The sequence below is a fragment of the Eucyclogobius newberryi genome, unplaced genomic scaffold, assembly GCF_026437365.1.
Source record: "Eucyclogobius newberryi isolate DKJ021-1_F unplaced genomic scaffold, fEucNew1.0.hap1 SCAF_8, whole genome shotgun sequence".
Lineage (NCBI taxonomy): Eukaryota > Metazoa > Chordata > Actinopteri > Gobiiformes > Gobiidae > Eucyclogobius > Eucyclogobius newberryi.
In genome coordinates, this window is record NW_027316500.1 from 15,796,758 (window position 1) to 15,939,439 (window position 142,682).

The following is a 142,682-nucleotide window of genomic DNA, read 5'->3' on the forward strand; positions in this document are numbered from 1 at the left end:
TGGTCTGGGCCCGTTCCTGCAGACCGGGACTCAGATGGCGAGGAGCGTCCACTGACCCAGAGTCAGTCAGGAAACACTGACGGTATATGCCACAAAGCTGGGTCTTCATATTTTTACACCAAAGGATCAGACTTAAAAAGGATAATTATTTTTAATTGCAATTCCATCTTAATTCCTGTTGATGGCAGCAGAGACTCACTCTTTTGTAAAGCCTGGTCCTCCTTTGGCAAACGCTCTGTTTTTGAATTCTGTCCAAACATTGGATAGAGGTACGGACTGAAAAAAGACACATTATTTTAAGTTTATACGCATATGGTAATGTGTCTCAAATACAGTACATCTCTTCACCTGAATATCACTGGGGCCCAAGGCTTTGATGAATTTATCCAGCTTCCCTCGCAGGTCATGTATGGTTGGCTGACTTCTCGTGGCGGCTGAGCCTTCGTAGCCTTCGCGTAGACGCCGCTCCAACTTTGCAAAAGCCTCCAAATACCCATAAATGGACATTGCCAAGGCACTGTTGGGAATCTAAAGAACATTTAGTAGGCAATGGAGAAGAAAAACAGAGCAAAATTAGTGCCATACATACTTTTGTGAGTAGGACTAGAGTGATCCCAGGCCATAGTGGAAGACAGTACATGGAGTGAGGCATCATGGGATACAGGCCATCTTTGTGTGACACCTCTAAGAAAACTCTTTGGGGAGTGGATGGATCTGGAGGAGGAACCCTGAGGGTCTGTAAGCTGTCCTCAGCCATCTAAGGAGCAAATCATAAATAAGAGTCCTATGCACTGTCAAGTAAAACAAATCTACAACATAAAAGCACATACATGAATATCTGGATCCACAAACTCAAAAACAGGAATATCAATTACTTTCTTTTGCTTATCTGCAAAGACATAATTAGAAGAACACATAGACAATGTTAAAAATCAGCTAAATCAGTGGTCAAAACTGAACTGAATCAGGCCAACGACACTGAGGTTGTGGAAAATAATATTGCATTTCCAACACATGTATTGCTTTTACGTACTCGAGCCATTGGAACTATCGGAGTCTCCCTCAGTGGGCGAAGGCTCAGGGGTGTAAAAAACATCAGGACCAGAACCAGATGTACTTTCTGCATCCTTCATAAAATCATAAAGTAAACAGTAATGGATTGCAAACAAATCACTAAACAATGAGGGCTTGTGTTCTGTATTTGTTAACTCTTACCTCTGGGCCTGCGTCCTCCACATCCGTGCTGCTTGGATACATGTTCTGTGCCATTATAATGAGCGTCAGTAGATCTGAGGTGACCAGTGTACTTGCATTGCGGCTTTAGAAGAGATACATTGCATTTTGAGAGAACTGTTTGAAATTAATCCACTAATTAAATTATTCCAAGTCATTATGAGAAATTCATGAGTGTTATATTTGTGTGTATTGGACTGGTTTATATTTGATAAGGGTTATATCTTTACATGACAATTAAATGTACCTTGAGTAGAAGGCTAGTAGTTTGGTGTGAACCAGAATGAAGGCGTGCATCACCTCCTCTCTCGCTCTCTCAGCGCTGCTGTTCAACTGTTGGACCAAACGTCGCTCCAAAAACTCTATACACTGTTCACAAAGTGTTGGGTGTATCAGCCTTTCAACTGCCTGAAGAAGACACAAAATCAAAGAGAAAGGAGGATAATATAACCGGTAAACATTTGACCTATAAGCTTCTTATTAGTGTCAATAATGCCGGTTAGATAATGGCCGGCATTAGTCAGGACGAACATGTGCTCTTAAGTCAGTCCAGGTGCGTGTGCACAGGGAAGGGCTAAATGATCCGGCATGTTTCACCACATTTCCTGCTGCGGCTCATTAATGTGCTCACAATCATAAAATCTACGTTTTAGAGGCTTGTTTTTTATGGTTTTGCGCGTCTTTGTAATGTGGCTGCATTAAAAATGACTCAAACTCAAATAATCTTCTTATCTCCATCTTTAAAAAAACGCGACCAAGGTTGACTAAAAAGAGATATACTGACGGGGGTCACAAGAGGATAAGAGAAAGACTATTTAATGAATTATTGCATTTAGAACAGTGAATATTAGGGAAATTGTGTCCGATAATATAGTAAATTATCCCATAAACAACAGTAGACTTGATTTTGTTTTTACAACTGAATGTATTGCTAAAAAGTTTTTTTTTTAAAAATCCTGTACTAACTGACAGACTACATTTACTTTAATATTTTACCTCGACTAAAAAGCTTTGGTCATTCTCCCGTAGGTGGCTGTACGTCTCCAGTAAACTCTGCAGTTGCTTCCATAACCTTGCTCTTTGCTCCGTGTCTTGAGGTCGAAGCCTGAGAAAAACATATAATGGCAAATTATGTTTTAAAACTGCTTAACTTGATGCATTGAGCCATTTAAGCCTTACTCTTTTCTCAGGAGGGTGCTGCTCAGGGTGACCATCCCGAACAGCACCTCAATCATCTTCTTCATCACATAGATCTTCCTCCTCAGGTCGTCCTCATCCTCGTCTCCGTCCCCATTCACAGCGATGTAGAGACACTCGTCAAACTGAAACGTAAAGTTGTCGACCAAGTTGAGGATTTAACTGTGACTAAAGTATTGGGCTGGACCGAAAACAGGACAAACAAACATACAAATTGCTTATTGAAATGCCCAAGTTCACAACAGGTTAATTCACCCTGGAGAAACAGGAAGATGCATTTAGAAAGCTTTAGTACATGGGTTATTTGGCGCTATTAAAGGAGACATTAAGCTTTTTTTCAAGTACTTAGTATTCAACTGTAACATAAGTAGATCACCCTTTTACATTTTCTTCATTACAAACTGCAATACTGATCTAAAACGGCTTAGTAATAGAAACAGGTCCTTTGACTTGAATTGACTGATAAGCCCCGCCTCTTCATTGTGACGTTTCACTGTAACAAGAAGCAGATTCTCACGCTTTTACTTTCATTTCAAAAGGGGACACGTGAAATTTTTTAACCCTACATGTATCACTCGGAGCATTACATCTTAAAATAATCACTATGATGGGCGGAGATAGGGGGTAGGTGAATTTTCCGAGCCCTCGAGACCAAGTTGCAGGACAGTATTACTAAAACATGTATGAATCAATAAAATTCAACTTTGAATAATCTAATGAAGAGGAAACACTGTTGCAACAAGGATCACTAAAGTTGATTTAGTATAATGGGTGCCTTTTAAAATAAAAAGGCTTTACATTTTAGTTTAAGACTGAAAATGACAGAAACTCTATTACAATGAAATGTGTAAAGACTTTAGATCAGTCTAGTGCTGGTGGTGAAGTTCATGGCACTGCAAATGGACAAAGCTCAACTTGATTCCAGCACAAGACTCACATGACAGGCATTCCTTTTACACCGTAATAGCAAGCCACTCTGACTCCAGTACTGTTTCTGTGAAATAGTAGACTGAAAACCTAGATTTGTGATATTAACCTGATGCAGGACGTAGATGTGGTTGTTCTCGGTGGTGAAGGAGGCATAGCTGTCGCCCAGTCGGTCCACCATAGTGATGCATGAGATAATGATGGGGGCAAACAGGGTGCTGATACTGTCCTCGAAGGCCGGCAGCTGAACAGTGACACAGAACAGAGGCAGAAGTTAGATGAGACAACTGAACACATGGGACTGTTTTATCTTGTTAGAGATGTGGTTGTCTCCAAGGGTGGAAAGTAACTAATAATGAATACTCAAATACTGTGATTGAGTAGATTATATGGGGTAATTGTACTTTATTTGATAGCATACTTGTTTTGTACTTTAGTATAATTCTAGCAACATTTAAAATCCTAGGAGATACTAAGTACAGCAAACGTCCCATTCGTCCAGCCAGAGCTCAGAGAAAAGGCGGATAAATAGTTAATCAAATTTTGGATAAATGACTTTAAATGGGGAAGAAAAAAAGAGCAAAATTAGGGCCATACATACTTTTTTACATACATTTTTATTGTCAAAAAACTTGTGCATTTCTATTTTGATAGTAACATTTTGGCAGCAGTGCTTTACTTACTAGCCACGTAACTTGACTTTAACTTGAGTTCAAATGTTCAGAAGTGGTTCCACCTCTGCCTCACCTCGTGGCCTTCTTCTTGGGACGCTCCGTACTGCTGCTGGACATTCTGCTGGAACTCCGGGTCGGTCCAGTAGAAGAGGACCTCTGCACTTTCGCTGGCAATCAACAGGCACTTCATGTGGACAACCGATGTCCTCCTTCCTGCTTCATAACATAAGTGCTCCCTTTACATCCTAGAAAATGCATTAAGCTGGAGGAAAGTGCTACGTTTACATTTGATTTTATTATTAGATCAAAGGAAAAGCTTACATCCATTTGCACAAACTTCAGGGTGCAAAAGCATCATAGAAGTGGCCTACTTTCTTAAATATCTAAATAATAATAATCTTAAATAGTTGTATCTGTCTAACTACTGTAGAAGAAAATTAACATCCCTGGTTTCTAATTGAAAATTATTAAAATATGTTCAACCAAGATTCACAATCACTCAGTACAATAATTGGCAATAATGTTTTATATAATACTTTTCATTCTGACACGGTCAATCCAATCCGTATTGTCCAGGCCGCGTTTTACATGACACCACTGTTTACCTTTCTCGCCGTGAGACACTTCCGCCTTTACAAACATCACGACAACAAAACAACAGTTATTAATGACGCCCGGACCGCACTCACTTTTCCGGATGAGACGAGCCCACCATCGGCGACCACTTGAGCGCTTCTGGATGATTTAGAAAGGCTTGAACGTGGATGTCAACACGCGCGTCCTCCTCCGCTCGAGCCTCTGCTACAGGCGGGGTCATGTGACGTTTGTGCGCGCGCGAGGAGGTCACGTGCTTGCAGCCTCGCGCGGCCCGCATGACCGGGGCAGCTCTGCGCACAATGCTCTGGTATTTCAGCTATGCGGAGATGCACACGCTTACGCCACAGGAGCCCTACTTTTCAACACAGGAACCAGGGCCGGCCCAGCCTATAAGCGAACTAAGCAGCCGCGTAGGGCCCCGAGGCGTTAATAGGGCCCCCAATCTGGCAACCCGTCTTATGCGAAGTGCAAGCGCAGCGTGCGCCACTAGTGTAGTAGCGCTGCTGGCGCGGCAGCGCACACAGCGGTAACATATAAGGCACAAACCGCATTTATTTGTAATGACAATCTGGCAACCGAGACACCAGACCTGCGCTGATTGGGCGCGAGCAGAACGAGAGCAAAACATAAACACAACAGAACGTGGTCCCTGCGTGGTCCTCATGTCCAGAGGAATATATCCCCCCGATGCCGAAAAACGAAAGAAGAAACTTCTTGACGATGTAAAGAAACTGCAAACTCAACAACACTCTCCAGGTATTGAACTTCTCTTACAAAGAGACGGTTAATGCTGCTGTTTGAAACAACACGATTCTGTCACGTTAGTTCGCTCAGGCTGGAGGCGACGAGAGCTCTGCCCCGCGCATAATAATATGTCTGAAAGAAAGATAATAAGCTTAACATTGACACCAGCCCGTGTTAGCTGCGGAGGTGGCGTCTATGCCCCGGGTCACTAAGAGGCGGAGATCCGGTCCGGACGAGCGCCGTCTCGTCCAGAACCTCTGACGTGAGACTTTGGAGTGAACAGTGTGCGGCCCCTGTCCCGGGCCCCTGTCCCGGGCCCCTGTCCCGGGCCCCTGTCCCGGGCCCCTGTCCCGGGCCCCTGTCCCGGGCCCCTGTGCAGCCTCAGTCAGAGATGAGCGGTTTGAGTTTGCGTCCCCCTCTCTCACATCACCATGTGTGAGATCAATCGTGACTCGTGATGTCTGTTTTACTTTGACTTCTTAAAGTGCAATAAGAGGAACGTAAAGGTGCAGGAGTCCAGTGTGTGATGTTCAGATCAGAACAAACATTTATATTGTAATTCACTTTTAATAGAGCAATAAAACATTTCAATTTATTTAAAAAGCATCATTAGACTATTTGTTATAAATTATAATAAATTGATAGTGAAAAATAACCAGACATATTATGATTACGTCTGTTATAGAATAATACTATATATTTTTATACAAAAGTGGCAAAGCTGCAGAAATGCAGTCTCTTCACTATAGCTAGGTTTGGACCTTCACTTCTAGTTCTGTTCATTCTCTGGGAATAACATGTTTGCACTGTTTTATCAGTGTTAATTGTTAATCAAGCAATGCTTATGCCATTTGTTTAATTTAATATAACTTGTTTTGTCACTTTGGCAAGAAGGAACAGTTGGGAGCAGTAAAAGATAAATTTGTAAGGATAACTATTACTTTTACATTTTCAGTTAAAATGAATCAATTTGACCATAATTATTTTTCATAGCCAATATTGTATTGAGTAATTAAGTACACTAATGTATTAATAACTGGCTTTAGTCATTTTCTCCTGGCACAGTTTCATCACATCATCATTTTATAGCATTACAACCTCAACATTTTACTCTTACTTTAGCCGGCTGGACCACATTAAAATGCACCAGAAGACCCAAAAAAGGTCTGAAAATCTCTGGGGGAGGGCCCCCAGACCCCCCTGTTCATTAATTTAAACTGCTAATGTGGCTGTCGACCCTTAACGCCCACAAATATGCCCAAAAACATATCTGGGACGTATTATTTGTACAGGGAGTAGAGGTGATGTCAGCGGAATACCAAGTTGCATTGTGGGATTTAAGTTATCAATATTTGAGCTTGTGAGGTGCTGAGAATAAACTAACTGGCAAACAGATGCCCTGGAGTTTTGGTGCGCTTTGTTTGCGTTGAAGAAAGTTCCCATATGTGAATTGTTTACTGACAATGGCAATAAAACTGATTCTGATGACGTGGTGAGGGGCCCCCAAAAATGTTTTCGCTTAGGGCCCCCTGAAGGCTTGGGCCGGCCCTGACAGGAACGTTTGGTGATTGTTGCTCAAACATTATATAAAGCAAAAGAATAGACTTAGTTCATGTTAATCCCTCAAAGGCCACAATAAACCTGTGATATGACTTAGGCTTGGTAATGGAGCGCTTTGTAACTTCTCTGGTGGGGTTTTGTCAACTGCGAGTCTGAAACGTGTGGTATTAAACTTAACTTTATTTTAACATTTGAGCCATAATTAGATCAAAACAAAGGCATATTCTTTCATTTGTGGTGTTTTCATTGCCATTAAACGGCTTGTTTTGATGGAAATATTGTTCCTTTAGCTATAATATTCCACAGTATGGTATAAAACCTGTGAAACTGCATGGGGAATGTTCCAAAGTAACGTTCTATTTCCAATCATGCAGGTGACAGAAAGTTACATATTGTGCCTTCAATTACCAGATATACAGGTGTTTTAATTGCTCAAAAATACTTCAAAGAACATTATTTTTTACAATGAGCAGGGGTCTCCTCTCCACAGATCTCCTGTAACCCCGTGGTGTCACCTGCTTATCTCCATGGAGATAGAAAAGTTTGGTGCCATACTTTGGAAAATTACAGTCAAAGTACTAACATCTAAATGTTGGTGGCAGATCCTTCATCATAAAAGATACACAGGGCACCTTTAAAATTCAAAACAAATCCAACATCATAACAGACCAATAACATGTATCTAGATTTTTTATGGACATAAGGTGCTTTTTAAAGTATATTTTGATTTATTAGATTACAGCATGTGGCTCATTATTTCATTATTGCATATTGTAAACCACAATACTGCTTTACAACGACTTTATAATAAGTCCACTGACTTCCTGTTCAAAACTAAAACTGACAAGACCCACTTCTTCATAGTGGCATTTCCTGTAGCAAGCAGCAGCTTTTAATTTACTGTGTTTTATTGTTGAAAAAAAATGAATCTGATTTGGAGTCTATGTTTTTTGTTATTTGATTTTTTTTAATAATCACATGCATACACAGAGAAGTGGGCAGAGTTAGGGGGTTGGTGAAAACTGAAATTTTCTGTGCACACTTGAGCCTGATTTGCAAGACTATGCAGGATTACTCACATACAGCCAGAAATGCGAGTGCGTTAATGTTGGGAGAAAACAACATGGTTACAAGTTGATTTGACATAATATGTCCCCTTCTTATCCATTTAAATTTGTACTTATTATTGGAGCAAAGACATGATGCAATGTCATTCAATTTCTAGCATCATTGTATAAAGTAGAATGAAATGCTCAGCCAACTCTATGGCCAGAGAATGTTTTGATGGTTACAACAAATCCAAATATTCCCCAGATTGTATGCTTGGCCCCTGTGCAGTGCAAAGAACCCCATAGTAACATAAATATTTATGTTTTATTAACCTTGCTTCACTCAAAATGAGCCAAAATGCAGAGTTTCAAGTCTCAGGCCAGAGGCTAATCTAGTCCATCAGTTTTCAAGAGATTCAGTGTTCATGAAAAACTTATTTAAGCTGACTCCTGTATATACAAAGTAAACATGGAGAAATCCTCAGTGTTTGCTAACAGGGTGAAGGGGCCTTGCATGTCTCAAATCTGGATCTGGAGCATAAACAGTGCAAGGCAGGCCAGCCAAGCAGCTACCTCCACTAAGGAGGCACAGTCACGCAGAAGTGGCTCGACCTGGGCCAGCTCTCCTAAATCACAACACAATTAGATTTAACCAAGGAAATAACCCTCAGGACTTATTAAGATCTCAGTGACTTAAGGGTCAGCTCGGGTACAACGTTTACTTTATGCATTTGTTGAAGATAAAATAACATTAAAAAGTGAAATGAAGGTCCAACCACAAACATTGTTGCATTTGGTTGAATAATTCATAGTTTTACTTATTTGTATTTTTGAATTTGTTTCGAATGTTCTGGGGTAAAAACATATTTAAAACATGACTTAAAACTGGGCTGTAACCTTTTTACCTTCCTGGATTCACATTTTTCCTCAGCAGATGAATAAAACAACCCACCATTACATTAAGACCCTCAAGTTACAATTCTTATTTCACAGAGTTAAATTAGCATATATACTATTACATATAACCACAAAGTTAGGATAAGATTTGTGACACAATGTTGTGTTCAAAGTGTTTATTATCAATGTAAATTTTAGTACAAAAATAATATTAGCTAACTTTACATACAAAATACTTTGTAAAGAAATATGAACAGCATCTCCATATATTTTAAATTCTGGGGAACATAAAGGCAGTATTTACTTTGGCAGATTTAAACAAATATATTGTCGCAACAACACTATTACTATTGATAATAACTTGGTGATGACTTGCATTGGAACACATCTCACATCTGCTCTATGATTTAAAAATATATAAAACATGACGTGTTCTGCTTCTGGACAAAACATAAGCTTATAAACAGTTAATATTAACAATATAAATAAAAGTAGAATGTATGAGCAGTAATATTCCCAAACTCTGTCTGTACACACCTGTACAAAATATGCAAATATGTTCAGTAAAATACATAGCAGCAAAGTTGGATTGTACTAGCCACATGTCAATTTCTAATTTTAATAACTGACGTGAGCCTGTAAATCTTGTCATTAATAAGGTACTGTATATGAAATGTACATAGTTTACTATGGTATGCCATTCAAAAGAAATCTGCTTTCCCTGTTTCTTTTCCAAAATATTGTAAGGACTTTGCATGTAGGGATGTCAAGACTATTCAGTTAATCGATAATCATGATTATTTCGGTCACAATATATTCGTAACAAATTAAAAATAATAATCAAGATTATTTCAGAAGTTTTGATTGAATCAATAGCTACAAATGTAAATATAAAGCATTTTTTTTTATCTTGCTGTTTTGGTCACATTTACTTTATTTTGTCATTCAGACAGTTTAATTTCATAAAACTGGTCAAAAACTTGAAAAATAGTCTCAGTAATAGTTGTGAATAATCATAAAATGTTGATGTTTTTTCTCACAATAATCGTAACACTAATATGTGATATTGTGACATCCCTGTGTAAAATATAGCAAAAAACTTACATTATTTCGATGGCATGTCGCACTTTTCCATGCTTCAGTAGTTTTATTTATATTGTGGTTTTCCCGTAATTAACTGCATCAAAAACATTCTTGACCGACACCAATAACTGAATCACATTTTTGAAAATAAGGTGAGTCAGAGAGTCACAATTCATCAAAGAAAAAAAATCAGTGCAGCAGTTTGTATCAAGAAAAGACTTGGTTGTGTGAATGAGTATGACCCACAGGTCTGGAACAGCTGAAGACTTACTCACACACTTTATGAGAGTCTGAGTGAAGATGAAACGCAGTAAGTGTTATCTCCTGCAGGCGTACGCATTCATGTTTCGGATGACGTAAAAGCCGATGGTCATAGGTGGCATGGTTATTGTCCGTCCAGCCCTCAGAGTCTTTGGCTTCAGCTCAGGGAACGTCTCATTGTCCAGCATCACCAGCTTTTCCCCGTTTAACTGGACATGTCTACACACACAAGAAAATAATACAAACTATTATTATGGATTTGGAGAAATGTTCCTTTTGTCAAATCATAACGCCTAATGCATAACTTGTACAGCAGGGGGTGCTATAGTTATAAAATGAAATGTCCATGAGTGCGTTTATCTTATTCTTTCTGATATGTTGTTGTTGTTGCTGTTGTTGTTGTTGTTGTTGTTGTTGTTGTTGTTGTTTTTACAGCTATAGCACAATACAATAGTATACAATATTCCAATTTGTATATATTATAAAATGATTTATGTTGGCAGTTTTTCATTCTGTATTGAATGTGCATTTAAACGTGGTGAATACTGTTTTCTAAAAGAAACTCCTGTGAATATCAATCATGTTAGTGAATGTAAAATAATGTCAATAATGCTATAAAATATAATTAATACATGATGATCTGTCAATAATTAAAATTACATTAGATAAAGTCTAATATGATCTTTCAATTTGATTACATAGATGTCAATCATTTGATATTAAATGCTGACCAGGCACAAAAAACAAATAGATGTTTAAGCAGTGTTTTTGTTTAATTATAAAGTTCACAAATTTAAATTTGCCCAATTGTTTTATGTAAAGATAAAATTTCAATTATCAACAATAAAGGTTTACAAAGTTAGACAAAGTTGTAAATCAAAGAGAAATTGTCAAAGCTCTAAACAATCAAGGAGCAGGACTCTTGGCTGGCGTTATAAAGTCCCTACAATTTATAGACATCTGGTGTTGCTAAGTTCTGCATGCAGTGCTGTTGTAAAGGAAAGCACTTAAGGCCTGAAAAGGCCCATCGTTAGCTCACACTTCTAATAACTGCCTCCCAATCCTGTTGTAACACCTCAAACATCCTCGTCATTGCGTTGTTATGGAAGGACCGGGCGATTAGGCTCTGTGTGAGTCAAGTGTCTCAGAGACACATGGGCCTCAGTCATTAGACTGTTATTGCAGGATCTGGGGCTTAGCTCTGACACAGAATAACAGGCAAGGCTTAAAGAGCAGAGAGAGGATACTTTCATTTTCATGGATATTATACTCAGAATAATAAACATTTTCTGGTTATAATTCGCAAATATATCACGTAAAAAAACAACAACTCACTGTTCTGTCTCTGCTCTGCTGCTAGTTATTGTCACCCTGGATTAATTCATTTGTATTCCTGCTTTAAGAAAGCCATGATGTTCTGATGTAATGGGTTAGACTTACTTGGCCCGCAGTCCCTCGGTGCCAAAGGGCTGCAGCAGATACTGGTGGACTGTCTTGTTGCGTAGAGTTCCTGCTAGTTTAATTTTCTTTCTTGAGCGGTGCAGGTTAATGATGTAGATGGTTATAGACCCTTTGGCGTAGTTATGACTGGAAATTATGGACAGAAATGATAAGATTATTACATTACACATTTAATTTCTGAAGGAAAAGCTAGTGCAAGAAACCAAATGTCTGCTGCTCACATCTGTTGTCAGGGTCTGCCATATTATGATGCCAAGTGGGATCAAATTCCTCATAATTAAAAATGACTACAAAGAGAAAAGCTCCTTTGATATTTTTATCACTTGATCAAACTCAATAAAACAGAGCGAAGATTTGTGTAAGCAGTCAACCAGACCAAACCTTTGGATCATCATTTTCAAGTTCCAAGTTGTATGAATTGTTTGTCACCTGTCATCGTCCAAATAAATGCTCTATCAATTCTGCTAAAAATACATAAAACACTAAAATGATGTATTATCAAGCTGACCCTACACCTAATATTTTGAACATAAGAAAAGTAAATAAGTCATTATTTTCTCTCTCCTGCTGTCTAAATTAAAAGTGGTCAAGGGTCAGATGAAGGGTGTGAATGCGGTGGACGATGCTTCTTGAGTTACACGGACAGCACTGAGTCTCTCCTGAGAGCTGAACACGCTGACCGAGGATCCCAGCTCAAAGCAAATAACTATGTGAGGCACAGAAGACAAACATGATAAATCTAATAAGAGCCCAGATATGAGCACAAAGACAACACAGCCGTACTGAATAACACATGTTGGCTCTGCGCACTTAGCACCTACACAAAATCCATGCTTTACTGGGCCGATTGGGAAATTTGATAAAACTTCATACAATTTCATACATCTAAAATGAGCGCTATGGAAGTTGATGAGTATAGTCTTTTTGCTTGAACCTTTGTTTTGAGGAATAAAACGTGTCTAACAGTAATACAGTAATACATCACATGGCGAGATGGAGGAAGAGATAATGACCTTTCAAGACTTTTAAAGACGAGGTTCGTACAGACTCGAACCAGGAATATAAACATATGTTGTTGCTGTTTGATGTTGAGAAAATGTAATCCAAACCACTAAAAGGGGTAAAAGGGCAGGGAAAGTCAAATATACGTAATCAGGAAAGGCTTTTCAAACAACAGACAGCCTAAGCACATTTATAGGATTATAGTCTGTCTAACACACTACATTCAAACCAATAACACTCAAATGGAAAGTCCACTTGGCTCTGGAACCCACACTGAGCGGGGAAAGTAGCTGAGGCCATTTGAAACTAACGGTTTTCTCAAATTATGAATGTACTGACACATCGAGTGGTTCATGCTCGAGACTCACAGCAACAAGGTCCTGGGTGTCAGTTCATGAGCAGATCAGCCTTTCTTAGTGGAGCAGTGGTGCAAAGTAACAGCAAAAATGACAGCAAAATACTGAACTGTTGAAAATGTTTTGTAATCGTTTCAGACTATGAAATTGTTTTTTTTTTTTTTTTTGCACATGTATAGTTTGCCCCAATTTTGAGCAAACAAAACTATATATTAAACATTTGAACATTTGAGGCTTTTATAGTTCAGAAACTCAGAGTCAAGTACTTTTTTATTTGAACTTGTGTACTTTTTACTGCTCCTGAATCTGTACCTTTACTAAAGCAATCAAATGTGGTCCTTCTTCCACCACTGTTGCATGTTCTCTCTTTGCCAGCGACCGCATGTGCTTAACCCATCACACCCGTATTCGACAAGCAGCAGCTGAGCACAAACCCTCCGTCTGATCCGTGTCATTTCATCGTACAAATGAGCTCTAATGCCAAACAACCTTTACACCTTCAGCAGTAGCAACATGCCTGTCAACCGCACTTCTTTGTTTTATTGGTAATCACTTGAGGACAGCTCACAGTATAATATTTTATTCACTTCTGCAATTACCTGGAAACTATTCCAAATCACAGAATTACTACCATGTACTTCTTCCAAGGTTTTTATCACGTGTTAAGCGGGTTCTCTCTACCTCTGAACCATCTACTGCGTCGTTCTAAGAGATGTGTAATTGATTCCCGTCTGGGTAGAAGGCCGTAAGTCTAGCCCAGTGCTGACAGCCATGGGCCCAGGTTAAATGATAACCTTGAACAGGTCCACGATGGCACTCTTCATCTCCTCCTGGGACAGACCGCCTTATTGTCCTTCCCCCTCGCTGCTCCCGTTCCCCCTCCAGCCAATCCAACAAGGCATAAAGGCCCAGAACACCTTTCAGCGGGCCGGCCCCCACACACCTGATAAGTGATACCCGTTAAGTTTTATAGGCTCTGAGCTGTGAATGAGCGGGTGTCTGTGGTAAGCTTATTTATGGGAAGATTCCGTTTTTTCCTAGCAGACACTCAGGCCTCAGGTGTTTGCGAAGGGACAGAGAAAAAAGTGAAAAACCAGGCCGTCTGTTTTCCATCTAAACGTTCAAGGACATTCACAAGGAGCACTGCAAAGGTTAAGAGGAAACATGCTTCATCATCCGCCAGGCTCAAGGAACTAGAATAAGATCAACACAGCGTTTATAAGGAGCAGGACGTACTTGGAGAAGCTGGTGCAGTGGGCGTAGATTCGTAGTTTGTCTCGGATGACTCTCCCCGGCTGAGGCTTCCGCTGCAGACCCGCCACTCGCACAGTCAACACCTTCGGACCGACCAAGCGCTTGAAGATCAGTGACACCCAGTAATCCTGCCAAATGTAGACGTGACACAAATAATAAGTAAGCAATATTTATGTAGACACACTGCAAAATGGCTGCCAAGAGCAACGGACTATGAGTTATTTCCTCTTCAAATCAAAATTCAATATGTGTCAGCAACAGTGAGCTGTCAAATTGTCAAGTTTGATATAACAAGGACTGACCAATGGGGAAAATGTCAGCTGTTTTATTAGATGTTTGCTATAAAATGTGATGCTTTCTTGTGCAATACTGCTTTGTGTTATCATTGTTGAGTGGTCCAGCGTACGTTCTCCCTCTACAGACTACACAGCCTCAACACCTCTCACCAAACCCAGAACAACATGTGTTCCTCAGGAAGTTCCCATGCAATCCTGCATATGGCAACATTTAAGGGCTTCTTTTTCCAAGCAGGCTTTAACTTAATTTGCTGCAAAGGCATCGACGAGGCAGAGCGCAGTATGGAACTGTTGGCCACAAGCAGAGCGAAGGATGAGTTTATGGCCAAAGCTGTAATCATTGATTATTAAATATTTAATCAAACAAAACACAGGTACTGGCCTTGAGTCAATGTGATGCTGTGTGTGCTTCACCATATTCTCCATATTGTAACTATTGGACACAAGTGGTCTCCAATAAGAACTTGACTTTATAGTATTAGTGTTAAACATTACATTCCTTTGTCTATAGGATAAATTAAGGGCTTCACAAACAGCCCGTAGCCTTGGGCTTTAGCATTTTGCGTAAATGAGACATATTATGGTAGTGCCATGTTCGCTTATAATTAGATTGGATTTATTTTCAAGTTTCAATTAAATTAAATCAAGCCCTAATAATCTCCAGGACAAATGCTCCATAAACATGCAGAATGACTATTTGTTTTCATTCAAATTTACGACATAACAAGGTTCGTATGCTAAATTAGATCATAGTAAAATGATTACATCTGTATTTTGTAACCATTATAGGCTATTAGCGGCACAACTATTTTCACAAATGCAAAAGAGAATTTTGGCAACAAACTAACCCATTAGTGAATCTTAATGATCCAGTATAGACACAGATGACACAGATGACACAGATGAACACGTAAAGACTGGGTAATTCAAAGGCCTGGATTCAACATCTCCAAACGGAGCAGTGGTCCTGGGAAGGGGCCAGGTCATAAATCGTGCTCACAGAGGACAGGTTGGCCCTGTAGTGAATTCTCTCAGCAGGTAGGCTGCTGCAGCCCTCAGACATCCAGCCATGTTAAAAGCATTGTGATCCTGGCGGGGGACTGTCATTCTCAGAGACGGGGGGAAATGAAGCAATCTCAATTGTTAATAGCTTTGAGTTAGAAAGAAGGAAACAGAAGAAAACATTATGAATATTCTTACTTAACTTCTTAAATTAATACACACAATATACATTTGGTCTTCGTTTACTTTAGAGACTTTATTTCCTCTATCAGAACATCTCTATCACGTAAAGGTATATTGTCATACTCTGACATGTTTTGACTTCAGAAGAGTCATGTGACTGTGACATGATTTACAGTCTTCTGACAAGCAGTCGAAACATGTCCGACCACAACCAAACACTGGTCTGACAGAGGAAGTAAAAGCATCTGTACTCCTCAAAAGCTGAAATATTCATCATTGCATTGTGCCCCATAGACCATAGAATGTTTCCTGATTTGGTAAAGGAGCAACATCTTCAGCCTTCAGCTTATTAAAACAGTTTCATGAGCATAATAAATCTTGTTTATGAACAGGCCTGTGTTGTATCTCTCCTTCACACTTCTATACACAAACATCAGCCTCATGTTAAGGAACTGTTCATAATAATAATACGTTCTAAGTAGTTGGTTTCAAATGTTTAAGACATTGTTTTGACAAGTTGCCTATTGTAATGTTTTATTTTTTGATAATTTTTCATGACCACATTGATGTATTTGCATCTCCAGTTGCACTCTGTCACCGGGCGACTGTCCTGCTCAGAGGTGTGGGGCTCTCTCAGTGTCCTGGGACAGCTCCTGACAAAGGGCTAAGGTTACATGGCATGTCGCCCCCACGTCTAACCACTCAACACTACTAAATGCCTTTCATCTTACCTAATAGCTCCCACGGGAAAGAGCTGGAGGTGCCATCAAGGTACCAAGACTAAACCTGGTGCTGGACTGACCAGAAGAGGACTCAAAGTGTGAGAGGCTTGAGTATAAACTGAATTAAAGCACATTCACAAACTGTTAGCGCTTACCCAGCAACTATTTCTTAAACTAATGGTGTATGTTGTGGTAACACGACATTTGTAATAGACATTTGTTTATTACAGTTCAGTAGATGGGACTCACAGGTAAAGGGTTAAAATTCTGGTCCACAAGTTGCGTGTATCCATAATCAAAGAAAGAGTGACGGAGGACGACGTCAATCCCCTGAACAGCAGCCACACCGAGAGTGTTAATCCATCTGTAAAACACACAATAATAAAGCACAATATAGCAATAGAAATGCACAAATACATAATGTGTAGTGTACAAGTGAAAATACATACAGAAATCCAGCCGCATATGTTTGAGACAGGTTATTGATTCCTCCTGTCCAGGCCGGTCCCAGGCCCCCCAGCCACACCTTTTTACCCGTGGTGTGTGTCGCCACAACCTGCAGCACACATGCTCCAGTCATTATCCATACACACATTTATTGAACATGTTAAAAAGACACCAAGGGAAATGCAGTTGCAATTTAAATTGAATAAACGTGATTTAGTTCTAGGGAATGGTCGTCCCTGCAGCACTTTTGGCTCTGACACTGAAAAGCAGCCACCATGACACGGTGTATAATATGAAGATACACCCTCCTTACCCTGAGGACACACACACACACACACACGCACACACACGCACACACACACACACACACACAAGCACACACACGCACAGACGTACACACACACACACACATACACACACACGCACAGACGTACACACACACACACACACACATACACACACACACACACACAAGCACGCACGCACGCACGCACACACAGACGTACACACACACGCACGCACGCATGCACAGACGTACACACACACACACTCACGCACGCACGCACAGACGTACACACTCACACACACACAAACACACACACACACAAACACACACACACACACACACACGTGGCAGGATCATCCAAGAAACTGCTCTGAGATCTGAACTCATAACTTGGCAAACACAGCAAAAATGCTAATGTGGAGCTGGACTAAATTATGTTTTCTTCAACACAGTTAGATTGACCTTATTTCTTAGGTCGTTTTATAGTAGATACAATCATGTTTTATGTTTTTACATTTTACACAATGTCTAGTTCAGCATTGAAACGAGGCAATCACTGACTTACCTTTATAACTTTATTGATCTGCTCAGTGAGTGTATCCATCAGTCTGGTTTTCAGGAAGTCTTCAACTTTTTTCACCCTGCCATCCATGAAATAACTGAAAGAAAAAATGTGTATTATCTTATTGTGTAGCTTTAGTGTGTTTATTAGAAACACTCAAAATAAGCGAAATATTGAAATGTAATAAACAATGTAATGCAATGAAAATAAATATCTTTGAACATGTAAAAGTCAGCAATAATACTCTTCTATTGAAAGATGTGTGGTTTTATCTCTCAGAGATTGACAGATGAATAAACCAATCAGAGAAACAGGGTTTGCCAGTAAGTGATCTGTTCTTTTCTTCTGTATCTACCTCTGTATCTACCTGCGTTGCACCAATGAAATTTCCCCATGTGGGACAATAAAGGAATATCTTATCTTATCTTAAACAAACGTGGTTTACAGTAGGTCTGGACTTTGACTGGGCCATTCTACCACATGAATATGTTTAGTTTTAAACCATTCCATTGTAGCTCTGGCTTTATGTTTAAGGTTGTTGTCCTGCTGAAGGTGAACCTCGGCCCCAGTCTCAAGTCTTGTGCAGACGCCAACAGGTTTTCTTCCAAGATTGCCCTGAATTTGGCTCCATCCAGTTTCCCATCAGCTCTGAGCAGCTTCCCTGTCCCTGCTGAAGAAAAGCAGCCCCACAGCCTGATGCTGCACCACCATGTTTGACAGTGAGGATGGTGTGTTCAGAGTCATGGGCCGTGTTCATCTTCTGCCACACATCGCATTTTGCTTTTAGACCAAAAAGTTACATTTTGGTCTCATCGGACCAGAGCTCCTTCTTCCACATGTTTGCTATGTGCCCCACACTTCAAACCAGACGTTCTTGCCACTCTTCCAGTATTGGTCGTAGAGCAGGACAGTTTCCCTGTCCACCTGAGCTGAGGATCTCTGCAGCTCCTCCAGAGTGACCATGGGCATCTTGGCTGCATCTCTGATCAGTGCTCTCCTTCTTCGGCCTGATGGTTTGGTGGACGGCCTTGTCTTGGTAGGTTTAGTTTATAGTTTTATCTCTGCTTGAAACTTCTCCACAACGTTCTCCTTGAACTGCTTGTGTGTTCCTTGGACTTGATGATACTGTTTGCTCCTCAACATTCTCTTAACAAACTTTGGGCCTTCACAGAACAGCTGCATTTATACTGAGATTAGATTACACACAAGTGGACTCTATTTAATCATTAGGTCAACGTTCGATCTTTCAGCATCCATCAGGAAACTTCTGACAGCCATTGGTTGCACTGAGGGAAAAGAGGCTTTTACCTGCTGCACTTTTTAGTTTTTAATTCTTCCCCTCCAATTGTGTGCCACTTTGTGTTGCTCTTTCACAAAAAATGCTATATATTATATAAGTTTGTGGTCGTGACATGACAAAATGTGGAAAAGTTCCAGGGGTTCGAACACTTTTGCAAACCAGGATAAATGTGCTAAAGATGTGAATGTATTTGATAAAGTACAAACACATAAAATTAAGTGTTTCACATGTGTATCCATCTGACAATAACAGAACAAAGATGACAATATGAAGTAGACAGTTACTTCTGAATACGACAGATTTCATTCTCTAAACAAATGACAAATTCAGCAAATAAGCAAAGTTTACTGTGAACTGAAAGTCAAATATTGTACCCGACTGACATCTCTTAGTTCAGGGATGTTCTCCTTCCATTGAGCCATAAGACAATTATACAGAACATTTTCAACAATAAAAGTGCATGCACAATGGCACAAAAGTGTATGGAATGTGCTCATATTGCGGCGGTTAGTAGCATTTTACAAGCACATATCACACCCGGTGTAAACCTTTCATCAGGATCATGATGTAGAATTAATACGATTACTTGGCAAAACAAGTGTCTTCACATTGGTTCACTGAGAAGTTCACACCACTAACAGCCAACAGCTTCAGCAATTAGGCTTCACAAGTTTGTGTCTCGGGGCTACTTTAGCACCAAAGAGCTGTTCAGCGGCAAATTTGTCTCATTTAGTGTTTTGCCTCATATTTTCCCTGATTCATGTGGAAATCATTAACCTTAGCACTAATAAGCTGTCCATCTTAATTGAAGCTGTAGGAAGCATCTGTGCCAGCTTTAAACTGCAAGTATTTGAACACAATCATGAAAACTTTGTACAACTGTGTTTGTGTGTGGACTTTGTACCAAATCGTACTTTTAATAATCACCTACATTAGAGTATTGACAAGCTGTGTGGAAAATGAACACCGCAGCTGAAAATATCAAAAATAGTTCAATTATATCACCCCAATTTACTTTATTTAACTTGTGTCTCTGAGGCCTTTGCGAGGATTTGGAACAATTTAAAACAATCTAATGTTATATTCTGCATGGTGAGCGGCAATCACAGTGGCATAGTTGGCAGTAACAAGAGTATTTTGGTCCATAAAAACAATGGCTAGAGTGACTGTGAATCTCAAATTAACTCTCCTCACTTGCCTCGAAGGAAAGGACTAACCAGTGCAGCAGAAGTGTTAATGAGTGGTCCCTGTTTTTATTAGTTTAGCTTCTTTGTAGAGGTCGCCGTTACTGTCACGCAGCCGGGTAAGACTGGAATCCGGAGCGCTAGTGTAAAACGGCCTAATTGACAAGGAAAATGAGCCAGCGCATATGGTTTGGTTTTAACAGTGTGGGTGGTGTTTTGCTAAGCCTTACTGACAAGCCTTCCTCCTTCCGTTTCTTCTAATTTCTCCTAATTAGACCTGACCTTCACCTTAATGGCCAATCGCTCACTCTCCTCCAAGACTCGGGCTCGGCCTTAACGGGGAGAGACTGAAATGGCATTTTTATGTGTCTGCACAGATACGGGGTTTGTGTGCATTCCTACAATATGAGCCTCAGACACATGGCAAGTGTTTCCTTACCATTTAACATACACTGTTTCAGCTGCTGCTCAATGTGGGCCATTAATGTGCCAAAGTAAACAAACCAGCTACAAAAGGATTCAAAGTACTCTGCACCATTCACCGCGTCCACATTCAGAAAATAAATAATAGAGTAAAAAGGGTAAAATACCTACTGTTGCCACGTAACTGCATCTACGACAGAACCAGCATTCTTCATAAACCTAGGAGTAGAAAATGAAAGTCACATTTTGACTTGAATTGGTGAAACTTGAATTGCTGAAAGGTTTACAGATCTTCTGCATGGGAAAAGTACGACTCAAAGAGGAACAGGGGATTGCAAAATGCACTTTTAATTGTCTCTAAGCTCCGACCGCAGTGTTTAAAGTTTGCTTTTAATTATTTAAATAGCAACTACAAAGCAGCTCCAGTAAATGCCTGTAAAAATGTGGGAACACAGTATACCTTTTAATGGAGTCATTGTGTACACGACAAAGCAGAACCATCTACAGTGCTGCTGAGCGGTTGCATCTGTATCTTCTCCCATGCTCCACCTGCCTCTCCATATTTGGCTTCAACAGTGCCACTCATGCCCTAATCTGTGGCTCTAAACTTCAGGTCACAACGTTTGCTGTGGTGATTTGTTTAGTCTGTTTGAGGCTCATATTTGGACTCATGAGTGGCTCTGTATCCGATCCGTCTTGTTTCCTGAGCGCGGCGGAGTCGTTGCACCTCGTAACCATGTCAAACACACCAAAATCACACGGGCTTTAAAAGTGACACTGCGACCTGCCGCTTCTCTTCCTAACATCAGACACTCCTCATCCATGTAAACTGTTGTACACTTACACCTTTATTTATGAGCAGGTTCCGAGTACTTATAGGGATGTAGTGGAGTGCAGAGCTTAATGGTTAGATTGATGTTCGCAGCTCAGATTCACAGAGCAGGAAGAACTCATCTCCATGTGGTTTAGGAAAGACTTACAACTACAAACTGTGTCATCTGAGCTGGAGAAAACAACAAAGTCAAGCCAACTCTGGCCAATTTAAAATGTATTTGAGTTTCAACTTATTGTTTATTTATTTGTTTAAGGAACAAGTTGATGCAATATATTCCCTCCTTCGTCCAGGAGTGATCCCTCATAGAAAGGGTTTTAAAGTTGCACTTTAGTAACCAGAAATATGTTTATAAAAAACATTTGGACAATAAAGTCTTGTGAAACTTAGCACAAATTAGAGATAATAAGTCAAGGACAAATCCCCTCCTGATGTTGAAAACACTGTTAAAACGTCAAACCTCCTTTTATAGATGAGGTCTTACGTTTATGACTTTGAGCAGCACTTCCATCCAAAAATTCTACATGTATTAAAATGTAACTGGTATTTATCAAATATTTATCAGACAATGTTTTTATTTTAGTTTTAACAATTAGGCCTATCATTACGGTATCCTACAAAATCTATGAATAAATCTTGCTTCATGTTGCGCACTGAAGTAATGCTGGACGAATATAAATAAAGCGACAAAAGCTCACACAAGTCGCACAGCATAGGACAGACATGTGAACCTTAAACAACAAAAAACATTTATAGACTTTTTTTGTGTTAGTTGTGTGATTATTGATGCGATCCGAGAAGAGGAGTGTGAAGTTGTTAAGTGGAGCTGTAGAGCGAGCAGGTGGGACATTGTGCCTCCACGTTATCAATCAGATGACACTTTATTCAGGCTGACATGGTATAGCTGGAGCTTAGGCTGAGTGTCCAAGTCCGTAAACAATGAATACCAATCCATTATGAGTGTGTGCATATAATACTATACAGTTCAGAACAAGTCCCACGCTACTTCAGCATACTTTCCAATACCTTCCCTTTTTCCAGAAGGAAAGCCCAACAAGGCGTGGAAGATGGCCTAATTAGTGCTTTAGTTGCAGACTCACCCGTCCAGCATAAGGAGAGCGTTCTTGCGCGGCCGTCCAACATTGGGACCATAGAGATGTGCTTTGTGGTAGTATCGCACAGACTGCAGGAGCGTCCTGAGCTTGGTGTAGTCCTGAGCCCACTGGGTGCTGTTGACTGCACGTCCGACCAGGCTGCGATAGGCGTTTGGCTCTAGAAAACAAGATGCAACACTCATATAAACAGGAAACGGTGGGGAAATGATTATATCTGTACAGTATTCTGCTCTTTCTTGTCTGAGAGTGTCCAATGGTCAGCAGAAAAAGGGATAATTGAGCAATTGGCAGTAATGCAGACAGATGGAGTCAATGTCAGTGGAACAGACCAGGCATGCAGGGTGGCCTTGCAACGCTCTCCAAACATGCACAAGGGGATATAGGTTTTCACTTGAGAAGATTCATCCGATGAATTTTCACTACTTTCTATCTGTCCTTCGCAAATATTTTACGCATATTGTTGCAGTACCAGGAAATGTCCAGTTTTATGATTAATGCGTGTCCCTTCGTACTGTAACATTTTAAATGTTGATGCCAAAAACGGCAAAACTACTTTCTCTAACTTTAATGTCCAAGTGCTTTATTCTCAAACTAATAGTCTACAATAAAGTGTAATAGGCTATAACACTTCTATGCCTTCCAAAAATAAAAATCCTTGCATCATATTTCTTTCAATAGCAAATGTTGCGTTAGCTTCAGCTGCAGCGGAAACAAAAACCCTAAATGCTGCTTGGAGTGTAGGACACATGTGGTCAGGTCAACACGACGACCAGCAGCTCCTTTCATCTCATCCTGACCCGTCACTGGCTTCAGTCTAATAAATTTGGTTCGTCACAGTATTTACGAGTGATCTTACTACAAATTACACCTCACTGAATAAGGAATTTTTAATGAAAAAGGGATATGAGCCAAGAGCCCTCAGGTCCGTGGATCAGCTGCTCCTGACCCAAGTCCAGCCTTGTGTCCAGAGCAGACTGTGGAACCGCCAGTCCCCCATGTCTGTTCAGGCTGGAGGAGTTTAAAAACTCCAAATGTACTTTTTAAATGGCCTTTATTTCTGAGTAGACCAGATAAATGTTGTGGCGTATTATTATTACTCAGTTAAAATTACATTATAACAAGTTAAGTTTCTCGTTTTACTCATTTTAACATGAACATATTTTCGCTCATATCAAACAGAAAAGCCCGATCTGTTTGTAATCTGCAGGGTAAAAGCCACGCCTGTTGTGTTGAGAGTCCAAATGTGCACTCCAGAGGAAATTAAGCTGATCACGAAATGCAGCACCAACAAAGAGTCGCGACATGCTCTGGATGTCCGCTCCTGTTTCGAGATCTCGAAAAATGTCTAAAAGATGGGCCTGGAGCTTATTACAGTTTGCTCACAAGTTCAGTGTGCGTGTGCATGTGTCACTAAACATAAGAGAAATGAAAAGAGCCTGACTTTTTCCCTGCAGATTGCAAACAGATCGGTCTCCCGCCTTAGTGACTCGCCACTTCGTCAATGAGTGAAATTTGTTCACGTTAAAACAGGAAATTTAACTTAAAGTGCAAATTAATTTATAATATGAAAATGTAATACTTAATTGTTTTAACAAAAAAGCCTGAAAAGAATGTACGCCACACAGGCAGTTCTACGTTTCCGTACTATTAGACCTGTGTGTTTTTATTATGATTTATTAAAGTATCATGTACAGCACTTTTTGGACCTGAGGATGTTATAAATGTGCAAATTTGACACTGTTCAGAAATGATTATATATGTCATTTTTCTGGTGGAGGATCACTTTAGACTAAGACAAACTTTATTGAGCCAAATGAGATATTACTTGGACACAGTAGCTGGTTAAAAAATAATCAAAAATGATGAAAGTAGCAAAAATAGCAACAGATGTGTCTAATAAGATACAAACGTGTACTGTATATGCAAAAGCAGAACATTTAGTCTACAGAAGTGTGGTAATGAGATACAATGCACAGATTAACAGAATAGAACAATCAGAAGAGTATGTTGTTATCAATTCCGTGCTAATAAATAATCTTTGTCATGTTTAACTGTCATTCCCCTCTGTGAACTGTATTTCCTTGCTCCACCTCTGTATGTTGCCTAGATATGACAAGGAAACGTTATTGCTTTGCCTTGTCCTAATGATTGAAAAGCACTTTAATTAGAGTTGATTACAGAAAAACAGGCCTGACTCTGCGTCTGTTCTCACCGTTGCCCAGCTCCCAGGAGATGTTGTACTTCTTGCCCGCTCCGTACTTCAGGAGGCTCAGCGTGGACGACGTGTTCCACGAGTTGTCTGGGTTTCGGTGCAGAGCGTTCAGGCCCAGGACCAAGTGCAGACCAGCGCAGTCAGCGAAGTTGTACAGTTTGTCTAAAGACCTGGCTGGGAGAAACCCACAAAGCAGTTGTAACTGTAACTTTTCAAATACAGAGCATGCACGCGAATAACCAGGGTATTGAGCAATATCCCGGGTATGACAGTGTTCTGAATGTTTACATGCGCTCAGAGAAACCAGGATACTCAGAGACATTCAAATAAGAACATGAGGCTGTAGAGTCACATCTTCAGTAAAAGGTGTTTTTAACAGTGGAAAATGAGCTTGTTTTTCAAACTTGGCGGTATTTTAGAGGACTTCATGGTTTTGTGATTGAGTTGGCACATGCTCAGTACAGCAGCAATGGCGAGATATAAGGGTACTGTGTTTGCATGCCACAGTATTCAGGATACTCTCAGAATATCTCATAACCACATAACCGGGATACTGTCATAACCAGGATACTGTCATAACCGGGATACTGTCATAACCGGGATACTGTCATAACCGGGATACTGTCATAACCGGGATACTGTCATAACCGGGATACTGTCATGACCGGGATACTGTCATAACCGGGATACTGTCATAACCAGGATACTGTCATGACCGGGATACTGTCATAACCGGGATACTGTCATAACCGGGATACTGTCATAACCGGGATACTGTCATGACCGGGATACTGTCATAACCGGGATACTGTCATAACCGGGATACTGTCATAACCGGGATACTGTCATGACCGGGATACTGTCATAACCGGGATACTGTCATAACCGGGATACTGTCATAACCGGGATACTGTCATGACCGGGATACTGTCATAACCGGGATACTGTCATGACCGGGATACTGTCATAACCGAGATACTGTCATAACCGGGATACTCTCATAACCGGGATACTGTCATAACCGGGATACTGTCATAACCGGGATACTGTCATAACCAGGATACTGTCATGACCGGGATACTGTCATAACCGGGATACTGTCATAACCAGGATACTGTCATAACCGGGATACTGTCATGACCGGGATACTGTCATAACCGGGATACTGTCATAACCGGGATACTGTCATGACCGGGATACTGTCATAACCGGGATACTGTCATAACCGGGATACTGTCATGACCGGGATACTGTCATGACCGGGATACTGTCATAACCGGGATACTGTCATAACCGGGATACTGTCATAACCGTGATACTGTCATAACCGGGATACTGTCATAACCGGGATACTGTCATAACCGGGATACTGTCATAACCGGGATACTCTCATAACCGGGATACTGTCATAACCGGGATACTGTCATAACCGGGATACTGTCATAACCAGGATACTGTCATAACCGGGATACTGTCATAACCAGGATACTGTCATAACCAGGATACTGTCATAACCAGGATACTCTCATAACCGGGATACTGTCATAACCGGGATACTGTCATAACCGGGATACTGTCATAACCAGGATACTGTCATAACCTGGATACTCTCATAACCGGGATACTGTCATAACCGGGATACTGTCATAACCAGGATACTGTCATAACCTGGATACTCTCATAACCGGGATACTGTCATAACCGGGATACTGTCATAACCGGGATACTGTCATAACCGGGATACTGTCATAACCGGGATACTCTCATAACGGGGATACTGTCATAACCGGGATACTCTCATAACGGGGATACTGTCATAACCGGGATACTGTCATAACCGGGATACTGTCATAACCGGGATACTGTCATGACCGGGATACTGTCATAACCGGGATACTCTCATAACCGGGATACTCTCATAACCGGGATACTCTCATAACGGGGATACTGTCATAACCGGGATACTGTCATAACCGGGATACTGTCATAACCAGGATACTGTCATGACCGGGATACTGTCATAACCGGGATACTGTCATGACCGGGATACTGTCATGACCAGGATACTGTCATAACCGGGATACTGTCATAACCGGGATACTGTCATAACCGGGATACTGTCATAACCGGGATACTGTCATAACCGGGATACTGTCATAACCGGGATACTGTCATAACCGTGATACTGTCATAACCGGGATACTGTCATAACCGGGATACTGTCATAACCGGGATACTGTCATAACCGGGATACTGTCATAACCTGGATACTGTCATAACCGGGATACTGTCATAACCGTGATACTGTCATAACCGGGATACTGTCATAACCGGGATACTGTCATAACCGGGATACTGTCATAACCGGGATACTGTCATAACCGGGATACTGTCATAACCGGGATACTGTCATGACCGGGATACTGTCATAACCGGGATACTGTCATAACCGGGATACTGTCATAACCGGGATACTGTCATAACCGGGATACTGTCATAACCAGGATACTGTCATGACCGGGATACTGTCATAACCGGGATACTGTCATAACCGGGATACTGTCATAACCGGGATACTGTCATAACCAGGATACTGTCATAACCGGGATACTGAAAAAACTTTTAACTGGGTTATTCGTGCGCATGTAATTGCACATTTAATGTTTTCTACAGCAGAACAGTCAAAACAATGAAAATGTTAACATACTACAAAATAAAATAATTAGTTCACAAATTACAATTGTGTTTTTAAATGAATGATTATTTGTGGCTGCTCTGTACATAATATATTGTGTCTACAGTTATATTCTTGTAGTAAAAGTAACCGGTAATGTGCTGGACATATGACGCTCTGCTGGCGTCAGATAGAACCCAGACTGATTTTCCCATCATGCATCCCTGTGGAGAGAACTGAAACTGAGCATTCAGTTGGTTTACATCTCAAGTCCTCATCAAAGCTTAGCACTCTTCATCATCCTCTATTAAGGCTGAGTGGTCAAACATGAGAGTCCAGTGTAAATGTTGGCACATGTGAGTGTGCCAGATGAGTCTGTTTAAAGTAAAATGTGTGACTGCAGGCTGCTCCTGGTGCCTCTGGCTCTTGTTTTGAAATTTAAGCTCTTTAGAGGCATTGTGTTAATATAAATATTACCATGACCTATGACCTGGACTTCCTAGAGCCAACAGAAAACAGATGAAGAAGATGGTGCCAACTTAAGTGTGATCTACTATAAGTTTGTGTGGTACCTTTCCAGAGTTGAGTAAATATGGATAAAAGGATTCATGAGGTGAGTAGCTGAATGGATATCTGGTTGTGCCCGGGCACGACTGGAATCATATTGCACCAGTGCATCAGCATTTAATAAATAAACGTATAAAGTACAAATGTATGGCAATAAATCAGATAATGGAGCGAACAGCTACGGTCAAATGTGTTTCCACTCTGTGTTTAAGCTTTTATTCTTCCTGGAACATTTGTTTTGTATAACCCACAGAGAAACACAAAGATGGTGTGTTGCATCTGGCCTCTGGTGTCCTTTTAGCTTTTATAGGACAAAGACCTGAAACCAAAACTTGAAATGGTTTTGTGCACTGTCCTCTGTTTGAGATCTGACTATAGGCCACATTATTACTCAGTAAATAAAATCCCTGTTATGGTACTGTGTTGCTCTGGAAAGAGACTGACTCCAGAAAAACTCCTCGAGGCTCTGTATAAACAGCCCACGTTCAGGCCAAGCTGATGCCAACAGTTGTAACTGACTGAGCCCTGAGAAAGTAAGTAACTATTATATAATACAGTAATATAGAAGAATCCAAATGTTTAGAAAAGGTGAATGTTTATTATTCTTTAAAAAAAACATTGGAGAATATATTGATATGAAATAATGAATAGGAGTGGGACAAGATCTTGTGCTCCAAGATCTAACAAGACAAAATTGCCACAAGCTTGAGCACAGATGCGGAAAATCCTCTGGAGAGATTTTTTTGGTGTTTACATTTGGCCTGGACGAAAAAAATAGCACTGCTCAGTTACATCTAATGAGAGGCTTTAGTTACAAAACGTAGTGCTACAATGACAGCTAAAATATAAAATAAAATTAATACAAATTGTGAGGCCAAATCTCATCTTGTCACGTCCTGTGGCACCGCTATTAAATCATGTTAAAATTATTAAAATGTAACATTTCATCTGCATTCTTTATGGTAGGACAGGGGTTGTAGGTGTTTGTAGTGTGTCAAACGACTCAGGGCAGAATGGTTATGTAGAAGTGTTCAGTCTTTCATGTTGGTAGCTGGGAAGAAATGACAAGATACTGTGTATTTTGGATGCTCAAGGTCAAAAAAGAAAGGCAAAATAAAACAGAGGATCGAGAAACATTGATTTCATTCTAACTGATAGATGACCAATGAGCTTGTCTGTTCCTCATGTGGCCCAAGAATGAAATAACTTGATTGTACAGTTCTGTCTGGATTTGGCTCAAGACCCATGGAGAGATCTTCTGTTTTAGAATAGGGAGAACAGACTGCATCTTGGGCTCTAAGGATCAGGCTGTGGACTGGATTTGACCCTGGTTCCTGACGTTGTGAACCCCTAGTCTAGGATCAAACCACTTCCATTATTACACTGTCTTTCCAATATATGCTCCCTGACAGTTACAAATCGTTGAAAAAGTTTCATTGAATAAGTTTCATTTAAGGACAAAGGGATGTATTCAAACACAGGATTTACTTGAATCACTGCTTCCTTCTATGACCCAATCTCACCTTGGCCCAAAGATTTAATCTCATCTGAAACGTAAATCTGTCCTAACTATTCATCAACAACACTTCACAAACCTTAAAGTGTACCCAATTTTAAATAACATTCATTTGAACCAGTAAATCAATGTTTCATTCTCACAACACATTGTAGCATAAAACATCTTGCAGTTGAACTTTTTTCATCCGGCCGACTGTTGAGTTGAAAACATCAGAACTATCCCTAAAGATTACAAATGTGTGTATTGTGTAACCCTGCACACTTGTGTGTAACGGAAAGAGCGGGGTCTGGACATTGTCAGCCTGTCTATCTGATAGAAAAGCCAGTTGTGTGGAGCAGAGAAGTCGGCAGCATCAGTCAGCGTTATGCCCCATTTCTACAGCTCTGCATATTGACTCCAACACAGGCAGGTTCACATACTCTGGGTTCATACAAACACGAACCACCCACAAAAGCCAGAACAGTACTTCAATGTGCACTGCCAATATGTGAATTACGTCTGTGCCTCAACTTATACACATTTCTGTTGGATATGACTATCATCATCAGGATACTCAAAAGAAGTATACATTTTTGACATAATCGCCCATTCTTAGTTATATAGCAATCATGCAGAACCAGAGCCAAGAGCCAAAGTCTGACTAATTTAACAAACAGTCAATGATTAAATAAAAACATGAGAAAACAGGTTCTATAGATTCTTAAAGTACATGTGGAAGCACAGAGAGAGGGAAGACCTGTACTGAACAATCACCTGTGGCGGCTGTTTGAGCTTTCCAACAGGTTGTTCACCAATGAAATGCATGAATTGAAGGCCAAGCATGTGTTTGTTGCAGCCACAGCAGAGCGTATCTGCTACATCATAGTTTCATTTTCTTCCCTCAGTTTTTTACTCATGGTTTTCTATTTTTCGATGAAGCAGCTTCTTCCATAACCAGAGCCTTGAGTGACACACGTCCATCCTAGAACTACTTTTACTAGTTCCTTCTTTATTTATGTTTACAGGAAACAAATGTGCCAAAGAGCTATAAATGGGGAGGTCCATTACAGCCATGGACAGTGTGGTTTTGTGAGCATTGTTCATTACATCAAGTATCTGCCATACTTCCCATGTTAACTTGACACTGGCAGTTAGCCTTGGAGCAAACCAGAAATGTGGTTTTAATATAGTACAACTCAGAGCTTCACCGCCAGTGTGTTGCATAGACCATAACAACGCCTTGTTTACACATACAAATCTTAACATGGACTCTTCTTTCACACTCAAACCATTCAGGTCAACACACTTTTGTAGTTTTGCAGATATAGGTGGTCAGCTGTTTTCGATTGTCTTTGATCCGAGCGACAGTGTGTGTGTGTTTGGGTGTGAAAAGGGAGAGCCACACATTAGCCCGCTCTGTAAATGTAAAGTGACTGGCTGGTGTGTGGCCCTTCCTCTTCCTGTGCAGGGCTGACAGAGCGGCCGGGTGAGTAAGATGAGTGGTATGTTAACATACACTGTTTCCATGTACAGTACATCCACGCTGCTGCACTCTGGTGCAGCCTGCAGAAGACCACAAATGAAAAAAGGATGGACATTCAGAGCAGAGTTTGTGGGATGTGTCACAGGTTGTAAGGATGTTAGCATCTGTCGGCAATACTTATAAGTGCATAAGTGTGCTCTTTAAGTACTAATAACCTTCATGTAAAACAAGGAGTGTCTTTACTTTGCTGCGTGCTGCTGGAGCTACAATGCCTACAAACAATGTGCAGACAGCTCACAATAAAAGTGCACTTTATTTATGCCTCTAGGTTTGAATTACAATAAAATGGGAATTATTGTCAAACAATAAGAGACTTTTTAGTCATCCCACAACAGTCACTTACTCAATGGAGTCAATGATTTAAACGTAAAACTTGGATCTGGTTCGGGAACTTATAAATCTAAGCCTAAGGTACTGTCTTCTTTCACACTCCCATTGGACTTCATAGTTACACAATCAAACACATCCTTTCCATAACAGATTGAATAGGGAGCCCTCCCATCACGCGCCTCCTGACCATTGGCACTGAAGATTAGAGTCCTTTGCACAGACGGTTGTAAAGGTTTGACCCCTGATCCGCTCAGCTGCCCCTCACACACATCTGCTGACCTGTGCTGCTGGGATTGAGCTCTGATTGCTGAATAATTGCAGAGAAACAAGACTCTTTTTAGAAGACAGAACAAAACAAAGCAGTGGACGGGCAGGTTAACACAGCCCCTGAACCATCAAAGAGTTTGGCAAAACAATGCCTGCAGGCTTCCCCATGTAACACCTGCTCGAGAGGGCAGCACAGATATAAAACCAGAGCTTATTCTTCTATTGCTTCTTTGAATGTGCAACAAAAGTTTGGCTGATCAGGGACGTGAAAAAAGCTGTGTGTAATACCAATATTAAAAGCTTTGATCCCAGAGTGATGGATGAGCATCATGAAGACCAGAACCCTGGTTGGGCAGCAAAGCAAACACGCAGTGCCCTGGACTCCTTCTCAACATTGAAATAATTAGTATAATTATAGTAATCATCTTCTATTCAAATACCCTACGCACGGGCATTAGTTAAGTTACAGTGAACCTAGAGTTTCAGTCTAGCCCAGTGAGCAGAGCCAGATTCAACAGATAAACTCTGTTATCATGAAATGTTCTGCTTTTTACATACGATGGACATAATGAATGTGCAAAAATATCACTGCAGCCCATTACTTTGGACTGCAGTAAGCACAATGTGTAAAAGATGCAGAAGTAACTTTTACATGTCTCCTCAGCCACAAAAGTAAAAGTTAGTTTTATTCATTTATGAAGAATTTTACCAACTTAGTATTTTCCAAATTATTAATACAAGAATCATAATTTATTCTGGAAAGGACTTCTCAGTTGACATTTGGGCTTGAGTTGATATAAATACTTAGACAAATGTCTAAAGAAATGCAGACATAAAGGAGTCTATCCTTTATTTGGAGAGTGACATTTGAGTTTTGTTGTAGCAAATGAAGTTTTCTCACATAAAGATGTTGTATTCTCCTCCTGAGACACTGAGACTTGACTTTATTCCCAAACTGAGCTCTAGCTCTCGGTGACAGCTGAATCTACATGTGCTGTACCCGTTTGACTCAATGGCAGAGAAAGAATCTGGAGTTTACATCTGGAGATTTTCACAAATGTTTTAGGTTTGTGTGATAAGCTGAATAAGATGAGTTGTTTTATAAGATGAAAAGGCAAAGTATCTAAAAACAGTTTTGGTGAACACACAGCTGTATGACATATGTCAACTAAAAATAAAAACATCTGCCTTAATGCGAAAAGTTCATAAGTTATTTGAAAATAAGTAATGGACATTTAGAGACTAGAAGGCAAAATTATTCTTATAACCACAAATACACTCTGGCCTGTGCGGTCACTCCTGTCAGACAAACTGAGTCGTCACTCACTGCCCAAAATAACATCCAACATTTGCTGGATCAGAGATTTGCTTGTTAGCCCATAACATATGTATAATAAGACTATTCACCGACGTTTGCGCTGCTATCAATTGATATCAGATATTGGTGGATACTTTAAGCTGATATAGATATAAGTATAACCCTAACCCTAACTGAAAAAGCTGAATTGTTGCATCGAGTGTTATGTCTACACTAGCATCAATACTTCACTTTTACAACCTTCTACTTGGGGCTGCACAGAGAAAAATATCTAATTGTGATTTTTCTGACAAGTACCTGTATTGCGATTAGATTTGCCACTTTGTTAATAATATAATAATTATGTTTCAGTTCAAAGTTCACATTTTAAACAGGTCCAGGAGAACTGAGAAAAAGACTGAAATACTGGCAAACTAATAAAAGATTTTTCACATTACGGAACACGTTTGTACAGACAAACTCCAGGTTTTGTATGCAGAACAAGACGGGATATTTTGTTGTTTGTGCAGCAAATACGTACAAAAATTGCAGTTGATTATGATTAATTGTGCAGCCCTACTACTATTGGTGCTAGTGTCCTGTTTTCCATCATCTGAAACGTGGGTGAAGGTTGTCGAGTCGCTCAGTCAGACTATTAGCACAGGGCACACAAGCTCCATCCTCTGCCAGCGAAGGACCGAGCTCAGGCAGCCTGACATCTGCAGCTGGTTAGAGGTGTCAGCTCCTGCCATTCACTGCAGACTCTAAACCTCAGGGAAAAGGTTTGGCCTGGTCCTGCCTGAGCCACTGTGAGCAGTCCCATACACTCCCTTAGGGAACAAAATACCACAGAAAATTCAATTCCATGTCTCCTTTCGTGCTTCAGTCCTCTAACCGAGGCAAATTTCATTATACACTTATGAACTCATAAAATTCCATCAAAAACATAGCGCTCAGTTCTGCAGATTTGAAATCCTTCTCCCATCATCTTCCATTGTGGTAAAAGAGCTAAAAGGGCAACAGACTTTTGCAGAGTTGGATTATAAAGAAATTGGTTGTACACAAATGATAAAAACCCATAAAAAAGTGAACATTGTTTTTTGTCATCTTGTAACCATACATCAGCAAACATCTAATAAAAATGTCAAATAAAAACTCATAGCACCAATTACTGAATAGTTAGGGCAATTATCCAAACAGAAACATAAAGAAACTATTCGGTCGCACATGCAGCAGAAAGCGTCCTCTCTAATGAGCACATAAAACCTTCAGAGGTGGCGGATCCAAAAGTCACGCCAAACCATTATCTGCTGATGGTCTCAATAAAGGAAGTGTTACTTTGGAACAACATAGGAAGAGTGGATTATTATTCATATTTTTTATGGTATGCATTTCAGCAGGTTGTTACTACTGCAGACTGTGGTAGACGTATGGAACTAAACATTAGATTTAAGTTAAAACAAAGCCATCCAAAGTGAAGTTGAAAACACACTTCACACCAATTGACATAATGTTTAAGCCGCTGTAACAAAAGCCCAGGAGGCGTCTCTTTCATGTAAGGGTCAAAAGTCACAAACAGCCAGAAGAGATGCTCACGCTTTGTCTTCAGACGAAATCATCTCATTTTACACTGGCCTGGACGGAGACGACTGAAAAAAGAATCTTCTTTTCTTTATAAAAACCTAAATAAATGTTCTCACGTTACTGGGAAGTGAAGTAATCAAATAACAAAATAAAGCTACACAATGACTTAGAACACTGTTTAACTGGTTCAGGTCAGTTTTGAGAAATAGTTTTATATTGAAAAAGGTATAGTTTCTGCTTCTATATTATACTTTTCCATTCAGGTCCATCTGGAAAGTAAAGAAACTGGCCCCTTCATTCTATGTTAATCTCAGCTTTTCCCTTTGCGCTCTTGTTTTCTCCTTTTGGAGGCCGAGTGCCGAGCTCTGAATCCCGAGCGCAGCAGGACTCCACAGAGTGATAGATGGCTCCTGACAAGGGCCAACACAATCCAACCAGCCATATGCTCCAAGTCACCAGCAGCTAAATGAAACACTATTCACATCACATACAGGGAATTGGAATATATTCTGCATTAGCAGGGGTTTAAGAGCATAATGTAACACTGAACGTGTTAGACAAGCAATGCAACAGATCAGTGGTTTACAATATGTTTGTGACCAGTATTCGCCCTTAACACGCCAAGTACTTCCACACAATCCATCTGTTTACTAATGTAGTTTAGTGTCAATTATGACTATTATATATTACAGCTAAAATATGATATATATACATACACTCTTTAGAAGAACGTTCAGTTTTCTGATTTATCATTAGTCCTGTGTGTAAGAAATGTAAGACTATGTCAACAAACAATATATATATATATATATATATATATATATATATATATATATATATATTATATATATATATATATATATGTAAATATGTATTATGTTACAATGTATTACAAAAAAAAGTCATGCATTTCTTACATACATTTATAATGATACAATTAAACTTCACTTCACTAATTTTCAGAAAAGTGAACCTTCTTCTAAAGAACACGGCACACAAAGTAATTGAAGTCAGATGAAAACGTGAGATCTAAATTAGGGAATGAAAGTGTGAACAAAGTGAGTTTAGCCCGAAGGAGAAAGCCTCATCTGGACTCGTAAAGCCTCGTCACACACATCCACAGTGAAGATACCTCTGTTTGAACACACGCCCTGTTAAAGTTACTTTGCTTAACGCTGTCAGTGCAATGTCAGTGCATTCAAGTGCTCAGTGCCAGTGAACTGAAATCTGAAACAAAACGTATGGCTCGCCCAGTTCTTTGGAAAACATGGAGGTTGGATGTCATGCCAAACAATCACAGGAGAGGAAGGGCAGCTTTCAAACATTTCCCATGCGTGAGGCTATTAAAATGACATTCATTCGCAGGTTGCTGGCACTTGTCTCAGGGCATATTGCAAACACATGGTATTACACGTCCATGCGTTCTTTAAACAGCAGAGGTATCCCTTCGATCAAGGACAACATACACTTGTGGTGTGTCCGGCCATGTGGAAGGAGTCAAGGAGAAAGTCAGTGGGAATGAAGAGTTTGTCACGCTGGGTTTTGACTGTTTTGTTTTCCTGACATCACTGTTCACAGCTGAAGCTCAAGACGCCGTAATATCACTCCTTTTTACTCTGTTTTACTCTACTAGGTGTATTTGGCTTGGGTTTAAGCTTTGAGAAAATGATCCATGTATAAATACTAAGTAGAAGTTCTCAATATTGTTACACACAAACTGAAAGAAAACAGTAAGATCAATTGTGAAAATATTGTAGGCTTCATTTATTTGATACATTGGCTAAAGCTTGAAAATTGTTCTTTTGTAATTAGATCGACATCTGGAACAGATGTAATAAAATCCAATAATATCAACAAGAACTTATTCCAATAATAAATCCAATAAAATCAATGTGGACTTCAACAAAACAAAGTGGTGATTTTTCAGCTGTCAAATCAACTGACAAAAAGTGATATAACAGTGTAAAAATTGGCTCAAAATGACTAATAAATCTTCTCTGAGACGCACAATCTTCAGCACCAGTGTGTGTCTCTGTGAATGCAACCTAATGCACCATTTAAAGGTTTTATTTTCACTGTGAGAACAAGAAAGAAACTCTTACACACAACTAAAACATCATATATTAAAACATTTGGAGTTTTAAATAACATTGTGTCCTATTCAAAAACAAAAAACACATGTTGGAGTGATCCTAAATATTTAGATTGTCTCCCAAACATGCAAAAGTCCACCTCTTGACATCATCTGGTGATAATACAGACAGTCTCCTCCATGTTTTTAAAGATCAAACGCCTGACTCCTTCTGAAAATTTTACAGCTCAAATTTTCTTCACTACATGGCCTTACTTAAAACCAAACCGCTGTTATTTATTTCTCATTATTTAAAGTCCTCACTTCAGAGCCCAGCGAGTGGAGTCCTTGCGCCCTCTGCTGTTTTTTCATTTGTATAAATTAGGCCTGTATTTGTGCTCAGTACGGCTGCAACGAACCATCATTTTAACAGTCGACGATTATGTTTTCGATTAGTCGTCAGTGAGACTTTTTGACATATTTTTTCAAAATAAAGGGTGAAATATGGTGAATAAACGCTTTTAGATAGATAATATAAACAAATAAAGTGTATTATTGAAGAAAATCTGAAATAGTTTATTCTTTCTTGACATTTTGACTTAGTAATGCCACTGTTTTTTACCATAAAGGGTCTTTTAGAAGTCTTTTAGAATCTGCATTGTGCCAATTATTATAATCAAAATCCAAAAAATAGTCGACTAGAAACAATTAGGACATTAATAGTTGCAGCCCTAGTTGTCAGCTTACATTATTTAAAGTTATCCAATTTGAAATGTTTAAATACTGCGGCTGAATGAATATTATCCGTAATATAATCCAAACGAATGCTTTGACAATATTGTTCTGGCCCATATTGGACGTGCTTGTGCCTAAGAGGATAAAACTGTGCCTCTCTCGCCCGTGTCTGGTGGGCGCTCTCAGGTTTCCTTTGAGACGAGGCCCATCCGCTCGGTGAGAAGCGTCTGGCTGTGAGCGCTGCACCTCGCGGAGTTCAAAGACAGCGCGCTCAGGTATTAGTGTCTCTGTCTCTCACACGTGTTTACTTAAACCTAACAAGTCATTACACACTCTAAACATTCACTTGACTCGCAGCACATGAGATCAGACTACAGACACGTCCACGGCATTTACTCTGCTGCAAACTGTGTGTACTTTCTACAAACCAGCCTGTATTTTACATTACTGCGATGTATGAAGAGAAGTATTGCTGAATAATACAAATTTCATCAAATATGGTCATTATTTCAGGGTTTTATTTCTGTGTGGATCTGAAACACTGTCTGTAATAAAACTTCAACCACAATTTCAGACTCGACACTGAGGAAATAAGGCTGAACTATTTTTTTTTTATACTGCGGTAAAAAAGTAACACTAAGCCATTAAGTGCAAAGATGAAGTACTCCTGTCGTAAATATAGGCCTAATACAATTGTCAACACAAGTGGTCTTACGGTGATGTCGCGGACTTGTTTTGGTTCTGTTCTAGACGTTTATCTCTGGTCGAGTCACGTTTTTTTATTCCTAAGTGTGAATCTGTCCTTCTACAACTTCAGATAAAGCTCAGGTCATAATTTGTCCTGTTTAATGAATTATTTCCGTGTCAGTACTGATTTGGATTTGGAAATTATTTTTGATGTAGTTGTGGGCATTTCATCTACACAACTGCAGTTAATATTTATTTATTTATTTTTTGCATATGTTTGCTTCGGTGCTGTGCTGTTGGGTAGTTGAGGGGTTTAAGCAGCAGCACATATGCCGAGATCGGTGCCGCCGGCCTCAACATCGTGAGGTCAATTCCTGGCTCGGACAATTTGCTGCGTGTCCTTTGTGCTCTCGTCCTGATTTCACACAACACGGAACTGAACTGTCCACGGACCAAAGAAAATCCTTTAAAAAAAAAATCAACTAAAATATGAATTGAGTACAAGTTTTTGTAGGAAAAGCTTGTAAAATTCAAGACATCAGACAAGATACTCCATCTCTCACGGCGCCGCCAGTGACGTGATCGGTGGATAAGGCCGTGTTCTCACCCTCTATCCCAGTGTGTGACCCTGAACCCATTATTGATAGCTCTAACAAGGCGGGGTCGGAGGTCAGATGGTGGTGAGTGCAAAAGGACGGAAAAGACGGTCTCTCTCGCTCGCATAGTAGAAGCGGCGCACAAACACACCGTGGATGGGGCTGATTGTTCCCAGACCATATTTAAACACCTCCCCAGTGCCCGTGTGCCCTGCCCCACCACAGACATGAGAGGGTTCAGATCAGTCTAAGGCATTTACGACAACATTCACTCTAACCTGGGCAGAGCGCTTCCCAAACCGTAGCACTCCAGGCACAGCAATGCGGCTGTTTGCGAGGAAAGGCACGCCGCGGAAATATGTGCAAAAAGTAACATAACTACCACTAATCTTCTGTCTATCGATCATGGGCAGAATATCAGAAATGTAGATAATATTGTGAATGTTGTTTTGAAAAAATGCTGAATTTGAATATTGAGTATATTGTTAATTGTGGGGAAAATGCTACAAAAAGTGGTGAATACAAATAAAACTGTTATGTTGTAAAGTTGAAATGAGGCTATGCTGAGATACTTCTGCACTTATGTCATTCATTTTGAAGACATTTGTCTCATAATTTGTCTAATTAAACCTCAACTAATACATTTAAAGGCATGTTTTAACACATTTCTCTTGGCTTGACATAATATCAACTGACCATCGGTATCAGGACACTATTACAGGACAATATTGTTTCTTGTCAATATCACTGAGCCCTAATGCTTCTTCTAAAGTTCACTTTAGAATAAGGCAATTCATCAAATTTGAAACAAGATCGAGATTAAGTCATAGGCAAAGGGTTTTTTATTGAGAGGTCGGCCAATCTTCTGTCAGTAAAAACATGGAGTTTGGAGCAGAGTTTGGACTTTAGAGGAAGAAATTTGGCTATTGTTTTAGTTAAACAGCAATGATTTCTTTTCTTTTTTCTTTTTACTTTAAGGAAATTAATATTGAAAGCCATTTTTATTTTGTTTTTGAAAAGAAAATAGAAAATCGCATTCTAGTTGCATCATGTATTATTTGGCAAAAGTAAAAAATTATTACTTATTTGGAAATTTCCAAGGCTGTCTAATAAAACCTAATAATAAAGTACATGTATGTAATTTGCTTTCGCACAATATGAAATTTGGAAAATAGTGTGTACAGCTGATTTTCCTCACTCTTGGAAAGGGAGGAAGTTTGTGACATATTAACATCGTGGAAACTGCAGAACCTGGAAACACTAAAGATGACTGGAAAATATGACTTAAATGTCCTTAAATTCCACCGATTTTTTGTTCAGGACCAATTATATCATCAATTATATTGTTCTGCCAAATGTTCTCTTTCATATCGTAATAAAAAAGAATGGAGCATATCACATTAATACAACCGCATGTTTGTTTGAAGTCACTTTCAAAAGCTCCTGTCTCAACGGTTAATTTTTTATGCTTATAATAAAAAAGAGCACTGACAAGGGGGTTTGCTTGGACTTCTTGGTGGGATAACAACGGCACTTTGGATTATATAGACGGCTGAAAACAAGCTCAGAGAGACCAAAATGCTGTGTTAATGAATTAATTAAACCTTTATCTCCTTCGCACCTGTCACCCTGTCAGGTGTGCACAGTCTTGTCCACAAACATAATATAAAGACGGCCAAACTTTGTGACCCACTGTCTGTGTATAACAGTTACGTTGGGCGTGCTATTTATTGCTTATCAATGATGAATCGTTTGAGTAAGAGTTAAGGCAGTTTGCAATTTAACACTTGTTCTGTCGGTTTGCATCAAATCAAAGAGTGGTTGGGTGTGCGTGATAAATAATAGGTTGTTTGAGAGTGGGCTCCAAACCTGAACTTGTGAACCGAACAGTGCACTTCGCTGTTTGTCTACTCTGACAAATGCAAGAAGGCTGTGTTTTGACGGCTGCACTAGAGACAATATCACAATATAGAGCTGATGCATGCTCATTGTTGCCTCATTCATATCACTGTCATTTTGGTTCTTGGAATGTCAGATTTTCAAAGCACAGTGGATTTACAGAGTATTTGATCAAACTTCAGCACTTAATGAAATGATGACTTAGGCCAGATGGGTTCACAGGAGGTGGCCTCAGTGGGAAATTATGAATGTTGAGGCCATGCATGAGATTTGTATTTTTATTTGGGTTTAGTTTGTCTTGGTGTTTTTTTTTGTTTTGTTTTTTTGTGTTTAAATGATTGATTTGGCTAATGAACAGATTTCTGATTGCATCTTTGTGACAATACTTAACCTTTCTTCATGTTTCCCAGACATCAGAGGCATAAATCATCACATAAGCAGATGAGAAAATACAGGCCACCCAAAACCAGTCTCCAGATTTCTCTTTGTGGTCAGGGTGAGTTAACTGTAACCAGTGGAAATGCTCTGTTTACCAGTCTGGACTGCAGCACCCCTCTATCCATCTCCACATTCCTCTTTAACAAATTACATTTGTCATTCTGAAAGCTGATGGTTTACATTGGCAGGCTTTGAACTTGTGTGTTTGCATGTCTGTACACTGAGCAGAGCGGTCTATTTTACACCAAAGAAAATGTGGTCTGGGGCTTTTGTAAATGGACGAATAACTAAATAATATATAATTTTGTGTGCGTGTGATCTCCTACCTGTTATTGTAATGTTGCTGTAAATGTTGGAGAGTTGCTCTTTCAACAGCACGAGCTGTGTGCTGGCAGCTTTCTCTCTCTGCAGCTCCAGCATTATGTCCGGGTGGTTGGCCACTTTACAGCCATTCTGCTTATCCAGCGCGATGTCACTGCGCACAATGTCTAAAAGACAAACATGGGAAAAAATCAATTCTAAAATGACACAGTCCCGGACAAAACTCTATGTCCAATTAGCTGTGAATATCTGCGTTCACAGATTCGATCTGTTACAATCATTTTTAGGGGGGAAAGAGTTACTAAAATACGGTTGTGTTTGGTGTCATTTGGAGTTTAAGGACCAAATGAATTACCATCCTCATAGTTCTTCAGGTAGTAGTCAGGACCCGGTCCTCTGAACTTAGCCAGGTTCTTCTGGTTGTTGAACTGTAAGAAGTCAGTTCTCTTGCCTCCAAAGCGCAGGTAAGCAGGAGCCAGGCCGCGCGCCAGGGTCACAAGGCGCTTGGAGCTGCGGAAAGAGGTGCGACGCACGTGTTTGACTGAGACATGGGTTTAAATAAGGTTTGTATCATTTACTCCAACTTCACACACTTTTAGCCCCTATAGCAGAAGTATGAAAACTCATATGAGCCGAAATAGTATGTAAACTAATACTGGCTGCAATAATTTTTGCCTGTTTTAATTTTACACAACATGTTATATATTAATCGATTATGTTTTTTTTAATAGAAAAAAAAAAACTACATACGAAAATCAAACCGTCCCTGGGCTAAAGTTGTCCGCACGTGAAACGAGCTGTCACTGCTCCTGGATTGAACAAAGAAATGCACGCGCGAGTTTTACATCTTAAAAGTATAGACTATAGATCAATTATACCTACAGATTACATTTTGATATTTTATTATAATTTGGATGCGCACAAAACATTGTAGTTCTTTTAAAATAAAAGCTGATGCCACATACAGTTAATTTTAACTGTAGGCTAAAATATAAATACAGGCCAACGACAGTGTAGATCCGCGGGTGAACAGCCTAATTCTTTATCTCACTATTAATGTATGTCAGATAATTGATAGTAAATAGAGGTGAATCCATTTACCCTTTTTTGTGCTATTTTCGTCCTTTTGGGCCTGTTGTCTGCTTAACGCACACACACTTACTCCCTGTGCAAAGCCTTTGACAGAGCAAAACAAGATATAGAAACAATAGATTCCCTGCTACTCTAAACACACTAATTATACTGCAAAATGAAGATATAGAGTATACTCTTGCTGTGACGCATCAGTTTGCAAAGTTTAAGTGATGCTGACATTGACAAGTTTCACTTTTACAAACATGATAGGTGTTCATAAAGATGCCCTGTTTTCAGCAGAGGATGTTCCTGAAAAGACTGTGCCATTTAATGTTACAGTGTGAACAAAAGTGATAGGCCATGAGGCACTTGGCTCGTGGAAATAAGATGAATCACTATTAACTTTAGGCTTAGCGTTCCTCGACTTGCTGTTTTAATTTAGTTAAAGTGGATGCGATCATGGACGTTAAATAAATGAGATGAATGAGAGGCGCGCTGTGTCTGTACCTCAGAAAGTCCAGCCATCCGTCTTTTATAACGGAGGGGTCCAGCTGTAGTGAGAGGAAGTGGTCGTTGAGCACTCGGATGGGACTTCGCGTGTTGACGTCCAGGAGAACCAGTGTCCTCTGCATGAAGCTGTGTCTTTTGACGCTGATGGTGGATCCTTGATAAGCCGAGGCTGAGTATGAGGAAGACACCACTGACGACAGCACTAAGGACGCCAGAGATGCTATCAGCAGGGATGAGCACGCGTGCGTTATGGCGCTGGGCATCTTTACGGTTTGAGTGCAGGAGGGCGTGCGCAAAGAGGTTTTAAAGATAACAAACTTCCCCACGAAGTGATTCGAGACCAGACCGAGCCGATACATCGATCAGGATCTGTCTTCCTTTCTTTAGTCTCACCCACTGCCCCCCGCCCTCCCAACGAGACCGCAGAGCTACGCTCGGAGCGCACGCCCTGAGACAGCCTCTTCTCTCCGAGCGCCAGCAGCGGGAGGTGTGGAGGAGGCTGCGCCGCCCCGACAAGCTCCCAGGGCAGGGAATGAGCCCACAAAGCTAATAATCGGTTATTTATTCTAATATTCGTAACATTAATCATGTGGTATTAGCGAAAGATTAGGGTAAATATATTTTAAAAAGCGTTATAGAGAGGTATACTACATTTTCCACAACTACATTTCAGGACTTTGGCCCAGCCTGGATTTGTCTTATGGAATAAGGAACTTTTTGACACTTATTGACAAATGTTTTTAACTTTAAGGGCTTCTTAAAGAGCAGCGCAGTGGTGTCCACGGGAGTTCAGTGTCGTTTAAAGTCATTTCTGTTCTACAGATGAACTGGAACTGGAAAAACAAGACATTAACAACTTTGAAAGTGCAATAAAGTAAAATAATTATTTGTATGTATGTATGTATATATATATATATATATATATATATATATATATATATATATATATATATATATATATATATAATTATTTTATGTTATTGTTTTATTGCACTTTCAAAGCTGTTAATGTCATGCTTTTTCCATTATACCTATATCATCATGTTAATGTTAAATAATATTAGCTTAACTTAAACAATGGACAACCATTTAATGCGAGCTTGACACTTCACAAATAGTGGGACAGGTTCATCGCATTTTAACCAGTATAATTGAAAAAAATGTTTTCCAAATTGTACTGACCGTCTCATTTGAATCTGTAAATTAAAACCACAAAATACATTTTAATCATATATATTTTAGTATTTTAGGAAATCAAAATACTCTCCAACCTTAATAGCCCAATAAATGGCAAATGTGCAAATCAAGATTAAAAATTAATTCTTGTGACGCGCAATAAAGTTGAGCAATTCTCACTCAGTGGCCACTTTGTTCCCTCGTTTGAAACTGAGGCATTGGTTATCAAGTGTCATTTATCAAATATATTTACCAATAGGAAACATACATGTCTCATTATTAAACAGGTTGACGGCAATAATACATCGTATTTGTTTGAGTGACTTTGAGTGACTAATTCTGACTATTTTAGACCTGTGTTTTACGCAAGCTCCTGTCTCTCTTAGTTCTATCAAATCTAATAATCTTTACATATATTTAGTTATGCCCCATAGGCAGTTTAAAATCTTATTGACAATATTAACTAACAATTAACCTATTTGGTGTCCATGTGTAAGAAGTCAGTTTTGAAAAGGGCACCAATGCTGCCATCTGCTGGATAAATAGTGCACGGAATAGTTGGGTGTATGTATTATTACACTCACATAGACAAACTTTGATCTTACACCATATTATACAGTTGCCCTATACTTTTATTTCACGTTTCCACATTTTGCTCACTATTTACAGCGAACACCAGTCAAAAGATAAAAAAGACATGTCCTGAATTTCTATATTTAGAAAATGACAGAAAGCCAACGCAAAGACTACGTCATAACGTGTCACGTTTAAGGACAGCGTTACCCATCTCTCTCCCTCTTTCTACTCTCTCTACTCTCTCTAACTCACCTAGAGCCCATCTCTCTACTCTGAGCATCCTCTACTTCAGGGTCATGGCCACCAAGCCGCTCCATCCACCCCGTCTACACACCACGTGACCACTACCCCCACGTCCTTCACTGTTTTACTCTGCACGATGGCTGCGGATGCTGCGGATGTTCTCTGCAGCATCCTGCACCCGCACCGGCTTCATGTTCTCCTCCTGACTGTCACTCTCTCCACGATGCCAGCCCGGACAGCAGCGCTGCTCGGCGTCCGGCCAGAGAACACGCAGAGCGGGGAACTGTCACTGAAGGACGGGATGCTGAGAGCAACGGAGGGGACGCGTTTCATGCTCAGGGTTTACTTCTCTGCATCTCCACTCACGGAGCAGCAGCCAAAGGGGAACAGGAGTTCTCCAGCTGCTCCGTGGATCGCGTTCATTGAGGAACCAGTCGCGGACGGTGGGCACACGGAGAAGAGGCACTCCGAGGGAAATCCGTGTGCAGATGAGAGCGTCCGCAGCTCGGACATAGAGCTGCTGGGCTCCTTCAAATCCACTCTCAGTCACAACTCCGTGCTGGTGGAGCTGCTCGCCAAAGACTTGCGCAGAGGTGAAATGGTCAAGTACTACTCCATGTGCGCATTTGACGGGGTCAGATGGGAGCACCTGAATACACAGGACTTCTGGCTGGCAGTGGTGGAGAGACCGCAGGAGACAGATGTGTGGCTGCAGGCTGGAGTGTCAGTGCTGCTCCTGGGACTGTCAGCGCTCTGCAGTGGGCTCAACATCAGTATGCTGGCCCTGGACCCCGTGGAGCTGCGCGTGCTGCAGAACAGTGGCACTGAGAAGGAGCAGAAGTACGCGCGGAAGATCGAGTCAGTTCGAAAACACGGGAACTACATCTTGTGCACTGTTGTGCTGGGAAACGTGCTCACCAACACATGTTTTGTTGTTTGGATGTGCCAAATCCTAGGCATGACTGCACTCTCGACCACCTTTTGCACACTGGGCATATTCTTTATTGGGGAGATTTTACCTCACTCTGTTGCCTCCAGGCACAGTCTTGCCATTGCCTCCAAGACCCTGTGCGCCACGCGCCTGCTCATGCTCGTGTTCCTTCCCATCGCGTATCCTGTGTCCAAAATCCTTGACATTTTGCTGCGTCAGGAAATCAGCAGTTTCTATACCAGGGAAAAGCTGGTGGCAATGCTGCGTGTTACTGATCCATACCACGACCTGGTCAAAGAGGAGCTCAACATCATCCAAGGAGCACTGGAGCTCAGGACTAAGACGGTGGAGGACGTATTGACGCCTCTCTCCGATTGCTACATGGTGTCTTCAGATGCAGCACTGGATTTTTGCACCATGTCAGACATAATGCAGAGTGGATTCACGCGGATCCCTGTGTATGAGAACGAAAGGTCCAACATTGTAGACATCCTCTTTGTCAAAGACTTAGCCTTTGTGGATCCAGATGACTGCACTCCGCTCAAAACCATCACACAGTTTTACAAACATCCTATGCACTATGTTTTTAATGACACCAAGCTGGATGTGATGCTGGAGGAGTTTAAAAGAGGTAATGGCATCCTATACGCAGTTAGAGTGTAACATCCAGGGGGTGTGTCTTAAGTTTTATGTTCACAAAGTCCATCATCATCATGTGATTTGTTTTTATAAACTCAGCTCTCTCAGAGTTAAGGCTCCTTTGAAGTAATGTTGTGAGTAGACATCTGTAGAGGTACATTCTGTGGCTCACAGTAAAGCTCTTTGATCCCCAGAGCCGCAAAGAACCATATGTGAAAGGTGGTAGTGTCAAAGTCAGGTTAGAGGCTCCTGGACCAAAATGGTTATCTAAAAAATAAATACCTGAAAATGTATACCCTTCCAGATGCTCTGATATGATATGAAGTCAAAATAATATTTTTGAGTCTGAATTTTATTTAAATTGATAAAAACCATCATTGAGGCACCATTAGGACTTACATTTAGATGCTTTAGTGCAGACGTCATTGTATAACTAGAGACATATGAGGGGCTACTCAAGTGCTTATGTAACCGTTTCATCGACATTGGCTCGTTTTGTGGGGATTAGGAGGTAAATTGACAAAAGATGAGTTGGACTGAAGTCAGTGAGCCACAGCTGTTCACACAGGACATGTAAAGGGCACACTGTGGTCAGCGAGGTCATCGGGAGGTTTAACACTTCACACTGAAAGTTCCTTATAAAAGAGTTGATGATGGTGATGATGGTGATGATGGTGATGATGCCTTTTATTAGGTTAAGATTTTAAAGGTTAATTGGCATGTCACCTTTGGATTGCATGGCTACATCTAATTGTTATCCAGCTGAGACTTTGAAGCTACTCTGAAGGTTGCTACCCACGATGCCTGCAGAGGCTCCATTAAAAATTCAACTACAACCTTTCCCTTCCCTCCTTGCCTTCCTCCTACAATGCCCTCTTGGATTAAATGCTCCTGCGGCAGGAAGCCTGGCTGTGAGGACTCTGACTGAGGCCAGAAGGGTAGGGGTCAGCTCAAGGTCTGGAAGAGGGAGAAAATGTCAGCAGAAACACTCCTTCTTCTTGTGTCTTGGAATTACGATTAAAATTTGGATGAATGCGACCATGATATGTGCAATGATGTAATGATCTATTTGGCGTGTCGAGTCAATATGGCACATTTTGTATTTGTTTTTGTAAAGGTTCTACAACATCACCTCTCCCTGAATCAACCATCTAATTAACTATAGAATATCATCATTTATATTTTTGTGAAAGCGATAAAAAGCAAACAGCACAGGCAGAAACACCAAATGCACAGTCCTATTCACGCTTATTACTTCCATCCAAAACAGCACATGGCCATTAAAGAGTCTGTAGCAGATTGGGAAACTGATGGAGCAGAAACATTTACACAATGGACATCCACACTAGATGCAGTTTACCCCTCCAGCACAAGCGTCTGTGCGGGCCAAATATGTGTGCCTGTGCCTTTCCACACAAGGATTATGTAAGCAATGAATGATGCAATTCTGTACGCAGTCAAATCAGCACCACGGGGTGAATCCACAGCTGACTCATTTTACCTCTTTGGACAAGCAAACAAACCAGTCTCCATGTACACCCCCAACTCAGCCAATCACATTAAAGCCCCAGGTTTCAAGGTGCCAAGCTGTGGGGGCAATCAGTGTGTTTTGCTGTGCTGGATTAAGCAACAATATCCAGTTCTGCAACTCTCAAATCAGATCACAAGTCACTGTAATAATATAGTGCCTTTGCAGATTACCATTGTATGTGCTGTTTTGTTCCCGGTGTATGAATCTGTGGATCTGTGTGTCGACAGCTTGTCTCATTTGCTTGATCAACTCAGTGAAGATGCTGTTGGGATATCTGTAGGGCTTGTCACATACAGCACAGCTTTCTGAGTTGTACACTCATAGATGTACTGTGTTATATTAGGTTGGATTGTGTGTTTGCTCTGAGGTGGCAGCAGCGTGGACACTGCAGCCAACAGATGCAGGCGACCCCAGACTGATTATGTAATCGTGGAGTTTATATAAGGACCAAGTCATACGAACTGTCAAAGTGCATTTGCTAAATCCGTTTTTAAAAAAGCATCCCCAGTTATTATTGTCAAAACGTTTGTCATATTGATTGCATGTGAACAATTTAAAGCATTTGTATGACTTTTGCCTCCTGTCAGCAGATGTTTACAGAAACTGAAGCAAATTGTAAATATATGTCATTCTCTAAAATGCAGGCAAGTCCCACCTGGCTGTGGTGCAGAGGGTCAACAGTGAGGGAGAAGGAGACCCCTTCTATGAAGTCATGGGCATCATCACTTTGGAGGACGTTATAGAGGAAATTATCAAGTCGGAGATTGTGGATGAGACAGACCTGTACAGTAAGTACAGAAGATATTTAAGACTTAAAACGTGTTGTAGATATTACTGCAAGAGAGATAATGATGACGATGATGATGATGATGATGACGATGATGATGATGATGATGATGATGATGATAATAATAAAATAATAATAATAGCCGTAGATAAGGCTTGATCACTGAACAGATAGTGCCCATCTCTGTGAAAATCTCTTTCATTCATAAAATGGAACTGAAATAGCAAATCTTCACACACTAGATTTAGCATGACTCAGCAAAATCCCTGCCTCTGACCAGATATAAACCTTTGTGCTTGACATTTATTTTATGCACTGCTATCACATGATTCTGTTTGTATGTATTGTATCTGTTATGTATGTATTTGATCTGTTATTTATTGTACACCGGTTTACATATTTTAATTGTAACACTGTAACACCCTTCCAAGGGACCTTTATCTAAAAATACTATTCACACTAAGTTATTACATTAGTTACATGTGTTGTGTGCAGATATTTAGTAATTGGTTGCAGTGCATAATAGTAAGCAGCTGTAGCCAAAACCCCACATTCTAAACTAGGCCATGTTATAAAAATATAGTTTCTGTTTCTGCTTTTGACTTCTGTCTTTGGGTTTGCATATATCCTCTTTGAGCAAGTGCCATTGTTATCCAACAGCATCTACAAATCTGTTTTTGGTATAATCTGCATAAATGTTATCACTCCCTCTTTGTTCCAGCTGATAACAGAAACAAAAGAAGAGTTTCCAGCCAAGAAGGAAAACATCAGGATTTCTCAATTTTCAAAATGTCAGAAAATGAAATTAAGCTGAAGATCTCTCCTCAGCTTCTACTTGCCACACATCGCTTCTTGTCCACAGGTACCTGCGTGTTTATGCTAATGTATCCTTGTGTCCTGTCGCGTCATTTTACACCATTTTGGTCTTTTTTTTTTTTTAATGGCCATAATTTCTCCTGTATGTAAAAACAAAGCATCTCCAAAATGGCCCTTACTGTCAATGTTCTGGACTACTGGACTAGACCGTAACAAATAAAACATTATAGTATAGTAATTATTATATTATGATATAATTTTAATTATAACATGACGGGAGAAATAATGTAATTCTAGTTCTCATCAAAATATGTCATGTATATATGGACCCAATATTAGTATTAGGATATCTACAGCCAGGTTTTATTGGACCAGACAGAGCTAAAAATGAAATCAGGTGAACAGTGGAAGAGACATTAATCAAAGTGTCAGAGCAGGAATCTCACTATGGCCTGAACAGAGCATAGTATATAATACCGCTAAACCCCTAAACCTTTGTGCTTTGCTGCAATATATATATTATAAATGAACATATGTACACATGTGCAGCATGTGAAAGTGGACCTGAACATGGCATGTAATAATCAGGTGGATCTGAACATGTAATAACGCTTCACGGGCCCCTGCTCTCCATGTCTGTGTGCACTCTTCAGAGGTGGAGCCCTTTAGGCTGTGTCACTTGTCAGAGAAGATCTTGTTGCGGCTCCTGAAACATCCCAGTGTCATTCTGGATCTCAAGTTTGACTCCAAGAATAAGCACGCCCCTCAGCACTTCCTCTACCAGAGGAACAAGCCTGTGGACTACTTTGTCCTCATTCTCCAGGTAAACAACATTGTACTTTTAGAATTACATTTACATGATTTATGGGGTGATCATTGACGTGTTTTGCTAGATAATCTCATTTCTAGAGCGTGCTGATTCACTGTGGAGGAGTTGGTTCAATGACTAATCCATTCAGTGTTGCATGCATGCTAATAATGCTAATAACTGTGTTGCTGTTACAGGGACGGGTGGAAGTAGAAATAGGAAAAGAGGCTCTTCACTTTGAAAACGGCGCATTTTCGTACTATGGGATGCCAGCACTGGCTTTAAGTAAGTACACAAATGGGAAAAAGGGGGTGCATGAAAGCTCAGTGCTGAAATAACGACTCTAAAAAGAACAACAGGAACAAGCTAATCATACAGTCGGCACGGCAAAGAGTCTGGGTAGACTCATTCTGCCAGAGCACCAGCATTTGGGGGAAGCAAGTAATTAAAGTCGAGTATTTCCCAGTGGAAGGACATGACCTGCTCAGGATTATATCAAATACAGCTAAGACTTACACAGAACAGATTCTCTCTCTCTCTCTCTCTCTCTCTCTCTCTCTCTCTCTCTGAGCAGGCATACTTACAGTCAAATCTATAAATATATCTTAAAAATATATAAAAATATGACTTTTGCTCTTTTCAGGTGCCAGGTACAGCTCCAGGAGCAGTGGCCTAAACCAGTCTGACACTTTCCTGAGTGGAGGCAGCATGGGTCAGCTCTCCACAGGGATCTACTTACCCGACTACTCAGTCCGACAGCTCACTGACCTCCAGATTTTCAAGGTTACACACAACCTTTCAAATTCCCTAAAAAGCTGACCCTTCCTTATTACAACATAGGATTTTCTGACAGAAAACAGACCTCGTTTCTTTCATTGTACAACTTGATAATATTGACATAAATTTACCCTTTTGTCATTTTTCTCACCGGCTCTTTGTGAAAGGTTTTATCCATCTATATCTGCAGATCACTAGAAACCACTACCAGAATGCCATAACCGCCACTCGGATGGACATTTCTCCTCAGACCCCAGATGCTATAGACGCTAAAGGACGGTGTGCGGTCTCAGAGGCTCGGTCCCACAGCATCGCCCTGCCCCTGACACATGCCAACACCAGGCTGGGACTCGCACGCCTCGCACACCTGCATCCGCACGGGGCACTGCGCAGCACAACACACCTGAACCAGAGGAACCGCATTGTCCGTAAGTTGGACACATCCATTGTTTCTACAGACTGGACATTTCTAATTAAAAACTGTATTTCCCATTGACTAGTGATGTTTAGGTTGTCGGTCAATCTTAAACTAATAGATGACCAGGCCGTCTGATACTAAAACAGAGTAGGAACTGGCTCGATCACTAATGATGCGTTTGTTGTGACCAAAGGGCATTCACCTGAAAATGGAACACATTTCTTGACATATTTTCGTTATATTGATTACCAAAATAAAGCTAGTGCAATGACTCCAGCCCAACACACGCCAGCCAATGTGGACTGGTTTGAAGGCTTAAAGGATTTCCCACGTCCCATCTGTCTGTGTGCAACTGTCAGCTGTCTGTCATTATAATTCACTGCACAGATGGTTTTGTTGTCATATGCACAGAAAAGTTGGACTGACATACTAATGAGATATATACATTAAAAATATATATATTATCCTCATAACTGTGCATTATCATATTGCAATAGCTTAATACTATTAATACTGTTTGTAATCGGCACGTGTATTTATTCATCTTCCTTATAGGCAGTAAATCTGACGGCCAGAGGAGCCCCAATGACAGTGTCTTTCTTCACATGGATGAGATTCCTTATATTTATGAAGACCGACCTGAAAACTATGATAACGGTCAGTAGAACTTTTTGATTTTAGAAACAGACATATATATGTATTATTTGTCATTACAGTGTATCGATAGAGCACTTCCCCCTTCATGGCTCTCAAAGCGCTTCATAGTATGTACTGCATGTAGTGTTTTGGTTACAAGTTTAATATTTTATTTATATAAAAGTGTGTTAAAAGGAACATAAGCAAAATCAGCTTTTATGAGCTTTTAACCTTAAACCATTAAAACAGTGTTTCAAACATGACAGGAATATATCTAATGTAATTTGATATATTCCTGTCTGTTTGAGTAATCCTGTATTGTCCTTGTACTTGAGGCACGAGTGCTCAGTAAATTCCTATTTTCACCTACCCCCTATCTGCATTTACTTGTGATTATTAAAATGATACATGTAGGGTTCTAAAATGTCACTCACCAGCTGCTTATCAGTTCTGAAGTTTTATACAAAGCCGTTTTGGATCAATAGTGTGATTTACAATAAACTTACATTAGAGTTCAATACTACGCCTGAATAAAAGTATAACACGTCCCCTTTAAATGAGTGTATTTCGCTCTTCATCAACAGCACGTTATTCATCTCCTGGATGTTTGAACTTTCTTTCAGACGTGCTGGACTCGCCACCGTCCACCTCCCCCTTCATCAGCTCTTTGTCTCTGTCCAGCTCAGAGGAAATCATTGAAAAGAAGCTCCTGCATAAACTGAGTGAGCAGTTTGTCATGTCCAGGCTTCAGTCCACACACCCACATGCCTAGTATGTCAGATGTGCCTAAACCTTGCTGTAAAACTACCACAGTGTTGGGTGTATCTTAGCAACAGGTGTTGTTGTGCAACCTCCACTTTCGATGCTGGGTCTCTAGTGGCAGAGTAATAAGCAATGAATCATGGGTAGCACAGATATAACTATAAACTAGTTTGTTATTGGCTACTTCAACCTTGTTACTACTGTGCCAGGAATTTTATAAGTGACGTAAGATGCGGACAATAATTGTAAACTGATCAAGGTTTGCTCTGTTTCTAGGCAACAAGAGGAGAAAAAAGTCTCCGGATCGACAGAAGAGTTTGGAGGAAGGAACAGAGGAGTCACCAGAGATAAGCTAGCACATGGATCCATGCATCAGCACCAAAACCACACCTTCACAGTCTTCATTACCAGCACCCTGACCACGCCCTCACAGGAGACAGCCTTCCTCGTGACCGTAGCTAACGCTGATTCTCAGGTTCCCACTGCCCCACCTGTGCCTGCCTAAAATAATATGAGGGGCACATCTGAATTACAAAATGAAATGAAAATGAAGGTCTGTGTTTAAATCAAGTTTAGCTGTTTTTTTTGTTTTTTTTTACAGCTAGGTTGATGCTACAATCTATATTTACCTTGATGAATTTGTGAATTAATCTTGTGTTGACATAGTCGAGACAGAAATAGTCACTTACAGCATTAACTTTTAATTTGAGTCGGCGATGGCATCATTTATCCTAACTTAATCAATATTTGTGGCTGTTCACATAAATGAAAGACTAGATTGCACAAAGAACTTGCACTGATTTTACCTCAATGGTGCCACCTACCGTCGACTCATGACAGTACACTTTTGGCTATTTTACCTCAATGGTGCCACCTACTGTCGACTCATAACAGTACACTTTTGGCTAAAAGAGAAAAGCCACTGCATGACCAGAGCACAATAAGAGAACTCAACTTTATACAATGTTTAAAAAAAACAAAGCCATGCATTCATATCTGCCTGATTAACGATAAACTTAATATTGTGCTTTTAACAGATGGAGAAGGGAATGCACATAATTGAAAATACATTTTTATAGATTTTTCTAATATTCAATACTTGATAAAGAGTAGCAATATAAATGAACATGCCAACTATGAATGGATAAAAGAACCTTACAGTGTTGAAAACCTTGTTTTACACAGTGTACATTGCCTTCCACCTAAAACTCTGCTTCCTGTTATTTCAGTTAGAGCTTGTTCACTGGAAAAGAGCTGTAGATCCATTTATGTTGTACAGGTTCTTGTAAGGTCAGTCACAAAAGCTGCAAAGACCTCTCAACAATGAGCTACTGTTGGAAGACTTTGTTAAACTGGACACTAATTTGCATGTTTATGTATGCTGCTTTCACTGTAGAAATGGACTCCCTATTTGATCCAAACGCATGTTTTAGCTACTGCATGCATTAGGATGAACCTGCCTGCTCTCTCTACTCTGCATTGTGTGACGTTCTATCTAATATTTTAATGTCAAGTCAGCTCTTAGCACTGAGAAGTATAGAAATGAAGACACCAAATGTTTGAAGCGTTTTAAGTGAGTTTCTACAGAATGCACAAGTATATTTAAAAGGGAACTGCTGCTAAGCCATTGTTGTAGATAAAATGCAATAATAAATAGGATTTATCAATATGTTGTCTGATTTATTTGTAATTTACCATGGATACAAAGATGAAAATAGAGTGACGCAAACTGACAGGATGACGTAAGGCCCCTGCCCCCCTGTGGCAGAAGTGGCCCTGAGGACACAGTGGTACACTTGGCTTATTACTAAAGTTCAAAGGGTAGTCCAAGGTTAGGTCACTAGCCTCGGCTTCATACGCAGTTTGCAGAAGCCCTTTGAATCTGGGTGACTTTGTAGGAACTCTTCTAGTTGGTTTCAATCACTATTTCAACATTATTAACAATGAACAGAAGCTCTGACATTTGGAGATAGACTTGGATTTTAAAACCATTGCAGGTGAAGTGAAAAGCAAAACAAGAGAAGAACGAGTCTCACATTTATGTTTTAGTTATTGCATATTTGCTATAACACATACAACCATTTTATTCACAGATCAATTGTCAAGCAACAAATACGATTCCATGGTTGGAACATGTGATATCATTTCAAAAACAGGATTTGTTCAAATATATTGATTTGATGTGTGTGCATTTGAGATAAGAAAACCGGTTTGAGGCTGATTGTAATTATCTAGATTCAGTGACCAATTTAAAGCAGTTCATTTGTACTAAGTAAATCATTGACACACAAATCTACTGTAACTTAGACCCGTAATCAAGAAATAACCATATAAAAAGTGGTTAATAGTAGTATTTTCTTGTACAAGATAAAGAGGCAGCGCTATAATTCATTTTTGTCAGAATCCAAAGTCAATTATACACCAGAGGAAGATTGCCAAAAGACATAATAATATTTGACTACTATGGAAAGTATTCAATCTAAATATTCAATCTTTTTCTACTGGACTCTGGAGACGGCGTCATGGATGGACTGTGCTACATAGTCAATGTTTCTGCTTGTCAGGCCACACATGTTGATTCGACCACTGGCCATTAGATAGATGTGTTTCTCCTTCACCATGTACTCCACTTGTCTCGCTATAAAAATGCAAAATTGTAAATATTTATCCAGACAATCTTATGAGTAGACATTATCTGTGAGTTCAGAGTACTTACGGTTGAGGCCAGTGAAGCTAAACATGCCGATCTGGTTTGTGATGTGGTTCCATGTCCCTGGTGTTCCCAAAGCCTGGAGCTTGGCTTTCAGCTGACTCCTCATCAGCAGCACTCTGTCAGCCATGGTCTTCACATTATCCTTCCTTTAACAGACAAGAATAACAAGGTTTCAGAGACAACAGTATCTCACTATAAATGTATACGGCCGGAACAAAATCTCATAGAATAATCCGATAGCATCAAATTGATATCTGATTTTGCTCAAGAGAAACCGTATAAACAAAAACTCCTGGTGACAAGTGTCAGTCAATGAACAGATTTTTACATTTGTATTTGGAAGACAAAATACAATGAATTTTAATATAACGCTTTCAAATTTTATCATTTTCTCTTTCATTTTTGCCTCATTAGTTTTCCTTTTTGCTAACTTTTCCTTGTCAAAACCTGCAACGGCAAGAAATCAAATGACCGAAATCAGATGTTCACATGACATTTAATCATCTGACAACTCCAGAAACAGAAAATCATCCGTTTTTTTATAGTGCATGCAAACATAGCACTGACCATTCCACAAAGAGCTGCGGCGTGTTCAGGGCGGTGGCCACAATGCGTGCGCCCTGAGACGGCGGGTTGGACCACGTCGTCCTCACAATCTTCTCCATCTGAGACAGAATTCTCTTGAGGTTATCTGCATCCCGAGCCACAATCGTCAAGTTCCCCACACGCTCATCTGACAGACAAAATGTACATTATCGCATATACCTGTTATAGGCTTCAAGCATTTTGCCTTCACTCACTGTAAAGGCCGAAGTTTTTAGAAAACGACTGAGCACAAAACATCTCAAACCCCAGGGAAACGAAGTATCGGACAGCCCAGGCATCTTTGTCCAAACTTCCTGAGGCAAATCCCTGGTACGCTGAGTCAAAAAATACAAACAGCTTCCTCCTCTAAAGAAAGAAAAGAAAAAGAAATGTCTTGATTTGGTCTGATGATGACCTCGTGTTATTAGTAACCAATGCTGAGACTGCACTGTGACTTTGTGCATGCATTACCATCATTACTTCAGCTATTTGCATCCATTGTTCCTGTGTGGGATCCGTGCCGGTCGGATTGTGGGCACATGCATGCAAGACAAATATGGAGCGCTCTGGACAACTCTGTCAGAAAAGGAAAAAGAACTTAAAAACGCACACACAGAAAAGTTTAATTCAAATTGAGTTCTTACTTCCAAGTCACCAAGAAATCCCGCTAAATCAAGACCTTTATTTTCAGAATCCCAATACTTGTATGGACGGATATCTTCAAATCCAGCATTGGCAAAAACAGCATTGTGATTTTCTGAAATAGACAAAAAAAAAAAAACATGAACATAATTGTGTGAAAGGTGTTGTGATGGTAAAACTTACCCCATGTTGGTGCTGACACATAGACAGGAGTTTTACTGTTGTTATTTCCATTGTAGAAGCGCCTCAGGAACTCTCCGCCCATTTTTAATGCTCCTGTGCCTCCCAAACACTGAACAGCTCCCACCTGTTCAAATATGTCATCATTATACACTTAATGTCTGTCTGAAATGTCCATCTCAATCATAGTCTTAACACCTCCATTTCTACTACTTGAATAGTCAAAACTAGTGCAATGTGTTGAGTATTCAGTATTCACAAGGTCCCAGATTGATGGTGAATACACTGTTTCTGCCTCAGACATCCAGAGTCTCCTGCCTCTTTTTACAACTCTAGGACTTGTTAGGACACTTACAATGTCCTTTTCACTCTAAATTGAATATGGTGAATTGTCAGAGCACAAACCCTGTTGTCCTTGATGGCAGGGCTGTCGTCTCCCAGGGCAATCTTGGAGGCAGCGGACCTGAACTCAGGCAAACCCAGGATCGGGAGATATTCATGATTTAACTTGTCATCTTCAACAATAAGTTTCTCCACCTTCTTCACCACAGGTAAAACCCACGGCAGACCTTCATCTGTCCTGTAGGCTGTAACAGGCTGATAAGAACAAGCATGCAACAGGCAAAGGAGACAATAAATCAACAAACTGGTTTATGGATGTGACTCATATTAGAGATTATAACCACCACCTTAGCAGGATGTAGGAGATTTCAAGCCTTTTTATTGGGATCAATACTATCTTGTGAGGCGGATGTTTTTGTTTTTTCTCTCATTACAATTGTTTATGAATGATATAAGTGGCTCTACATAGAGAGTGTCCTGGACTTCATGCAATCAGCGGATGACCTTCAGTCCTGCAGGGGATTATCCTCACTATTGACTCACTCTTTGTAAAAGAGCTGACATTAGTTGTACCAAGTCAAATAGGGCATAAACATGGCATGGCAAGGAGCAGGAATCCATGCTACATGAACATTTAGATGTTTGCACGAGTTTTGTCGTAATTTTACGATAATCCAATCAAAGCCCTGAGACTAGGAGATTATTGTGGTTGAAAGCTCAGAGAGCAAGGCACTATTTACGGTGGGTGGTTTCATAACAACACTGATACATTATCAGAAACAATGTGACAATCAGGAGGAAAACGTTTGATAAATGCATTATAGAAGGCAAATGGCCGTAATTGATACTGTGCAAATTGTATCCTATATTGAAAGTCATAGAACTATAGGGGGATGTTATTGTAGCCTATGACGTATACCTATAACGCGTTATTATGCAGCAGGATATAAATGTCAGACACGCAAAATTACATGAAGAAATTGGGAATTATATATGTTTAATCCTACCTCCTACTCCAAGGTTAACTTTTTTCGGAAACTGGTCGTTGTTGAAATCCTGCGATAGTTTGAAGACAGCCACAGGGGCGGCTTGAGGAACTTCACAGAACATGGACATATCTGCAGGTTCAGGATAAGGGGGACGCAGCGGGAGTCTGTTATACGCGCTGGGAGAGATGGGAGAGAGGGGCGCGCGCGGATTGGCTTTGACGTGCCCGCGATGGGTGTGAGCGGATTAACCAATAAGAGGTCTGCATCTGCTGACAAACCAATCCAAGCAGATAGAACGTACGGGTAAAAGTCCGTTCTTATAGGTCTACCACACAGGTGCAATGGACCAATGAGTACAACGGTAGAGTAATGACGTGGTAGACACGCACTTAATGCAGCACCGTATTTGGCCACGAGATGGTGCCACAGCTTTACTGTGGCGCTGACAGAATGATACGGTTGGGGTGATCTGTAGCTAAAGCTTTAATGTGTAAGAGCTTAGTTGTATCTATGTGTGCAAACAGGCTTCTATAAAGGAACCCGACACACTCATTTAAAGCTCCAAACACTTGTCATGTCTGAGCCTGGCCATAGGTCCATCAGAGTTTGAATGAGAACATGTAACAAGCGTTGTGTAAATGACTATGTGCAAAGACTTTCATTTTTTTTGTCCTGAGAAGCCAAGTTGAGTTCTGGTGTAAACACGCTGGCTCCTTGCGTTCTGCACACAGCTGTCTGCAGGACGTCAAGTGGTTGATAAATGAAGGCCAGTCTGCTCTGCTCTAAGGGGGCTTTTGAAAACGCCTGGGAGACGAGACTGGGATGTGTAAGATAAGGATTTCTTTCAGTGTCTCATATTACGTATTTATGTGTCTCTAAGAACAAACGGAAATAAATAAATACATACAAACATACAAAAAATATATATTTGTAAAGAGTAGAATAGTAATAAAAGTATAGTGCTGCTCTGAGGAGCACCACCAGCTTGACCAGGCAGTTTGGATTTAATGTCATAATTGGCTTTAGTGCAGCAGTGGCACTGCTCCTTTTCCAATTAAACATGGAAGATAATCTACAGTAGGCCTACTTTGTCTTTAGGACTCTAGGACTGGAGTGTCAACACTTTCTCTCCCGCCATAGCAAGTTTGAGATGTGCACAGCATAGGCAGCTCTACTGTACAAGCCACAGTTTAAACAGTTGCAGAAAGATCAGGGGCATAGTTGAGAGTGGTTTGACTTTGCATATTCTACAATCCACATGGAGCAAAACGGTATTTGGATGATGAAATCGTCCTCGTGTTCAAATAAACAATGAGCGAATGAAACAAGAGGTGCAATGCAGCTGGTGTAACACAACACATGCAAGCCAAAGTTGTTCAAATTCTGACAAATGTCAGTGCCGTTGCAAGGGCGTTTTGGGGCCCAACACGAAACATCACAAGGAGGGGTTCCAGACAAGCTCCCTCCTTCTTCTCTTTACCTTTGAAATTAAACATATGACAAAGCCGCCTATAAACATTAGTATGGTTCTTCTGCTTTGCAACAATAATGCCACATTTAGATATTGCAGTTGCCATACCCACTGAGGACAGTATGTCAAACAAATTGGGACCACTGATGTCATCATAACTACTGTGGGAAAACTGCAGTCAATAGAGAGACATTTCAATGAAATGCGACTGTAATGAGGCGGTTGTAGCCGAAGGACTGCTCCTCTGGGGGCCCCAGCTGATCAAGGGGCCCAAAGCAATAGTGTGTATTTTAAATACTTCAAATAGTCACCTTAAGGTTGTATTACAGACATCAAACCCTGTTTCTTTAACACATTTGAAGATGGCATGTGGGAATCACTGAGCATTTCTGCTCATGGCTAACAAATATGTTGCATTATTTGTATTGTTGCTTTAAACATGCTCTTGAAGACTTTTAGTTTGTCATCTCATGTTTTGGACCAAAAAAATAAATAACTTTATAACAAACAAAATGACATTAGGATCTCTGCTGCCCTGGACTACCTGTGTTTTGGTTGGGCCCTCTACCGGCTGCAGAGGGAATTACATACAGTTTGATATAAACATTTCGGCGCATGTTCAGCTGCTTGTTTATTTCCTGGTCTTGGAAGGCAGTTGTACTGATTGTGATTAGATGGCAGAAATTCAGAGAATGAGTCTGGCGATTATTTATGGACTCAAAAACAAAAGAGAAGTTTCTCAGAGCCATGTTACAGATCGAGAAAACATCAGTTAGGAGGAGATTCAGAACAGAGTGCTTTTGATGTTCGGAGGAGAGAGGATTTTCTAACCAGGATTCATCAAGTCATCCAATCACTTGCATGAATTAAGCTAAATGCTACTCAGGGTATGTTTTGGATGAGGCAACAATGTTATCCCAGGCTATGTTCAAATACAAACTAAAATATGATTATTATTTGAGATTATACTTAAATTAAAGGCAGCCATAAAATCTGATGTGAATAATCAGAGGAAATCAGACGATTATGCAGTTTAGATCTCATTTCAGTAATCTTAACGCCACAGATTTGATAATAATTAGATTTTTTGTGTGTGACCATAATGACAATGTTCCAACCATTTTTATTACACACACACACACACACACACACACACACACACACACACACCAACAAACCAACCAAAAAATAAATACGTATACCTTAAAGTTATACACCTTAAGGTTCTCCTTCTTGTATCCCTTTTTTTTGAAAAAGCACAATATACTGTATATTGTACATTTTCATGATGCGTCTTAAATATTAATGAATGCCAAACAAAAGTGCATAATTGTTGGGATGTTTACGATTTCTTTTCTTGTGACCTGTGTAATAATCTGAGCGCTGCACTCTTGCTCCACCTGGAACCCCCCACTCCCTGCCTTCACTTTGACAGTAGATGTTTTCATTCTTTCCGACCAGGTGAGGGTGTCTCGTATGTTAGCTATCACTGTCAGCTCTGCAATTATAGGATTTGCGCTTCCAGAACAAGGCTGGGGGCCAAAGCAGGGTTTGCTGCTACATATTGGTGCGACCCCGGGGCCTCGGTCTGTACTGATGTGAGGAATGAGTCAGAGCTGAGACTGACAGGCACTCCCTCCAGCAACACAGTGCCCACAGACAATACATGTCCTATTTAGATCAATACATTAGTCAGCAGCCAAACAGTCAGACATCTCTCCAACATTTGCTCTCATGCACATGGAACATTTACTTTGGCAACTACCTCCATGACATAAATGACTAGTGCCAACAAAGTCCCGTGGTGTTTTCATTCTGCATGCATGCTGTGGGTGCTGATATAGAAGATTGTCATTAAAGGACACAAAGGCACACATTCAGACACAAGTCAGTCACATTCCTGCTGAGGAATCACAGAAACACAAACATGAGCGTGTGCACACACATTCCCAGGGCCATGCTGCCGTTCTGCTCACATGTTACGCTGGCCTCTGCCGCTTTGGGTCACAGCTCTGTGGTGAGTGACCACCTTTTTAGCTTCCCGCCCTGTTTGTTTTCCAAGACAATGTCATCAATTCTCTAACAAGAAGCTAGACGTAGCAACAACAGAGCGCACAGGACCTCCCTGTCCCTCCCTCTGTAGTGCACTGACAGATGAAGCGTCCAGGCTACACATCAGAGCAGTCTATGTCTGACAACATTCCACATCCACTGTGTTTTCTGTACACTTGGCCAGTTCAATTCCTGACTTCCATTTCATACTTATATATTTGTATGCTGAAGTTACTTATCTTTTCACAAACCACAAATAAAATGACGTTGCTGATTTTTTACAAGCCATGGGTGTCCACTAACAGGCAAAGTTGTTTTTGGGCAGCCCAGCTTTTGTTTTTCCCCATACCTGAATCTTTTAATTTTGGATACACACACTTTTGGAAAAGGCCACCCTTCAACACAGTGCCAAAGTTTGAAGGTCAGAGTCAGTCATTCTCATTTCTTGAATGTGTGCAATTGCTTTTGGGGACCTACGTGTATTGCAAAACATTCAAAATTTAAGATGTGTTATTTAATGTCCATATCTCCCTGCAAGCATATTGCTTACATCCAAAATAAATGTATGAATAAATGGGGAAAAAGAAGAGGGAAAAAACATCACAAAATATATTTCAAATATGGTCAAATTACAATGCATTTACACCAGTGCCCCTCCATGTCTGGATCCAGAATACACACTTTTCCTCTGTATGAAAATACAGAGATATATAATTTTTCAGGCAAGCCAAACACAGCATAATAAAGTAAACAGGAGAAAGCCCCACATCACATGGAGTTAAGTCCACCACCCCTTGGTCGTTATCTCTATGAGCCTGTGTGGAAGCAGAGAGGATAAGCATATTTAGGTTGCATGCTTCCTCTCGAGCTGCATTCCCAACACCGTAGATCACAGTCATCACACCCTCCTGTTAGGCTCACATATACAAACACACACCTGCTGGAGCAAGGCCGTCTGGAAGAGAATTACAACAGGCTAATTTATAGCACCCAAGGGAGGCCAAAGGGCAGGGAACCCAGACCGGCCTAACCAAGTTCACTTCCTCTGTTCATGGTCCCAGCGATAGACTCCACAATGAAACACCAATAACCAATAAACAAATTAAGACATCGTTTTTTGCCTTCTAAAAAGCAACACGTTTACCTTCATCTTTAGCTGTTGTTTATGTGAAACGTGGGGAACTCAAGGTAAGTGCATGAGAACAAGATTGAAATAGAAATCATTTGTGGGGCTCGCCTCCATGGCCTCCTGATTTCCTCTGGTGAGAAGCCTCTGTCATCCGTCACTCGAGCCCAGGCAGCGGCACAATAGCAGCGTCTGGGCCCTGGCTACTGACACCATCACACTGGGATGCTGATAAGACTTACCTTCCGGGACATGGAACAACTAAGAGCGGCTACAGACACAAAGCGGTTTGGGCTTTTGCATCGCCTCGCCAAAGGCTCAAGGAAAGGACATGGAACTAAATGAGACTTGCACTTTTAATGGAAGTAGGTTTCCTCTTTTCAAGGTCTTTAACAAATTGTAGCTGTTCTCATTATGAAAGTTGGTCTTGAGGGATGATCATCACTGTAGCATTTTTTTTTATCTATTAATTTGTTTTCTTAAGTAAGGACATTTTCCTTTTACTCAAATGTATGTCACTGATACTTCTGAACTTAAACCAAGCACTCACTGAAAGCAAAGCAAGTGTCATTTAATAAAAACAATCTTGTAAGTACTTAAGCTAAAAATAATAAAGATAATAATTATAACAAATAATCCTTGCTCCGAGAGTGGCTCTTAAATTATATCAATACTCTATCATTCCAATAATAGGTTATTATTCCATTCTGACAAAAGTTATGTCATGTAATGTAATAAGACTAAAATCCTAACAATGGCAGGGAAACCAGTCACATGGACCTACAAATGGACTAACCTAACCATTTACACCTGCCCTTCTGGAAAAAGACACTGCTTCAACAAGTTGGAGTGCCACATATAGGGAGTGAAAGGAGACATGAAGAAACATGCCAAAGTCTTTATAGTAACACACTAAATACATTGGCCAACATTCATGTAATTTAAAGTATAATCGTTTATAACAAATATAAAGTCTATAACATTTAGTAGGTGACATCGGGCTCAATAATAAAACGGATCTCGGGCTCAGCAGTTCTGTGGCCTATCAGCGTTGACCTCTAATGGGGGTTTGACCTTACCCCGCTTATCACTGATTTTGAAATGAAGATGATGTATTGGAGAGTCACATCCAGCATCGAGTAGCTCCTTGACACTCGCCGAGAGTCTGGGTTTTGTTACAGGCAGGAAACAGACTCTTCCGCTCCGTAAACACGCTCCTCCGCCGAACACTTTCGGGGCGGCCGGTGGCACGCGAGACGCCACTGACGGTCAATGGATAAGGCCCGCGCTCTGGACGCAGTCAAGCCAAACGTGTTGTTGCCATGTTACAGGCCTATAAACAACTGTTAAAATGTGTCCCTTAAATGTTACAAATCACGTATATAACTATAGCATATGCAAATACAATTATCGTGTAAAAAATATATATTAATCTAACATTTAAGCCACATTTGTGAATGTCAAAAAGTTGTAGCCACACAAAAAGATAAGCGTAAAAGGTTTTTATAATATTTAAGCCCAATTTAAAACATCTTCGTGTCAAGTGACTGAAAGTAGTGTCTATTGTTCTTATGATTATGATTGTGATTATGATTGTCATTATGATTATGAATAGTATGATTATGATTATTGTTATTGTTATTATTAGTAGTAGTAGTAGTAATATTATTAGTGTCGAAACTGAAGCGATGATTGGGAGATCTGCCTGGTTCCATGAGAAACCACCTATACAATACCGGTATAGGCTATATTAAATTATTCACTATAATTTATAGTGAAGACAAAACTGAGTGTCAGAGAAGATTTGTGCTCAAGCTCTGGCTTCTGCTAGCTACTACTAAAGGATTAACACAGACACAACAATAAATGATATACGAAATCTCATGGCTGGGCCTGTGTTGTGTTACTGGGACACACAGAGCGTATGAAGACGGCAGAGCGGACCCTCCCTGAAAAGCGCGTCACTGGGAGAGGGCAGCATCTTGGCTGACCCAGCTTTTTCAGATCACTGCACTGAGCCGACCAAACGGGATACACCTCTCTATTACACACTCACGCAAACAGATGAGCAACTGAAGGTGGACCTTATTCAGCTGATGCAGAGCCGGTCTGGTGGTGCATAACGGCATCGCGCCTGGACAGCACGTTACATGTTTGGGCATATTCGCGCCACCTGGATACACCGCTCAAGAGCTTGTAGCAGTTGGACTGAATCTTCCTTGTCTTTTCTATGTAGTGGATGTAACAATGATCCCCAGTCCAATCATATCCACCACGCCTTTCTCTGTAAAAGACATCTTGAAGTTAGAGCTGCAGCAGCAGTCCCAGCACCAACTGCAGCTGATCTCGTGCCTGGGTCTCTCTGGAGCGCTGGCTCAGCCGGGCCCCTTCATGAACAGACCGATCCGGTCGCACTCACCTCCATCCTGCATGCTTGCCTCCAGGAACAGCCGGAGTCCCAACAGCCCCAGCCTGTCGGAGTGTGACGATCGCATGTCTTACCTGAGCGCCGTCAACACACAAGAGTCTGCGCTGTCAGTGGATCTCTTCTCCAACCCGGGAAGCAACCGCACACACTCCACCGAGCTGCAGCTTGACATAGAGCAAGAGGAAATAGATTTAAGTAAGTAAGACACTTTTAACTCATTTACATAAATTGTATTACTAAACAAACGCTTATTTTGGTGGTAAAATTATTTAAGCCTATAGGCCTGAGTCTATAGCCTCTTCGGCAAGCATACATGTGGAATATCCTTAAATTGCCCTGAATATAACAGTGTAGGCATGTAGATGAATACAAATATGTAAACGCATTGATTTTGAATAATTCAGAATTTGTGCCTTGCAGCTTGTTTGTTTGACGCCTGCTCCACAAGCTGCAAGGCACAAATTCTGAATTATTCAAAATCAATGCGAGTAGTTATTTGTTCTTTTCTTCTGTATCTACCTCTGTATCTACCTGCGTTGCATCAATGAAATTTCCCCATGTGGGACAATAAAGGAATATCTTAGCTTATCTCATCTTAACCTGGAGTGCTTGGTTTGGGTTCATATTTTATATTTTCTCCTTTTAATTTGTATTTATTTTTTGCATTGTCTAAATTAATGCCTTAAAAGCAACAACCCGCTTTTAAGGTACATGTTTGGATATAAATACTATGACTTTCCTCTATAAATTATTTTCCTGTGAAGGAATTTTTTTTGTCGTTTCAGTGGTGATTAGATCAATAAAATAGCCCCATTGCGCATTTCCCTTTTTAATATAGGCCTAAGCTATATATATATATATATATATATATATATATATATATATATATATATATATATATATATATATATATATATATATAGTGTGTGTGTGTCCTGGCGTTTTTGTTGCTAACAATTGAAACAATGCATCTGGTTCGTCCAATTATATGTCCATATCAAATAAATAAATACATATAATTACAACCAGGCAATAAAAATATAAATAAATTAAAATTTAAATGTTGGACCGATACAATAAAGAAAGAAACAACGCTTTTGAATATGGCCAAGACACATATAGTGCATTCAGACGCGCTGGAGACGCCAGTGAGGTACCGATGTAAACTGTTTGTCTCTGTTCCACAGAATGCTGCGGAGCGCTGCCCACGGACACCGATGACCCAGACCCAGAGAAGCCTGTCTCAAAGCAGCCGCGCACCCGGAGGAAGCCGCGCGTCCTCTTCTCGCAGGCGCAGGTGTTTGAACTGGAGCGCAGGTTCAAGCAGCAGCGCTACTTATCCGCCCCAGAGCGGGAGCACCTGGCCAGCTCCCTGAAGCTCACGTCCACACAGGTTAAAATATGGTTCCAGAACCGGCGCTACAAGTGCAAGCGGCAGCGGCAAGACAAAACTTTGGAGATGGCAGGTCACCACCACCATGCACCGCCACCTCCACGCAGAGTGGCCGTGCCAGTGCTGGTACGGGACGGGAGGCCGTGTGTCGCGGGCTCGCAGAACTATAACAGCTCGTACCCACCGTACACCTACACTTACCCGACATACAGCTACAGCAATGCAGTCTACACAAACAGCTACTCCTGCACTTACTCCAGTTTACCCACGCTGCCGCCAGTCAACACAACCACCGCCTTCATGAGCCTGGGGAACCTGGGGAACCTGGGACAGACCCAGACCCCACAGGGGCCAGTGGTCCCGTCATGCCAAGGATCTCTACAAGGAATCCGGGCCTGGTAGCGCACGCACCAAGCATGAACTATTTTGAACTAGTCACAGACGCGAGCATGTTGGCCTTTATGTCCATATTTAGGGGAAACAATAGTGTTAAATAAGTATTAATTTGTGACTGAACAAAAGACGATCAACTGACACGTTTACGCCAGGGCCCATGACCCTCAGACTGAGCCATGATGCGCACCTTTCTCTGAGCCAAGAAACGGCGGGGTTATTCTGTTTTGTTTTTTGATATTACAAGCAAGAGAAGTTACAAAAACGACAAATATGACTTTATGGAGACATGAAGTGTAACCCTTTAACCAAATAATAAAATATTCTGGCCAAGAAGGCCTTGTGATGTGATAGGTTATTTTGTTTTATTTTGCATGCAGTACTGGCTGAAAAAGCATTATCAAATGTAATATCAAAATTAATTGGCGGCCAAAACACTAATGGGCTATTTCTGTGTGTGAGCATGCCCGCGTGTTTTATTAAATAGCCTAAACAAAATAAACTACTCAAGTGCTTTTGCGTGGGAGACATGGGGAAAACGCAGGCCAATAAGAACTTATTGTAGTTGGTAGGAGGAAACTGCTATCCATAAATCTCTGTGATGGCCTCAAACGTTAATGTTTAGTTTAGTTAGTCTCAGACGAACATTAATTTTCTGTGAGAAAACTTGTGGGGAACTTTAGAGGGACAAGATCCAGAAACAGATGATTCTAATGGCCGGTCAACGTTTAGAGATGGACATAAACCAGACAGTCTCATCCTCAGGACTCACATGGGGAATAAATGCACACATGGGCCTACATTACACCCACAGAAACTCCCGCTTTGTGTCGCTAAAACAGCTTAAAGAATAAGGCCATATGTGCTCACGGTTGGGACAGGTCACTAATGGTTCTGATCAACTTGGGCGAACCGGCCTATAATATAAATAATAACATTATAGTAATATAATTTTATATGATTTGCATGATAGGAAATGATATGGTCCGGGCTATATGCTATGCAATATGCTTAATATTGCAAAGCATGCCTATTCCCATTGTGGAATAAATGTAAACGTTCTTTTACCTTATATAATAGTCTCTAACACGTGCACTAATTGGCTTAAAACAAACATGCCCTGGGCATGGCTGAGGAGAACACACTATTAATGGAGATAAATGGAAACGTCAACAAAGTGTTTGTCTGAGACTGCAGGGATGGCTTCACTGACCATTTCCTGTGGCTCCTGCAGCGCCGGTAGGACATACCTGGTGTCAGCGTTAAGTGCTGCGGAGTCACTAGTGTAAATAGTGCTGGCGACAGCGCGGCGATGCCCGAGGACGCAGCCTGGACATGGCTTCTCTCTGACAGGCTGTGATCACTATCTACCACTTCCAAAGATAGTGCTCACACAGTCGTTTGCGCATAGACGTGGTCTTAAGCACTCCAGAGGACCAAATGGCCCTCCGCAGATCTAGACAAAAAGAAGAAAAGTAACAGACAAAGGGGAAAAATCTCTCTTTCCATGCATTAGCCTATTAGACTTGTTATTATTATTGTTATTATTATCATTACTATTATTATTAGTATTAGTATTATTATTATTATTACCATGCACATATGTGAATATTATGAATACTATGTGAATATTTATATGAATATTTGTCCACAAAGTGGCGCTGTTGAACTGCTGCTCCAAACAGTCTGTAGTTTGATGACATCTGTTTGCTGAAGGTTGTGTGTGACACATAAGAAACAGTGTCGCCTGGCTCTTCAGTGAGGTTCAGACTGTCAGACCTTTGCGCAAAAACGCTAAAACCTGATTCCTCATTGTAAAGCTATATTTCCCATAGCCTACATTTTCTTACCTGCCCATCTCAAAAAGAGGCACGTGCAGTTGGGCGGAACAAAGGAGGGTCTTATGACATTGCAAGCCAATAAAAACGCTGGATGGAGTGGCTATTAGCCTATACCTAGATTATTTTAATAGACTTGACAACTTTCATCCTGCAAGAGAACATCCTTTTAGTCACGACAACTATTCACTGCAAACTAAAAAAAACGAGACATTACTGCCACTCCATGACGTTGACCTTTTCAACATTTTCGATCAAGCACATCCTTTCTCCTGATCATGAAGTTGGGAAGAAGACACCGGAAGACGGTGCGGACAAATTTCAGGGCTGCATCGAGAGCAGTTTGCCTTGTTCACACGCGGTCCGCAGGTTCATCACCACAGAAGCTGCTGCCGGTGCCTGCAGCCGAGAGGCCGCGCCACAGGACGCACACGCAAACAGTGAGTAGACCAGTCTTAAGCCGGTCCATTCCGTTTAGATTGTTGGATATAATTGCATTGAGCAAATCTGCCCAGCATTGTCCTAGATTGCACAGCCAGTTGATAAAGCTGCCATGGTTTCATTTGGTTTCATTTTTGACTCATTTTTGACCCCCGGCATTCTTCTGTGTGTATTAGAGTTTGAATTATCGTCTGGGAGGCTTCAAGGTGGAGAGCATCGCGGAAACATGCTTATTGCATCCGCGGAAGTACAATCCAAGACAGGATCCAAGAAGCGCTCCAGAGCGGCCTTTTCCCAGGCGCAGGTGCACGAGCTGGAGCGCCGCTTTAACGCGCGGCGCTACCTCTCCGGACCTGAACGGGCCGAAGTAGCAGAGGCCTTAAAACTCACAGAGACTCAGGTGAAGATCTGGTTTCAAAACCGGAGGTATAAAACCAAGCGGCGGGAGACCGTGACCGAGCTGTGCGCGTGCTCACCCTGGAGAGTGGCGGTCAGAGTGTTGGTGGGGGACCACCAGTGTCAAGAGGCGCACATGTGGACCGTGCCAACGCACGCGCACCTGCACGCTCAGGTTGACCAGTGCCACCAGTTTCACCAGTGCGCGCACTGCTGCCCCAGGACCTGGAATCCTGAATGGGTTCTAAACTCTAGGGGGATGTTTTGATTGATTTTCTTAATTGCTCATCGGTTATGGTGTGTTCTATTTGACCTACGCATGTATCTTTAGTCAGTCTGATAAACCTTTTAATACAGGCCTAATTCTAGATTGCGGCATTAAAACCGCATTATGCATGTCTTGAAATAGAGTGAAACAGAGTTTATGTTGGCATGGGTGCATCTGACCCGGGGCTATTCCCAAAATGAAATTGTATTATTATGATTATCATATTATATTATAATTATTTTTTATTTTATTATTATTATTATAATTATTATTATTATAAATCTGCCTTGAAGGTTTGAATAGAGCAGACAAAAACTTTTTGTATTAACCTAAAAGTGTTTTATAATGTCACAAAAGTTGAAGATATAAAGGGGTTGTAACTTCATGTGAAATAATTGGAATCATATTCAAGTGTTCATGACAGTGTGAAAATCATGCACTGCCAGCAAATGTTATGCCTCAAATTAATACATTTCAAGTTCAGAAAACATTCTGACTCTGACAACACCAAAACTAAATTTTAAAGAATATTCAGCATATTGGTTTGTTTGTTCACTTTCCAACAGCCCACTAGGAGTATTTAAAAAAACGTGTTATCAGCCAAAAAAAAACTTAAGTTTTCTCCACAGCACAAATTCAATTTGTAAACGTATATTTGAAGTCTTTATAACAATGGATTATTCCTAATTATTTTCAAACTGTTTTCCCTTATATATTTAACAACACATGTATTATTTACCATATTTAAATAAATACAACTAATAGTTAGTGTAAGAATTGTAAAGAACATTATTCTTGAAATGTTGCATTTCGTAGAACCATGTATAAACTTCATCAGACAGACTACAAACAACAACACAAATGTCTGTTCACCCAAATCAAAACCTATGTATAAAACTTAACAAAGCATCTAATCACAATAGAGTCAGTGGAGCAATTATTTCCTGTTGTTTTGAGCAGTGAGAGGAATGTTGAGGGTGAGGTTTGTAAAATGACAGTTCGTACCGATCCGCGCTTGGCTTTGAAACCAACATCTATTGACAGTACTTTCTCACAGGTTTGCTGATATTATGCAATCATTTCCGATGAACCTTTTGTGTCAGGAATGAATGTCTCCAGAGGCCCGTTCATTATACTCATGGTATCTTAATAAAAGTGCTGCCTGCTTTGAGACAATATGACATTGTACATTCAAAACTCTATAGAAAACATCTCAGGAAGCATCTCCAACTGTTAGATACAAGACAAGAAATGTTTTGAATCTTTTGACAACACAAGTAGAAGTGTGTTTTCCAAATGCATTTGCTGCACTCTTAATCCTACCCAGAGGACTAAATGACTACAGAAACTATTAGTAGATGGTATCAGAGTTTGGAGGAATGTAAACATTTACAGTAAAAGTATAAGACATGGGCTTCCCTTGGGCAGCACACATCCATCAGCGTGACCCCATCATGATATGCATTATACTGTTGTACACAACATGAAAGACACAGAGAGGCTAATTTTATGAAACGTGTTGATGAATAATCTAAATGTTAATCCTATTGCTATGACAAGAGATATTTTCTTAAACTACCGCACCACAAACTCTCTTAGGCCTGTGCTCCTCAAAGTCATGTGACTCAATTACTGGTAGTTACAAACAGCCTTTTTTTGTGTTTTTATTTTTGTAAGCAGTTTTTACAGTGTCTGAATTTTAGAAAGGTCCCTATAAATAAATTGTGCCAGAATACTTTTTTTTCCTCCACTTTTTTGTAGTCTTAAATTATGTGTCATACTGAATCAAGTTGCTATAATGTACTGTTTTATTCTGGATAAGATACATTTTATAAAAATACTAGAATACTAAAATATTCTGAACAAACACTTGGTTCTGTATCACTTGCCAAGTCCTGCTAGGCAGAGGTGTTGGTGCTGTGTGCAAACAACCTTGGCTTCTCCAGGTCTGTGTTAGTGGGAGCAGGGGCAGAGGTCAGAGAGGGGATTATAGGGGACAGGGGGGTGAGCCCACCCGGAGTCCAGGCACAGAACCACCGTCTGCACTGTCCATTAGGCGAGCTTTACCAAGGAGTTTGAGGGGATTTGCCTATTAGGAAAAATAGCACAAAAAGAAGACGTATCTTCAGTGAAGATATCATCTAAATCAGTGGTTCCCAAACTTTGGTATAGGTATCCCCAGGGATCCGCAGGGAGAGTTTTAGAGAAAAAACAAAACTTCCAATATTGTCTTTAGCTGATAAGAATTTGTATTATTTGGATCTCAAAGACCAGTCTAAATACTTTGATTGTGGAGTACATGCTTAATACTCAGTATGTACTAATCAGACATTGTATGTGTGCAGCATCCGCAGACATTTTCTGCAAGTGTGTCGAAGGGATACGACCACTGATCATCAAAAGTCATCAGTGAAAACCACTGATCTAAATGATTGTGTTATTGTGTCTACATTCTTGAGACATTTAAAATAAAGTGTCTAGTCCAAGATGCAGACTTGTGAGATGAAAATACAGTATATTTTTTAGCATTTTAACACATCTTAGACTTAGATTAGCAGGGTGTATCACAGTATTCTTTATGAAAAAATTGCTAAGAGGAAAACAAAGGCACAGTATCCAATCTCCAGCTGCTGTGTCACTCTGGAGCCACTAAGTCTGTGCAGTGAAGTGCCTTAAAAGTGACTGGCCAACACAGCTGTCAGTTACCATTTTATACAGGGCTCTATGAAAAGAGAGGTGATAGTATTCTGAAGGTCCCTAAGCTAGAAAACAGAGCAGGGCTGAGCTTTCCCTGAGTCCACTTGAACCACTGTACGCCTGAAAGGTTATTATGGAAAGTGATGCCCCATCCTGAACCATAAGATCCTGCCTACCGCAGCTTTAAGTACCTCGGAGGTTAAACTTGAAACCTATGCTTTTCAGTGTGTGGCTGGGAACTTCCCTTTGAAACTATTTAGCACCTTTACAGGTAATACGTTCATATATGAGGCTATTTCAAACTTTACGCATAATGTTAAATAGATACTTTACCTCCCTCAGAGTCCGCTTTACACATCCCACTCCTGCATAGACAGTAGCACACGTACTCCCAAATGCGGTGGAGTTTAAATGTTTTAATTAGCGTTGATAGGAGGAGATAAGAAGCGCCCTGAACAGCTCATATCAGAAAACTGAAAAAGAAGTAAGGCTCCACCATGGGCTCCACTTACATCTCTCAAACCTCCCCACGATGGTTCCTGCTCTGTTCAAGTCAATCCAGCAGTTTTGGCAGACTCTAATTACATTTATCCCCACAAACTCCTTCATGGTATTTAAATCCTTTGATAATTATGTTTATAGTCCTCATTATGATAAACAGCATATCTGGAGCGTCTTGTAAAAGCTTGTAGATATTCAGAAATGTATGCAAACGTTCTACACTTATAGAGGCAGCAGGAAATAAAAAAATACAGAAGGGCTTCCAAATGTAATATTTTGTACCTGTTAATTATTGCATTTTTATCCATTTCAACAATTCCGAGGCACGTCAAAGTCATTAAATGCCGCTATATATATAAAATAAAACTCTTTCTCACCCTCCGCGGGCGGTCTCTATTTATCCCCCTTCAAGCTTGGGTGTGGGAGCCTGGGAGCTTGAGCGTTCTGCTGTGTTCTGCAAAAAAATAAAAAAATAAAAATAAAACCCATTTAAATCTGGACCAGTTAATGTCGACCGATGCTCGAAGGCATAGCACTAAGTTTCTTGACAGGAAGGAAGACAGCTTTCTTTCAAGATCAAGTTCAAAGGGCAGGAGGCCTGCTTCTTCCCCAGTGTCCCTGACTGCACCTGTGTTCATCACACACACACACACACACACACACACACACACACACACACACACACCAATGTGTCCCCACAGTCTGTGTTTGTGCAAAGTGTTGGGTAGAGAATGACCTTGCTCTCCTTTAGTCCAACATGTGACAGAAGGAAGAGCAGAGCAGAGAAAGTGCTGCACACCTGCACTGATGTGAAACAATACTGCAGTTCATCACACTTCACTCCCAAAGGCCTCGGGCATCATTAGACAAGTCTGTGTTTAGGTTTGAGGCCTTTGATCATGATTGAATTAGCCTCAAGTATGTTTCTGTCTGTGACTGACCCAACCTTCTGCAACAATGGAAGTAAATTTGTCCAAAAAATTACTTTTTTGATCATTTGAGGTTGGCATCCTCAGATGATTTTGCCTGACTTTGTTCATCTGACTTACGTTTTCACTTTTCTTATAACACATTTATGGTGAATATTTATTTATCTAATTTTGTAGAAAGAGAAAGGATCACGTGTCAAACAGTTATGCAAACTTGACGTGCAGCTGTTTTTTTGGCCTCTGTTGTAAGAGTGAATATGTATGTGTTCATAATTACCTTAAAGCCTTGATGTTGGCGGTGGGAAGAATCTCTTCTCTCCAACTTGTTCTGGTAAGTGTTGACAGGTCATCTCCCCCGCATCATTGCTCTGTACAGCACGAGCGGAGACATTCAAGCCACGACTGGTAGAGTAAGCTACATGTGCAAAGCGTTGTTTTAGTACAAGACTTATAATAGAATTCCTATTTAATCACTTGGAGCACAGAAAGTAAAACATGAGACAAGATATTGACGGATGAGTCTTAGTAATTGAAATTGATAAGGATACAATCTACCTGAAAATGTCAATTAAACGGGATATACAGACTGTTTTGAGAGCCCAGATAAAAGGAGATGGTTACATATGGAAATGGGAACTAGCTGGCAGTGGTGACTTGTGAAAAGCACAATATTTATTTTAGCAATGTGGCATATAGGAGAAAGACAGCTGAAAGGTAAGTGTTCCAGTATCACGTTGGTTTCACACCTCATGAACAGGTGTCGGAGAGAGAGAAAATACTTGATATTCACTCTTAAAACTTTTATATTGAACCTTATTAGGCATTATCTGCAGTAAACTGGTCTGAGCTGTGGTTCTGCCTGGTGCAGTCTAAAGCCTGGAACAGACAAAAGAAGGTTAACTAATCAAAGAAACAAAGAGGTAAGTTATACTTGGGCTGCATCCCCTGAAACATAAACAGTTAAATAAATCTAAATGCAGCAGTGACCCACAGTAAAAGCCTGTAAAAACATGTACAGAGACAGAAGCCTGAACTCTGCAGTGAAGCAGTTTAACCTCTAGTCTTTCATCTGAAATAAGAAATGTTTAAAGTTTGAATTTCAATCTTTCACATGAAGCACATATCACAACTTCAAGTTGTCTTAACCTTCTTAAAGAATATGCAAGAAAATATGTAAAAGAGAAAAGATTTACATTTAGATCTGTTAACTATTAGGCCTTTCACCAGTAGCGTTGGCTAATGCACATTTGTGGTGGGAAAATATTCAAAATAAATACAGCTGACAACTCACATTTGTTATAAATACAGTAAAATAGTTCAAATGATTCTCCCAAAAAAATGACAGGCAGGAGCTCAGTGGCAGAGAGCTTGTCTTCTGATCCGAGGGTCCTGCTCTTGATGTAAACATCCTTGGTAGAGCGGTCAGATCCACTGGCCCACAGTCATGTGTCCTTGGGCAAGACACTTTGCCCGCCTCGCCCTAGTGTCTGCACACACTGGTGTGTGACTGGGTCCTTTAGCGTAGTGCTATAAAAAGACACTTTATTTAAAAACTGTTATCTTCAGTGTTGTTGTCTGTTGCTGTGGAGCTGTGTGAGGGTTCTATCTGAAGGGAAAAGGTTCTACGTGGTGAGTGAGAATGGCTGTGAAAGAACCTTTTACTGAAAGGATTCTATCTGGTCTGACGAGAACCTTTTTGACATGAGTAAAATGTTTTTGAGCCTCATAGAACCTTTTGTTTTAAGAGCGTATTGGAGGCTTGTACCAATCACTATTTCATGCTTGTTGGTGCAAATAACACTTGGTCTAAAATATGAAGAGAGAATGACAAGAAAATCTAAACAGAGTCATAAATGCAGTTATAAACAGCACCGGAGCGAATGAGGCAGTCCTTCAAGTACTCACATTCCTAAGTACCCACAGCGTAAGCTGTGTTTGTGTGCAATAGAGCTTTACAGAGCTTTTGTGCTTGGACTTCAGGCTTGATAGAGGATTACAATAAATCCTATACAGCAAGGGTATACAAATGTATTACAGTAGCTTTTGATCAAAGGAGCATATAATCCTATAGTCATCTCGTCCAAATGTACGTTATTTGAATAGGTTTTTACAATTTAGCTCACCTTCTTTTTCAGTAAATATATTTTTTTCCAGCCTTGAACGAGTAAGTTGTAAATTCCTAGAATAGGAAGCTGACAGGTCATATTCTCAGGTGAAGTCATTTTATTAGTAGTGGTACTAATTAGTAAGTAGAATGTTTTAATATTTGTTTTGCCTTGGAACAAATTATTTCAACAAGTACTACTATTCTGGGTTGAGTATTTCGTGTTTTTTCATTTCCCATGACTGAGTTATTAATGAGTGTAATTGCTGGCTTTGTATTGAGGGACAGGAAAGGGCAGGTTTCATCAATAAAGTTAACAAAGGCTTTAATTTCTTTTCTATGCCCTTATAACATTAAGCACAATAATAAGGGAGCAAAGCGAGAATAGATTCAGAACAGGCATTTGTCATGTTGTCTGCTTATTCCGGTTCTTTTTATATTTGTAATGCTAAAGTTAAAGAGCTACTGGAACGCCTGCCAAATGGAGAACGGCAAAAGCAAGCGCCTTTGTCTATGATGACTCACACAACAAAGACTGCAGTCTCACCGCCGATAGTTCCCACACCTCATTTTTAAGTGTCCTCAAAGTAATACGAATTCTTAATATAGGAATTTACACATGATAAAGAAAAACAGTAATCGTACCCATAGACTATAATATATATTCTGATTAAAACACAGAAAGAGTTCATGGCTGCATTTAAGCCATGTTTTTGTGGGTCAAAGTTGAGATCTGCACCTGGACTTGAACTGTATGAGTCAAACTAAAAATAAACTCATTCAACTCGCGTACATTGTACTGTATGGATTTAGCATCACACACAATGCACTCACTTCTGGTGCATAACAAACTCACTGAAGCTTAGAAATAATTATTTAGAAGGAAAACAAATTGACTGCAAATCATTTATTTAGCAGTGCAATTCAGTGGCAGAAACGATGGATCAAAAGAATGACAGGTTAAACATTCTGCCAGCACTTCCAGGAAACAAAATATCTGACAATTCAGTAGTTGTTCATAATAGGATCTCAGAACTTTTATTAGACCACATGCTGTAGGTTCTGCCAAACAAGGCAAAAAGGTGTAAACGGTATAAATATTCTTCAGGCTTTCCTAGTAGAGAAAATCATTTTCAAATGTTGCATTTATGCTTACGCATTAGCTATCTTAATTTATTTCAAACCCTTCAATCAACTAGATGTGTAAAGAAATAACAATAGATTTTGGATTAGTAAAAGTTTGTATTTACCATTTATCACAAAATATGTTTGCATGTTTAACTCTTGACAGCAAATTCAATACAATAAAATAATCTACTGCTGCCCTCTGCTGGAGCAATATACAGCTTTACAGCTTGTGCGTATTTGACATTTATTCACAGTTTGAACAAATGTGCAATATTAGCTTTTAAAAGGAAAACAGCAAATACCCAATACTGTGATAGTTATTTCATAGCCTTAAACACTGGTTTATGTGAAACAGTGGAGCCTAACTTGACTTTCCCCATTTGCTTTACCCAAAAGAAAAGCTGAAGTAATTACACGTATAGTAGTAATGCTTTTACATCTCTGCCTCCCGATGCATCTGTGTTTTCCTCTTGTCATGTTGATGTTTAGTGAGTCCGTACTTGAAGAACTCATAAACAGACCAGCTGATGGCTGTTGAGGGCATTTGGTAAATTATTCTTGCCTGCACGCCTCTGAAGAAGCCCTTCAGGCCGCCCAGCCTATAGACCGTCCGGAAGGCATGGGCTAAGCCTGAGATATGTCTGTGAGCACCTTGGCCTTGGCCGGGGCTTGGGCCGGGGCCTTGACCAGCGGACATGGAGCTGAGAGCCAAGGACTCCTGTGTGTTGAGCAGGGTCTTGCACACATCTAGAGGCGTGGTCACTGCAGCTGCGATGGCACCTGCCAGAGCACCGGACAGCATGTGAGACGAAGGGTTGTACTGTCTGTGGGGGTTGAGCTGCTCCTGGAGATACTCGTATGTCATGAAGTGGAAAGCTTGGAATGGCACATTCATGGTGAGCTGAGTAGTGTAACTGCGATAGAACGCAGCAGCGCCCTCTTTCTGCCACACAGCACCAACACAGTCCAACACGCCCCGATATGGAGAGTTGTACATCTGCATGCGTTGCTTCACCACTGCAAAATATTCATATAATTACACAAGTTATATTCCGGTGTAATCCAAAATTAACACAATTGTATCACCAACATGACACAAGTTACAACATATTTATCCAAATTGCTGCACTAATTCCCAATGGCTGCATATGATAGTTACAGCGGCAGCAGCTCACAACAATTACTTTGATAGACATTTGATTTAGATTCTTGTTGTTAATTTTTTAAATCTTTTATTAAAAAGGCAGTTCACAGTGGGTGCACACAAAAATATAAACTGCTTAACTGCATGTATTTCGGGGTTTAGGGTTACCATAGTTATTATTTATACACTGGACAGGGTCATTTCTGTTTGTTGAAAATGTAATACTTCCTCAATAACTACAGCTCTATGATTATCTAGTTGTGACCTTTCAAAGATTTAAATGTTCAACTGGGAAGAACCTTGCAGCCAAACTACAGTAGATAAATCCTACATTCAATCTCTTCAACATCTTCACATGTCAAGCACTAAAAATCTTAATTAAAAATCTTCTATTTTACTTTATTGAATTAAAAGTAGCGGTGGGCAATACATAGCTTATAATATATAGAAATAGTAGTTCAGAAAAAAAATAAGAACATTTAGTATATTGTCTAAAAGTACAAAACAGCCAAACTGCAGTTAATTTACAGTTTAATCATTTTCAGTGCAATTCTTAAATCTTAACCATGTCATTCATGCACATGATTTAGCTAATTTCTGATGGATCATAAATATATGATCTGGTTATTGTTATTAGGAGAATAAAAACATTTGCAATACTGACCAGACATCCCTCATGCAAAGTTAAAAATAATTATTACCATTTTATATTTTACCTTCAGCAGGATTCATTATTGCGTCATGAAGCAGTGTAGCCACACATCCAGCAGCACCTGGGGGGAAAAAAAGAGTTGTAAAACATATGAACACAGTTAAACCAATATGGATTCTACAATATTCTACTGACTAGACAGACACTAACATATTTTATGTAGTACGCAAATCCAAACATGTTAATACCAGTAATTCATATGGGAAAGAGGACTTGACCCGCTTTCGTTTAATTTGACAAAAAGCACACGGGTCGAGTATACAAGGCTCTCTGAGGTCGGCTAAGGGCTCTGGCTGAACTGAATGTGTGATACTTGTCACTTGAGCCTGGTACTTTGTTTAAGTGCACCAACAACTTGGCCTTGAAACAGTCCTGTGATAACCATCACAGGACTGGCAATACCTGCTCTATAAACAGAAAAAACTCAGCAGAAGCAGATTAGTGAAGGTGCATGTTGGCTCCAGAGTATTATGTAATTAAAATTTTAAAAATGAATGTTATGGATTTTGTGTATAGCATTTAACGGTACCATTAGCCAAATGACTGTTAGCTCCTGGGTGTACGACATCACTGAGAGTCCTTTTGAGTTTCTCATAGCAGGCAAAGTACAGAGCATGAGCAGGTCCTGCCCCTATAGCTGTTGCATTTAGCCCCCTCATTGGCCGCCACACTCCCTCTGTGGCTATAATCCGTCGAAGAGCGTCCATCACGTTTCGATATCGAGCAGCTGGTTCAGGCTGAAGGCTCTGCATGCGTGTCTGAAACAGGAAACAATGCAGCAAGAGTCAAAATTGATTAACGAAAGACGGTACTGCCAAAATGTGGAAATGGTATTGGAAATTGTGTGTGTTTTTTGTGCATGAATAATTCAATAGAAGGAAGTGTGGCATTAGCTCAAGCTCCAAGGTTACGCCAGGACAGAAATAGTCGTCCTTAAAGCCTATTTAACTGTTGACACGAGCACACCTTTCTCTCATCCTTGTCATAGATTAACGGGCAACGTTCAACATAGTCAGGACATATGTGCCACATACAACGTTGTTCTGGAAGTTACTTCATACATGGAATACAAAGAATATTAACATATTTATTTCACTGTAGTCTGCACTGACTTGTACGGTAGATTTGCTGTGACAAATTACAGGTGTAAAAGACACAGATGAAGTCTGTGACAGAAGCAGCTGACCATGTTACACAAGCAGATGACATGTTCATGACCAAATCAGATCTTTGGAGTGGCTTTTTAAGGTGAAAAGTTGGAATTTTATAAAGAAAATGACAGCACAGTAGGCAACACTAGGGACAGTATTTTTGAATCAACATAATTTGTCATTCAAGCAGTAAATTGTAATTACATAGACCCACTAGATAACACTAGTCACTCAAAACGCATTGGTCACTCCTCAGCAATACAGTACACTCTTGGATTAAAGAGTTAGCGGACTGGTTTCTTACAATAAAAATGGGCCTTTTTTACATTACCTTAAAAAAAAATGTAACAAATAAAAAAGCGCTATTCAAAAAAAATGTCCCTGAAGGAGTTGGATACGTAGTATCTATTGCACATGCAGCAGTACGTTTTGTTTTTAAGATCTACACCACCAAACATTTCTGCTTTAAATAACCGCAGCCAATTATTCTCCCGTATCTCCTAGTTCCTGCTCTGTCTGGGGTAACGCTTATCCAAGCAACGCTAAACATTCATTTTGATTGCAAAAAAGAGCCAAACAAATACTCAAGACATTCAGAGAACATGCAAATCATTTGCTAAATCGAATCAGCCAAGTTGAACTTTACCAGAAGTTGTGCAAAGTCTTTTAACTTTTGTTTAGACGAACAATAAACATAGACAATATTTACGTTAAAACAGCAATGTCTTTGTTTTTGGTCTAAAGCTTTGGAACGTGTTAAATTATGACTTTAAAAAGTTACACTAATGTTTATAATGTAAACAAAAATGTATAGGGAGAAATGAATGATGGGCTATGTGAATAAGGAAAGGATCAAAGAAATGTATGGAAATAAAAAAAATATTTTAGTTGAGTTTAAAAGATATATTTTCTTCTTGTTCCTTCAGTTCATGCTAGTGATGATAATGGATATAGATAATATTAACAGATTTTGATTTCCTTCTACAGTTTTTGATTTGTTTGACAATGACATGAACAATACATAAATAATAATTCTCTAACGTAAAACATAATTAAAGTGAATAGATTAAGCAGCCAGAGAAGCAGTACCTGTTTTGTTTGAGTCAGAAAACAAGACTACTTTTATCACGTTGTGTAATATAATCCTTTATTTAGGATGCGTAAGTGAACAAAGCTTTCAGAGTCAGATTTAGATGAACTTGTCAAGCGGCGGTGCCACAGCTTTAGCTCGTGAGTTTCTCTGGGCAGTGAGCGTTAGCTGACCTTGTCCACTCCCAGCAGCGTGTTAGCACGCTAGTTAGCATGCTATGCTAATAAACATGCCACATTAACACAATTTGGAAAGTCTTTTACGCTTTGCAGGATCACATGAGCTCGGAGAGCGTGTAGCTGCCGTTCTGTAGTTACCTTGACACAGTCGACAGGAAACATGAGGCAGTGCTCCATGATCCCTGCCACGGCTCCAGCCAGCATGTGAGTCCTTGCGGAAGCCCCCTGTGGCAGACCCTCATAGTCTGGCTCATGCTCCACAGTTTGTTCTGCCGCACCGCGGATTGTACCAACAGTCTGAGTTTCCGTCTCAGCACCGATTCGGGGCGTCAAAGACCCAACAATACTTTCGGAAACTCTCCAGAACCTGCCTCCGAGCCAACGGACTTCTGCCCCTGCGGAGGCTCCAGCAACCCCCGGGTCACCGTCTGACGATTCCGCTGTCATCCGCCGCTTCCTCACAAATCCATCAGTTTCCATGTGAACCCAGCGGATGTGGTCCAGAGTCAGACAGCGCGTAGTGAAATGTAGGCCTCACATTTCTCTCACAAGTTTTCAAATCTTTTTCTCCCACTGTCAGGGCTCAGCAGGAGAGGCCCAAACCGCTCGAACATCTGCACGGTCTCGTAGGGGGCGCGATCAGGAAGTACAAGCTGATTGGCTACAGTGTTGCAACTGCAGGCTGTGATTGGACGACACACATGTCACTCAGACGTAAATAAACTTATGTATCTAAACTTCGAAGGTCATGAGACGTCAAGAATTCGACTGAGTGACATGTCGCTCTTTATAACCAGTGGCTATAATAAACTGAGATGAAAAAAATAGGCTCTTGGAATAAACAAAGGTAGTTAGAATTTTTATATTGCATCTGCCCAACATGAAGTCGGCTAAACTATTCGATTTATATAACTTTTATTTTTATTTTCTTTCTTTTTTTGACATTTTGAAAAAAAACAACCTTTTTATTTCCCCCTGTGTGTTTAATTTCCATTTTCTTTGGCAATATTTTGTAAATACATACTTTCGAGCGCTTTCCTTGCCATTTGTGTCTTAAGTAATATTGTGTGGTCTCTGTTTGTTTGTCTCTATTTAGCTGTGTTTTAAATGATGCATATTATGTTTTATGTATTACTTGCACACTGTGACCTGATGTCTTTTTGCCTCTGCCCAGGGACGACGCATGCAAATGAGCTTGTAGCTATCTCTGGACTATATGTTTATATATGTATTTATATATATTGTGCAATGTCCCTGTCAAATAAGTGAATAGGTCCGAAGATTATAAGATATTCCTTTATTGTCCCACATGGGGAAATTTCATTGATGCAACGCAGGTAGATACAGAGGTAGATACAGAAGAAAAGAACAGATCACTTATAGGAAGTTTGAAAAACACTCTCAGTAGAAGATCTCCTATAAACAAAAACTCCCATAGACAAAATCTCCCATCACCCAACAGGGGATGGAGGGAAAAAAATAATAAATAAATAAATACCTAAATCTATCATATCTTATATGTGGGGGTTCTCTTTAATGATGCTGGGGTTAAACAAAGGTTCAACTCCTAATAGAAGGCTTCAATTTTTTTGGTCAAAAAATTCAATCTAAAGCTGTGCTAGTGGCTAAAAAAAATCAACACGTGTTAATACGGTCCTATTTCACCATAGGATTTGTGAGAGCTATGAGTTTGAAACTTCCTCATTCCACTGTTTGAAAGTTACCCCAGCTTTAAAGCTCGTATTCTGACTTTTTGAGCCCAATAGCTAACAAGTCACGGAATAAATAAAGATATATATGTATGTTGTTGTTGTTGTTGTTGTTGTTGTTTGTTTTTTAAAGAGTCAAGAGTATGAATGTTCACCACTGTGAAATGATCACACCAAAAGAATAAGATAAATAGGTAGACATTTTATGTAAAGGATAATTGCAGAGTGGACATGAAGCTGGGGACAAACATTAAACCTTATTTTAAATATTAAATACTACTGTTATAATTTTTTTTAAACACAAGAATGTACATGTACATGTACTAGTTCTACACAAATCCAGTCCAAAGGTAAAACAAAAAAGCTTATGAAAAAAGGTTTATATTTATTCTTTTGTGGGTTTGGCGTACAAAAGGATCCTGATTCATCCCAGAATGGTTGATTTGACTGGGAATAATATTCTAACTTTCTTATTATGAAATATATGCCCAGGAGCTTGTTATTTCCCTTTTATCAGATGGAGGACAAAAAAGAATAAATGAAGAAAAGGTCTGTGGTCCCTCCTCATCTTTAAAGTAAAAAAAAGTATTTGTTGTTTTGGTTCTTAAGTCATTATTTAATCTTCATAGTATATGATCATGGAAATGAGAGTGGATTGTCCTAAACTTCCCCCCTTCTATCTGGCCTGGATAGAACTAGAAAATGCACTTGATGAATGATGAGATAATGGCAAGCCAGATTCTGGTGTTAATCAAAGGTTTGTTAACATCCACCATTTTGTCATCAACATTGAACATTTTACAAGCTTATGTCAAAAACTGCTAAATGTTATCGCAGTTGCAAATGTGAATCTGGGTAAGGAATCCATAACATTAAATTCATTGTCTGCATTTAATTCATTAGAAACTGATTGCCAGTAGCCTGTGTTTACCTTGTTTATTCTCCAGATGATTTTGTCACCAAAAGCAGTTTGTCCAGAATATTTGGAAGGTCTAATTGTGTTTTTCTGAGGCACTGTTAAGCATAACTGAGTTTTCCACTTTTAATGCCTGGGAGAGCCTTCAGTGGTTATAGTGTTGAATTTCTGCCGACAAAGGGGAATGAAGCGTTAAATTCTGCTTACAAGAACAAAATCTCACTTGTGATCTAGTTAAGGTTGATTGTCTGTTGTCCACAGACATTCCAAATAGGAAAACCAAGCAGACACTACATTGGGATCATTTCTCTTCCCTGAAACTAATGCTTCTCTAATACACCAGGGGAGTGGCATAAGAAGTCTAGAAGGAAACCCTAGCTCATTATAGTACCGCATTTCATTCCTTTCACCACGTGAGTGCTCAATCCATACCAGCCGGAGGAGTTGTTTTACACTGTCTAAGCAAAATAGATCAAACTAAATATCAAGAGGATAAGACCGGTAACTAATTAGATTTTCCAATCTGTATTTTCTGTTTTTTTGCACTAATTGGCATCTGTCTGCTCTTGCACTACCGTTTAAACTATAAGATGCACAGCTGTCTAGGTTATTGATGCATTATAAGCACCACTATGCCAATATGATAACTTCAATAACAGCACTAAAGGTACCATTTGTCTTAAGAGGCCATCCTTAAACTCTTAGACATGCTCTAAGGCCTACACTTTCTCATGACTTGACATTTGGCTATAAAAAATAATATTTTTATATAGCTAATAAGGAAATTAATAGTTGCAGTAGGCTACCTTATGTCAGGCTAATAGACTATATTAAAGCCTGCAGTTAATTTATAATTAATATGATTTATTTCTTTTAACTCTTTCCAAACTGAAACATACCGGTACGTAATTATATTTGCAACCAGACAGTTTAGAGGCTCTTTATTGAATGATCCTGGGAGCTTTGTTGCCTTGGGCATTATGGGTATTGTGACCGTGCAGAGTCTCTCATGGCAAGCAGGTCCTATGTGTAAAGAGACAAACCAAGTGTACTCTTTATGGAAAGTACACAATCAAGGTCTGTGACGGGACAGTACCTCTGGACTGGGAGATTAGAATCAGAGGGGCACAGAAGGAGAGCGTGAGGGCTCACAAAAATTATATTAAAAACAAAAAAACTGAACAGCGGCATTACAATGTTTTGAAAAGGAACACGGTATTCTGAATAGTTTGTTATACATTCATATAAGATAAGAGAACCTTTATTATAAATTAGAGAAGGAAAATGTACACATGCATTTTTGTCGTTCAAAGCCTAAAAATCATGATCATATCCCCAAGTATATCCCAATATATTCCTCCTATTTTAGAAAGGTAATTGTACTCTTAATAGCATCAAAAGAAACAGTGTACTGGAATACAGTTACTCAAAAATTAGTATTTTAAATACTTTGTTTCCGTACATTCAGTTACATCCCAGCACTGCAAATTGGTCACTATAGGTCAGTATAGGGTAAGCTGACCTGGGCACTATGTGGTAAGTTAATAATTGAGAGAGAAAAAATATGAATAATTACTTAGAACATAATGAACAAACATACAGAAAAGATCAATAGCTAAAATTAGTCTCCAAAAAGTTTAACGTTAAAAAACTTTTAAAAATCTGTATCCAAAAGAATGTGTCATAGTCCAAAATATGACTTGATTGTGTAATGTATGACTATGTGTCTGTTCTGTAACACTTTCACACAGCATTACAAGTGCAGCAGCGCCATCTGGCGGCGAAAGCATTCATTTTCTTACCTTTTCGTCTTTTTTCCCCCCAGTGGACGTTAACTATCTTGAGAGTCTTTGAGACACACGGCCTATTTTATCTTCTGTCCAAGGTCCAACTTTTTAACCCGCTTTTGAAATTAGAACTTTTCGTCAAGTTTGCGCGATCAAAGTCTATCGACGTAACCCCGCCGGCACAACTCGTTCACTTTCTCCTGATGCCATGGCGGCAGCGGCGAGCCACAAGGGGAGACGGGCCATAAGATCCCTGACCCAAGCGTGCAATTACAGCCAGACTGCTCTAAAGTCGCAGTATGATGCACTCGTCATCGGCGGAGGTGAAGTATAATAATGGAGTAGCGCACACTGCACAGGTATGCGCTGTGCTCACTGACCCTTTCTTTTATGTGCAGGTCACAATGGACTGGTGGCGGTGAGTTTGGCCTGTGCAGCTGATAATATTCAAACCACAAGGGCTTAAAACAACTTGCTCTGTGCATTTGATGTGCAGGCTGCATACCTTCAAAAAGGAGGAGTGAAGACGGCTGTTCTGGAGCGCAGGCATGTGCTCGGTGGTGCGGCAGTGTCTGAGGAAATCTTCCCCGGTAGGAATGTAGGAACTAGGCCTTACTTTTACTGTTTAAACCATGTACAATGAGAGTTTTTTGTGCAGGCTTCTGCTTTTCAAGATGCTCATATTTGCTAAGCCTATTACGACCACACATCTACAAAGACCTGGAGCTCAAAGTAAAGATTATGAGTAAACACACAAAGAAACATACACGAAATGTAACGATCTCTTTATCAATGTGTTAGAAACATGGCTTGAAAGTATACATAAGGGACCCCCATGCTTTCACCCCCATGTTGGAGGAAGGAGTTCAAGGGGCTCCACCAAGGTCCTTGACCCTGGGATCTGATCTGACTAAGAACCTAGAGGAAATTAGTAAATTCTCCCAGAAGGATGCAAGGGTAAATAAACCTCTTAATCTCTAGTTTTAGTATTTTTTGTAATGATCTAATGATACGTTTTCATCCATACCAGGTGTATACAGATTTTATAAAACACTTGGACAGGTTGGCAGATTCCATTCAACCTCTTCTTGATGCACCTCCTGTTAACATTCCAGGTCTCACCACGGGCTCACTGCAAAAGAGGCTTTCTGCCGCTAAAACGCTGCTGCCCGTGATCAAATGTGGTTGGTTTGTGTAAACAGCGATATTTGTACATCCTCGCCCCATGTATGATTTAAACATTTAGTTTGAACAGGATTAAAGTTGGGTCGAAGCATTCCAGACTTTTATAGCATTGTAACAGCACCTGCACTCAAGGTCTGTTCCTTGCACAAATATTTGATGGATTTATTTATTTATTATAAAAGCAGTACACGATTAATAATTTTCTTTTTTAGATACTCAATCAGTGGTTTGAGTCTGAACCACTAAAAGCGACTTTGGCCACAGATGCTGTTATCGGAGCTATGACTAGTCCTAGTAATCCTGGCAGTGGGTGAGTAGCACAGACAAACACACGCTGTAACCGTGACGATCCTCATTAACGCTCCATGAATATGCTTAGATATGTACTTTTGCATCACGTCATGGGAGAGTTGGAAGATGAGAAAGGTGCTTGGGGTTACGTTGAAGGAGGCATGGGAGGATTGTCAAACGCTATTGCTAATGCTGCTACATCATATGGCGTGGATATTTTTACTGAAAAGGTAAAATTAACTTATATTGTAATATTATTTTACATTTTAACTTTATTATTACTCTTGGCATTGGCAGGAGGTGGAGCAAATCCTAATTGATTCAAATGGTGCTGCCAAAGGAGTTGTGCTAAAAGATGGCATGGAGATTTATAGTAAAGTTGTTTTATCAAATGCTACTCCTTATGTAACGTACAAGAATCTCACTCCACAGGTAATAAGAACATTTGGGGGAAATTTACAAATTTTCTACAATGGCAAATTACATCTGTCTTTCTTTTTTCAGAATGCTCTCTCTCCTGAGTTTATCAAAGCCGTGGATCAAATAGACTACACCTCACCTGTCACTAAGATCAATGGTACGCTGGCATATCTAATCATTAAAGTAAATCTGCCCATTGCATCAACCACTAATTATACTTGAGTAACAAGGTTGTCATAGATACTAATCCATACTGTAGTTTCTAAAGAAGATAACTCACAAAATCAAGTCTCAATTCAATTTAAAATTTCACATAAATATCAAAATTGGTATTGAGAATTCCACTGGATAATAAAATAACCCAAATCAATTTTAACAGCACTTTATTCTCCAGTTTTGAATGCATCGAACTATCTGAATCAATTAATTTCTCCTTTTAACATAGTAGCTATCTCAGAAACACGGTGGAACTGTGGATTAAAGTACTGAGTTTAATATGAGTGGTTATGATATATGTACCGATATACAGCTCAAGAAAGGATGAGGTTTTGCCTTGTATTTCGATAAAAATCTGGACTGTCAAATTGTTGAAAGTATGTCTGTTGCATTGGATGAAGTCTTTTAATGTATAACTGTGGAAATGACACCTCATAAAAGGAACAATATTATTGTAAGCTGAGTTTAGACAGGATACCAGGATCAGACATTAACTTATTTAAAGTTTGCAGGGGAAGCTAATTTAGCAAAAACATAAGTAACACTTTATTATTACAATTATAATATTATATAATATTGTATATTATAATAGAGTTATAATAACACTGACTTGGCTGCTCAGAACTGGAAAACAGCCTTTGAAAAAACACAGCTTTCAACTCCTTTGGATATATTCATTACCCTCTATGAAAAGAATTGCCCTATCAAAAAAATCAACCAAAGAGTTATTGAACTCATGCTAAAAGAAAAAATATGTATGTAAGCCGTTTATTAAACTCAGAACAACTGAGGCTGAACTAAAGTACAAAAAATACAAAAATAAATTAACTAGTATTCTGAGAAACTGTAAAAAAGAATACTACACCGAACTACTAAACTGTAAAAGAAATGATATTGGGCCTCAGGTCTTGGGCCTCGAAGTCTAAAGAATAAAGTCTAAAGAATAAAGTCTAAGATGTACAACTACAGTAGGTAACACTTGGATACCAACCGACAAAAAACACCAAAGAAGAAGAAGAAGAAGTTACTAAAAACCATCATTGGAAACAATTGTTATCCAGAGTACTTTCTGGATGCTGATAATAAAACTATAAAGAACAAGGAGGAAATTGTAGAGGCCTTTAACCACTTTTTTGTCAATGTCGGACTTGATCTTGCTTTAGAGATTCCCACCAACAGTGAACCACTCGATAACTTAATATATCCAAATCACAATTCAATGTTTTTTACACCTGCCAATGATGAAAAAGTAATAGATATTACCAGAAAATGCAATAATAAGAGATGTATGACATAGACATGAGAACAGTTAGGAACATAACTGATGAAATTGTCATATAATACATCATACAAAGTAAACAGCCAAAGTCATTCCACTATATACAAACCTGGAGACAAATACTGATTTAATAATAAAAACCTTAGATACCATTGACCATGATATTTTATTTTTAAAAATGGAAAACTATTGCATCAGAGGACTAATAAAGAAATGGTTGGGCAGTTACATGGTGGAAAGACAATAAATGGTACAAATTAATGAAAACAAATCAGAATACAGAACAATATCTTGCAGGGTACCTCAAGGCTCTATATTAGGACCCACTCTATTTTAATGTACATCAATGATATATGCAAATTGGATGGATGAAATTTTATCAAATTTGCAGATAATACTAATATTATTTGCACAGGTTAGGATCTAAATGGAAATGAATATATTAAAAAAGTGGTATCGAAAATAAATTATCAATCAATCTGAAAAAAGACTAAATTAATATAATTGTATCAACCAAAAGCAAGAACGCCTTTAAATAGATGTCTGTTTCAGTGCGGTGAGTGAAACTATAGAATGGTTTAACGGATTAATTAAAAGTCACTTTAAACCTGTGAAATATTACTATATAACAACAGTCTCATAAATACTAGTTGTCCTAGTCGTCAATATTTTCCATTTTAATTGCTCAAGTTATTTACTGAATCATAACTGTAGGTGATGTTTTTGGGGGCTTTTACAGTGGCTGTGGACAAGCTACCAAACTTCCTGGCAGCTCCCACACCAGACAATAAACCTGGACCCCACCATCAGTGCTCCATTCACCTCAACTGTGAAAGTGTGGACGTGCTGGAGACGGCTTATAAAGAAGGCATGAACAGTCGGCCATCATCAAGGTATAAGATTTTTAAAATGCATGTGTCTATATAGAGCATAAACTAAACACACAATGTTTGTTTATCTCTCTTTGTACGTTTTCCCAGACCAATGATAGAGATGACTATTCCTTCTGTGTTGGATCACACACTGGCTCCCCCTGGCTGCCATGTGGTGTCATTGTTCACCCAGTACACCCCATATTATGTTGAGGGCCGGGAGTGGACAAACCAAGAAAAAGAGGCCTTTGCAGACACTGGTACAGCAAGAGACATTTTTAGCAGAAGAAATAAGTATTTAACATTTTGATACATCAGTTAATTGATTTATTTTGTTTAGTTTTTGATTGGATTGAACAATATGCCCCGGGATTCAAAAGCTCAGTTGTGGGAAGAGACATCCTCACTCCACCTGATCTAGAGAGGATCTTTGGGTTAACAGGAGGGGTAATGTATTCCGAGAACAGTCCAACTGTGTGTTCATTTGAATGTAGCTTATTTGAGTGTATAAGGAAATGGATTGTGTGTGTGGTTATTCTGTCTTCTAACACTGAGTGAACTTCTGCCAGTTGAGCAGTAAAAAATGGTTAATCTTTACTGACCCTTGCACCACAACCCGTGACTCAAAGTTCACATGAGTTGTAGCACAAACATGTACAGTTTGTCGTCTATGCATTAGCAATGCCATAATGATTCATTTCTAGAGGCAAAACAATGTATGTAAATTGAACTAAACACTTTCTCCTTTGCTACAGAACATTTTTCATGGATCAATGTCACTTGACCAACTCTACCTCGCACGACCACTGCCCTATCTGTCACACTACCGCTCACCTATTAAATGGCTTTATCTTTGTGGCAGTGGTGCCCACCCTGGTCAGTTAAGTTTCTATGTCTGCTACCAGGTGCTTTAGCTACCTAAAGCCCAAACTAGTAGTAGTTATTATGCACACAATATGGTGACTTGTATTTCTTCACACTAATATGCTCTCATGTTGAATGTTATTTTTTAGGAGGTGGTGTGATGGGATCTGCAGGTTGCAATGCAGCACTCACTGCCATGGGTGACTTAAAAAGATAAAAATGATCATTCAAATTGCCTAATTTTAAATGTATAATGAATGTAAATGTCTGACAATATATCTACAAACCAATGATATCAAATGATGCTAATGAACTGCTATCAGGTGTTCTTTTGCCTGGGATCCCTGGTTTAAGACCAGGATCATAACTAAGGCTCCAGGGAAATACTTTGGAACTAAAGGTCCTGAGTGGGCAGAGATAGAAAACCCGCTGCGTGGGAATCGAGGCGCACTGCGTGGGAGTCGGGATGGAGATGTTCCCCATTCGGGGAGTCAAGAGTGGGGAGGCTCCCTGTTTGCACTCAGCATTATGGCAGTCGCTGGAGGAGGAAGAAGAAGAAGAAGAAGAGGACCTTATGTGCTTGGCCTCTTGTGTTTTGAACTCATGTGCTTTTGAAAAATAAAGTCTAAAGTCTAAGACGTACAACTACAGTGGGTGGTGGTAATGTAACACTTGGATACCAACTGCCATGAAACACCAAAGAAGAAGAAGAAGACAACAGCTGGTTTTCTGTATATTCTTTTCAAAATATGCCAGTCTGGTTATCACCTCCTCTGCTGTGTCTCAGGCCAAACTCAGGCAGAACAGGGTCAAATCAGGTTTATTCGTTTTGGTGAGCTCATTGGTCATTTATCATTTAGAACAAAGTCAAAGTTCTCTTATCTCAGCTTAACGTTTTGTGCTTCGTGCAATGATTCTGTAGAAAATATTTTTCAGTTCCCTTTGAAGACATTTTCGTCCTGTTTATTTCACCCACTTACATGTGGGTACAGTTTTGGTTCTCTTTCAGCCAGCACTTAAATCTAAAGGTGAACATGATTTAAGTGGATTGTGAGTTCCACAGTTTACAGCTCTTACAGGAAAAGGTTGATTGTCCAAAAGACGTCCTGCACTGTGGGATTTTACAGTTTTGGTGTGACGAGCCTCTTGTCACTCTGCAGCTGTTTAGTCTCTATGTAAATGTTGTGAGAGGTTCAGGGGCCAAAATATATTTGAAACAAGTTGAGAAAACAAAAATGACTGAAGCTTTCAAAACTTAATACATTATAATTAAGCTTTTTAACCTTGAGCCCAACTTTTTCAGAATAGAGTCATCTGGGGCACATTAATACTGACCCCTGCCCAATGGTTATAGAAGGTCTAAACAACTAAACTCTGCCTACGGCCACATTTTAAATAGAGCTGCTAAACTGGGCTGTGCCTGTAGGACTAAATGAGAGAATGAAGGGGGGGGGGGGGGGGGGGGGGGGCGGAGTCGAGAGGTATAAGTGTCACAGTTTGATTGGTTTAATAGATATTTACACTTCAAACTATGAACTCACCTTCTTCAATCAGGCTTAATTCTCACTAAAAGTAACTAGGAACCAAAGAAAATGCTATACCATGTACACACACTATATATTTGAGACAAGACAATAAATACAGAAAATTACATATTTATATTAACTATTACTATGCAGGAGAATGAAAAACTTGCATGCAAATGTTGATGTTGTATCAATTGTAACCAATACATTTTCTATGCCTGCTTTGCTATTATTCTGGTTCTGGATGACTAATCAGCAAACTCAAAATGGATTTATCCTGCTGATGTGTTAAATTAATAACACTAAGATGGTGGCAGGCAACCCACCTGCATGAATCTATGGAGATGGAACATTTTACTGCAATAAAAACAGCTGAAATGAGGTAAATGTCTATGTTTTGTCTGAAATCTTGTAGTGGGGCTTTAGTAACAGCGTTTTTATTTTTCCCTTTTCCAATGTTACATTTAATGTATCACATTTGATTAACTCGAGTCAACTAATAACACCCAGATTGTAATTGGCCTTGACATTACCATGGGCTGAAACGTTCCTGCTGCAGATGATAGTGTGTACTGTCCCTTTAAGACGCAGCGCAGACTGGACCCTGACGCTGAGGAAGTTGACTTAACCGCAGATTCCCGCAGATTCGATACTTGATTTTCCCCCAACAATGACAAATAAAGCCGTGCTACGCCAAACGTCCGTCTGAAAACTGTAGGGATTTGGGACGATAATGCTGGATGGTTGCGCTCATGAAATTCACCAGAGATATTTGCTGGCTCTTGGGACTCGGGAGCGGTAAGAGACGAAGCACGGTTCATAACTTTACAAACTTTTACCACAAGTACAACCAACCGCGATCCGCTTGCTTAAGTTTGGGGCCTGTTATTGCGGGATCTTTCCACACGCTAATTTCAATGTATTTGAGTAGTTTGTGACTGTATCTGTACATTTCCGCCCCATGATCCATGTCTTGGTCAAACAATGAAAAGTTGCCCTATTGGCAGTTCCACCCTGGCTCGCGCCTGTTCGCAGCCGCGGCTCGTGCCCACAGCAGATGTGGCACATTACTCATTAACTTCACCTTTTCCTCTTTTAGACACTGCTGCACTTTGTTAATCCCAGTAAACCTCTGAAATGACATCGGCCTATGCTCATCGTCACACTGAGCAACACGTTGGCTCCATTCTTGCTCTTGAAATGTATAGTTTCTGTACCTTTTTTAAGAACTACTTAAGCTGCATTTACTTGGACCGTATGATGTTGTCACTGCCGTTTTACAGCAACTCGAGCCTCGATGACTGTAGACACGTCTGTCACGATGGCCCATTTCCTGGTTACTTTCACAATCTATGATGATAACCTTGTCGTATTTTGCATTCCTGTGGAAAGAGCTCACCTTTCAGCCCTGCACCATTAGACAGTCTTCTTCACGGAGGGAAACATTGAGTCTTTTGTGCGGGTTTGGGCCCGTGTGTCTTGTATGGTGAAGATTTGACTAAAACATTTGCTATAGGGACAGAGCCTGGACTGGCAGGAGAGCAAAGCCTTGACATTTGAGAAGTGAGCCAACGCAGACAGCTGAAATTCCTCCTGCGTTTCATGTGTAGAGGTTTGGACACCTACAAGTTTATTTACAGACGGCTGGTAGAAGGGTGAGCTAAGAAGAACTGCTAGTTGTATATGAAGCCGGGTTGATATTGCAGTACATGACACTTCAGACTAAATGCCTAAAGCTGCTACACAACAGTTTCAATATCACTTTAGGCTGAAGTTTGACGTCCAAGCATCAGGAGACTTAACATGAGTCACAGATCAACTATGAATGTGTCACCACTCTGGAAATTGTAGCTGGACTTGATGTAAGACCAATCGTATGAGGGTTAAATCGTTTTGCCACTATTATCCTTGAATAAGTTCTCGGCCTTCTAAGGGGACACTGATAAAAGCTCACTAAATGATTTATGATCTCACTCAAACACGATGATGCACAGATGTGGTGAACAGCCTCTTCATAAGTGACAGGCACTGTTTGCCTCGGTCTTACTGCCGGGATCATTATAAATATAAATCCTTCTGATCCCAATGAAATAAAGGCTCGACTAAGGACTGGGGCTACTTCTTAAATCTAATTGTGCTCATAGTCTTTAGTTTACTTATTAAAGACTAGATGTTTGTACCCAGCAGTGTCTATTTTGAAAAGGAACAACAAATATCTCTTTAAATATTTTATTATACAAGCAGTCTGTCAGATACAGTGATAGTAACCACTAAAGTGCAGTGGTTTGTCAAAAATATGACATTTCTGCAAACGTATGCTTTTGTTGCGATTGACCAGTTCTCTGACGTGTATTTGAATAGGCCCCCCTGTCCAGGAGGAGCACATGGACTGTGGTCCCACTGCCTCTGACCTCGGTGACGATGTGGATTTGTCACAGGTAAATGAATGGAGTCAGTTTGACCGGCCAGTAGTACTCTGAGGTTCAAAGTGCATACTCTACTTTGTTATGTTCAGGATGGTGTAAACGGAGAGGAAGAACTGAGTGAGGAGGAGAAGGTCAGGAGAAGAGCAGAGCGGCGCAGAGCCAAAAGAAAAGTTGTTATACACTTTCAAGCAAGTTTTGGTTGTTTGATACAAAGTTTTCATCATGCCTTTTTTTTGTATCTTTTTAGCGTCGCAGAAAAAAAAAGAAGGAGGAGCAAATAAAGCAAAATGACCAAGTAAACTTTAAAAATAAAACAAAAAAAACTTAACAACAGTGATTCTTTAAACGTTGGCGCCTGTGATTTAGGAGGAGGAGGAGGAGGAGGAGGAGGAGGAGGAAGAAGAAGAAGAAGAAGCCGGTGGAGAATCTGAGCTGGATGACAGTGAGTCTGAGGCTGAAGATGTGAAGGATTTGCAGAAGGAAGCAAAACCTGTCGCCTTAAACAAGCCAGCAACCACTACAGTAACCACACCTCCTGGAATAAAAGCACAACAGAAAAACCAAAGCCAAGCCAAATCTGCAGAGGAGGTATGAGGAGTTCTCTTAAACAACACTGTTTAACCACAAAAGTCATATTTTCTTCTTCTTCAAGGAACCTGAGTGGGACGTAAGCAGTGCCTTCTTTGCCAACGCTGCCAGTCATATCAGACCCAAAGTTACAAGTCGCAAGTCCAGGGACAACAAGGAAAACGAAACAAAGAAAGAGGTCAGTCAAATACCTGCTGCATTCCATGTGTGATGATGTCATTTTTTGTTTGTGGAATAAGCCTGTTCTTATTGTGAAATTTGTTTACAGCTAATGGTGAAATGGTGCTACAGTATTTATGTATTTAACACTTGCTTACCTTAAATTAAAGACTATACACATCATTGATTCCTTACAGACAAATGGACACACTGACATGATGAGTAAGAAAAGTGCATCGTTAACAGGTATATATCTATATACTGTTTCTTGTATTTAGCATCATTTCTCTTTGATTAATATATATTTTTTTTAATTAGAAAAGGGGATTAAACTTGTGCAGGAGGGCCAGTATGCACAAGCGGTCATAATGTTTACAGAAGCTATTAAGTGTGATCCGAAGGATTACCGGTAAATCGATCATTAGTACTTACTCTTGGCTGTTGTGCATAAATGCATGATTAATGTTTGCCTTTGTAGGTTCTTTGGGAATCGCTCTTACTGCTACAGCTGCTTGGAGCAGTTTCCCCAGGCCCTGGCCGATGCTGAACGCTCCATTCAGCTGGCACCTGATTGGCCAAAGGGCTACTTTCGCAAAGGTATAGCGCTTATGAACATGAAGGTGAGTGCTGAGAATGTAAGATCATTATGTGGGTAATGGAGGAATGCCCTGTAAGTGAACTCATAAAATGAGTTTTTAGAGGTACAGTGAAGCTGAAAAGGCAATGGAGAAGGTGCTGAGACTGGACAAAGACTGTGAGGAGGCCGTCACGGACCTCTTTAACTGCAAAGTACTACAGTTAATGGTAAAACGCTTAAAACTTAGGTTTTGCTTTTGTTTTGTAGACGATGAAGTACTTTATGTTCATGTGTTATTGTCTTTAGGAGCACGGTTTTGATGAAATGCAAAGTGTCTATCTACTGGAGAAGTTTACAACGGTTCAAGCTGTTTTGTCATCTTGTTCAGATGTTGTAAAAGGTAAGACTGATTATATGAGTTTTGTTTGTTCAGGTAATTTCAAGCTGCTTTGTATTTTGACAGTAGAACTGCAGAAAGATCAAATGCACAGTGACATAAACGCGACTCTGTGACCTTGAATTTCATAACCTGTTTTGTTTGGCTTGCAGTATTCTGTCACACAGCTACTTCATATATTTATTTGAAATCATTACACCCCTGGCTTGCCTTTTAGCCGTGATTTAAATTTTTATTTATATTTTTTTTATAGGCAGCACCGCACAAGATCCGTTTGCATTACAAACAGGGTATGTGAAAGTATGGCAATTAATATGATTTACATGTTTGTATGAATTGTAATTTATATGCTTTATTTCTTTAACAACAGCCCTTGTCCTTCTCTCTGGGTTGGCAACGTGACAACTGAGCTAACAGAAAAACATATTTTGGATCTCTTTAAAACGTAAATATATAAATACAAAAATATCTATCTATTCTATAATCTATTATAAAATCATGTTTTGGCTGTTGGTCTGTTTACTTTTTGTTTTGTAGTTGTGGTGAAATTGAAAGTATTCGTGTTCTACATGAAAGATTCTGTGCTTTTGTTAATTATAAAGATACAAACATGGCAGCCCGAGCCATGGAGAAACTGAATGTGAGTATTTTCCAAAATGATATGCTTAATATCATTAAAACATGTGAATCATTAATGTTGACCTACTATTGGTGCTTTTAGGGTTATTGTATTGAGAACACTCGATTAGTTGTGCGCTATCCTGACCGCCGCACTCCAAGGACCATTCCTATGGCACTTAAGACCTGTCTTTCTCTCTCACAAGCTGGGATGTCTGCTGGGTAAGACACACTAAAATGATTGTGTTTTGAAAGAATGTATCAATGATATAAATGCCACCGCTTCCTAGAGCGAGACGGCGTGGCCCAGTGAATGGAGACGAGTGTTACTTCTGGAGAACCACCGGTTGCCATTTCGGAGATAAATGTCGCTATAAACACATTCCAGATCAGAAAGGCAAAGACAGGAAGCCATGGCAACCTTGAACCCGGCCTGTTTTTATATCTCGGAGGACGTATAGACACAACTAAAATGCTGGTACCATTTGACGGCCACAGTGGACTCAATTAATCAAAGGAGCTCCAGTGTTTCCTGCTCAACTCTAATGAAGACTTGTTTTTACTCAGTCAACGGCGCTGACTGCAACATTTGCCTTAACCAAATAAATGATAAATGATATGGCCCAAGGTAAGTGGGAAGATCAAATCATTGTCTAAAGTAATTCAACCTGACCCCACTTAAGTGTCCTGTGTGGGCTCCTCTTCTGACAGTACAGGACTAGTGTAGAGGAAGTGAGTGGCCTTGGGCCGGCTCGTCAGGTCCCATGACTGTTTAGTATCTCGGCAATAAAAGCATTTCAGGACATTTATCCCCGGATATATATATTTTCTGTTGGAGCCCAGTTTGAAATCCCCACAAAACTTCATTGACTTGTGTGTAAAATGTACAAGAACTTTATTTTTGGGAGATCCTTAGTTTATTTCCACCTTGTGCCAAACTCCTCAAAAGTATTTGTAAATGTGTTCATCTGTTTTTACCTTTGGTACCCTTTTAAGCACCCTCAAATCTTATGTATTCTTGGTTACTGGTTGACTTTTTATTTATGGTCTTATAGTTTCCTCAACCAAGACAAAATCTATCACTCATCCCACTGTTTACAGTTTGGTTCTGGACTGTTGTGAGAGAAATGTAAATGCATCTAAATCCTCCTGTAGATAAACCGATTGTCCTTTCTCCAATACACTTTGCTGATCAGGTTCTTCATCCCTCGCCTTGTGCCTTCCTAACTCGCTGGACAGTGTTGTCCACTCTGATCCACTTTTGAGCTTTCAGTGTTGTGACCCTAAAGCCTCAGTTTCAGTATTTCAGTGAAAACCATGGAATGTGGCTTCTAATGGCTCTGCACTGAAACCCCCTTGTCTGATGCATGTGAACACTAAACAGTGCATTAATCTGGTTTAAGTCCACACTACGTTCACTAGCACACTATGCCCTGCACAGAATAAGTATTTATTTGTATTTATACCTGTTTAGTTTTTTTATAACGATGCAACTTGAGGCATCTTCTGCCTGATGTACTGTTATGTCTAATAATCATGTTTGTGCACTGTCCCACGCTAGCGCTCAGTCAGCATCACAGTTGTTTTTGTAGTTTTAAATGTTTGGTACAAATACATTGCATAATCCACTTCTGGATTTTGCTAGTTCATCTTTTGGCCAAGACCTCAAAAAGGAATTGATCAGCAAACCTTAGACTACTCTTGTGCATAACTGTTAACTTGCTTTCATTTTCTTCTCTCACTGAGTCCCTGTTACTAGGATACAATCATAGCGGCTGTTTTTTTATTTCAAAATTTTAAATTGTGTGCGTGTTTTTTTTTTTTTTTTTTTAACATTTCAATGTCCCTTCAGAAATTGTAATTAACACTGCACACTTTGCCTTCCAATTATTATGTGTTACTCCACTGCAAGCAAGTCTTTTTATATCTAATAAATGTGTATCTGGGAAACATCTTTGAATTTGGCTGTATTTACTTTTTTTTTTTTATGATGATTGTCTTACACAGTATTTCAACCCAACTGATGAAGACAAACCCTGTGTCATGGGAAAGTCTAAGTTTGAGAAGGAGAGTGCAGAAACAAATCTACTACAGATCTGAACCCCAGTGAGAGTCTTCGGGATGAGTTTTGTGCAGTGGTCACGCTCTCACATCAATACGAGATCTTGATGAAAAAAACAATACAACAATCTTTTTTGCGTGTGTGACCTTTATTTTATGTGGTGATGTGTTTTGGGGCTGGCAGTGTACCTTTTCTCACAGTGAGTGTGGTTATTATGTTGGCCACACGATGGCAGTCTTGTACATTAAAGCACTTGGTCCATTATAAACCAGGTTATGTCAAACAGAAAACACTTGCAAACGGGTCAGAGATAAAGAAGACACGAGCTGAAGTGGGCACAGGACCGAAATTCAATATACACACCAAACCAGAGACAAATGAAGTCAAACCATCTGATAGAGACTTGTCCTTTGTAGATCAGGACGCCTGTGTTTGCCTCTTTGGTGTATTGTCTTGGATGCCCAGAGAGAGGACTGCTGAGCTACGCCTGAGGAGCTGAATTATTTTTTAATCTGTTTCATATCTTCCCTGATGATGGCAGAGGGCAGATGTAATCAGAGCAGGAGGAGAGGGCAGCTGATCCTCAGGCCCACTCTCACTACACAGAGCTGTTAGGTGTTGGCACATGGGCCATTACACCTGTCTAGTCGAGTCCATTTAGGATGATATAACCAGTTGCAAAACAAAGCTGTATTTACTAACTTCACATGCAGCTTTTTTCATAAATACTGACTTAGAGGTCTAAAAACAGGTCTACTTTCCCTGCCATGGACAGTAAATTGTGAAGTGCACTGTATTGCTCACAAATCCCATCATAAGTAAGCACAAACGTTACAATTACAGCTTCAAACATTGAATAAGTGTACAAATATTTACACTTTAAGCACTATATCCTTCCCTTTTCACTCAGTTTGAACTTATGAGGAAATACTGTGTTGGTAAGATTCTTTTTCCGTCCATCTTTATGTCTACGAATAGCCTGCGTGCTAAAAAGACACTGAGGTTTACGAAACTGAAATACACTAGTATCAACACTTGCTAAATCTGACTCAAACTTTTCCAGAAAACAAATACAGTAAGCATCTTTCATGGAATTCTAATTTGGATCCTGTCCTTAGCAGACCCAACGCCACCAAGTCTGTAGTCTCTGCAGCAGACTGACTTGTGTCTGCATGTTTCATGTGCCATCAAGTTTTACTGTAGTAACATACCTCTTGGCCTGGGTGGTATGGCCCTTTCTCATCAGTCACGTTCACCATGGTTACAGTGAGGCGGGCTCATTTTAGAGCCAGTGGTTTGTGGCCTTATGAACAAGGAAATATCTGCCCTGTGGTATAGGGAGCTTCTTTAGGACATAGTGTTTGAGACTATTCTGGGGCTTTTCCTGTAGGCTACATTCACACAGCTTTATGTTAATGGTGTGATATCTACACCATGAGACGAATGGGATGAAACCAGTCCAAATTACAGGTCAGATCGGTGGAGAAGCGAGCCAGCTCACAGTAGTCAGGATAATACAATTTCAAATTTGATTTCAATACTATAGATAAAACGTCATACCAATTTCAGTACAATATAATTACAAAACATTTTTGGACAATAAAATGTAATGTTTTTTTTAGACTAAATAATAGTATTTTCTTGTGACCATGTGATCTTATACTAGTTCTGATCAAGCTCAAGAACATCCTAAAGCTGTTCAGGAAACACTACAGAAAACTACTATCAAAACTAGATACTCATTTGAGCATCGATTAGTATGATTTGTGATACTTTTGACTACTCTAGTAGTCTAGTAGTACTCACAGTACGAATGTATGTTTTTCAAGTTTGTCTACCTTTTTCTATCTTGTAGTTTTTCTACACTAAACTAATTGGGTGAATTTAAGATAGATACGTTTCATGTGATGCTGTGGAACATTCCAGGCAGGGCAATAGGCAATAACATCTCCATGGAGACAAGTAGGGCGGCCTGTCCAACAGAAAAGTTACGCAGTGTACAATTAAGTAAGAGTAAAAGACATGGTATAAGATGAGTGGGTGCTTTGGGTTTTCAGGATCACAAAATGAAAGTCTTATGCTGCTTATGTGATCGTTGTAGTAGAGTATTCCTTCCTACTTAGATTTTTCACTACGGTCCGACTTGTACTCACCCATAATATTGTCCAGTTAGAAGCAGGTATGATTCACAAAACTTCCCCTTCCAGTCCTTTAACACAAAGAGAGAACTAATTTCTTACGCATAATCTGTGCACTGATAAATTCAAATGTGTTGAGCAAGTGAGGGATTGGACTCCACTAATGGAAACACTGATGAACAAGATTTGCAAATTAGCCTGGATTCTTCAATTGCTTTTTTGTACAAGCATCAATAGTAGTAGGAGTTGAGCTCAGCAGGAGGGAGTGAGAGAGGGATGCTGGGAGGGTTATGTGGAGAAGGAGGGAAAAGGGTGGACTGAGAAAGTAGAGCTTTTGGCAACCACAATCCTCCAGTCAGTGACTCTCTCCCAGCTTCAGCCGGTGACATCAGGAGTGCCACTCTGCCTCTCTCAGGTATATACACTTTTCTATAACAATTTAAATGTTCTAATGTCGTCCTGCACGTGTAACAGGTGTTGCATTTATATAATTTGTCCTTTTATGTCTTTTGTGCTTGGTGATGAGAAACAGCTTATTAATTTACATGTATCTGAGGTCTGAAATGCTCCCTCAGTATACAACGTGTAAAACCAGTGTGGTCTGTGGAGATTTATTGTTTCAATGTGTTTTTCCAAGAGCTGCAGCGTGCAACATGTTTCTGTCTGGCTTGTTAGCCTCAAGGAGAACTTATTTTCTTGAATTGCGATACAAAAGTGAATTTCTGGAAGTTTAATTATATGCCGTTGAACACAAGCATCAATTATAACTGTGTTTTTGGCATCCACGACATTTTACAAGACTGGTAAAATGTCTTTCTACATTTGTGCAGATGATTTCACGTGGAATTATTTGACAAGTTATGAGATAATATACACATGTGAAAAAAAACAAAAGCTATCCTGAATTTATAGGGGTTTTCTATATTTTCCTTTTGTACAGCTAAATTAAAGGTAGATTTTATACACTAAACCATGCTGATAATGAAATATTGTGTTTTATTGTGTACTGACCAGGTGTGTCAGAAGCTTGTCAGAATGAGCCTGCCCTTGTCCCTGAGTGTCCTGCTCCTCCTGCTCCTGTCCCTGTCCACTTCCACTCGTGCTGAACCACGCAGGACGTCAGCGCAGGGCAGATCCCCTCGTGCGGCTGCAGCCAAAGTGAGACTTGCGGGGCAGTTTCCACGCGGTCCGAATGAGGGCCGGGTGGAGGTCCTGCACAACACCACCTGGGGGACCGTGTGCGACGATGAGGTGGACATCAAACTGGCCAATGTGGTGTGCAAAGAGCTGGGCTTCCACAGCGCCGTCACCTGGGCGCACAGCGCGAAGTTCGGAGAAGGAGAGGGTGAGTGAGAGCAACAAGTTCATCAAAGTCTTGCTTAGAATATAGTTAATTTTGTCCTGTTTTGTGTGCAAGTTCATGCTCAGGAAAAGCTAACCTAACCTTTTGTGGTTTAAATCTTTCTCTGCTAAACTTTGATAACTCCCTAAGCCTATAACCTAAGTGTGATCTTGTTATGAGAACCCCACCAATTAAGATTCCTAAAATAAGTATGCTACCAAGCCTGTAAAGTGACAAAGATATCTTGGCTTTTAATTGTAGCATACATCTCATTAAGGCAGCCAGGCAACCCGGGCCTTGTATAGCAACTATATGGGTTTTGTTTGAGAATAATGACAGCATTTGCCCGCCCCAGAGTTGTGCAACACTTGCTGTGGTTTACAGACGATCTTTACTGCTGCTTTATAAATTTAAATTAAAGACAAGAGTAAGTGGTTGGGACAAGCAGTAGTTACAGCAGCCATCTATGTAAAGTTCTTATCACTCGGAAAATCTGAATCTACAGTTTTAGTGCCTTGATTTAAATGTTTGTGTAGAAAAAGGTTATATTTTTCTTTAAGGTCCCATATGGATGGACAATGTGCGCTGTAATGGCTCTGAGAAATCCCTGAAGGACTGCAAGCACAATGGTTGGGGAGTGAATGATTGCAAGCACTCAGAAGATCTGGGTGTGGTGTGCGCCCCTGAGCGCAGGTTGGACCAAACAGCCAGTACGGGCCACACTTCTCTGAGGCCCAATCTGAACCCTGCACCTCAGTGGCAGGGCCTTGTTTCCACCAGAAGACATCCTGGATATGGCTACTATGGAAATGGACATCCTTATGAAGTACCACGGTTCAACAGACCCCATCATTACGAGGTACGGTTGTAAAATGTGTTTATTTATTGAACATGCTGAGGACATTTTGGTTTTTCCCATTCCAGGGTCATGGTAAGGTCCGCATTGAGGAGGTGCGCTTGCGTCCCATCCTCATGGCCACAAAGCGAAAGAGCTTGGTCACGGAAGGCGTGGTTGAAGTGAAGCATGCTGGGAGATGGAGGCAGGTGTGTGATTTGGGCTGGAGTCTGAACAGCAGCAAAGTTGTATGTGGGATGCTTGGCTTTCCAGAGGCTACGCAGCACAACGTCAAAACATACAAGTAAGTACAAGTGCAAGTTTAAGCGCTGTCTCTACTTAGAATGAATATAATTGACCTTAATTAACACAGCGAGTCAGTGTGCTGACTGTGGCTCAGTGCTAAAACATATCATAAGGGTTAGAATCTACAGTAGCATCCTATTAAGAGCTGCAGTGTGTAAATGCATTTTGTGGGGCTTATCTTTTCACTGCAGCCACCTCTCTCCTGCCCCTTTAGCCCCAGGTCCCTCTCAGCTCCAGAGGATGATAAAGGAATCACTGTCCACTCAGCACTGGCCTCTCTATAAAACTCTCTGAAGTCATATCACCTCTGCTCACCTCATTTCTCCCCTCTGACTCCTTTGCGCTGTGTCCTTAGAGATTTTATCTCACGCTTACTGCTCAGCTAACAGCTCCACTTTAACATCTAAAAAAACATGCTGAAAAAGCTAATTGTGCTGTTGGATATTAACCCTATGTATTTGTCTCCAAGTTGCTGAAATGTCAGATGTATTAACTTGCATACATACTACGTATTCTCACGTGAACATAACAACAGTATTATATAAGCATGTTGGCATCTTCTACTGGGGCCACATAAAATCACTTTTTATGCAGCAATTTTTTTAAATTTTTTATGTCAAATACTTATGTCACTCACTGCAAAAATATACAGACTTACAATATAAGACATTTTTAATACATTCCATATTGAAAAAATCCAGCCAGTCTGTGCTGGTCCCAAGCCTGAATAGATTGGGAGGATTGCATCAAGCAACAAAAAATCTTTCAAAATCTTATTTCAAATCACTGCCCAGAAGAATCATAATTTGCAAGATTTGAGAAATGATCTATTGTCCATGTGCAGTTCAAGTTCTGTACTACATTTGCATAATAATAAGTCTTTTTTCCATTCCTTGAAAACCCTGGCAGCCCCTCGAGGGAGCAGTAACGTAATTGCCCGTCTGTTTGCCCGACACATGCCTTCACTTCTACTCCTCCTGCTGAAAAAGAAAGCAAGCGCGGTTTTGGGAAGGTTCTGCTCCTCAACCGCATTAGGACCACACATTAGCACAGAGTTACTCCAGAGTCGTCACCCAACTCCCGTGTGACCGTTTGCCCCCGGCTCGCGAGGGCCGTCCCAGCTGAAGCCTTGCTGTAGGTGATTCACAGTGCAGTTATTCCCTCTCTCCGCTGCTAATGTGACTCAACTGCTGACAAACCGCGCCACGAGCTCTGTTCTTGGAGCGCGGGATTCCTCTTGGTGCTGGAAGGCTGTAACAGTTGATGGTCTATATAGCGTATTTGCTTTATAGACTTTTCTAACTTTTTACAGACTGAATACAGGGGCCATATCGAAGTTCTCAGTCACTCATAGCTTTGCCCTTGAACAGAGTTGTCACCGGTGGACTGGGAACACAGCATTGCTTTAACTGGGTTCAATTGCACAAGGAGGGCATCACCAGAAGTCATATTTTAGACCATAAAAGCACAAGCACCTTACTCTCGCCCAGAACGTCACGTGAGCCGGATCATTTATCACTACATTACCTTTTGCTGTGCTTGCTCGGTGCCTCTCTGCGACTCTTCTTTGGACGCTCGCAAAATGCGAAAGGGCAGAGTTCTGTAGCAGCTGGAGGGCTACACCGGTGCTTTTGTCACTGGTTATTTTCAATGTTTTACCACATCTGAACCCCTCGTTTGTATTGTTTAGGGATATGATATGAAGCGCTATAGATGTGTCTGTGTCGTGTGTAAATTATACGGCTGGAGTGGCGCTGGCTTGATGCATCTGGGCTGCTGTGCTGACGGTGACCTGATGTTTTGCTGTGGCCGCAGGAGCTATACTGGTCGAAAACCATGATGATTTGTTTGCTTCCAAAACTGTACCTGATTTGTATTTCAAAGGCGGTGTGTGAAACAACAGCATCTTTTCAGTCTCACAGTCTCATTTAGGTTTGTGTAATCCTCAAGCTCAAAATGAGTAACTCGACGCTCACATTTTCCAATCCAGTTTGCGATGATGGGACGTTTGTTTGGAATAGGATTTACTCTTACATCCGGATTTCTGCACCATCCCGTTCCATTCATCCACACTTGGTACATTCATCCCCAAAAGATAAACTGCCTAGTGAGTCCTTGTAGAACTAAATGGACATGATTTTTCTTGTTATAATGTAGTATTTGTGTAATAACTGAATATGAGCAGTCACAGACCATCCAGACACTGGTGCCACTCATCACTCGTCCCATCACCTTTACCTGGGGTCCATTCTTAGAAATCTGCCTATGTTTCTTAGATGAGCCTCTGAAGATGCTGTAATTACACGTTGGTCAAGACTGAGGCTCTCCAGGGTTTTGCTGAGAGAGAAAATACTTTCTCAATTACAGCTGTGTGAGCGAGAGAGCAGACTGTGCTGCAGCCGGAGGACGAGTGTTACAAGAGCGACCTGCAGACTCAGAACAAGAGTCAGACAAGCCAAAGTCTCACCGGGCGGCTCACGTGAAATATGTCCAATTACAGTAGCCGTGCAGGGCAGAGCCGCTGTGTCAGCAGCTGTCTATTTCCCTCTGTCACTGTAGTCATTTCACAGCCAAAATGGTGTTTTATGTTTAATTAGGCCTCGGCTGAACTTTACTTGGATGGTGCTATCATTTACAGACCTCTGCGTGACCCAGTCTGCTGTCTGTGTCTGACGTCTGTGTGATTTCTCTCAATGACCTTCTCTTTCATTTATTTTCCCTTCTTTTAATTTTTCTGCAACCTCTTTTGTGGCTTGGGAAACTCACTTAAAGTTATTTGATGCTGCTCAATCTAGAGTGTAGCAGTGGATTGTTAAACAAACTCATTAAGTGTAAATGCTTGTTCTAGTTAACCAAGTTTCAATCAAACCAATCAGTCAAATATTTTGTACAAATACACATAATGTAGTCATTCTCTTTTGCAATAAATTAGGAATCTTGAAATCATATTGTCCTCTGCGGTTCATTACTTTATAATGATAAGCAGTGCTATGAAGTCCCGAGTTCCCAAACAAGTCAGACATGTTTGCCTCATGTGGAAAGCGTGTTGATTACGTTGAGTTACTGCAGAGCCACATGGCAGACACATCGACTTCATTTACAAGTCTGATTTAAGGCTCTATAAAGAGTAACACAACAACACAATGTGTCAGTCTAAGCTTCAGTCACAGCATGCACGTGTTTATAATGTTGTCTATGAATATTTCTTTCAGTACAAATAATATCCCGGAGAACATTTTGGATCCATTAATCAGAAACACCCCTTTCCAAAGACATAAAATTACAAATGTTTCACCTGAAAGTCACTTAAAAAGTCTTATAGTAATATTTGCTGTTCTAGAATGAGAGAGTACGTGCACAGAAAGGGTTGTTTTGCTACTGACTTCAGGGAACATCAGCATTAGTTTCCTCTGAAAATTGTTTGTTTTCAAGGCTTGTGCTGTGCTTACAGGAATGTTGGCATTTTTATGATACAAATATTTGTTGATTTGGTCTTACTTGGAGTTGTGTTTCTTTAAAAAGGACCTCCAAATTCAGCTTTTTGTGTTTACAAAATGAGCTAACATTGCCAGAGGAGTGGCAAAGTCAATCATTTATGGGATTTGGTGTCAACCTCTACATAAATAAATAAATAATAACAATACAAGGTCTACCTGTGATGCTGCAATGACAACACAGCATCTCTTGTACAGTAAAGTCAGGAGTGAGTACTGCAGTAGTTGATGTGTTTGGGTCGGATGGCACGAGGCGGGGCATGTCTTTGTTGCTTGTGTGTCCTGTGAGTGAGTCTCGGTGCATAACACTGTGTTTCTCACATGTGCCAGTGTATTTTGTTTGGAGATTGTGCTTGGTTGAACCTTGTTTTCCCAGAAACGGAACCAGTAGATCACTGAAGTTCTATTTTTTAAGCCTTACTGTGGCTTTGGAGGTTAAAAACTCATTTCAAAAATAGCAACTGTTTTTCCATCTTTTCATAGTATTTTACATCCTGTCCTAAAATAAAAATCGTTATTGTGTTACAGAGCTACGTATAGGAAGACAATGTTTCTAAATAATATCCGCCAGCTTAGTATATTTGAGCCAAATGACTTAACCCCACATTCCTCTGGAATACTTCTCCTTATCTTGGCCAGACAGAAAGCTCTGTTGTCTTTAACTGCAGAGCTTATGATTCACTGCCCATTTAATCTGAGCACAGTAAACACTGTGGACGGCAAACACGCCACATTTCAGATGGTAATATATGCTACTGAAACCCATAAAGGACAAAAAGACATGGAGACTCTGCTTGATATAAGTGGAGGCACATTTTCCTTGCACTGTTCCAACTAGTGCTATCAATGGATCCACATTTACCAGAAAACCACACCATTGTTTTACAGGAAACCTTGAAAACTTACATTTGTTGTTCAATAAAGACTATTCTAGGGCATCTCAAGTTTCAACCATCAATCTAGTAATAATAACAGTGTTCCTTTGTGGCACTCTGAACGGCGGTGCTGTTATATAAAACAACAGCAGATGCTAAAAGAAATGTGGCTGCAATGAAATACAGCGCTGTCAACGACTATGCTTTTGTTCTTTTACAGGAAAATATGGGATATGAAGGTTACAGATCCCTCAACAAGGTATTTTTACTTTTTAAAATGTGTATCACTTTTATTTCCCTCCATGGTTTAATAACGTACCCTTCCTCGCAGACTGAGCATGATGTCAAAGAAGAAGGGATTCTGGGTGGAGAAAGTTCACTGCTTGGGCACGGAGAACAGCTTGTCAGAATGTCGCGCCCAGCTCTCCATCCCACGTAGCCCCGCCCCATGCAACAAAGGACGACACGCGGTGGTCAAGTGTATCCCGGGACCCCAGTTTGCCCGGATATCATCTGGAAGACCGCAGGCCCCTTATCCAGCTGTGGTAAAGTCACGTCAGTTCAGCTTCGTTCAAATTTTCCCAGTTCTGATTTCATCTTCATTTTGTTTTGCAGCCGGTGCGTCTGAAGGCCGGGCCCAGACTGGGTGAGGGGCGCGTGGAGGTGCTCCGAGATGGGAAATGGGGGACTATTGTGGATCACATGTGGGACAGAACGGCAGCCAGTGTGGTCTGTCGAGAGCTGGGATTTGGAGCCGCTAAAGACGCACTTCATGGAGCTTTCATGGGACAAGGTAAGAACACATTGTTGTAGAAGAAATTGCAGTAGCCCGATGGTTTTGAAATAAGAGGAATGAGGCTCGAGTTCTAACACAGGAGAAGTTTATTTCCATCGGTACTGCACTTGGAGACATGAACCCGTAGACATTGCAATTGTGTGAGCGTTCCAGTTTATTCCAGTCTGGTAATGTTTCTCTGGTGAAGATGAGCTGGCAGTGATTGGCTGCCACAGGGACACAATCCTATTCTCTTCACAGTGTCGAGGTCACAATATCACATTTTAGTGTTCGGTTGTAATTATTATTGCGAGAGTAAATATCACAATTTAATGATTATTCATGACTATTGACCAAACAACCTTCTTTTACACATTTTCATTTACACAATTCCTTTGGTCTAGATGTGAAATAAGCAGACATTTAAGTTGAGGCTGAGTATGAATTGAAATGACTCACTACTCTATCTTACTTATTATTTTACTTTTGAATGTTTTAAGGTTATATTCTGAATAATCCCATTTATTCAACTGACCAATAAACCACGACATCTCTAATCTCAAATACCAACTAGGTGATGTCAAGTAGATTCCTTCACAGATTAGTTTGTCTTACCCAGCCTCTGCACGTGCCCTTAACAGATCAGATAACTCTTGTGTGTCGTGTGAGTGTTTTACTGCCACACACACTCCGACTGTCATCCCGGAGGCCGTGGTGGTTATCGTTGGCACCCCAATACTAAGTCCTAGATGTTATTGGAAATGAGCAAACGTTTTCAAGAGCTGCGGGCTGCCTTCTTCATTTCATCTTACTGAGGTCGGGGACTTTCGGTGCAAACCCAGCTGGGCCAGTGGCGTTCCCACCCTCAAAAACGTGAGAACAGATCGGCTATGGCTTGTTCACGGGCGTAGTCTTTAATCACGCTGATCAGGGTGAAATGCAGGATGACAGTCTGCTGGCTGCGCTCTCATTTGATCACATATATACTGCTGAATATGTAGGTTAACCTCTCAACGGGGAGTTCTAAGCAGTGGTGTTTCATTTGAGTTCATTTAAATGGAAGATCTAGGTTTGGCTTTACTTAGATGTTTTTTTTTTTTTTTGCACCTGTAATTAGAAAGCGATTGTAGCCATTTCACGTAGAGGTGTTTAATTATCAAGAGTGGGCATGAAAATACGGTGATAAAACTGGACATCACACATTTAGAGACTCTCTAGTTAAGATTGTCCACTTTATCACATCATCAAACATCAAAAAAACATCTTTTCTGCAGTCTCACCGCTCACGTTAACATTACTTTTGCTTTCTATCCTTTACAAGCGTCCAACTTCAAAGTCCACTTACAACTTCCCTTCTATAACATGGTATCCCGTTAAGACATTTTACTGACGTATAATTTTCCATCTGCACGGACGACCACATAAACATAGGTCTATATGTCGTTGGAAACAGTTGAAATTAAAGTCTTTGAGGAACAAGCTCGCGGTGAACGAGCGAGTTGTTTCAAACGCGCTGATCGAGCTTCATGTTGGAGGAGATTTCGAAGAAGAAAGGAAGTGGAATTCATCGTATCTGATGGAGGCTGCACATGAGAGCGAGTGTGATAAGAGTATTTGCGGTTGACCAACAATCTCAGCGTGGTTTTGAATAGTCTCCCATCAGATTTGGAGAAATGCTTTACAAGTTTAACCTGACATCAGATAAGTAAGACATATTCAGACTGAACAAAAAAGGATTACTCACGCACTTCTACTGCATTCTTCCTCTGCGCCTCAGCCCAGCCCTTCTGATTGCACGCCGAGTATGTTACCCACAACGGCCAAACTACAAGTATTTTGAGAAACTATTTGACAGGCAAAGTCAAAATGTAGGGAGGCTTTTTTCCTTGCACAGTTATAGCGTTACAGAATTTATGTCAACCGTTGAAAGTAAAGAAAAACTCAACTCTAAGGACATGTGCCAACTTTCTTAACTCCCATCATCATTGCATTCATCATGTGAGCCAAATTACAGGGAAAGCGTTTCTATTTCCTTTCTCAACCAACTTTGTTATTTTACTGTGTAATTTTACCCGGGAGTTACATATAGATACAGAATACAGCGCCTCCGCACAGAAGGGGCTAAACACGCTGGATGCTTGTATGGCCACGCTAATTTGGGTTTTTGTAGATTTCTCTAACTAGAGTTAAAAGGGGGAAGATCTCATCAGTTTGCGTGGATTACCTAAACAGCGGGAATGGGAGCGGAGCTTGTGGCCGAGGCTGAGCTGATAGAAGAGGAAGTGGTGGAGATATGTCGTTTTTATCTCTGTAAACCCACGCTCGGTGACCAGTATGGAACCAGGCCTGCAATCTAGCAAAGCCAACAGAAAATGCTGGGTTAGCCTGCAATTTTGTCCCCAACACTGAACCCGTCCTAAACTCAGCCCTTCCTCAGCCGACTCTTTTCCTTCTGGTCTCTGTGGTTTTGTTGATGTTGAAATCAACTGCAGCTCATTTCCACTTTCTCAGTTTTTGTCTTTTGTTTTAAGAAAACAGTCAAGGCTTTGTTTGCTGTTTGTGTGTGAACACTGGGATTATAGCGCCACAATCGTTCTCGTAATCATTCATGCTGTTCTTGTGCCAAAATGATGGCACAGTGAAGAAAAGTGTTAGAGACACATTCTACCACGATGATGACTACGGATTTAAGACATGCAGAGTATGAATATGATTAATACAACGCAATGAAGTACATTCAATCATTCTGGACATTTGTTGAACCGTGTACTTGATCAAATTTAATTTCAATTGATCAGTTTAGGTCATTTTAATTGAGAGATCCACAGCCAACATTTCAGTAAAAGCAAGCAAAGTTCAGACTTTGAAGTAATAGACTGAATTATTTTTACTATAATTGGCACTGTGTCTTTATGTTCATGATATTTTGATTAAAAGTCATCTTCATTTTCTAAAATAAGAAAAAAATAATTTAAAAATCATGATTCATATGAGGAAGTTTTATAAAAAAAAAGTAGATGCAATATTGCCCAGCCCTACAGCTAAAGGTCAATAAAGCTGTTTTTTTATTTTGAATGTAATGTAATTATTTAGTAATTGCTTGACACTTGATCTTGTGCTTTGCAGGCACTGGACCGATCCATATGAACAACGTCCAATGCATGGGGAGCGAGCGATCTATTCTGGACTGCTTCTACCAGGAAGTGCAGCCGTGGACCTTCAAACACAGCCAGGACGCCTCAGTACGGTGTCACATACCAAAGACCGGCAACGAAAACATGGTACAAAATGACATCATCGTAACACACACCCTTTTGAATGTCCATGGATGAGGAAATGTACGCCACAGCTGTCATTTGTGGACTCCAGGTGCGGCTGGCAGGTGGAAGAGTCCATTCTGAAGGTCGGGTCGAGGTTCTGATGGACGTCGGAGGGAGGAAGCGCTGGGGCTCCGTGTGCAGTGAGAACTGGGGCATCAACGAGGCCATGGTGGTGTGTCGCCAGCTCGGACTGGGCTTTGCTGCCAGCGCACATGAGGTAGCACTTCACACCACCGTTTACACCAGTTTGCAGAGTCAGTTGTGTTCATCTTGTGGGTTTATAATGGTATATTATAATGTTAATGTTAATGTTTTAAGAGTTGGTATTGCATTCAATTAAAGGAGATTGTTTTCCCTTCTCATTTAACCACTCAAAATTACATTGCTCTACCCCGATACACGGCCACTACTTACTTACCATCATTTTCAGAAATGTTGTTGATTTTTGCATAAATGAAAACAAAATCCTCTGATCGCTAATGTGAACTGCAGTTATTAGTAGGCGGTGACATTTAGGGGGACAAACTGTAAAGAGGCAGGCGAAAATCGTCAGTGAACTTTGTTTCTAAACATTGCATTTAAAAAATAATGATCTACGGGTGTCATAGATTATAACTATAAAACAGACATAAAATATCTTTAAAATTCATGGCCAACCAGACAAAAACAGTTTAATTTCTTCAAATGAGTGAAACACATTTAAACAGAAACACAGGTAACAATGGAAGAGCCTTTAAAGTACACTGTAAGCCATATTCTTCCTTTGTGATTCAGTCTGTGTGCTCCTTTCCCGGCAGGAGACATGGTATTGGACCGGCGACCCGAGTGCAGCCGAGGTGATTCTCAGTGGCACTCACTGTGTGGGCACCGAGCTCTCCATTCAGCAGTGTCGCCGTAACAACCACTTGCATTGTCCCAGAGGAGGCGGAACAAAGGCAGCCGGAGTCACCTGCTCGGAGAGTAAGTAAGCTAGCTTCTCAAAGTCAGAGCACAGCTGTAGCTCACATCTCTGTCCTCCACAGCCGCTCCTGACCTGGTGGTGGACGCTCAGCTCGTTCAGGAGACCACTTACCTGGAGGACCGCCCGCTGCACCTCCTCACCTGTGCCAACGAGGAGAACTGTCTGTCCTCCTCTGCCGCTCGGATGAACTGGCCCTACGGACACCGGCGACTGCTGCGCTTCTCCTCGCGCATCATGAACCTGGGCCGCTCCGACTTCAGGCCCAAAGCCTCAAAGGAGAGCTGGACTTGGCATCAGTGTCACAGGTACAACAACCTGCGAGTGTGAAGTAACGTGGCTGTTGAAAGAGGCTTAATTTAAGTTCATAGGTAAATAATGTGAGACACTTTTGGGGAAACCGCGTTATATTAAAACAAAAACAGATCCAGTTGTGGTTTGTAGAGGTTGTGCAACACAGCTAAAATATTTTCAATTGCACCTGTTCCACTTTTTTTAGATTACTGTACGTGCAGAAAGACATTATTAATAACACTCAAGTAATTCATGTCAGAAGAAAAAGTAAACAGGTTGTTGCTGTTCCAGGGAGATGTTCTTAAAATAATTTGACATGGATTTTGCACGCAATATCCAAAACTGAGCACAATAGAGCCTTGTTGGTCATCCTGCTCTAACTGGAATATGTAAGTGTGTGTTTAGAGTATGATTCTGTAATTAGCTTGACTGAGGGCTCTTTAGAGAGAGTTTCCTATGAGCGCGGTATCCATGTAAACAACCAACTTTTTATTGTTTTATTGAGTTATGGGTGGCCTTAAACAGTCCTGTCATCGTTCATTAGATGGTGTGTGGTGGCAGAAAGAGTGTGGAAATAAAGTCTAGACCAATCCGGTTTGAGTAAGTCACATTTAACAACATACAGAGCAGACCATACTTGGTCCGGTCACGCAAACATTTGTAACAAAAACACATAGGATCTGTGGATGTAATTCAAAGGCTTCCTTTCACGTGAAGAAGGTAAACAGCTCGGCCAAGTCTGTGCTTCAACAAGCTTCTGTAAGAGGTGTTACGGTGACACCCATGCTCGTGCTCTAGCAGTGAGGTCATTAGGCTATTAGCCATAGGGAGCCAGTGTTCATGAAGCTCAAACGCACACAGTAACAGACAGAAATATGCAGGCTCTCACTTGGAGTTTCCCTCTCTGCCCTCTCAGGCACTACCACAGCATCGAGGTGTTCACGCACTACGACCTCCTCACGCTCAATGGCTCCAGGGTTGCCGAGGGACACAAGGCCAGTTTCTGTCTAGAAGACACTTACTGCCCTGATGGTACGTTCATTTATGTTCATAACTAATCACAAATCTTCATCAAACCTTTAGCTTTAGACTGATTCATGTGTAACATCTCTCTCTAATGTACTGTATGTGTCTGGTAGGTGTTCAGAAACGGTTCTCTTGTTACAACATGGGCGACCAGGGCATCTCGGTGGGCTGCTGGGACACATATCGCCATGACATCGACTGTCAGTGGGTTGATGTGACCGACGTTCGCCCAGGGGACTACATTTTCCAGGTCACTATCCTTTATCTCTTTAGTATTAACCAATTCCAAATGGCATTATAACATCATTTACAAGGTGTTTCAACATAAAATGACATCTCTCCTTTCTGTAAATGGTTCTGACCTTCCCAAAGCCATCACAAGCCACAACCACCCATTGGCCTGTCATTATGTTGACCCTGCTCAATCAGTCGAGTCATTGTGGCAACTCGAGTTAAACACATCAATGAGACCACCTCCCATTATGCCCATCTCCAGTTGAGACTGCTGATCCCCATGGCATGAGGCGGTCCTTCAATCTTAGCACACTGCCAATTACCTCCCTGTGGCTGTGGGAGACGACTTGTGTAACAGCGGCTCGCACAGTGTGTCTGAGCGGGTGCCCTCCATTTAGTTCTGTAATTACCCCGGACTTGCACACTGTATTCATATAAAAATGTATTCAATTGACTTATAATAGATTCGGAAGACACATATAAATTCCCTTACTCGCCGATCATTTTATAGTTATGGCTGGTTGTGTGTAATTATAAAGTAGAACATTGCGGACTTGTGCTTATTTTGTAGGCCGATTATAAAAGAAATACGAAGAATACGAAGCACAGAAGTAGAAAGTACTCGAGGTTGAAGGGTCAGGTCATCCGAGGACCCAGCGGATCTGGCCAAGATAGAAACTAAATGAAAAAGCAAGAAGCGACAGTCATTCATCAAGGCTACAAAATTGGAAAGCTAGAAAAAGCTTTTACAAGAGTCTCCAGCTCGCTCGGCTGTTATTTCACTTATCTAGTAAAGTGCACATGATGACTGACTGCTCTAATCCTCCTCACTGCAGACAGATTCCACAAGTCTTCTTTTTGAACCACCCAGCACTAATGAAACGCACTAATTACCTAAATTAAGCAGTGCCTCTCTGGATTGCAGCACCTCTCCGCTAGGAACATTTCATTTGCCACCAAGGAATTCTCCCTGGTCTGTCTTTAATTTCACTGCCTGTTTCTCACTGGGCATATTCACAGAGGCCCATGCGGAACCAAGCCCCTCCAGGGACCTCATGCGCTTTACTCCAACGCTGTAATTTAGGTTGAAAAATTAAGAGACAGTTTTTTTGCGCATTTACAATGTTTTAAGGTTTGCTCTCGTTTTAGCACAGGTTGCCTTTCTTTGCCCCGTTGCTGTTTGTAACCTGTACTTAACGTGGGTGTAGCAGTTTACAGAGCAGCTATTAGAGTGAAAGGCTTCTCTGTGTTATCACTCGGACAGATTAAGAGAATGGTTGTATCAGCAGTTATGCAGCAACACTGCAAAAACACATTATTAGTGCAGGCAATGCCAGAAGTCACAACAACATTATGTATAACGAGCGTATTGCTTAGTTTTCTGACCGCAAACTAATTTAACAAACTCTGTGTCTGCAAAATATGGCCCCTAAATGCAAATAGTTCTTACAATCTGTGTAGAGTACATACACAAGTTTTGTTTTCTATTGTCCTAGTTATGTGAAGCGTCCTTGAGTTGGTTGAAAAGCGCTATATAAAATGTATGTATGTATGTATTATTCTGATTATATTATTATTATTATAGATATTCATTTACAGCTGGTATCTACGGTGCAGTTACAGCGATCTTTGCTTCATATCCCATTAACAACAAATAACTTCACATAAATAATATATGTTTATTTAAAAGCAACAGTATGTCACTTTTTGGAGGAGCCACATCAACTGCATCAATTACATGAGAATAAAAAAATAAAAGCTACATTTGGTGATGGAGATAGGTACGTTATAAGCCATTATGTGGAATATTATGACCAAAGAAACACTATTTCCATGGAGACGAGCAAGTACCGGGAGGAGATATAAGCCACTAACAAGGGCACAGGTTTCACTTGTTTTTCAGTGCAATAAAAGCAAAAAGGAAACAAAACATACTTTTTTGGCTTAAAACGTATGTGCTGGGGCTTTAGAAATAAAATGCAGATGTTTAGGTTTGTGGGACTAGATTGATGATGATGATGATGATAATTATAATAATGAAATATTTTTTGCCAACTAGCTTCACACAGGGCAGTCTGGGCATAACTGGATCCATCACACTGCTTTTTCCATTACTTTTTACAGACTCAGATAAAAGAAGGGAAGAGATGATTATTTATAAAAGTACTGAAAACTCAATCACCTAAAAACTGATTCGATAAATTCTGATAATTTGGGTAGTTATTTCATGTTTCCCTTGGAGTTTACACTTTTTACAATAGCAACTTGAAACAATATGGCAGTGAGCAGTGTTATTTTCATGTATCAGGCAAATACTACAACACTACTACTATCACAGAACCATCTAAATGACAGTAAATTATTTCCTTATCGCAGGTGGAGGTCAACCCCTCAATGGACATGGCTGAGTCTGACTTCATGAACAACGTTATGCGATGCCGCTGCAGATATGACGGACAGAGAGCGTACATGTACGGCTGCCACGTCGGTAAGAGCACGTTCACTTACGGCGAGGTCTGAGTGCCGTTATCTGCATCTAATGTTGTCGTTTACTGTGCAGGGGACGCATACAGCGCCGAAACCGAGGATCTGTTCGAGCATCAGAGACAAATCAACAATAACTTTGTGTAGGACGTCCCACACTACAGTTGAGTTCGGTGGCATTGAAAAGGGGCTGGAAACACTCACGGGGGCTGGGGATGAGGAAGCACAGGCAGCACACAAACTGTCTGTCCATAGAGTATGTTCTTTGCAGAGGTGGATTAAAAGTAACATAAATCACACCAAGAAAGAACAATTTGAGGTGAATCGCACTGACGAGGAAAGAACAGGTGCATTTGCTTTTTTTTTCAACATTTTTGTTTCAGTGAAAGGACTGAAAGTGGGGTGAATGTGGACGACTGGGGATTCAAAGGACAAAGAAGATTAAGACGATGAATAAGACTGTAGTGGGATTGTAGTGATCACAATGTTCACCAGAAAACACAAATCTGTTACGTATCCGGGTGCAGAGCTGGTCCCATTACGGCGTTAGCTACAATATTGTAACTGTAATCTAAAAAGAAAATGTGTTTCTAACTGTATGATTCAGACTTCAACTTATACTGGTGCTCTTTGTCAATACTGCACATTTAAATGTGTTTGAGGTGAATACCATTTTGGTTTATTTTGGTTTACTCCGAATAATAATTAGTGCTAAACTCTTGATCTATTTTATCCTTTAGTCAAGTGATGTTTATGAAGAAAAGCACTTTATCAAGTCAGTATTTGAAATTTGTCCCGATATGTTTTAGTCTCATTGATACAGATGGTGTTGAGGTATTAGGATATTTTACATGTTTCACTTTAGTTAAAAGTTTTCATTTGCAATGTTCTATTTATAGAGTTCTATTTATAGAGTAACTATTTACTATTACTACTTACTAGTAACTAGTGTCTCATTTCAAGACTTTTTTTCAAGCTACGACAGAAAACTCTTCTCACGGTTTAAGGGTGTAATAACTTTCCAGTGTTGCCTATGAATTTTTGAAGTTTGTATTTTATTTTACATATTAAACTGAGAGTTGCTCTTTTCTGTCTTTACTGATGGAGAGAAAAGCCTTTGGACAAAACCACAGTATTGTGGTCTGGAGGCGGGCTGCTCTCCCAGAGCATATAAAGCCTTTTAATTACATCTTTTTGGTTAGACCTAAGGTTATGGTTAAGATTAGGATATAGAATGGCTTTAAAAAGAACACTACAGAGGTGTAAAGGAAGTCTATGGATAAGTCCAGGACCACACACTACAACAATGATAGAGTTTAGAAGTAAAGCAGTTGATGTGGAGATGTTTGCAGATGCACAAATATTAGCACGGTATATTTAGTTCTTTTACACCAGAGCGGTGTTATGAGACGGTCACAAACCACAGAGAAGGCAGCTCTTCAGCCTCCAACAGAAAACAACATGTTTGTCTGGACAAGTGAAACAAACATGTCTATCTCCCATGACCAGCAGAATAAGTGCCTCTAAGCTTTTCCCCAAACACTGGTCCACTTTATTTGCTTTTTAACATGGAACTTGTGTTGTTTTCTACTCATTAACTGTGTGATGTGTTTCCCATCCTGTCATTCTGGGCTAGCCCTGTTAAAGTTACTGATGGACAGTTTTTAGGACACAATTGGTGAGAGACGGGCCACTCGTAAAGATGAGTGTAGACCTCTCTAATTCCTTCAGCAGATATTTTTTTCTTTTGAATTCTCCAGTGTTTGTTTGAACTGTATGAACCATGTGGCTTTATAAAATGTAGTATTTATGCGTTCATGTTTTGTGATTTTGCAGGACTGTGTAGGGCCAATGTCTTTTCTGTGCTATTTAATATTTGATGTCGTTCTTAATGTTACTTAACGTTTGTACTTACTACAGTCCTCCTGTTACTGTTTGTTGACCATGCCTAACATTGCATAGCTAAATATTTCTATGGCCAGTTTCTTTTATTTTCCAAGGTACTGACTGCGTGAGCGAATTGGTGCTTTTTTCACAGACAGTGGTGCTCTCAGGGACTTTTGACCTCATCAAGAGTTAAACATGTGATGTGAGTTAGGTTGCTTTCAGCTATGGTCTTAACATAAATGGATCTATACATCTATGAGATATAGTATGTCCAGTGATACATTTTCCCTTGCGAAAAGTTGCAAATAGCCACTGGCTAATCAGTGGAAAACTCCAGTTCAAGAACAAATAAATCACATTCATTTATCATTACTGTGAATCAATAAAACTACATCACGAATGAACTGTCTGTCTGCTGTTTATTCTGCATGAGCTGCACATTATGTGTTGAGGATGAAGTGGTGTCAGTACTTTCTTTCCACCTGCTCTAATAGAGTCATTTAGTGGTGAGCTCTAAGCTCATATATTAAACACATTTAAGTCTTAAGTGTCTTCTGTGCCCAGTGACGAGCCTCTTAAGCCTGATGACGACTGAGTCCACTGCAAACACTCATGGGAACTGTCAATTTGCCGGGCCATTCCCAGCAACAAAAACCGCACAGTCAGAGTGTCAGACATATCATATCTGGGGGCGGGTTAATCAGCTCTGTCTGGAGAGGAAATTTACACTTAGAAAAGTCTGATTTTATTCAAGGCTGACGCGTCCACCCTAAAAGAAAACATGGCTTCTGTGTGAAGTGGTCCACCAGTCACTGAACAAACAGGAAGAAGAAACATGAACGAGCACCTGGACTAAAGCAGTCTTTTAATACCAGTTTAGCCCGCTCTCATGCCCTTTTAGAATATTACTGTAGATTATGATTAATGTTACTGTTTCCCCCAAAACTTTACTCTGCTTACTCTTTACTGTTACTCTTACGGTAAGTCACTAAACATAACCACTTTAATTCACTTTATTACTGGATGGTTTTATCTGCTCAAATATACATATAAAACATGTATTTAACAGGGTCGCTCCTCCACAGACCTGATCTGTAACATGGCGTGATGTTGTTACCTACTTGTCTCTACGAAGATGGATTTCAGTTTAATGCCACACTCTGGATTATTCTAAGAAAAGAGATTACCTCTCCATGGAAACAACTCTGCACCTGAAAAAGACACGCGCTGGAACAAAGAGTGTTACCTCTTGATGTAATCTCACATAACAGTCTAACATTAAACAAATCTACAGCCAAAAACACATTTTAATGTTATTTTACACGAGCCAGTCCACACAAAGGGCCCATCAAGCAGTCCCAGCTGAGCAAAACCATGTATCTAAAGTCGACTGGAGTCACATGAACAAACGTGTGTAGTCTTGATGTTCATTTTATCCTTGGAGCGCCACTTCCTGTTTGCAGCACATGTTTTTATTCCAGAGGGGCCCTGCGCCGCCCCACCCAGGCCCGAGTGGGACCACTGACAGCTCCACAATGGTGACTGTGTGCACCTTGGTTCAATGACAGACCTGTCCATACAAGCTCACACAACACCCACCCCACCGTTCCTAACTGGCAAATCACACAAACAACTGCACTGCGTAACACACCTTTGTCGTCATCTTCTTTTGGGAGGCAATGTTCCATCTCGCTCGGCTAGACAGGAATGGCGAGGGATTTAGACATCTGATTTGAGGAGAAATCTTGTCAGAAAGTGTTGTTCTGCATTCGCTCATCTTTGCACGGGCTTTAATGGCTATAGTATATTCCCATTACGTATAATTTAATTTGTGTGCACAACAATAGATCATACACAAACCAGTGGCATGCAAAAGAATTGGCTCCTTAAGTCATAACCTGGCATCATTAATATTTACAGATAAGAAAACTGCTCTCCCGCATTCATGTAATTACACCATCCTATTTGGGGGAAAAACACATTACGAGCCCCATTGAGAGTGCAAATGAATACACAAGGAGATTAATGATTTTAATATAGCAATGTACAGCCTTATCAGCTCGGCGGGGTGTATTCTATTGATGAGGTTGTACAGGAAAAGTTCAAGTGCACGTATGTAACACTGCACCTCGACCTCTCATCCCGGGACGGTCCCACCGTGAGATTTACACAGAACCAGCCCCAGTGAGAGAGTGCACACATGCTCTGCCCAGTCTGAACACTGCACCCTGACAATTACTTCTATATATACCACTGCAAATGAGAGCCGTGAAGCAGCGTTATTATAGGGTGGAGCGCAGGCCTGGAGTGAGAGAGGGTGAAAGGGGGAGGCAAATTTGGGGTGGGAGTGGAGACAGAACGGCTAATACAAGCAGAAGTCAGCGGCCTCTGCTGTAAAGATTGCTCTGTGCATTTCTCATACAGGCTTTGCTCGGAACAGTTGGATTAAACTAGAGGAATGTGCGAGAGAAGATGTGTTTGTGATGGGAGACCACTGGAACACCAGGTGCCACAGTGGGGCGCTAGAGGGGATGTCTTTGTGTCCTTAGGCAAGACACGTCACTCATTGCCTAGTAAAGCGCTTTGAATGTGTAAAAGTGTTATATAAATACACCGTAATAATAATACTATAGTGAGATTAGCACAGGGAACATGTGTATGTGTGTGTATGTGTGTGTATGTGTGTGTATGTGTGTGTATGTGTGTGTATGTGTGTGTGTGTGCTGGACTTTACCACATGAAGGGAACAGGGTGAACTTTGACAGATTTGGTGAAGAAGTGCTGCCCTCTACTGGAGACATGTGTAACTGGTACAGGGGAAATAAAAAGGACAATTAATTTGACATGGAAGACATTTTTCATTTCAGTTAATAAAGCCAGGATATGAAGCTTGTGCTCTAACTGATTTTAAAAAACAAAAGAAAACGACAATCTCAACCGAAACTGCATATAGTGGACAAGTACTAGTTGTTCTCATTCTAAGTAGATGGACAGGCCGTGTCTCATGTTCAGCTCAGAACCTTCAGAATCCCCTCACTGAGCTGTAAAAACTGCACTAGCACTGATAGATGATGGTACAAGGTGCTGGGCTTTAGGTAGAGACCATTCAGGTCAGAGAGAGGCTTTCTGGGTTTTGTCAAACAAACTGGCAACACAAATGAAACACTCCTGAGGCTCATTTTGCTTTCTTGGATAATTTTCCTTATAACCAAAACAACACATTCAATTAAAATATAAAACCCTTGGCCATCCATTTTGTAAAGTAAATATTCTACATACCCACTATTTAAATTAAAAGATAGGTCATTATCGATAACAGAACATTAATTATGATGCTATTTCCTACATAGTATTTTTTTTTAAGTTTTAGTCTTATTACAATTAAAATCAGGGCTGTATCATTTTCTTTGTCTGTAAATCTGTATAAAATAACATCTATTTAACTTTAAAATCATTTGTGTGATATATCTTTCACTGAATCCTTGTCTTTGTGTAATTGACGACTTCCTGTCCCCATGACCTGGTGGGATGCGTCAGAAAGAGGTTTAAGTTAGATTAGAAGGCTCATGGTAACAGGAAATGAACAGAAAACTCTACATGAGACAGTGATAGAATGATATATTGAGCCTGAATTGATACTTCAGGTGTGAACCGCCGCCTTGACGGGGCAGACTACCTGATGGGGTCATGCGATGGTGGTGAATGGTGGTTAAAGAGCTGTTGTGCTAATCCCCTCTCCGTGAGGAAACCATCCCTGTGGGTAAAAAAGCAGCAGGATCACATTAACCACCGACCAGTTTTCATCGTTCAGAAGACCACGCTCCGCCTCACTCCAGCGGCTCGCATAATTGAAAGCATCTTGGCATGAAGATAGAGTCAAGGTGGCATATCAATGGGTGCATACTCCAAGGGCATGCAGATAAGGGAGCGGCTGTTCTCTTAACAGGTCCTGGCCATGATAGGGTCACTGGTCCTCCAGAAAAAGACAACATGTTAGTGCAGCATGGTCTCAGACCGCTGGTCACTGAGGTGGAGCCAGATGCTACAGTGGTCAACCACAATCTAAGTAAAATGTTTTGTTTCCATCTCATTCCTTATTATGCATGCAGAACACAGCAGAGCTTAAGAGCTAATCAAGCGAGTCCAAAATATGAGGATTAAAAATACAAAGAGTTTTTTGGTAAAACACTAATTGGTATTAAGAAAACTTCACCTGATCACTAAATGTCTGTAGCAGGGTACTTTCTTGATTAATTTCCTTAAATTACTAACCAAATAAGATAATTAGATTCTGTGTGTGCTCAACCCAGTCACAGGTAGGATATATCTGAAAAGCAGGGGTTCATCAAGGACCTTGAGGGCAAAATTGGATAGACAAAATCAAAAAGGTCCCAAGTACGTCTTCATGGGGGCATCACATTTTCAATTTGTCCAGAAAATCCTTTATGAGTTCCAAAAGGTGTATCTAAATCAGTGTTTATTTGTTTGTTTTTAATCCTCATTGTCCTCCTTTGGGTTTTTAGAAATACACTGGTTTGACCCTTTGGTCAGCTTATGATACAGCTGTTGCTTAGCAGTGTACAATAGTGTACCACTGGCTGTGAACATGTAACATGTTGTTCTTTGAAGTCCCCACTGACTCAGACAACATTATTACACTTGCGCATTGTCAAAAATATTCCACCTACTTGTACCCACTGACCTACTCCTCCCTGTTACAGTATCTGCTCAGCTTCACAGCACTTCTCTGGGGCATCGCACTATGACTCCCACGTCTCTGCAAAATAAAAACGCATGCCAAGCTGCATTAACTCTGCACTCTTATCACTTTTGTGACTGACTGGAAACATTTTATGAGTGGGAGCTGTCAGTCCTCTAAGTCACCAACAACAAGCAGGGCTGTGTTTTCTGCACTGCTGCATCACTCCAGTGCCATTTCCTAGAAAGCATTATTATTTGACTATGAAAGGTCGCACTGTGAAGCTCACTTTATCACGTCTCATTACATTACACATAAAACCCCAGTTTTTCCAAACAGAGTGGAAAAACTGCTAAGTTGGTCTTTAACAGCACCATAACATGCCTGAAGTGAACTCTGGGCAGCATCGCTGACCACTTGGAAATATGCTTGTCCTAAAATAGATGTTTAAGCAGTGGAAGAATGTTCAGATAAGTGAGGACATACGGACACATACAGATCACTCAGAGCTTTAAATCGCCTGAAAGAGGAAACTTTTCTTCTTCTGAGTGTTCACACTTCACTGTGATTGGTTAGATCCATCAGCCACTCACTCAGGGTATTTCAGGGTCTGACTAACAGGAGAAGAAGGTGGGGAAAGTACATGGCATGTGTCTGTGATGGCGGAGCTGCATCATACTATGTATGAATATATATCACAATTTGATTTAGTATTGTCATATTCCTCACCTCTGTGTCCAGCCACAGTTTGAAAGGTGGAAAGCTTGAATGTTGTTTGTCGTGCACAGCCTATGCTAAATCTGGCAGATGACTTGGTCACTCCATAGCATCACAAGATGTAATGGGAATAATAGAAACTATGGTCTATAATCTATGCATATGTCTACAAATTTCTAATAGACTCCAAACATCTGATTACAAAATGGGAATAGCCTACGGCTCACTCGATACTGGTCATCGTGCATCAGTAGAACAAATTCATTTCATGCTTCTGACTTTACAATTTAAATGTTTGGCCCAGTAATTCAAGCTTTTCAGCATTCATCTAGTGTCACAGCGTGCATGCATTTAGCCCTGTTTTGCTCCTTTCTGCATCAAAAGAAAGCCTGGTGATAATGCAGTAGCTTTGCCCCCCGTGGCTTTAAGCAGTAACTTAATTCTGCTCCACTAATCATAATAATTATAGATATTACAGTAGCTGTAGTAATTACCGTTGAGCACTGGCTCCTATCTTTAATGGATGCTTAAACAAACAGATCTCAGATAAGTTTTGGGATAGAAAGCTAATTTATGGTGTGTGATGGGAGATCAATCAGGTGAGGGGGTTCGACTGGGAGGATGTATTAGGGTGGAGTCGGGTAATTAATACAGAATGCAGTAAGAGATGGGACCTGGCTGGGGCTTTTTTCAATTCTCTCCTATATCCTCCTCCTTCTCTGCACCGCGCTGTTGCCACATTATTTATCTGCACTGTCACACCATTGTTGTGATTATGGATGTCATGCAGCCGTAAAGCGCTCCACGATCAATAGGCCTGAAATTAAACCAAAAAACGAATTTCCGCAGTGTCGGCCATATGCACTCCTGAGCAGGAATTACCTCGCAGGAGAATGGCTGATTACCCCAGTGAGCAGACAGCAGTGCAGAGGCTCAGAGTGTGCCAGCGGACCCCGGCACAAACAGCCAATGACAGCCACGATAAAGCTCCGCTGTGTCACACCACAGTTCACTTGTGTAGGCAATGAGTTGACTTTTGGCCTGTCTGATTCCCTCGTTTGCCCAGACGTACGCCATTCTCTCGATGTAGTTCAGTACTGCAGCTTAAATACAGGCGCGACACTGTATTCAGTGCCACCAGGTACATGTTTTTCTGTGTTCTGTAAACTATCAGGTGATATGACAGGAGCTCCAGTGCTCCTATAATTTAAGCATTCAGACTCAGATGAGCAGATATCCAGTGATGGGCTTTAATACGATTACATGATGTGCATGTCTAATATATCATGGTCTATTTATTATCTATTAAAAAGAACCTGTTTCACCTGAAGCCAGTTGCACACTTCCCTTCCTTTTACAGCTCAGGATTTTGTAATTTAATTTCTCAGAGACCTTCTGAAGAAAAAAAGAAAAGAACAAAATGTATAAAAGATTGGTGTGGTAACTAATAGCTTCAAGACCTATCATTTTATTCACAATTTGTTTCTGAAACTTCATAAACCACACATTTATTAAACCATTTAACAGCATGTTAAGTTTTAAATGTGTTTTTGGACTGAAAACAGGCGTGTTATGAACAGTAGTTACTTGCCCGGGGGCCAGGCTCTCCTTGTATAATCTAATTCTGTGCAAAAAAAACAACTATTGAAGCGTGTATTCTTGACTTGTCAGGCAAATTACCATGAAGCTGGTTAGTCTCCATCATTTGGTGCCTTTAGACTCTGAATGTCTGATTTTTTTCTCGAAGTGTCAATGGTGAGAATTGGTTCAGATGGTTCAAATTCATAAATGTGCCTTTTTGCCCTTTTTTTCCCAACACTTCTTTAAATCTGCCAGTGAACACTATCATATTTGATCGTACTGCAACAAAAACAACCGCGTCGGCCGATAACTAACTCAAAGTAACTTCCTGTCATCCTCACAAACCTGATCCATGCATCCCATCACCGGAGACAGATGCAATCCTTTGTTTCTCCCTCGTTTCCCTCTGTTCTTCATTTGGGATCGATTTGCTATTAATGTGCGATGGGCATCAAGGAGGCCGGCTGACAGGGGCTGAGGTCTTGACAGTCCGCTTCATCTCCTCATAGGAAGTTTGGTTTATATCAGCTGTGGGGCGGGACCTGTCATCAGGGACCCAGAGGCTAATGCGCTGAATTTATGCCCGGCTCTCCGCCTCTCCTCGTGGAACCTAGAAGGAGAAAGTCACACATGAGGTCTGATAGTGAAGTAAAGCCACACTGTAAACTATTTTAGTCATAGGTCAACTCTTATCATAGTGGGAGCAGTGGGGACACGTTTGTGATCCTCTTCTGGCTAAATGTAACTAAGCTATGAGATTTATGCTCAAAGCTGCTTATTACACGGTCCAAATGCCTGAGGATTTTGACACTGAAACAATTAAACTGCAGCCAGGGATGTCACAATATCAGATTTTAGTGTTACAATTATTGTGAGAAGAGACATGAACGATTATTAACACAAAACAAAAGTGAAATTCATTTTTTTTCTTTCATTTTAAAACATTACGTGCCAATAGTATGTGACCAGCTTTATGAAATCAGTACAGATCAAATTGAAGTCTTAATGTTGCTTCCATAATAGTCACTGTTATCAGCGTCTGGTTACCGTTATATTGTGACATGAATAATCACAATTATCGATTAACCAAATGATTTAAGAATTGTCAGTGGCATGAATATTGTGTCTTAATGATACAAATGACAAATACGTGCATTAAACACGTTCATATTACGAATGAGTTACATATTTAAACAACTATTATATAAACGTACTTAGCTAAGTGAAAAGAGAACATTAGCAGCATTCTTCTGCACAATTTGGTAGTATAATTGCAAATTGGCAAATTTCATGTAAAGCAGTAGCATCTCCATGGTGACAAGCAGCGGGAACTTGGTGAGAAACCTTTAAATTCACTTTTTCTTTCCCTAAACTAATTTCTCACTCTTCAACATTACACGACGGGTCAAATTTAACTCTGTGTCCCGGGCAATATTGACACTTAGCTTCTCAAATCAACTTGACAAACGTTCTGAGAATTGTAGCACTGTCTTAGAGCAAATAATGGCCTGACAGAGTGTATTAGCCGCCGCAGCCATGACTTGAGCCTGACATGCAGTTCAAGCTTCTGGGGTTTAAGAGAAACGCTGCCTTCCTCCCTGCGCTGGCAAAATGTCAATAAAGGTTAGCGTTTAGAACATACAAAGGACACTGAGACCTGGGAGCGCAGCTTATTGCAGTTGTGACCAGGCCTGTGGGTGACCCTGTTTTATTAATTCAGAAAGCATAATGACTTCAGCCAGTATATGCACCTTATTTAGAGGGCTTCTTCATTGAATCCACATTGTTTATTTACAGTTTCGCCACCGTCTCAACCCCATCATCATCTTCCCAGTGACTGAACTCATGCTCGTCCTTTTATTTGCTTTATTTCCTGAGATCAGCTATAAAGAACAAACACTATTAAGCCAGGCAATCAATAGAGGCCATCAGCTCGTAGCCCCCCTATTTCCGCAAAATAGATTTATATCCTCTGCTTCGGCAACATAAATCACATATTCATATATTAAATTAAACCTGTGATTGATAGGGTTGCGTTGGAAAGTGTGTACAAATGCTTATGGTGTAAAAAACAAATATTAGTTGGGAATCACTGAGATTGCAAAGAAAAAGGAAAATATTTCAGTGCAGATTTCCAATGATAATTATGTTTCAACAATGAGTAGACAAAATTAATCAAACTCATGCTATATTTCATTCAATTAACCAAATAAACATGATGTCTTGGTAACTTAGTGAAAACTGTTCTCAGATCAAGGAGAGATTTCGAGTAGTAATCCATTTGTAAAGCACTAACATTGGAGCTGTTTGTTAGTCTGATTTTAGTTTCAAACTAAATTCACCATCTTTTACACTTTTGTCCTACAGGTCAACACTAATTCTACCAGCGCTTTTAACGTGAATTGATTAAATACTGATTACATTTCTGGTAAATTCCTCCACATTTATCCAGGCTTTTGTTTTTCTAACCATTTTACTTTGAAGTCACTAATATTACAGACGTCAGGTTGGACACCTGGAAACAGGAGTCCTAAACTTTGAGTAAAAATGCTATTGGACAATGTGCTCAATCCTCTGCCTGTCGTCCTGCCAACCATGAGCAGAAACAGGTTCATTCACAAACCATGTGTAATGGGGGATACACAGATTGCGTCATGCATTACAGGGCCCACTGGTTATAAGAGGAGAGCAGGAGAAATATGGCAGCATCCATCAGAGGCTTGGCCGGAGTGGAGATGGGGCAGAAACAGAGGAGGGGTGTGGGGGGCTGCCAAGGACATTTAAGAGAGCTGTCAGAGCCTTATGTATGAACGACCCGGCTAGAAAAGCCCATACCGTATATGTGTGTGCAGGGGACACTGGGAGTCGCAGTGCAGCATGCTGGGACATTTGTGAAGGCACGGGAAACTGGAGTAGGGCCGCAGAGTTCACTGCACATGTGCAAAGAAACTCAAGTCTGCTTTTTTCAGCTTTTAAAAGCCCATTACACAAATGTTTTTCTTGTAAAAGAGTAAAAAGTGTATTGTAAAGGCATCACTTAGTGACATTGGACCTTACATTGTAGAACCTTTTATTGATGTCTAACTCGTAAGAGCGTTGCTATATTGGTATGAAAGTTGATTGGCTGAGTGTTAGTTGTCCGTCTGAAAAAGCTGTTCTCAGGCTGTTCATGGTCACAAAACTGTTTGCACTGACGTGCCACTGCCAAAGGCTTTGTGAGAGCTGATGGAACAGCAATACAAGTAAAAACAAACACCTACTTTTTAATTGTACTATCCAAAATCCAAATCAATGAGTCATTGAATGTACATAGCATCTTTCATGACACCCAAAGCACTTTACAGTGCACTATTCATTCCCTCCTCACTCTGGGGCGTGAGATACTATTTTAGCCACAGCTGAGATGACGGAAGCAAAGCTGCAAACCCGCGCCCATCGCCAGCCATCATGACCCCTATTGCTTAATTCAAAGGAGACCTATTGTGCTATCAACTTTTAGGAGCTTTTAACCATATTATGATTATTTTCCCTTCACATTAAACCACTCACAGTTGTATTTAAAGTGATTCATACATGCTCTGTTGACAAGATGCCCACCACACTTTATTTACGTTCTGGTGCAATTGTATTTTCTCAAACAGTGACACACATGGTGTAGCTATTTTGGCACAAATTAAAGAATAATAATATGTGGTGTTGTTGTGAACTAGGGCGACATAATGTAAAGAAGCAGGTGCAAATCAGCACCATGGGTTTCAAACCGAGAGGCACTGGACTTATTGTTTTAGATCAATATTGCAAATTAAAATGTCCAAAATATAACATAATGATCCACGGGTTTTGTAGATTAGAACTATATAGCAGAGAAAAGCACAATAGGTCTAATGTAGAGCAACCCAATACGATACAAAATAAAACATGACTACATATTTAATAAGAAACTTCCGACAGTACTTTCTAGAAACCAAACATGGCGTATTCAAACTGGACTGGGATGGATTAATTGAACCTCAGCAGATTGTTAGCTCAAGTCTACCAGAGTCTATTAGTTGGTGCTGCAGTGGTTCTCAGGAGGCAGCTTCAGGCCTGCTGGCACAAGCAGAGCACCTCCTGTGTCCTGGCCGGAGGGACACAGCTCCGAGGCCATTACTAAAACCTAATGACACCACAAGTGCTCTCCAATCCCGCACATGGAGCAGATTCATCACCGTGTAGCACCGTGCCACATCTTTCAACAGCCCTTAAAGAGGTAACGGGACATTTCTTCATGGTGTGGTAAATGCAAGAGTTCTGCCCCTCCTTTCTGCTTTAAACATCCCTCACCTTCACGTAAAGAACTTCCATTTTAAGGTCATTACCGTTAAAGAAATGATGGAAGTTGTGACCTTGGTTGGAGTGGGGTGAGCAGGGGTGGCTTATGGGAGCAGCTTAAGACTCTTACAAAACAGCTCATCCTATTGAGAATTTTGTGCCGGCGCGTCCTGGGGGAAAGAAAACATTTCAGTCAGTGTCAAAGTCACATTATGTCACTGGCTCGAGGTGAGGGCTGATATATGTTTTTTAGTGTTGGCATAAATAAAAGCAGTGCCCCTTCTGCTCCCGGACACTGTAGATCAGGCGGTAACTAGAGCATTTGTCCAACCTTTTGAATTTGTGGCTAATTCTTCAAGCTGTGGATCAAATCATGAGGTAAGGGGCGTCAGCAGAATGCCAGTGTCTTTATGTATGCTAATTTTAGAGCCAGGAGGCAGGAGTAAGCAGGAGTCGACCCCCGGGGCAGGATATGTTACTACCCCTAGTATTTGCCTTGTTTGATTCACCACTGCGGCCTGGGGATTTACACCGCTCGATCACAGACAATAAGAATAAAGACAGAAGTGTGCTGGTTTATGACTTCAGCACTTTCTGTTTGAAGTCTTCCAGCACCAGTGAGTTTAAATTATGGTGGGAGACGTCCTTGGGATGTGAACATCTCATTTCAGCGAGCCGCGCACACACACACACTTCCACAAACACACACAACTCATTTCACTGGGGTCTCAGGGAGGCTGGACCCAGCAGAGCATGACATAGGAATTATACATCTGGCAGCCGTAAACCTGCCACACCTGCACACGCACACACCCAGCACTCCACAAGCACCAACTTTTGTCTCATCATCAGAATTATTTATTATTTCTGAATATTATCACTGTTGCATGCAATCTGACTGAGGGCAAACCAGGATGCTCTTAAAGCCTCTGTTCATTTCTCAGACAGCTGAGCTCAGCGCTCTGGTCCGTTCTGATAATATGACAAATGACTATTAAAACGGGGTTGGATTAATTCAAGCACATTCAAAAGCAATTTGCACTTGGTGTGATTAATAGTGACCAACAGAAACATGTGTGTGTTGGCTTTTATGAGGTAAACGAGTAGCTTAGAGAACAATGTAGGCCGGCTGAACAGTGACATTATGATGAAACTGTAGGTGACATTTAGCCTAATAAGAGATTGGAAATGAGGTTGTTATTCTTTTTATTTTATTTTTCAGATTTGGATCAACAGCATGAAGTGAAATCAGTGTTTGTGTCACATTTGTTTGCGTGTTCAGACCCCTGTAGAGCCCCTGATGGAGCCGCTTACACGTGTAAAGCAGCTGTAGCAGGACAAATGTCGTTTTGTGCGTGAGTGGAAACAGCACTTCTCTGTCGCTGTCCTGTCCAGGCGCCTGTGGACGTAACGCACCGGGAGCAGAGCGTCCCACAGGGGGGGCACGCGCTCGGCAGCAGCTCCTCCCACACGCCTAATCAGCGCCTGTGCACCCGCCCACCCTCCGCTCCCCGCTCTGCCATTGGACGGCTCCTTAAATATGCGGCAAACGCTCACGCGATTGGCTCCAACGCGACATTGTCAATTCATAAAGCAAATCTTTTCTAACTTGTGAAAAGGGAATAAGTGGGGAAAAACCCTAGAGAAAACGGCGCCGCGGACACCCAGAGTGTAACCGGCGGTGGCTTTGACTGTCGGCGCGCTGTTATTCGTTGGAGGAGCGGGTCGGAGCGTCTCTGGATCCGTGAGTACCGGACTTTAAACACCGCCGCGGCCGCGTCTCCGCGCCGCCCGCCCGGGAAGGTGCGCTCCTCTGGGAATGACTCTCCCTCACAGCCGCTAAAGTTCAGCTCAGTCCAGTCCGGGGAAATTTACGACTGTTTGTCAGAAAGCACAATTATCTGACTGATGAGATAAAGTAGCAGTGTTTATTTTCTATTTATTTAAAGCAGTTCGAAATATGCTTATAATTGTCTTGGATTAAATTGATTTGCCTTATAAAGACAGGCATGTTGTTAAATTGATAAGTGATTTGTATTTGTCTAGGAGCTATAACTCATGCATTTGTGTTTTTTAAATGTTAGAACAGAAATGGTCAATTTTATTTTATTTTTTATTTCATTTATTAGTATTTTATTTATTTTTTTGGTTGTAGAGAGTGAGAGTGTCGTATGCATTTGACAACAATGTGTGCTTTTCCATTTGAGAGGGATTATGCTCCTCTGTGGGTTCGTGCAGCTCGACACTTCTCTTTCCTCACAGTGATAAGTGGCATAAATGGCAGCTAAGCATGAGTTCAAAGCATATTGTTTTTAGAGTAAAGTTAAAGTCCCTGGGGCCCATCCTGCAGTGAGTGAAGTGAAGTCATCCTCCCACAATCCTATGCACTGTGGAGATGTGGCTTGGTCTTTGTCGCAGTGTTATCAGAGTTGGGCTTGAATGCTCCAGAAAGCACATGCTGATGTTGCACGCTGTGGTAATGGTCTGTTAATGCCAACGTAAATAAGCAAGTCAAAAACATTTTCCTGCCTTGAACAACAATATTTTCCCTTTTTATAGCTTCCGATGTGTTTGTGAATTGCTTTTATTACAGTGTACATTGTGTTTCACCCTGATAATGAGTGCCTTGTTTTCAGGAGCACTTAGTAAAGTCACATTGTATCTTCACTCGTGGTATGAGTTGTTTTTTATGTGCAAGAGTATGTCCTTCAGTTGATAAATATAGGACCACAGCACTTATAATGTGACCATTTCTACTGACTCACCGAGAGGCTCACTATATGGAGACACTTCTCAGGCTGAAGTGAACATGGATCTGCCCTTCGTCCTGCTGCAGCACCATGGGAATAAAGCCAGACTTTTTTATTATTATTCTATCTCAGTCTCCTCTGGAAACTTTGTCCGTCCTTTGTAATAGTTTCATCCTTCTCCTCCACTCAAGAATGATGGCTTAAATCGTTACTCAAATTCAAAACTCGATTTCGATCCTAAGGAGTAGGCTCGATACGTGATACCGATGTCTTTTTTGTAGACAATAAAAAATAATAGTACTTTATTTTGTTACCATGTAGTTGTTATAAAGCTCAAGATTGTTCTAAAACGGTTCAGGAAATGTCCAATTTTGTCCTATTTTAGTGATTGTTTTAAAACCGATGCTGATTTAAGGTACTTTTGACAACACACAGTCCACAATACATCATCTTGAGTTGTGCCCAGCTCATTTGTAATGCAGAAACTGCCTTTAATCAGTCAGTCCTCAGTGTGGTTAATTAACCTTCCAGCATCTCTCCAGTCTGCAGCGTTATCACCAGGCGCCCGCCAAAGCTAGCATTAGCCTGGGCCATATTTCTGCAGGTGTCAGTGGCGGTGGCTCTCCTCCTCTGCAGATGAGCGTTCCCCAGTATTACTCAAACGCCAGTGTGCACCTTTTATCTCAAATTGAATTGTTGAGGGAGATGTTAAAGAACCATACATCACTTGGACACTTGGTGGGCAAAAGGCCCCTCTTGAAGTTAGAAGCGAGGAAATGGCGTTCAAGTACTGTGATGACTGTGACAAGGTTGTGTTTATACATTTCTGAGCTGGGAAATCAACGTGTCAGCTTGTAAACAGCGTGTAACGTTTTTGTGGCTGCAAAATGGTCATCGCAATTTGAGTTTTATTTTAGCCTTGAAACGGTGACCTTGTGTGTCTCCCCGCTTTCTTGGTATTTTTCTGCTTCCCATAGCGAGCACCCCTGTTTACACAATACAAAGCCCCCACATCAATTGTTCTGTGTTCACTTTCTATCTCCCAAGCAATAAAAGGCCACTTATACATCACACAGAGCTTTTATCCTCCAAAAAGTGTTCCCAATTTAAAGTTTGTCCCAGAAGAAGGAGCGCTCTGGGTCACTTATATTGGGTCATATCGCTTTTCCCTGTGTGCGCGGCCGGCCTCTGGATAATGCCCTGCTCCCTGTATGGATTTTCTGTCGTGTAATTCCTCAGGCTGTCTACATGTGATGGGTTGTTCAGATCTAACCCTGCAGAAAGCTGCTGATCACGGTGCTATATCTTCATGTTTATGTCCCGACTGCTGCATCAAGCTCTGCCAATGAGCTGCTGATGTCCACCGCACAATGGATCGGGAGAATTAGCAACAGCAGTGTGTGTGCGTGTTGCAGTTTGAAAATATATGACTTACCGGCTTTATTTGATTCCCATTTGGCTCAAGTGCCAGGACAAATGTGTTGTGTATTTCAAAAGGGAGACAGCTTAGAGAGTTAGGCAGAGGGCAACAATGCAGATCAAAGAGCGGGTCGACATGTTACAGAGAGCAAATGAATGTTCGTATTTTATTTTGTGGGTGTAATTCTCTGTCTTGTAGGTCAGCATGTGGTTGTGGCTGCTCCTCTTTGTGCCTGAGATGTGTGCGCAGAGATCCGAGCCCATGTTTTCAGCCATAACCAGGAGCATTCTGCCTCCGGACTACGACAACAACCCGTCCCAACTCAACTACGGAGTGGCTGTGACCGATGTGGATGGAGACGGGGACCTGGAGGTGTTTGTGGCAGGGTGAGGGTTAAAGTTACTAAAGGACTATAAAAATGTTACGTTATCTTACTTATTTTAGTTGTCAATGTTATGAGCACTTTGGAACAATTGAAGAAAGGAATGATTTTCCCCGGGTGAAATGGCAGATACAATTACTGCTGTGTTGAGAGCTAAAGGTTGAGACAAAGGCAAAAAAGAGATGGTAACTTCAAAAGTGGCCCGGGGCTCACTCGGCTGATGAAAACGGATTTGATTGGATGAAGGCCATTGATGGGAACAGTTTGGCAAGCCCCGCTTTTATCCAGTCAAGCAGAGATGAGTTCCTCGATGCTTAACAGAATATAGATGGCTCAAAATGACTCTGCTTAATAAATGTCATTTAGTCAAGACGTCCAATTCTGCGGATATCATGGGCATGTGAGGGCCGCACAAAGCCCCATAGAGTCGGATTTAACGGCAGTTCCAGCTATTTTAAGGGATCATTGTTTTAGTTTGCTATCCCCCAGCGCCCTCCAGATGTAACACATTTTTTAAAACTTAAATGGAAAGTCAAATATTATTTTATCCATGCAAACGTCATGGTCATAATTGAATAATGAATTTTAGTAACCGCTTCATCAAATGCAGTAGCGTCATTTTCAAATCCTGGTGAATTGTGATGGTTACAAACAATTGATTAAAAATTAAAGCATTAATCACAAAGAATTTGGTAATTTACTGTGGAAAAGCTGTTTGTTTAATGACTGTTGACTGACTTGAACGTCTGAAACTGTGGCTGAAATCAGGGCAGAGTTGCATATTATGATAATCCTCCTGAAATGCAAGTTTTTACTAATATTGCTTACTTACATTTGCTAATAATTTATTTTTTAAATTTAATTCCTAAATGATTCCTAATTCCTAATTCCTAAAAGCCTCCAATGGACAGATGTTGAAAATTGGCCTTTTTGCTATAACACATGCAATAATGCGTTTGGTGTGTCCAAAGTATTAGCCATGTCCATGTTAAATAAATAAATAAATACAAATAATACATTCCTAAAAAAACTGACAATAAATATATTCATCACTGCGTTATCAGGATCAAACATGAATAAGTGGGACAATAAAATGTACCTAAAAAACCACCTTATTCTCACTTTCACACGTGTTCCCAGCTATAACGGTCCAAACCTGGTCCTGAAGTACGACAGCCTGAAGAAGAGGCTCATCAACATTGCGGTGGACAACTGCAGCTCACCGTTTTACGCGCTCAGAGACCGTCCGGGCAACGCAATCGGGGTGACAGCGTGTGATATAGACGGCGACGGCAGGGAGGAGATTTACGTCCTCAACACCAACAATGCCTTTGCAGGTACAGTCTGTCTACACTTGCCCCGGGACAAGGTGTGGATCATTATGCACATATGAAGCTTATCTCATCGTGCTCGTCTTTAGATAACAGATAAGCAGTGAGTGACTATTAATCAATGTGAAAGCCACAGAGGTGCATCTTCTCACCTTTTATCATTTTTTTCTTTTACTAAACTACGCTCACATTTCTCACCATCACAGCGGCCTTTTCCCTCGTGCTGGATAATATGTCTCCTGTCCTCTTACAATCTTTGCCTTGTCTGAACTCTGCATCTTTCCACACGAAGGTCGGACGACGTACTCCGACAAGCTGTTTAAGTTTCGTAACGGCCGATTTGAGGATCTGCTGAATGACGACATAAACTTGCACCGAGACGTAGCCAACCGTATGGCCGGGCGCTCAGTGGCCTGTGTGGATAGAAAGGTACGCGCCTCGCACTAACACAATGAGGATGTAGATTCGATGCAAACGGACTCAACTCCCCGGAGTGTCTTGTGTGCACATGCATGGCCGCTTCTGTTTGTTTACCAGTGATAACTCATGCTCTGCCTACGCCGCCCCTCTCAGCATGTGCTATGACAGTTCATTTGGTGGAATGCTGTGCCATTTTCTCTTTTCTGTCCATCGCACCAGTGTAATTACAGAAGCCAGGGCTCGTTTGTTTTATGGAACATTGTACAAGGAGGAGTGATGACTGCAAACCGCTGCGTTCTGCCTCTGCTATTTTTTCTTATTCACTTTTTCTCCGGTTTCTCTTGGTCTCGTTCTCTCTCACCGCTTTCATGCACCTTCTGTTTTTTGTTTTTTTAATCTTACGCACGCACACACACACACACACACACACACACACACACACACACACACACACACAACACGCACACAACACGCACACACACACACACACACACACACGCACACACACACACACACAACACGCACACAACACGCACACACACAAACACACACACGCACACACACACACACACACGCACGCACGCACACACACACACGCACGCACACACACACACACACGCACGCACGCACACACACACACACACACACACACACACACACACTTTCCACTCGTAATCAGGCATAAAGGATGTGATAGTCAGCTGAAGAACAGAAGGATTACAATAGATTTTTTAACCACAGTCCCACCTCAGTGAGCACTTATAGGTTGCCGGAGCGATGGGAACGATATCTAGTTTTAATGGTATAATGCGTTTAGGCGAAGTCGGAGCCACAATGTGTGTGTTCTTCCACTGAGCATTTCTCCCTCGAGCTAAACGAGACATTTATTACACACTTTAGAAGTCAGTGTGCGGCGGACTGTTCAAATCTGCTTTTGTTTTCATGTTTAAAAATAGTATGTTTGTGTTCATCATTTGAATAAGCCAAAGTTAGTCTTGTGACAGCTTCCAAAGGGCTTCTGGATCTCCTTGGAGCCTCTATCATTAGTCTTACACAAACTGATGAAGGTGACATATTGAGAGGTCACACATTCAACTGATGGATTGTGCACTTAAGTAAAAGACTATAGAAGACTAAACGTAATAGCTTCAACTGAAAACCCCACTGTATAGCTCACAGTAAAGGTTAAATTCTGCCCCTTTTTACAGCACCCTCGTGAACTTTGCAGGTCGCACAGTCACTATGTCAACTGGGGGGACATAAACTAGCCTTGGGAGAGACCTTATTGAAAAATCATTGACTTTTAAGTTTGTTAAGTAACTGCCAGTGGCCTCGAAGTCTTCATTCTTTCATCCAGTCGACCTCAGGGGGCGTGTGTGAGGAGGCGTGACAACAGAACCTCAGCAGGCCCCAACGCTAGTGACATTTACACTGGGTAAAAGTATTCTAAGGTTAACACAAATGTGATGGCCTGTGTTTGCATATGTGCATGTTTGTATTGATTGAAATATGTTGGGCCCTCGGTAGGAAAGCTCATTGAAAGCGAATATGTAGTCTATTAGTGCGGTTCCGTCTGTGAGTTTGTGTCTGCAGGGACTCTGACTGATAATGGAGTGTGAAATTAATCTCCAAAGGGAGGCAGGCTGAGGAGGAGTGAGAGAGGGGCGGGGTGAAAGGGGTAAGGAGCATAAGAACTGATCAAGGCAAAGGAAAGACGCTTGAAAAGGTATTTGTAATAGTTTGAAAAATGTCATTGCTAATTTTAAATAGTTGAAACTTGCAGCTAAAGTTTTAAGGCCTGTAGATTTTGTGAAAAAAATGTGGTTTGTAAAATTAAACAGAAAAGTGCAGAAATGTCACTTCGAGGGCCTTTAATAAGTTGCATTCACACATGCGCAAACACCACAGTCGATTAATTGGTCAGTGGAGGCTTAGTCTATTTTTTATTGTGTTGAGTCTAATTGTTTTCTTGGGGTTAAAAGGATTCATATGGATTGCAGCAGAAAGTAGAAGGCTTGGAGTAAGTTCACCTGGAATTGTGAGTTTAATCTGCCTTTTAAAAAAGTTTAACACTGTTAATCACTATTTGTTGAAATGTAAAAAAATATTTGTAATTTTATGAACTTCCCCTTTTGGTCAGTGCATTTTGGATCTGATACATGGTCAGATTGTAGAGATGCTCAATCGTTTTGAGAGCCTTTGCTAATAACGCACACTTTTAATCGACTATTTACTGCACAGAGCATGTCTTTACTAAGAGCCCTTCTAACTATGGAAAGGAAATGGCTGGACAGGACTAAAACAGGACCAGAATTGACTTGGGCTCAAACTGTGAATCCACCCTTAGTCGACCAAGATTTGCTTTATTGACAAAATCTGTTATTGGAATTATAAAGGTCTATACTGCATGGACTGAAAGGAGGAGGAATGGGGTGCGTAAGCTGGAAAGACTAATCGTTGCACCGATCATGTCTTCATTTGACCAAGATTATTTTATACGACAGCACAAATCAGTTCATACTTACATTGCAAGTTTGTTTAAATTTGAATCAGCTCTTTTTTCAATATTACCACCTCATTTACTTCATTTTAAATGTGTGAAAATTGTGTTTTTGTTGTAGGGCACTGGTCGTTACGCCATCTACATAGCAAACTACGCCAGTGGGAATGTGGGTCCTCACGCACTCATAGAAATGGATGAGTTTTCCAGTGACTTGTCTCAAGGCGTCATAGCCCTCACCAACGTGGCGGAGCAGGCAGGAGTCAACAAGCTAACAGGTACACAATGTTTTATACACTTTGATATATTCAGGAGCATGCAGTGGGTAAAAGTGTAGAAGCTGAAAAAATGGGAGCTTCTTAGATTAGTGATGATGAGTAATAAAGTATAATAGTAAGAAGATGGTTGAAAGAAATGTCGGCAGGTTTTGGCCCTGTCAGCTGTTTACTGCAGCCAAAGTCACAGGTGAGTGAAGGGAAAGGGCGACTCTTACATAGATCAGCTCAACAGCCCAGAGGAGGCATCTATCACACAGTCTCCCTCCCATAAGGTTTAATGTATGGAGATAAGTATGGCATGGCTCTGCAGCACTGTGGCCTGCTGCATTCATACATTACATTTGGAGCTATAAAATCCCAAAATCCAAGACTTTATACTTTTTCACTCAATTCATTATATATTTCAGAATCATAATCACAATAGGTTTATTGCCATTGTTAATGAACACAATTCACAAACATAGGAACTGGCTTTGGATAGATATAACAAGATATAACAATGATAAAACAATATATGTAAAATCAAAACGGGCATGCATTAAAGAAAAACTGTTTAAATTTACTGTTAGCTATAAAATATAAAATAATATATATATATAAAAATAGGCTTACTATGTACACAAAAGTTACAGTTAAATTTACAGATGTAGTGAAGTGTTCATGAGTCCAACGGCAGAGGGAAAGAAACTGTTCTCGTGGCGGGAGGTTCTGGTCCGAATAGACCGTAGCCTCCTGCCTGAGGGGAGTGGCCTCCTGCCTGAGGGGAGTGGCTCAAATAGTCCATGTCCAGGGTGAGAAGGGTCGGCTGTGATCCTACCAGCACGTCCCAGAGCCCTGGAGAGGTACAGGTCCTGCAGAGAAAGAAGTCTGCAGCCGATCACATTCTCAGCAGAGCACACAATGCGCTGTAGTCTCTGTTTGTCCCTGGCTGTGGCTCCAGCGTATGGTTAACTCAGCTGCTGCAGGAAGTACATCCTCTGCTGGGCCTTTTTGATGAGGGAGCTGATGGTGGGCTCCCACTTGAGGTCCTGGGTGATGGTGGTGCAGAGAAAGCGGAAGGAGTCCCTACAGTGGTGATGGGGGAGTCTGTGATGGTTAGGGGGGGCTGGGGGGCTGTGGCTTTCCTGAAGTCCACGATCATCTCCACTGTCTTCACCAGCCGGTCCACCTCCCTCCTTGACAGACACATCCCTGTCCGAGATAAGCTCGATGAGGATGGTGTTGTCCACAAACTTTTAAAATGAGCTTAAGATCAACACTGACCCTCCTTCACAGCTGAAGCAAAGTTCTTTGGATAAAAAAGATGGACAACGAATGACAAGCTGATTTTTTAAATGTGATTTGTTGCTTCAACACCATCGTCATAATCTCCTGTGTGACACTTGAAAAGTCTTTGACCTTGATTTCCATTGAAACTTGAGGCAGTAATGGCGCTGAATGTGTAATATTATCATCTGAATGAAGACACCAGGGACAGAGCAGTCCGGCCAGAGCGCTTAGAGATTTATGGAGCTTTGTCATCAAACTGCTGTTAATCAGAGCAAAGGGACAGTGTGAGGACTGTGTATGAGACGGTTACACCTCGTGGAGCTTTAACTTAGTAGTACACGACGCTGAGCGATTTGTCCAGCTGCAGGGACAGGCCTGTGCACCAGAGAGAAGAAGGACAATCAAGGCCCTCCGCTCTATAATCAGACACTTGAGCGCCACTTTTCACTTTGCCAAATGTCGTCGGGGTTTTACTGAGCCAAGTACATCTTACATGCTTCAGATTATATACATACTTTTGGTTAATACAAGACATGCTATTTCTCCTTTGTGTGTTTGTTGTGTGTCAATAATCTGTGTGTTTGTGTGTGTGCTCCATCAGAGTCTGAGTCTGTGTCAGCACAAAGTCCCCAGCCCGGCTCACAGCAAATGGCTCGGAAACACTATAATGATCTTTTTCACAAAGAGGGTTTTCTGCTTTTATTGTTTATCAGTGCTTTTTCGTTTATTTTTAAATCGTGTGTGCGCTGGTTTCATTTGCATGGGCGCTGTATCTGCTTGTGCAGGGGGCCGAGGAGTTGTGGTGGGACCCATTGTGAGTCAGACGCTGTCAGACATCTTCTGTGACAATGAGTACGGCCCTAACTTCCTGTTCAGAAACAACGGAGACGGAACCTTCACTGATGTGGGACAGCAGGCCGGTAAGAGGAAAACATCTTGATCCCACTGAATATAATCTTATACCTGGATAAGAAATAATCTGCGCCCTGAAGGAGTGGAAGACCCAATCCAACATGGCAGAGGCGTGGCGCTCGCAGACTTCAATCGAGATGGAAAGACAGACATCGTCTATGGAAACTGGAACGGCCCTCATCGCCTGTTCATACAGCTGAACAACCGGAAACAAAAGTTTAAGGTGAGCATTAGATTATATTAAGCTTCTCTAAATGTATATTCTTATGTCTCCTTATATTTAAAGAGCCTTAAATGCAACAGTGAATGA

General features: G+C 40.6%; 11 protein-coding genes across 13 annotated transcripts in view; 7 read left to right on the forward strand and 4 right to left on the reverse strand.

The window, feature by feature from the left end:
* Nucleotides 1–4,859, reverse strand: part of hps1 (HPS1 biogenesis of lysosomal organelles complex 3 subunit 1) — a 6,514-nt gene extending 1,655 nt beyond the window's left edge. The window contains exons 1-13 of the mRNA XM_072436839.1: nt 4,721–4,859; nt 4,105–4,247; nt 3,467–3,601; nt 2,413–2,555; nt 2,230–2,338; nt 1,481–1,641; nt 1,216–1,318; nt 1,034–1,127; nt 831–889; nt 590–757; nt 349–528; nt 200–276; nt 1–131 (exon numbers count right to left, since the gene is read on the reverse strand). The exon at nt 1–131 is cut by the window's left edge and continues 7 nt beyond it. Coding sequence (XP_072292940.1) covers nt 1–131; nt 200–276; nt 349–528; nt 590–757; nt 831–889; nt 1,034–1,127; nt 1,216–1,318; nt 1,481–1,641; nt 2,230–2,338; nt 2,413–2,555; nt 3,467–3,601; nt 4,105–4,221 — 1,477 coding nt within the window. The 5' untranslated portion in view covers nt 4,222–4,247; nt 4,721–4,859. The remainder of the gene's footprint in view (nt 132–199; nt 277–348; nt 529–589; nt 758–830; nt 890–1,033; nt 1,128–1,215; nt 1,319–1,480; nt 1,642–2,229; nt 2,339–2,412; nt 2,556–3,466; nt 3,602–4,104; nt 4,248–4,720) is intronic.
* Nucleotides 4,860–9,977: 5,118 nt separating this feature from the next.
* Nucleotides 9,978–43,419, reverse strand: hpse2 (heparanase 2). Its single transcript, XM_072436476.1, has 12 exons — nt 42,948–43,419; nt 41,722–41,876; nt 41,372–41,533; nt 24,860–25,033; nt 22,633–22,804; nt 20,872–20,919; nt 17,797–17,890; nt 16,948–17,054; nt 16,748–16,862; nt 14,278–14,423; nt 11,663–11,809; nt 9,978–10,441 (listed from the first exon to the last, which is right to left on the reverse strand). Exons 1-12 carry the CDS (start codon nt 43,307–43,309, stop codon nt 10,279–10,281), a joined length of 1,845 nt encoding a protein of 614 aa, XP_072292577.1. The 5' UTR covers nt 43,310–43,419; the 3' UTR covers nt 9,978–10,278.
* A 1,662-nt stretch (nt 43,420–45,081) lies between these two features.
* On the forward strand, nt 45,082–53,738 carry cnnm1 (cyclin and CBS domain divalent metal cation transport mediator 1). Its single transcript, XM_072436475.1, has 10 exons — nt 45,082–46,507; nt 48,691–48,834; nt 49,555–49,695; nt 50,303–50,472; nt 50,655–50,742; nt 51,101–51,240; nt 51,425–51,662; nt 52,208–52,309; nt 52,912–53,010; nt 53,327–53,738. The coding sequence occupies exons 1-10, from the start codon at nt 45,082–45,084 to the stop codon at nt 53,404–53,406; spliced, it is 2,628 nt and encodes an 875-aa protein (XP_072292576.1). The 3' UTR covers nt 53,407–53,738.
* A 1,810-nt stretch (nt 53,739–55,548) lies between these two features.
* Nucleotides 55,549–58,700, reverse strand: got1 (glutamic-oxaloacetic transaminase 1, soluble). The gene is made up of 9 exons (XM_072436297.1): nt 58,520–58,700; nt 57,576–57,757; nt 57,174–57,297; nt 56,993–57,105; nt 56,820–56,924; nt 56,564–56,714; nt 56,331–56,496; nt 55,767–55,909; nt 55,549–55,688 (listed from the first exon to the last, which is right to left on the reverse strand). Exons 1-9 carry the CDS (start codon nt 58,626–58,628, stop codon nt 55,549–55,551), a joined length of 1,233 nt encoding a protein of 410 aa, XP_072292398.1. The 5' UTR covers nt 58,629–58,700.
* Nucleotides 58,701–65,141: 6,441 nt separating this feature from the next.
* nkx2.3 (NK2 homeobox 3) lies at nt 65,142–68,201 on the forward strand. The gene is made up of 2 exons (XM_072437547.1): nt 65,142–65,773; nt 66,766–68,201. The coding sequence occupies exons 1-2, from the start codon at nt 65,398–65,400 to the stop codon at nt 67,371–67,373; spliced, it is 984 nt and encodes a 327-aa protein (XP_072293648.1). The 5' UTR covers nt 65,142–65,397; the 3' UTR covers nt 67,374–68,201.
* A 1,026-nt stretch (nt 68,202–69,227) lies between these two features.
* On the forward strand, nt 69,228–70,307 carry nkx3.3 (NK3 homeobox 3). Its single transcript, XM_072437275.1, has 2 exons — nt 69,228–69,642; nt 69,820–70,307. The coding sequence occupies exons 1-2, from the start codon at nt 69,429–69,431 to the stop codon at nt 70,305–70,307; spliced, it is 702 nt and encodes a 233-aa protein (XP_072293376.1). The 5' UTR covers nt 69,228–69,428.
* Nucleotides 70,308–77,430: 7,123 nt separating this feature from the next.
* slc25a28 (solute carrier family 25 member 28) lies at nt 77,431–82,565 on the reverse strand. The gene is made up of 4 exons (XM_072436643.1): nt 82,081–82,565; nt 80,052–80,280; nt 79,527–79,583; nt 77,431–78,683 (listed from the first exon to the last, which is right to left on the reverse strand). Exons 1-4 carry the CDS (start codon nt 82,420–82,422, stop codon nt 78,100–78,102), a joined length of 1,212 nt encoding a protein of 403 aa, XP_072292744.1. The 5' UTR covers nt 82,423–82,565; the 3' UTR covers nt 77,431–78,099.
* A 3,982-nt stretch (nt 82,566–86,547) lies between these two features.
* pyroxd2 (pyridine nucleotide-disulphide oxidoreductase domain 2) lies at nt 86,548–91,790 on the forward strand. 2 transcript variants are annotated; one of them, XM_072437454.1, is made up of 16 exons: nt 86,548–86,677; nt 86,753–86,772; nt 86,851–86,944; nt 87,013–87,086; nt 87,156–87,311; nt 87,385–87,538; nt 87,610–87,671; nt 87,752–87,849; nt 87,919–88,060; nt 88,128–88,262; nt 88,335–88,407; nt 90,485–90,638; nt 90,726–90,877; nt 90,958–91,064; nt 91,373–91,493; nt 91,631–91,790. In XM_072437454.1, the coding sequence occupies exons 1-16, from the start codon at nt 86,563–86,565 to the stop codon at nt 91,696–91,698; spliced, it is 1,725 nt and encodes a 574-aa protein (XP_072293555.1). In that variant the 5' UTR covers nt 86,548–86,562; the 3' UTR covers nt 91,699–91,790. The 2 variants fall into 2 exon arrangements, with proteins under 2 accessions (XP_072293555.1, XP_072293556.1); XM_072437455.1 differs by having other exon boundaries at nt 87,764–87,849.
* Nucleotides 91,791–93,612: 1,822 nt separating this feature from the next.
* On the forward strand, nt 93,613–99,724 carry LOC140351006 (uncharacterized). The gene is made up of 16 exons (XM_072436641.1): nt 93,613–93,805; nt 95,369–95,445; nt 95,523–95,603; nt 95,681–95,728; nt 95,827–96,021; nt 96,086–96,199; nt 96,378–96,426; nt 96,499–96,589; nt 96,659–96,800; nt 96,880–96,984; nt 97,064–97,157; nt 97,408–97,444; nt 97,525–97,599; nt 97,692–97,794; nt 97,876–97,994; nt 98,063–99,724. Exons 1-16 carry the CDS (start codon nt 93,748–93,750, stop codon nt 98,196–98,198), a joined length of 1,524 nt encoding a protein of 507 aa, XP_072292742.1. The 5' UTR covers nt 93,613–93,747; the 3' UTR covers nt 98,199–99,724.
* A 3,282-nt stretch (nt 99,725–103,006) lies between these two features.
* Nucleotides 103,007–118,459, forward strand: loxl4 (lysyl oxidase-like 4). Its single transcript, XM_072436296.1, has 14 exons — nt 103,007–103,317; nt 103,875–104,173; nt 104,239–104,453; nt 109,045–109,083; nt 109,156–109,369; nt 109,440–109,617; nt 112,726–112,880; nt 112,969–113,136; nt 113,717–113,879; nt 113,942–114,185; nt 115,088–115,203; nt 115,311–115,447; nt 117,808–117,919; nt 117,992–118,459. The coding sequence occupies exons 1-14, from the start codon at nt 103,008–103,010 to the stop codon at nt 118,060–118,062; spliced, it is 2,421 nt and encodes an 806-aa protein (XP_072292397.1). The 5' UTR covers nt 103,007; the 3' UTR covers nt 118,063–118,459.
* Nucleotides 118,460–132,709: 14,250 nt separating this feature from the next.
* The window catches only part of crtac1b (cartilage acidic protein 1b), a 16,416-nt gene continuing 6,443 nt past the window's right edge, over nt 132,710–142,682 (forward strand). For both annotated transcript variants that reach the window (XM_072436396.1, XM_072436395.1), the window contains exons 1-7: nt 132,710–132,854; nt 135,479–135,666; nt 136,803–136,999; nt 137,286–137,422; nt 140,035–140,191; nt 142,246–142,380; nt 142,453–142,595. In XM_072436396.1, coding sequence (XP_072292497.1) covers nt 135,485–135,666; nt 136,803–136,999; nt 137,286–137,422; nt 140,035–140,191; nt 142,246–142,380; nt 142,453–142,595 — 951 coding nt within the window. In that variant the 5' untranslated portion in view covers nt 132,710–132,854; nt 135,479–135,484. The remainder of the gene's footprint in view (nt 132,855–135,478; nt 135,667–136,802; nt 137,000–137,285; nt 137,423–140,034; nt 140,192–142,245; nt 142,381–142,452; nt 142,596–142,682) is intronic.

Excerpts from the sequence above, each read along its gene's own strand:
- hpse2 (XM_072436476.1), bottom strand. The coding sequence starts at position 43,309 with ATGTATCGGCTCGGTCTGGTCTCGAATCACTTCGTGGGGAAGTTTGTT. Across the intron at positions 41,877-42,947 it reads GGATGGCTGGACTTTCTGAG|CTCCAAGCGCCTTGTGACCC; the intron begins GTACAGACACAG and ends CTCTTTCCGCAG. Across the intron at positions 22,805-24,859 it reads CTCCTGGGAGCTGGGCAACG|AGCCAAACGCCTATCGCAGC; the intron begins GTGAGAACAGAC and ends CTTGTTTTCTAG.
- cnnm1 (XM_072436475.1), top strand. The coding sequence starts at position 45,082 with ATGGCTGCGGATGCTGCGGATGTTCTCTGCAGCATCCTGCACCCGCAC. Across the intron at positions 51,663-52,207 it reads CCAGAGGAACCGCATTGTCC|GCAGTAAATCTGACGGCCAG; the intron begins GTAAGTTGGACA and ends TCTTCCTTATAG. Across the intron at positions 52,310-52,911 it reads ACCTGAAAACTATGATAACG|ACGTGCTGGACTCGCCACCG; the intron begins GTCAGTAGAACT and ends ACTTTCTTTCAG.
- got1 (XM_072436297.1), bottom strand. The coding sequence starts at position 58,628 with ATGTCCATGTTCTGTGAAGTTCCTCAAGCCGCCCCTGTGGCTGTCTTC. Across the intron at positions 57,758-58,519 it reads AGTTAACCTTGGAGTAGGAG|CCTACAGGACAGATGAAGGT; the intron begins GTAGGATTAAAC and ends AGCCTGTTACAG. Across the intron at positions 56,497-56,563 it reads TAAAAACTTCGGCCTTTACA|ATGAGCGTGTGGGGAACTTG; the intron begins GTGAGTGAAGGC and ends TTTGTCTGTCAG.
- nkx2.3 (XM_072437547.1), top strand. The coding sequence starts at position 65,398 with ATGATCCCCAGTCCAATCATATCCACCACGCCTTTCTCTGTAAAAGAC. Across the intron at positions 65,774-66,765 it reads GCAAGAGGAAATAGATTTAA|AATGCTGCGGAGCGCTGCCC; the intron begins GTAAGTAAGACA and ends TCTGTTCCACAG.
- nkx3.3 (XM_072437275.1), top strand. The coding sequence starts at position 69,429 with ATGACGTTGACCTTTTCAACATTTTCGATCAAGCACATCCTTTCTCCT. Across the intron at positions 69,643-69,819 it reads ACAGGACGCACACGCAAACA|AGTTTGAATTATCGTCTGGG; the intron begins GTGAGTAGACCA and ends TGTGTGTATTAG.
- slc25a28 (XM_072436643.1), bottom strand. The coding sequence starts at position 82,422 with ATGGAAACTGATGGATTTGTGAGGAAGCGGCGGATGACAGCGGAATCG. Across the intron at positions 80,281-82,080 it reads TTCCTGTCGACTGTGTCAAG|ACACGCATGCAGAGCCTTCA; the intron begins GTAACTACAGAA and ends TTCCTGTTTCAG. Across the intron at positions 79,584-80,051 it reads TAACAGTCATTTGGCTAATG|GTGCTGCTGGATGTGTGGCT; the intron begins GTACCGTTAAAT and ends TTTTCCCCCCAG.
- pyroxd2 (XM_072437454.1), top strand. The coding sequence starts at position 86,563 with ATGGCGGCAGCGGCGAGCCACAAGGGGAGACGGGCCATAAGATCCCTG. Across the intron at positions 87,087-87,155 it reads ACAAAGACCTGGAGCTCAAA|AAACATGGCTTGAAAGTATA; the intron begins GTAAAGATTATG and ends TCAATGTGTTAG. Across the intron at positions 90,639-90,725 it reads AACAGTCGGCCATCATCAAG|ACCAATGATAGAGATGACTA; the intron begins GTATAAGATTTT and ends ACGTTTTCCCAG.
- LOC140351006 (XM_072436641.1), top strand. The coding sequence starts at position 93,748 with ATGGTTGCGCTCATGAAATTCACCAGAGATATTTGCTGGCTCTTGGGA. Across the intron at positions 93,806-95,368 it reads GCTCTTGGGACTCGGGAGCG|GCCCCCCTGTCCAGGAGGAG; the intron begins GTAAGAGACGAA and ends GTATTTGAATAG. Across the intron at positions 96,022-96,085 it reads AAGCCAAATCTGCAGAGGAG|GAACCTGAGTGGGACGTAAG; the intron begins GTATGAGGAGTT and ends TTCTTCTTCAAG.
- loxl4 (XM_072436296.1), top strand. The coding sequence starts at position 103,008 with ATGAGCCTGCCCTTGTCCCTGAGTGTCCTGCTCCTCCTGCTCCTGTCC. Across the intron at positions 109,084-109,155 it reads GTTACAGATCCCTCAACAAG|ACTGAGCATGATGTCAAAGA; the intron begins GTATTTTTACTT and ends CCTTCCTCGCAG. Across the intron at positions 113,880-113,941 it reads CGGAGTCACCTGCTCGGAGA|CCGCTCCTGACCTGGTGGTG; the intron begins GTAAGTAAGCTA and ends TGTCCTCCACAG.